Source organism: Pleurodeles waltl, chromosome 9, assembly GCF_031143425.1.
Source record: "Pleurodeles waltl isolate 20211129_DDA chromosome 9, aPleWal1.hap1.20221129, whole genome shotgun sequence".
NCBI lineage: Eukaryota > Metazoa > Chordata > Amphibia > Caudata > Salamandridae > Pleurodeles > Pleurodeles waltl.
Window position 1 is genome coordinate 92,713,939 of NC_090448.1, and position 144,179 is coordinate 92,858,117.

At 44.0% G+C, this 144,179-nt stretch overlaps 1 protein-coding gene across 1 annotated transcript; it reads right to left on the bottom strand.

Annotated features, from left to right (window-relative positions):
• Positions 1-15,541: 15,541 nt before the first annotated feature.
• On the bottom strand, positions 15,542-103,116 carry ARL8B (ARF like GTPase 8B). The gene is made up of 7 exons (XM_069206346.1): positions 102,863-103,116; positions 71,206-71,286; positions 49,198-49,271; positions 47,647-47,740; positions 31,148-31,215; positions 24,519-24,589; positions 15,542-18,178 (listed from the first exon to the last, which is right to left on the bottom strand). The coding sequence occupies exons 1-7, from the start codon at positions 102,980-102,982 to the stop codon at positions 18,129-18,131; spliced, it is 558 nt and encodes a 185-aa protein (XP_069062447.1). The 5' UTR covers positions 102,983-103,116; the 3' UTR covers positions 15,542-18,128.
• Positions 103,117-144,179: the final 41,063 nt, after the last annotated feature.

Below are 144,179 nucleotides of genomic sequence, written 5' to 3' on the forward strand. Positions count from 1 at the left end.
AGGCGACTGCGACCTCATGAGTAACTCGAGACGACCCCCCTGAAACCCAACAGCAACGCATGCAGAGAGAATCCAGAGGCTCCCCTGACCGCGAATGCCTGTAACAAGGAACCAGATGCCTGGACCAAGCACTGCACCCGCAGCACCCAGGACCAGAAGGAACCGAACTCCAGTGCAGGAGTGACCATCAGGCGACCCTCTGCCTAGCTGTCAACACCAGGACAGTGCGCGCTCTACAGGCGACTGGAATGCAAAAACCCAACACTCTCAAGATAATGTAATTTATGCATTGTGCTGATATGTAATTGTTTAACCTTTTGCATTGCAGAATTCAATCCTGAAGACTCATTCTTAAGGTGCTTATAAATACTGTTCATTTGCAATGTATTGCTGCAGGCTTTCAGAGTGAGTCAGGGAGTGGTCCCTTTCCAGGACCCTCTAGAAGCTTTCCCTGCAGCATGCCTGGGTGTGGTTGTGGGCTGGGCCAAGACTCTATAAAAGGGAGCCAGCCCAGCTCCACGTGCTCACTATTCAGAGGTCCCGGTGCATAGCAGCAGCAACTTCCTGAGTTCCTGTTCCGGTGGCCTACCTTGATTTTCCAGGCCTCTGCCCTTCACATTACAGTGGTGATCCTTAGTCAGGGCGGTAAGACGGAGGTTGGGCTGGGCCCCCGACCCCATAATCGAGGACGCTCGAATGCTTGGGCCTAATTCTTCATGCTAAACATTTTGCTCTTGCGCGTGTGAATGTGCGTTTGGACTTTTCATGGCATTTGCATGCTGGCATTCGAATCGGCGAGAGGCGCAATTCTTTCCTTGTGCAAAATTCATGATATTCATTGTGCACTACCATTCCTTGGCAGTTACATGGTGGCCTTCGAATCGGCAAAACGCGCGATTCATTTCCTAGTGATTTAACCCTTGATGTTAATTGTACGCTACCATTCCTTAGCAGTTACCTGGTGACCTTCGAATCGGCAAAATGAGCGATTCGTTTCCTAGTGACTTAACCCTTGATGTTCATTGTGCGCTACCATTCCTTGGCAGTTACATGGTGGCATTCGAATCGGCAAGACGTGCGATTCCTTCCTCGTGTTTAATTCATGTTATTCATTGCGCGCTACCATTTTTTGGCATTTACATGGTGGCATTCGAATCGGCAAGACGCGCAATTCTTTCCTCGTACTTAATTAATGTTATTAACTGTGCGCTACCATTTCTAAGGCATTTACTTGGTAGTATTCGGATTGACAAGTTGCGTGATTTATTCCTTGAATCTACGTTGCGTTATTCATGGCGCACAATCCTTCTATGGTGTTTAATACTTATAGGAAAAACCTGCAATGTGCGCAATTCACTTTTCAATGTTTGGAGAGAACCAAAAAGACCAGAGTGTTAAATGTAACACGGTGTGTTCCTGATATGTATTCTTAAAATAAGATTCATATGATGGTTTGGAAATTACTCAGATTGTTTCCTGATTTCTCATGATTAAGAAAGTACTTGAATCTGAAGCCTTTATCTAACCCCTCTTGCTTCCCCCACAGGTTTTCAGTCATCTAAAAGCCTAGTCATTTTAAGACTATTCTTAGGTTGTTCATGTTTTAAGAATGATGATGCTTAGAGTCATAGCATAGTACAGATTTCATGAGACGTAATTTTGATGTTGTGTGTTTTAACCTTTTGCTTCCTACAGGTCTCCTTCCCAGCTGTTCCCTTCCTAACCACCTTGTCCCCTCTTAGACTCTGTGACAAATCTAATCAGAGTATTGGAGCGGTCTTGTGGTGGAAGTGTTGGGAACGTGCACAGACCCCGAGGATCTGGTGACTCTGACACTAGCCCAGTCTGTGGCTGGTCAGAGAAGCCACACTGTGCCCTGCCTGCACCGTTAGAGTGACCCCCGGGTCCCTCCATTGATTCCTATTCAAAACCCGACACCTGCTTTGCACACTGCACCCGGCCGCCCCTGTGCCGCTGAGGGTGTGTTTTGTGTGCCTACTTCTGTCCCCCCCAGTACTCTACAAAACCCCCCCTGCTCTGCCCTCCGAAGACGCAGGTACTTACCTGTTGGCAGACTGGAACCAGAGCACCCCTGTTCTCCATAGGCACCTATGTGTTTTGGGCCCCCCTTTGACCTCTGCACCTGACTGGCCCTGTGTTGCTGGTGCGGTGACTTTGGGGTTGCCTTGAACCCCCAACGGTGGGCTGCCTATGCCCAGTAACTTAACTTGTAAGTGCCTTACTTGCCTGATAAACTAAACATTACTTACCTCCCCCAAGAACTGTTGATTTTTGCACAGTGTCCACTTTTAAAATAGCTTATTGCCATTTTAACTAAAACTGTGTATGCTACTGCTCTAATTCAAAGTTCCTAACTTAACTGTGTGGAGTACCTTGCATTTTATGTATTTACTTCAAAACTTGAATCTTGTGGTTCTAAAATAAATTAAGAAAGGATATTTTTCTAAATAATAACTATTGGCCTGGACTGAGTGTGTTCCTAATTTATTGCCTGTGTGTACAACAAATGCTTAACACTACCCTCTGATAAGCCTACTGCTCGACCACACTACCACAAAATAGAGCATTAGAATTATCACATTTTGCCACTATCTTACCTCTAAGGGGAACCCTTGGACTCTGTGCACACCATCTCTCACTTTGAGATAGTATATACAGAGCCAACTTCCTACAGTCCACGACCCCACTTTGCCCTGTTTGTTGCAATACCACATGGCATACCACAATACCATTAACACCTGCACTAGGCTTTGCTTGGTGGAGGACATGATCACCCCCCCCCCCCCCCAAACACACACACACACACACTTTTGCCTGGTTTCTAGTGTAATTTCGACTGAAAGTGCACTGGGATCCTGCTAACCAGGTCCCCAGTGCCAGATCTTTCCCCTCAAAACTGCAAAATCATTTTTCCCAATCAGAAAAACCTTTAGCACCCACTGAAAGTCTCTAGTAAATGGTACCCCTGGTACCTAGGGCCTGGGGTACTAAAGAGGGTTTTACTAAAGAGAGTCCCTAGGAGCTGCAACATAAATTGTGCCATCTTAAGGGACCCCTCACCAACCAAATGACAAGCTGTCATTGCAGGCTGCATGTCTTGGTACAGACAAAAGTGAAACAACAAATTCCCCTAAACACTGCATGCAATATAAGTGAGTCACCCCTCTAGCAGGCCTTACAGCCTTAAAGCAGGGTGCATTATGTTACATGTGAGGGCATATCTGCATGACAGATATGCCCTTGCTATGTCTTTGTTGATTCTCAGACATAGTAAGTGATCTGAGAAGCCATTTTAAATGCATGTGCTGGACACTACGAGTTTCCCAGTAACATGATGGCTTCTCAGAATATATGGATGTTTGGTATTAACCCGTTCTGTGCCTTGGACGAGGTGACCTCGTCCAAGGCTACACTTCCCGTGTGCCTTGGACGAGGTCATCTCGTCCAAGGCACGGGAACTCGGGGGAGCGCTAGCGCGCCCCCCCTGTGCACCCCCCTCCCCCCCCAAGGCGGGGATGTAAGGGGAAGACCTCAGCGCACGCACAGCGCCCCAACGTCATCAAGTGTTGCCGGACGCGCTGGAAGCCATTTGCTTCCAGCGCGTCGAGGGGAAAGGACCCATCGAGGTGAGTCCCTTCCTTTTTGGGGGTTTGGGGGGGGGGGGGGGGGGGGAAACAGACACAGGGGGAAAGGAAAGGGTTTTTCCTTTCCCCCTGTGCCTGTTTTCACAAGATTCCTGCTCCACGATTGCGGGCAGGGCCCGCAATCGTGGAGCAGGAATCTCCACTAGCCACCAGGGATTTTTAGAGGTCTGTTTCTTTTGGGGGCGACCCCTTGGGCAAGGGTCGCCCCCCTGGGGGGCAATTCTTTTTAGTATTTCGCCCCCCCCGGGGGCAGATCCGCCGATTTTTCTGCGGATCTGCCCCCGGGGGGGGGGGGGGGCGAAATCCACTAGACACCAGGGATTTTGTTTTGTTTTTGTATTTTGGGGGCTACCCCTTGGGCAAGGGTCGCCCCCCCCCCGGGGTCAATTTTTTTTAGTGTTTCGCCCATCCCTGGGGGCAGATCGCCTTTTTTTCGGCAGATCTGCCCCGGGGGGAGGGGGGGGGGCGAAATCCACTAGACACCAGGGCTTTATTTTTAGTGAAAAGTTTCTTTTGGGGGCGACCCCTTGGGGGCTATTTTTTTTTAGTATTTCGCCCCCCCCTTGGGGGCAGATCGCCGATTTTTCGGCGGATCTGCCCCCGGGGGGGGGGGGCGAAATCCACTAGACACCAGGGATTTTGTTTTTATTGTGTTTTTTGGGGGTGACCCCTTGGGCAAGGGCCGCTCCCCTGGGGGGCTATTTTTTTTTTCCTGTTTCGGTCCCCCCGATGGCAGACCAGCCATTTTTCTGGACGATCTGGCCCCGGGGGTGGGGGGGTGGAAGCACACTAGGCGCCAGGGATTGTGTGGTGTGTGTGTGGTGTGTGTTTGGGGGCACCCCTTGGGCAACGGTTGCCCCCCTAAAGTGGGGAAAGTTCGTATTGGCCATCTCTGCCCCCTTTGGGGGCAGGTGGGCCTATTTTTGTAGGCCCATCTGCCCCCAAGGAGGGCAGAAACCACCAATACCCCATGGATTTTTTTGTTTTGTTTTGTGCTGGGGGTGCCCCCTTTGGGAAGGGTCGCCCCCTAAAGGGGGCACAGAGGTGTTGCCCATTTCTGCCCCCCTTGGGGCAATTTTTTTACGCCCATCTACCCCCGAGGGGGGCAGGATCCACTTAGGTACCTGGGACAACTTCTAAGTTCTTGGTGGTGGGGTGTTTGTCAACTGGCGAAGTATTTGTATTTGTGATTATAACAATTTATTTCTTCTTTTTCTTCTAGTTCAACGCTTTTGCTTCCTTTGCTGTGGATACTTGCGGTTTTGGCAGTAGTTGTCCTGCGGTTTGCATAGTTGCATGTTTTAGGTAAGTGAAAGCAATTTACTCCAAAGGAGTATTGTTGACATGCATGAATGACATGTTTGTAGGTGGTGTACTAAATGCAGTATTGAGTGTTTGACATTGTCCTTAGATTTGAGCACAGTGATGTTTGTGTTGTCATATGTCTAATTTGCTTTTTTCTTTTTAGTGGGATATCATTGGTGATTGCTGTGTCTGTGCAGAGTATTTGCTGGTGAGTAGCTTTTTCAGGCGAGTGGTATAGTTTTTTGTAGTACATAACTCTTTGTGATAAAGCTACACTTTGTTTATTACTTATTTTAGTGCTAGTTGTTGTTGGCAATCCATTTGTTGTTAGTGAGGATCATGGCTAGCCGCAGAGTGACCGCTCAGCAGGTTGTTTGCATGCTCTTTGAGTCGTCTTCAGACCATGATTACGACACTGACTCTGCATCTGAGGCAGAGGAGGAAGCAGGAGATTCTGGAAGTGAGTTTTCTGTCCGAGAGTATTCTTCTGATGAGGAAGCTACTCTCAGTGCAGATGAAGGGCCTGTGTTAGAGGAGGACATTGATGTGCCAAGAGTGCAGCAGCCTGGGGCTGAAGGGTTTCCCATTAGAAGACCTGACACCTGGATTGCCCCAAACATGGAGCAGCCACAGTTACCTGCATTTACTGGTCTCCCAGGGTGTAGAGTTAATACGGAAAACTTTTTTGCCTGTCCATTTCTTTCACTTGTTTATGGACGATGTATTTTTGGAAGATTGTGGAACAGACAAATGTGTATGCAGAGCAATATTTGCGGGACAACGCTGCCAGACTTAAGCCTCAGTCTAGAGCTACTCAGTGGGTTCCCACATATCTGGAAGAGATGAAAAGGTTTTTAGGTTTGACTTTTTTGATGGGGTTGATCAGGAAGCCGTCACTGGCTTCTTATTGGTCTACTAGTCCCTTGATGGCAACCGCTATATTTCCTGCAACTATGACACGTAATCGGTATTTGCTTCTTCTTCGTATGCTGCATTTTGTAGACAATGCTTTAGCCTTGCCACGAGATCACCCTGATTGTGAGCGTCTTTTTAAGATTAGGCCTGTCCTTGATCATTTTGTGGATTGGTTTTCAGAGGTCTATGTTCCAGGCAAAGAGATAAGTGTGGACGAGTCTTTGGTCCTTTTCAAGGTGCGTTTAGTTTTTAAGCAGTACATTCCTAGTAAGAGGGCATGGTATGGGATTAAATTGTATCTGCTGTCAGAAAGCAGTACAGGATATGTGTATAATTTCCGGGTCTACACTGGTAGGGATTCCAGTATTGACCCTCCTGGTTGTCCGGCCACTTTTGGAGTTAGCGAAAAATTTGTGTGGGAACTTGCTAGACGGCTGTTTAACAAAGGTCACCATTTGTACGTAGATAATTTCTACACTGGAGTGCAGTTGTTCAAGGAGTTGTTTAGAGTGGACACTGTTGCTTGTGGCACAATCCGTTCTAACCGGAAAGGCTATCCAAGGGAGCTTGTCTGTAAGAAACTTGTGAGGGGACAGTGCAGTGCCTTGCGGAATAATGAGCTGCTAGCTATGAAATTTTCAGACAGGAGGGATGTGTACATGCTATCGACCATCCATGATGAGAGTACTTCCCCTGTGGCTGTTTGGGGTCAGGTTGCGGAAGTGCGCAAACCTGCGTGCATTTTGGACTACAATAGGCACATGGGTGGTGTTGATAGAGTAGATCAGAGGTTGGAACCTTACACTGCTCTTCGTAAGTCTTATGTGTGGTATAAAAAGTTGGCCCTACATTTATTTCATTTGGCAACTTTTAATGCCTTTATTGTATACAAGGATTGTTCACCTGAGTCAAGGATGACATTTGTTCAATTTCAGGAGTCAGTGATAGAAAGCCTTATTGTGGTGGAACCGGCAAGAGTTTCTAGAGTAGCAGTGGTGGAGGATGTGGCTAGATTGAAAGATCGGCCCTTTCCAGATCACATTCCTCCCACTCCCAAAAAAGACTTGCCCACAAAGAAATGTTGAGTATGTGCCTGGAGATTAATCCAGAGGGAGAGCCGGATGTACTGCCCCGAATGCCCTTCAAAGCCTGGGCTGTGTGTGCCCAGCTGTTATAGAAGTTACCATACAAAAAAAAACTTCTGGGAAATACCGTGAGCGTAAGCTGTCTGTTTTATATTTTCATATGTTTCACGGTTGGCATCTCTGTCGTGTATTTAGTTGGAGCTTTTGTGTTTGTAGTTTTGTGCTTATTTTATAATTAGTGGTTTCTTTGTTGTTTATAAACAAACAAAAAAGTGATGGCGGTGTGCGTGGGGTGGCGCTTGGCTGGTGGTATGCGTGGGGTGGCGCTTGGCTGGTGGTGTGCGTGGGGTGGCGCTTGGCTGGCGGTGTGCGTGGGATGGCGCTTGGCTGGCGGTGTGCGTGGGATGGCGCTTGGCTGGCGGTGTGCGTGGGGTGGGGCTTGGCTGGCGGTGTGCGTGGGGTGGGGCTTGGCTGGCGGTGTGCGTGGGGTGGGGCTTCACTGGCGGTGTGCGTGGGGTGGGGCTTGGCTGGCGGTGTGCGTGGGGTGGGGCTTGGCTGGCGGTGTGGGTGGGGCTTGGCTGGCGGTGTGCTTGGGGTGGGGCTTGGCTGGCGGTATGCTTGGGGTGGCGCTTGGCTGGTGGTGTGCTTCGGGTGGCGCTTGGCTGGCGGTGTGCTTCGGGTGGCGCTTGGCTGGCGGTGTGCTTCGGGTGGCGCTTGGCTGGCGGTGTGCTTCGGGTGGGGCTTGGAAGGCGGTGTGCTTGGGGTGGGGCTTGGCTGGCGGTGTGCTTGGGGTGGCGCTTGGCTGGCGGTTCCAGGCAAACGCCAGTCCACACTCCCATCAGCTGGTGTGATTCTTGTATCAGGCATGTGGGCGTATGTAAGTGATGGGCCCTTGAGTGGCGCGGTCTGTCGATGTGAGTGTTGTAATGTGCTGGGCCCGTGGCTGGCGGTGTGAATGGTCTTGTGCGTGTCATGTATGAAAGGTGTGTGAATGGACTGTAAAGCGGTTGGTGCCTTGTCGCGGCTTTACAGCTCACGAGCTGTGAGTCATTGGTTCAGTTTTTTGCCTTTCAGTTATTAACAGTGCATTTCATTTTTGTGAAATCTCTCGTTAATAAAATTTGATCCACTGAACCATCACTCACCTTTGTGCCAAATCCAACCAGTATGTGTGGTAAAAATGACAAAACCTGCTCCGCTGTAATCAGGCGTCGCAGCACACCTGTGACACGCTAGGTGCCTCGGGTGGGACCCCAATGATGAAGCATGCCACCAACTTGGTTGGTGGGTGAGGGGTCTTTTTTTACATAACCTAAGTGTGTTTCTTTTCACAATTTTAGTGTTTGCCACATCACGGACGTATGTGCACACATCAAAATGATATATTACAAAAATACCTGTGTTTGGGGGGGAGGGCCCACCTATGTTTTTGGTCCTGGGTGCGGCCTTCATCTAGGGAAACCTACAAAACCCAGAATTTTTTTTAAACTAGACACCCCAAGGAGTCCAGGGAGGTGTGGCTTGCGTGGCTCCCCCAACATTTTCTTACCCAGACTCCTCTGTAAACCTCAAAATTTGCATTAAAAAAAGCATATTTTCCTGACTTTTCTTAGTAGGATCACCGCTCCAGCACAAAATTCCTACTCCCCAGTTTTCCCCTCAGTCTCCCAAGTAAAATGACACCTCACTTATGTGGGTCCCCAAAGCAGAGTCCGTCTAAAGATGTATAAAAGAATATGTCCTTATAAACTCGCTGTGCTATCCCCTCTATCTCTACAAGTTTTGGGCCTTATTCTGTTGCAGGCACCTGGCCCACCCACACAAGTGAGGTATCATTTTTATCGGGAGACTTGGGGGAACGCTGGGTGTAAGGAAATTTGTGGCTCCTCTGAGATTCCAGAACTGTCACCGAAATGAGAGGAAAAGGTGTTTTTTTAGCCACATTTTGAGGTTTGCAAAGGATTCTGGGTAACAGAACCTGGTCAGAGCCCGACAAGTCACCCCATCTTGGATTCCCCTAGGTCTCTAGTTTTCACAAATGCACAGGTTTGGTAGGTTTCCCTAGGTGCCGGCTGAGCTACAGGCCAAAATCCACAGGTAGGCACTGTTTTCTTTCAAAAAATGGGATGTGTCCACGTTGCGCTTTGGGGCATTTCCTGTTGCGGGTGCTAGACTTACCCACACAAGTGAGTTATAATTTTTATCGGGAGACTTGGGGGAACGCTGGATGGAAGGAAATTTGTGGCTCCTCTCAGATTCCAGAACTTTCTGCCACAGAAATGTGAGGAACATGTGTTTTTTTAGCCAAATTTTGAGGTTTGCAAAGGATTCTGGGTAACAGAACCTGGTCAGAGCCCCACAAGTCACCCCATCTTGGATTCCCCTAGGTCTCTAGTTTTCAAAAATGCACAGGTTTGGTAGGTTTCCCTAGGTGCCGGCTGAGCTAGAGGCCAAAATCTACAGGTAGGCACTTTGCAAAAAATACCTCTGTTTTCTTTCAAAAAAATGGGATGTGTCCATGTTGCGTTTTGTGGCGTTTCCTGTCGCGGGCACCAGGCCTACCCACACAAGTGAGGTATCATTTTTATCGGGAGACTTGGGGGAACATAGATTAGCAAAACAAGTGTTATTGCCCCTTGTCTTTCTCTACATTTTTGCCTTCCAAATATAGGAGTGTGTGTAAAAAAGACATCTATTTGAGAAATGCCCTGTAATTCACATGCTAGTATGGTCACCCCGGAATTCAGAGCTATGCAAATAACCACTGCTCCTCAACACCTTATCTTGTGCCCTTTTTGGAAATACAAAGGTTTTCTTGATAGCTATTTTTTACTCTATATTTCAGCAAATGAATTGCTGTATACCCGGTATAGAATGAAAACGCACTGCAGGGTGCAGCTCATTTATTGGCTCTGGGTACCTAGGGTTCTTGATGAACCTACAAGCCCTATATATCCCCGCAACCAGAGGAGTCCAGCAGACGTAACGGTATATTGCTTTCGATAATCTGACATTGCAGGAAAAAGTTACAGAGTAAAACGTAGAGAAAAATTGATGTTTTTTTCACCTCAATTTCAATATTTTTCTTTTTCAGTTGTTATTTTCTGTAGGAAACCCTTGTAGGATCTACACAAATGACCCCTTGCTGAATTCAGAATTTTGTCTACTTTTCAGAAATGTTTAGGTTTCTGGGATCCAGCATTGGTTTCATGCCCATTTCTGTCACGGACGGGAAGGAGGCTGAAAGCACAACATTTTTTAAAAATGGGGTATGTCCCAGTAAAATCCCACATTTTTGTTGAAAAATTGGGTTTTCTGATTCAAGTCTGCCTGTTCCTGAAGGCTGGGAAGCTGGTGAGTTTAGCACCGCAAACCCTTTGTTGATGCCATTTTCAGGGGAAAACCCACAAGCCTTCTTCTGCAGCCACTTTTTCCCATTTCTTTGAAAAAAAACTTAATTTTCACTGTATTTTGGTTAATTTCTTGGCCTCCTTCAGAGGAACCCACAAAGTCTGGGTACCTCTAGAATCCCTAGGATGTTGGAAAAAAAGGACGCAAATTTGGCTTGGTTAGCTTATGTGGACAAAACGTTATGAGGGCCTAAGCGCAAACTGCCCCAAATAGGCAAAAAAAGGCCTGGCACAGGAGGGGGAAAAGGCCTGGCAGCGAAGGGGTTAAACATCTCAAATTAATAAACCCTCACTGATTCCAGTGAGAGATTTATTGATAACTTTACCCAGAGGGCACCTTACAGGTGCACCCTGAAAATCTACCAGCTACTTGAGTGTTGACTGACTGTTCCTGACCAGTTCAGCAACCTTAGACAAGTTTCTGGCCCTCAAGATGAGAGCCAGCGCTCTCAGGGGCCAGAGACAAAAACCTGCACTGGGCACCTCATCAAGACAGGATGTACATTCCAGGGTCGGGGGCTTCAAAGGCCTTGCCGCCTTTATACTGTGATCCAGTTCTCTCCCGATGGCGGAGATGACTGACCCCCCTGTCCTGACCCCACTTTTCGCAGCAGACCAGGCGGGAAAATGAGTCCGATTAGGAGGTGTGCCCAACTTCATGCCAGTCCCACCCCTCAGGTGGATGAGTTGAAGTGTACACTACTTTTTTAATTCCTCCATCTTGTTTGGAAGAAATTAGGCCACTAGGGTCAGGGTTATGCCCACTTTCCAGCAGAAGTGGCCATAAGAAGGGTGTAGTCACCCTAAAGGTCGTCAGCCCATTGGCTACCACTAAATAGAGTACTTAGGTAGCACCACTGAACCCTACAACTCAGATCTTTATGACCTACGAAGAAAAGGACACAGAGGACTCTCACCTGCAGAAGAGGAAAAGCAACAGCTGACTAGGTACGAGCCCCATCGGCTGACCTTGACGGACTCTGCCCAAAAAGATGACTCGTCCTGCAGCTGAGCCTCCAAGAAACCTAGGAGGACTGCCTGCCTTTCACAAAGACTCAGGCTCCCGTGAGCAGAAGATCTGCTCTTCAACAAAGTCTCAAGAAAGGATTGCAGCCTCCGGAACAGCAAAGATCTGACACCTGAAGTTACCACTGCACCCAGTGTCCACAACCCGAGGTGGAGCAACTCAATGGTGCCAGCAAGGTTCCCCAGCTGTCCAGAGTCCAAGTTCATCATGGGTTCACCCCTCTTGCACTCCCCAAGTTGCCTACAGCTCTGCACGCAAGCCCCCCCCCTCCCTCACCTTTGTGGTGAGAGAAAACCCGACACCTCCAGCAACCACTGCACCAATCACCCATGACCCAGTCTGAGGTGGGTCACTGGTGCCAACGGCGCCCCTCCCCCAGCTTCCCTGAGCTCGAGTCCACCCTGGGTTCCCCCCATGCTGAACTCCCCAACGGTGCCTGCAGCCTTAACACACGGGACCCCCTGACCATGAGGGCTCCTGGATGGAGAAACAAGACACCTAAGAACACCCCTACATCCGTCACCCTTTGGCCCTGGAGAAAAGGGCCAAAGGTGCACCTACGTCCCTGAGCACCCCATCGACAATGTACCAACAATGTACCTGTTTGATGTCCCCAACTGGCTTCCTGGCCAGAGCCTGCAGCTGGTAGGCCCAGGACAGGCCCAAGAGCAGGGCGTAGTGTAAGTAAAATATTGGACATGCACTTTTAAGTTTTACATGTTCTGGTAGTGAAAAACTCTTACCTTCCTTTTTCACTACTGCAAGGCCTATCTCTCCTATAGGATAACATCATAAGTTACTTATTACATTGCTTAAGTGTAATTTCCAAATGGAAAGAGATAACTGGTTCATGCTTGAGGTCTCTGGATCCCTAATTTAAAATCCTAATTTATGGTGAAGTTGAATTTTAAATTACAATTCTGAAATTGCCACTTTTAGAAAGTTGGCATTTTCTTGCCTTAGCCATTTGGTATTTGCAGCCTGTCTCTGGTCACATGACTAGGTGTAGTTGGCAGTTGTGCTTTGTGTACTCCTCCTAGATAGCCACACAATGGGAGCTTAGATGTGACTGGATGGGCCTTATGCTGGCAGGGAAGGTGGAGGAGCTGAGCACAGTCCCACTTACACCTGAATAGCCTGTGCTCTGGCTTCACACAAATTGCCTGGCAACCCTGCATTGTCACTTCACCCAGCTTGGAACCAGGGCATGGGAGGCAGAAAATCCTATGGACTTCGAAGCTACTGCCTAGACGTTTCTTTCACTTTGCAGAACAAGGCCACCAGGGTGTAAAAGAAGGACCTCAGACACCAACTCCTCAGTACATTTCTGGACCTGTGGGTACTCTGCCAGTAAGGATTGCTGTGCTACTGACGTACTGCCACCCTGCTTTGCTGTACTGACCTGCTGCCCTCTTGCCTGGGTGAGAAGAACTGGACCACCATCTCCTGAACCCGGAGTGATTCCAAGGGCATGTTAGCTGGCCTCCTGATCTGCAGTTAGAGGGTTGGTAACAGGCTTCCAAAAACCTTGCATCTGGACATCTGTGAGTCTATCCTTCCAAGTGGTGCCAGACCAGCGCTGGAACCTTGGAAGTGGGGTTAAGGTGCCTATTCAGTCTCTGTGGATCCAGCCCAACTGACATCTACTCTTCTGTGCGGTGCAACCCCGAGCAGAACCAACGCATCTCCACTGCTGCGTGGATTGGACCCATCACAAACACTTGCATCACAGCTGCAGCCTGCATTGCCTTTGGAACCACCGCTGCAAGACATCCTCAGCACAAGCACTCATATTTCTTGTCAATAGCAGCCTCGACGTCAGACTCCACAGGGCTGCCTTGCAGCTCCCCGGAACCGATGCGTTGCCCCAACTGTGCAGCGCATCCCCAACTCCGAACTTCACACCGCAAGCTCTTACTGTTCGGATCCTCAACTACGATGCAACAGGACCTCGCACCGCAGCATTGTTGCATCTTGGAACAGACACATCATTGTTTGCACAACACACCTTTGATGTGGATCTCTGCAACGCTTCACAAACCTGGATTTAAGGTACTCGGTTCAGCCAGCCTAACTGAGTCTGTGAAACCGGCCTGTGTTCCATCGCAGTCAGCCTAAACTTGTGACTTTGTCCTGGTCCGTTGCGACCAGATATCCACAGCTGGCGCGTTACACATTTTGGCACCATTTTCTCTAAAATCTTTAAACACAATATTTCCAATTCTACTAATTGGATGTTAGTCGTTGTGGTCCAGTTTTTTTTTTTTTTTAAATCACTATATTTTCTTAATCCTGCTGTGGACTTGTTTTCTGGTTTGTTTTCACTGTTCTAATATTTTAAGTGTAGCACAAATACTTTACACATTGCCTCTGACTGCTCTGTGCCAAGCTGCCCCATGGTTCAACACAGGTTAATTTAGGGTTTGCTTGTGCCTTAGCCGGACAAGGATTGTGACTGCTGCTTGACCAGGGCTCACACCCCAGTCAACCAACAATCTAATTTCTTACACTTATCCACCCCCCATGTGGGACAGAAAGCCAATTTGGCCACAAGATGAGGGAAGCACGGGCCCATGCCCAGGGGTGGGGACCCTAGTGTCTAGTAGGCCTTCTACACCCCCCTGCAGGCAGATTGGGGATAACTACCCCACATCTAACCCCCCCAATGGAAGCAAAAAGACTGTTGCCCCATTTAGCTAGTGTGGGTGGCATAGCCATGCACATGCTGGGTAACCCTCACCTCTATTTAAAACAAACAATCCCTGGCATCTGGTGGGATAATTACCCAATCTGCCCCTTCTGTTGGGGGTGGCGGGGGGAGCGGTGCAGAAAGGCTGTTGTCCAATTTACTTGTTGGGCAGCCCGTACTCCTAAAATTAAAAACAATCCCTGGTGCCTAGCGGGATTTCTGCTCTCAGGACGGGCAGATCCGGGATAATTAGGACCAACTGCCCCTCAGGAAGGGCACAATGATCGTTGCCTCATTTAGATGGAAAGAGGGCATAGCTATGGCAGGCAGCCGCCACCCCTATACCTTTATAAAGAAAATAGTCCCTAGTATCTAGTGGGCTTTCTGCGCCCATGGGGGATGAGATCGAGGATAATTGTCCCTGTCTGCCCACCTGGGGGGGGGGGGGGGGGGGGTATTGTATTGCTCTCCTATGGCAATCCTCAAGCAGGGGTCCACTGGGCAGTAGTACCATTAGAAAGGGGAAGAGTCTCCAATTTCCAACAATACCTCCCCCATGAAATGCAGTGTTCAGAGGGCTGAGACATGTCCCCGAGCACTGATTCACTGAAAGTGAAACCAGGCCATCGCCTCGTTTTATTTTCACCTTTACTGCTATGAAGTCAGTGATGATAAAAAAATAAAAAAAACAGGATACTCAAGAAGCTCTACCTGACCAGCCTAATGAAAAAAACAAATAATGGACACCCTCAGGTGCAGAGGCCCAGAGGTGCCTTTGAAACCCTCCTCAGTGTCAGCCAACACCCGCACTGGGGAGGAAGTGCGGCCGACGGTCACACTAAAAGGGTTAGAGGTCACTTATATCTGTGATGTCATCTTCCAAGGCCTAATACTATTTTAAAATACTAATACAAGTATTAGAACAAATAAAGGAAAAAAGGAAAAAGACAGAAAGTAATGAACACCTTTGATCAAAACAAATTCAATTCTTATTTACATGTATATGACAATATTGATTTAATAGTTTCTTGATGGAAAAAGGAGGGTGCAAATGTTATTCTTTAGGATAGCAACATTCACTTTTAGTGCAGCACCTATTACTGTACCAAGGGCGTGACCCAGGTTCAGTTTTTACCACCAAAATCTATATCTGATCATCTATAACCTTGCACAGCCTCATAGCAACAAATTTAAGCTTATGGTCTTTTTTTTTTTTTTTACTCTTTCAACCTTCTTTGCCTAAAATTGTATGTGCTCAAATCTTCAACAGCTTTCTGGCGACCTCAGTCTTTCGACGCAGACAGTCAAGTAACATGGCTTCCACATGTGCAAAGATCTCTAGGCTTCCATTAGCTGTAGGTTCTTCAGAATTACATTTGCAAGCTAATGCATAAATGTTATGTCATGCTTAGCTGTGTTACCATGAAATGCTAAAAACCACAGAAGCCTTCCAAACACAAAGTTTATTGTTAAAAGCTGAGAAGTGCAGAAACACACAAATGCAAGTACCAAAATAAAAAAAATTACATCTTATTTACAACATTCTGTGAATATTATATTTTATACATGCAGAGGTTAATTCATAGAAAGAGATGGGCAATAAATGCACTTGGTTACTAGATAATGGGGAAAAGCAGAACACAGACCCCACCTAACACCCACTCTGTTATCAGAAACATTGCTAGAATACGAGGCAACCGCCTCCTCTTTCGCCACGAGGTGCATCCAACACACATTCTAGGTTTTGTTTCCATTTTAGGCACAAGCAAGTCGTTGTATACCAAAGAAAATAGTTGCAGATACCCCTAGAGAATAGTATTACTGTTTCACAGCAGCAACTTTGGACAGAATACAAAACCCATCATTTGGCTTTTCCGGGAGAAAAGAAAAAGAGACCTGGATCTTAAAAGAACTTTGAAAGCCAGCATCAAAGGGGAAGAAAATGGCATTCTGGAGCACCAGGTGCAGCTGCTTCTGCATCTACATTCTCTTCCAACATTATGTCCAGCTCAGAAAGAATCAAAAGTGCATTATTGGAGCATCTGAGCCCAAGCCCAGAGCACGCCACATAGAGGACGTTCTATCCAGCATAGGGGCATATCATCAAGTGTCTGCTCCTGCAAACAATCTCTGATACGAGACAAAAATGTACTGTTCTGGGGTATGCTCCCGAATCTCTACATAACCCAGAGAAGTATCAAAGAAGACATGCTATATAGTACCATACATACCTCAGAGAGAACCGCAGTTCAGACAAAAGAGGCATCTAATCAAACACCTGACCATGGGGACATTTTCTGACACATCCATGCTGCATCCACAGTATAGGACCAGAATGGGACACATTTCTGGAACCCTGCTACCAATGCCTTTCTTCCATTCAGGAAGGACTAAGGCATCTATGCAGGACCATTGCATATTTGAGTGAGAATCAGAGTCTAGACAAACTAATTGTTCTAAAAGCATCTTGTTCAATTTTGATGGTATTTCAGAAGTCATTAATGCACTGGTTGATCATCTTCCCAAGCTCATATACATTTACACTTACTTGCTGCAAGAAAAAGGGAAGAAAGAACGGCTGTAGCAAAATAGGCAACTAGCAGTCCCATCTACTCTAAACTGGCTTCTTTGGAGAAGATGATCCTCAGGGACAAAGTGCATCATGTTGGAAGCTCCTTAGCTGGACACCTTAACGGAAGTGCCCAGTGGATTGCAGCATTTCCTTTATAATCCTAAAGGAACTACCAGCAAAGTGAACATCCCATCAAATACAGCAACATTTTCAATGCAAAATAACCCCCATCGTGAGAGGCAAAACTCGCTGCCACTACAACCGCTTACTGTACTATACACCATCCTTCATCAGTTAAATTATACGGCAAACAGGGACACTGAACGCGTTCTGCTGGGGATGGGTGCAAAATCAGTGTGTTATTTCAAGTAAGAGCCTACCTGGGCTAAAACATATCTACAACTATTAGAACTGTGATGGCCATGAAAGTGCAAGAGACCTTTCTCTGGTCTGATTAAGACAAGTGGACAACCGTTAACAGCATAAGACCAGAGCGAGAAGTGCACTTGATGGACATGTAAGTCAAGCATTAATTAGGATGAAAAACAGCTGAGCTGTGGGCCCTATAATGTTCTGACCATGGTTTTAAAAAATATACATTACATGCCTTTAGTATTAATGCCAGTTCTTTTACCAAAGAAAACCACCATCAAATATTTGGCTTTGTCCTTCCCTGTGAACTAAAACTGTGCCAATTATCGTGGTCTTTACCCATCTCCAGACCCATAGGGCAACACAAAGACAACAACCCTACTCCAGAAGCCACACATGGCTCTCTTCAGAATCAAGAAACACAGCAAGTGAAAGCTGGCACAGATTAAATCATTGCTGATTGGTTGACAACATTCTAAATCTATTGGCTGTGACTGAGCGTGATGAGTGACTGTACATTCAAATGCGGGCATAGCAGAGATCACACAAAAGCTATTGCCTCATACATTCCGGTGACCCCTGGGTATTCACAACTAATTGTATTACTTTTATCATTTAACAGAGAAACTCAGGAACAAGTTTCTTGCACACTGGCTGTCTAGGTTTCATACCATCTAAAATAATTCTAAACGTCCCAATATGTGTTACTTGATGCCAGCCATGCTAAGCACTACCAAGGGGCAATGCACTATGAGCAAAGCTGCAAACTTCAGATGGCTCGACTTATGCGAGACATTTTTTACAAAAGGTCTACCAAATTTAACTGACACAAAGAACAAAATAACTCACTAACTAGATAGCTACTGAACGTTCCTCGTGCTGGCTTCTCTGAAGGTCACTCCAGCCTATTCTTTTGGGACATGTCAACAGAGAAGGGAAGGTTCATGTTGTTGCCCAGCAGGAGGCGGCAGTTTCTGAGCAGGGAGAAAGAAAGTGAGGATGAGTGAATGTGATTTTTTGGGATGGAATATACGCTGTGCGGGACACAAAGTCGGCTGCAGTCTGGGTCTGCTACAGTAGGGAAAACTTCAAGATCTTCGGGATTTTGAATGCTGGATCAGCCACTGCAGTGTGATATCTACGAAGGAAAAAAAGGAGACGCAATGAGGGTATAACTTGTAGATTTAACATCGATCAAAAACTGTACTTTCCTGCATAAAATGTTTTGCAGCTTCATGCTCTTCTAGATTCATAGGCTGTTCGTTTTCTCACCACTTAGCGGTGAGAAAAACTTGGGGTGTGGACCCGAAACCTACAATTGTACACACTAGTGAAACCATCACTTGATGGCAAGTTTTCCAAAATAATGGTGTAGTAGTTAAGATAAGTACTGTGAGAACCCCCAGAATATCCTTCGATTCGAATTTGCTAGTCCACCGGCTTATAGGAGAAGGGGATCCCACATGAAAATATTGGACAGTTTCAATCTGCAAATATATTGTAAGAGGTAAGAGATTTATCCCTTTGAAGTATGATATTCTTCTAAATTAACATGCAGTGCACTGACTGGAAAGAACTACCTCACCAGAGGCGAACAGAAAGTAGTGACAAATTGGTTCCTCAAAATTATCACCACCTGCTTTATAACATGAATGTCAATGTCTTTTTAAAGTATGGCTCAAACACCATGGAGCAACCATGTGTCTGAATACCAACAAAAGCAAAGGGTTGCTTCTTCCTCAGACTATGCACAATTAATTTGGTTCATGATGTGTTGTTATAAGGTTCCCACAAATAAAGTAGGACTCTGCATTTGGCCAATATAAATGTCAGGGTAATGGCACTGAGTCCACGTATACCATTGGGAAATATTGACACGACTTCAAGCTATCTCATAGTGGCCCATCTTAACCCATAAACACCAGGACAACAGAGGGATCCCGCACCATCAAGCATGGCTACTCGGGTTCCCAAGGAAATCATGTGAACAGATCTACCCTTTTTATCATGTATAGTACCCAAGATTAGACACAAGAAAGAATGCCAAAATGTTGCTCAGAACATTTATTGAAATAGTCTTATTCCTGCATGGAAAACATTAGCTACAATTAGAAGGCAAACAAGACAACGCAGGGTAACCAGCATTACAAAGATGGTGAAAAACAAACAATTCAAATATGGTTTTATGATTGTGTAAGTATACTCCTAGCTGTAACTTCCTACACTTCAGAGCATGGTGGGAGCATCCTCTGCAAGATCTATTGGGAAGCCCGGGCCCCCATATCCGAGTAGGATGTACCAGGATGCCAAGAAGCAGGTCTGATGGGGTGCAGGCTGTGGATCCTGTAAAGGCTAGAGGTTGGATTCAGGGTTGGCATCAGAGTCAGCAGGGCTGCATCTTGGGCACTGCGTGCATGCCAAGGTCCAGGACAAGCCCAGCGAGCGTGCTCCTCTGCCGCATATGGTGCAGTCAGATTTTATAACACAAGCACCATTGATGTCACACTGTGTCAGAGGTGCAGGCTTGACGCTGTGATACTCCTACAAACACAGAGCTGTCTACAGTGACAATCGATGTTCAAGCGTCCTGTTCTGTGTGCACAGCCTTGGACATAGTACACAGAATAAATTACTTAATAGGAACAAGCAACATGTACAATGCTTTCGAAGTGCATTATCACACAAACAAAATGTAATGTAAAAGGTTACCCACAGAAAAGAAATGCAAAGTTAAAAATGTGCATTTAAAATGGAGTCTCTAAGCAGGCCGAAACGTGCCCTCACCACAATGTAACTTAGAGAAAAAAAAAAAAAGAAAAAAAAAAGCTGTATGCATTGTACAGTTCAGTATGTGCCATGCTTCTAGGAATGCCTACACTCTTTGGTGCAAAAAATTAAAATAAAATGTTCATGCATTCCTTAGTCCTTGCCATGCAAGACTTAGACTTCTTCTGACATCAGCTGTGTGCAATGTGATTTTGCAGATTATTTTTGTTCAAGAAAAAAGGAGGCAAATCAATGGTCTGATTGACTAGTAAAAGACAAAAGCCTCCTACAAACTAATCTGATACACACTCAGAAGACCAACCCTGTCCTAATATATCTGTAGATGGGCATTTGAAATGTAATAGCCTGAACTTCACTAACATGCAATGAAGGGATAGTAATTAAAACATAACTTTGAAATGCAGGAGGGCTTTTGCATTTGCTCAAAGCCATTGCCAATACTTGAAAGATTCTTTAGGGCAGCTGCAGGAAAATGAACTGATTAAAACTTGCTATAAAAAACATATGCAACAGCTACCTGGAAAACAGAAGCAATAACCACACAATGTCTAGAGTTCTTCAGAGACTTCACATTGCTAATACACATATATACATAACTGAGGGCACCGTGGCATTTGTGATACACCATACTAAGGCAGTGTGACCCTTAAGTTTCTTTCCCACATTGCCACCCTTTAAACAAAGTCTGTCTAGAAGTGGATTTTGTTTGTTTCGCAGAAGCCACAGCACAAATGCCAGAATCTGGCACCCCATAAGACCTGGTGTAACTAGAATCTTGTGAAATTGGCAAAGGTTTTGCTGAATAATGGGCATCTGCGACATTGCAGGAAAGAGCTTTCAAAATGCCTATACCCGTTTGCTAGATGAGTGGTAACATTGGTGAGAACCAATTCCTTACTTAGAGGTACCCTATGCCAACTGAAACATTCTTCTTCTTCGAGCTGTAACCCAGTCAGGTAGTCTACCTTGTGAACAGCAGTGTAGAAGGACCAAATCCTATCAAGTAGAAATGACCTTACCAGGCAGAAGTCAATTTCGTTAGATGGCATGTCTACCGGAAACTCAATACAAACATCTTTATTCTTTTCAGCATTGTATACACCATCGGCATGTCCTACTGGTATATGTAATGGAGGTAGTTCTGTGCCCACATCACTGTGCATCTCATCGTCATGATTCAGCTGCAACACCTGAGCCTCACCCTCAGTAGAGGGTGTACAGACGTTTTGCTAATATGGTTTTCTGAAAATATGGTAGGAGCCAAGACCTTCTTGAAGCCGTTAGTTTGACCATCCACAATATCTGGCATCAAAGAAGGCATCCTTTTAATTCTAGACATCTTTTAATAGGGTATGATGAGCTTTTCATTCCTGGGACAAGAAGTAATTTTACCATAACATTTGTATTTTGTTTGTTATGTGCAACAATGCAAAGACTTCTTGAGCTTCAAGGTCCAACAGCTGGGACACCAAGGGAAGCTCCCTCTCTAAGATGCTGTGGTGTAGAAGGATTAGAATCTGCAATCTTTCTTGACCCTTTGGGATGGAGTTAACTTGGTTTCCCAAGCCTTTTATTTATTCTTTTTTTTTTTTTACATGTATGTTTGGATAGCCTGGAGTGCAGACTTCTCAAACTTGGATAAACTCATACTTTTCTAAGGCTCAAATGACGTGGACCCCCACCTCTTTGCCTCCTAAATGTAAAGTTTTCAGAGTCAAAGCAGCCGCCACTTCTTTGATTTCTACTTCACAGTTGATGCCGGACCTAGTTGCCTACAGTCGAAGAATTGATTAGGACCCAACTAAAATGCTCTTTTGTAATATGCCCAGCATTTGTTCACCTGCATTTATGTGGTCTTCAGGACACATTGTGCAACAACCCAACAAAGAAAGCCATCACAGTCCTGGGCCAAACAGAAATTAATTCCTTTTGTAGATCTGTCCCAAAGTTTCAAGTGGAAAAATATTGAGACAATTTTAAAGGCCTCGAAAAGAAGGGTGAATATCCACAAATCCACCAAATCCTGGATTATTTCTAATGTGATTTGTGCACAGTCTAAGGTCCGAAACACAATTGTTGGCGGCTGTCAACATGTGTAAGTCTGAACACCCCCCAGCAGGCCCAGCCATTAGATGGTACAATAAAACAGCGCAAGAGTCTAGAACACTTCAACAATAAAAAACACAAATTCTCGGAATTTAATCTAGAAAAAGACAAGACATGGAGACCAAAAGGGGAACTAGAAGAACTGACCACACCAGAAAGAGCGTAACCATAAGATCCATTCAGAGAACAAGAAACCAATGAAAAGAAAGATAAGACTGTGATGAAGGTAAAGCAGAGGTCTGATCGCAGTTAGTATGCAAACGATGTCAGTAAACAAAACTCAGACATTAACCGCTAATCTTTCCTGAACTCAAAATATAAATGAAGAGGCTGAAAGTCTGTGTGCTTGTGATACGGAAAAATTATTCTAGCGAAAACCAGGAGTAGTTTGGTGAAAGCCCTACTTCTGCATGTCAATCCATTCAAAAGTGCATTTAATCCAGTAACATAACATTCTGGTCATTATACGTAAAAATAGACATGCATAGCATAGACTGGCGATTTGTAACCTAAGAATGCAGAGGCAAACAACTTTTGGAAATATAAAGGCATCTAGGAGAAAATCGGATGTTGCAAACATCAGTGTTTTAATAGTTGTTTTATTATATTTATCCAAGACAAATATCACGACACACTGAACTGCTTCTTTGTGGTCGGCAGATGACCCCCCTTCCCCACAAACCATGTAAAAACTAATCACCAAGACCCATAACCGACCCAGTGATGAACGTAAAGTGATAATTTTTAATGGATCTTGACCTGGGTACTGTGAGGGTCATTCTGACCTTGGCGGTCCATGACCGCCATGGCGGAGTGCGGCGGAAGCACCGCCAACAGGCTGGCGGTGCTTCCTGGGCGATTCTGACCGCGGCGGTAAAGCCACGGTCGGAAAAGGGGAGCCGGCGGTTTCCCGCTGGCCCAGGGAACCCGCCATGGCGGCGCTGCTTGCAGCACCGCCATGGGGATTCCGACCCCCTTCCCGCCAGCCTGTTTCTGGCGGTGTCCACCGCCAGAACCAGGATGGCGGGAACGGGTGCTGTGGGGCCCCTGGGGGCCCCTGCACTGCCCATGCCACTGGCATGGGCAGTGCAGGGGCCCCCTAACAGGGCCCCACAAAGATTTTCACTGTCTGCCGTGCAGACAGTGAAAATCGCGACGGGTGCCACTGCACCCGTCGCACCCCTTCAACTCCGCCGGCTCCATTCCGAGCCGGCTTCATTCTTGAAGGGGCTTTCCCGCTGGGCCGGCCGGCGGTCTTCTGGCGGTCGCCCGCCGGCCCAGCGGGAAAGCCGGAATGGCTGCCGCGGTCTTTTGACCGTGGAGCGGTCTTTCGGCGGGAACCGATTGGCGGGCGGCGACCGCCGACCGCCGCGGTCAGAATGACCGCCTGTGTCTCTTCTACAGAAACAAGCTAGTAAAAATAATTGTCCTTCAGACAACCTCTAATACAACATCCATTCTACTGAACTGCCTGGGCTCTACCAGAAGTTAAAAGCAACTAATAACAATCCCTTGATGCTTAGAGCCAGTCCATCAGTTATTGCTTGACTCCTTATAGGGGAGTTTGGAGATTTCGCACAACTAAATCATTTTTTCGGAATTAGGTAAAATGATTCATTTTACAGCACTTCGGCAAAGGTGGGATACCCTCCTCTTCTGCTCAGCCTATGACAAATCCGAGTCCAAGACTCAGTCCACTCAGACGCCTGCAGCATGGCCCATTGCTCAAGCAGAATGGCAGATGCAGGACCACTTTTGCTGTAACTAAGGCTTTCTGATCATATCGACCACAGACAGTCACTGAGGAGCACAGGAGCTTCCCTGCTGCTGCTCAGCTTTGGCACTTCTAACCCTTCGGGGTAACAGCGAAGCTCTCCGAGATAGCTGCCAGCATCACGACCCATATCATAAACAGAATAAATCGGCTGTGTTGGCTAAAATGTTGGGTTTTAGAGGATGTTCTGAAGAGAGACTATTGCAATTTTTCACTGAAGGGTCTGGCACAATACCCAGAAGCATCATGTACCGAGATATTAAAAACAAAAATACGGCGATGCTCCTTCAGGCAGCTTTCATGACAGCATGGGCACAAGGTATCTCAGCCCAGCCAACCCTGAAAGGAGTCCACAGTCCACAAACACCATGCGCTTTTCTACATCTGCCATCGGTTGTCCGGCCCTATCAGCACTGCCACCAAACACTTGTCCAATGGGACGTGTCACACAGCTCTCTAAGACCACTGGATGCTGGCTTATGGCATCAGTACAAGAATTCAATACTGGGCTCTGTATAACTTCCCGGTCTACATCAGTGATGAGATGCAAAGCAGTACAGAAGATGTCTATGCACATTAGAATCCGCCTCTTCCATTAAAAACAAAGAAACCTTCCATCAAGAAACTCCCACATGAGCTGATGCTCTTGATCATTCAACTCAGGAGGCCACTTCTTTTTCCACAAACCTTCTAACTCCTGAAACAAATCAATGGCTGCACTCGACTGCACCCAAGATCACCCACTCTCAGAAGCCTCGCCCATTGAACAGGCTACAAACAAAAGGGCAGATCATTTTCATTCCGTTCTCACCTATATTATCTTTTTCTTTGCAAGAAATGGAGTAGCAACAGATTTCTCGGTCTTGAATAGCAGCCAGGTTCCTGCAAAGGAGAAAAGACATCGTTAGAAATAATTTTCTCACCATAGCAACAGACTAAGCCCAAGAAAGTTTCCATGTGTACGATGCTGTAACACATGTCTGGGTTCATCCCAGAAACAAACTGCTGTGTTTCTCTTTTTAAAATCAGTGGGGTGCTTGAGATTACATTTAAAATGTTCAGGAAGAGATAATTTGCATACTCACTTTACTCTTGCATTTAGTCCATTGAGTCTCTTTCCTTATCAACTAATGCATAAAAACCTACTTGGGAGGACCAGAAATTGCTCTGTATCTCCAAGAAGGTAGGAGGGGGAACATGGAATACTGTCCAAAATGGTCACCCTGGGTACCTCACACCAACCTACCTCTTTGTACCTCATCCCCGTGCCGGTAATGTTGGTTTCTGAAAAATAATGCACTAGCAGGGAAAGCTAAACTGGTGATTGAGACAATGCTGTAGTTAAAATATTTCCACAGGCTTTAGCGCACTAAGATATAAAACAGAGGCCAGAAAGGCAAAGATCACCATAGACTGGTGTCACAGTCCTTTTCCCCTATTTTCACTATTTCAGGCCTTAAAAGCAGGCAAAAAAGATTTAGGCGAAGCACTGGATGAAGAAAGAGTACTGGAAAAGAGGGACCAATGGATTACAAATCCAAGAGATACTAAAACAGTATTTTTAACACTGTTATTTGGCTCTTTTCTATTCCAGCTGGTGATCACGAGCTGTTTTGGCAGTGGACCGAGACAAGAATGGCATAACCTGAACAGGTTTCATATGCTTGTCAGGTAAAATAAATAAATCAACATGGGCACTGAGGAAAGCCTCTCCAGAAAAAAGAATGTGTAAGCACCGCTGCCCTTACAAAAGCATTGATCCAGCAACTGATGTCCAAACAATAAATAGTACTTGCATACATTGGTCAGCCTTCACTTGTGGAGCGGACAGATCAGAAATAGGGGGAAGAGCAGAAACCACAATGAAACAGAAACCGCAGACATCTGGATGGATGGCCATATTGTCTCTCTGAAAGACAAGCCTATTTCACCATTAGACAAAAGTACGGGATTTAACACATCAGGAGCTCTTCAGGGTAACAAATTTGCCTCACAACAATGTAACTAAGTTAAAATATGAAACATGATGCTAGATAAGGGAGGACCAACCCCACTTAAAAAAAAATCATGTCTACCTGCAGAAATATCTAATCAAGGAAAAGCAGTCCAGCCTATGGAACAGAATGGAATGAATTCATATCTTGGCTACAGGTTGCATCGATCCAACATTTGGGTTCTTGTTGCTCAATAATCAACGTATCCACATTAGCAGTACAGACAGAAGATCTAAGTTTCCATGAGTTTATGGAAGAGGCTGTAGTGCGAGGCTGAAGGGACGATAAAAACAAGGGTTTCCACAGCTGTGCAGCTTGACAAAAGAAGGACGCCCACTGGAAGGGACCTTTCTTAGATGAACAGTCAATGCACTGGAAGAACAGAGACCCCAAACTCGCATGATAAAGAAAGACTCACTCAGATGACATGGGACCCTACAGCAAGACTGCTTTGTTAACAAATATTTTAGGTAAGGGAAGCCAGAGAAAAGTCTCTAGGACTGACAGGACGCTGTTCCCAGGCAAGGAGGCAAAGAACTCAGTTGATAAGTGTTTACAATCAGGTGCTAAAGTTGCAAAAAAGTGATAGATGTTACATTGGGAAAAATATGATGACTGGATGAGTCGAGGATTTTGTATTGTGGTCGACTCAATGCTCAAAACATGCGGTGGGTTGAACTTGCCCTGTAAGCGTGCCAGTGCACCATTAGCTTTGTCTGGGAAGACAGAACGTACATGACAAGGAGAGAGCCATATTGGCTGACATGTTATATATATATAGAGTCACATTTAGACAAGCAGAATCCAAGATTTGCCTCTGCAGGGGTTTATTCTGGGAACCAGTGTACATTTGTATGCATCACAATACTAATATAAAATTTTAGGGGTCTGAGCAATTGAGGAAATACTGACACTGATCAAACAAATATTTCCTGTTTCAGCATTCTTAAACATTCCTGAAAGATGAGCTGTGCCAAAGTAGATGTATTCTACAGCGGACTGATACATTATCGTCAGCTGGCTGAGGGGGAAACAAGTGCCTGCTCTTTGGTGAGAACCAAGCAGCCGAAGCTCTTCAATCACGAGGAACGGTGACATTTCAGCAGCCATGTTGAAAAGCTCAGCGAATTCTGAACATGGTAAGATGTGGGATCTACAGAAAACTGAAAATGACAACTGGCACATGTGCAACTGAAGCAACTCTAGGGCCCAAACTTTGGAAAATGGACAAGATTCACATTTAGCATCGAATTGTGAACCAAAAATATTGTAGTTGTAAGGATCAGGATGAAAAAAAGTGAGGGAACAATACATACATCTTAGGTCGGAAATGCCTATATATCCATAAGTAAGATCTATAAGTTTTAATACATGCGGAAAGATCTATGCGCTTGAGTAGCTGGGTACAAAAGGGAAACACCACACCCTCAAATCTACCTATGGCCAAGATTGCGTAGGTGAGTGCTGAAGGAGGGTTTAGCACCAAGATCGATTCCAAGGCTACCCAGAGCTCAAAACACGCCACAAACGCCCGTTTACCATGTACCTTATTTAATGTAGTCTTTGAGGTAGAAGTGCTACTGAAGACTGAGATCAGCTCCTCGATTGCAAGGCAGAGTTGCTTTGGTGTGGGGTTGACCAGATGGAGCTGGCCCAGTTGGAGGTGTCCACTGGCGGGGTCACTGGTCCACTGGACAACTGTTTACAATGGCAGGAACCACCGTGACTAAATGCAGTCTATGCCCCGGTACACTATAGTTTTCAGGGGAGGTATCACAAGCCAAGTTGAAACCAAGACCTCTGCTTTGAAGAAAAGAAAAAAAAAAAATTGCAAATTATGTGCCCAACACTAGATGGCAGAAGTGTGCAAAACATGCGATCTGCGGCAGCACATACCGCAAATATATATTGTTCTAGCCATTAAAAAAAAATCTTGATCCAAGTCCGATCCGCCTCCATGAACGTTTTACTGAGTTCTGATCCAATCTTGTGCCGCCATCTATTTTACAAAAGACGTTGACAGAACTCACTATTCAGCACTTGGAGAAACAGTGATGTCACTTTTTGATTTTACTCCCAAGGTATTATTTGCACATACGCAGGTGAGGAAATGTTTCCTGGATAGTTTTGAAGAGAGCCTGCAACCAACCGAGTCATGATTGTAACTATTAGTGGTCTTAAAATATATACAAGATTCCTGTTTCCTATTGGATGAATTTTGGTCTTTGAGGAGGATGGCTTGGGAACTTCACTTGAATTAGTATCTTCTTAAATGGGACTCCTGAAATCGCCGTCAGCTACATCACACAATCACTGATATGAGCGGACTAGAAGAACGCTTTCAATGAGGAAGACATCAGATAAGGGAATGTCACTACAGAAACTTGATACAAAATCTGCTCTTAAGGTGAAATACTCGAGTAGCATCAGAAGAGAAAGGTAAACACTGGTTGGGGTAGTTTTGCTGTATTCGCCTTCATTATAAACAAGATAATCACTGGCTGCTTGGCAGTATTCTTTGTGGGTATCACCCTTTGCTGCTTGTCCTAGGCCACAAAGGCGGTCCAGTGGGAACAGCAACTTAGTTCCTTTGAACGCTGGATTCTCAGAGGGCGATGGGGGCAGCAGTGAAGGCTTAATGCATGAAGCGGAAGAGGATTTGCAGCTGTACTTAACGTCTAGTGAGAGCTTTAGCTGGGATCTTTTGTTAAGGTTAAGCAGTGAACAACGCACCAAACCAGAAATTCTCAGCACCATCTGAGGCGTAAGGAAAACAAACACAAATGATTAGAGTACGTGCATTAATGTTATCTTATATGGAAGGGGTTGGGGTTTCCTACCCACTTTTCAAGGGTACTTTGCCATGTTTTCTGCAACCAGCTAACGGACAGTGGTGCCAGAGAGGATGCTAATGTTTAACAAGCTTGCTTTGATAAGTCCTGCCTGTATCTTGACTTCTTACTGGCCCTGGGTGCAATCCTTGGCAGATTTGTACCCTCAGGGAGCATTAAATCAGGTGGTTACAAATATTTTACTATTTTAGAGTGGCAAAAGTAAAGTGACACAAGGTCTTGATGTCTTGTTACCTGGTGGTTATTAAGATGCGAGTAGACTCATGCTTTGGGTTCTAACTGCTGAGTGTCTAATGAGCATCTTACCATCTAACTGAAAATGTGGCTTTATCGCGACAGGGTAATTTCAAGAGACCGGCATCTACAGCCCAGTCCCTGTTGAGATGTCCTTGCAGATGCTAGCCCCTGTCTAGAACCAATCTGCCTGCAGCGAACTATGAGAACTGGAACCCTCTCACCGGTACTGCCAAGAATTGTACCCTGCGCCCCCAGAAATAGTTCTACTGGATCCCCAGTGGCCTGCTATTGATGGAGAGACTTGGAACTGGTCCTGTGGGGACCTAAATTTCATCTTGATCTTGGAAGCGCCCCCTGCTCCAGTCTGGGGAGTAGGCTGGATGTTATAAGAGGATTCATAGTCGCTGAAGCGGACACTTATTGACTTATCAGATGTTGCAACTAGACATGAGAAGTCAAGCCACGGGATAGCGTATGTTGTAGCATCCTAGCAGACACCATCACCTACCAGCTGGCTGAATGAACGCTGACTGAGTGCAAATAACTCAGTGTTACTGTAGCTACGCCCCTTTTCATGTAAGCACTAGAAATGTATTTGGACCATATAATAGCCCTGGGAAGGTAAAATGACATTCAGTATTCGTTTGCGACACAGTAACTCTTTCAACTTTCCTGCATGTAAATAAAAGCTAAATGTTGACTTTATTGAGTGCAATACTTCATGCTTTTTAGATTTGAATAACACACTTTTAGAGTCAAGTGAGCCATGCTGCACAAAGGCAAAACATGCAGTCCCCACTGCATATACTCCCCCGTAGCCACCAACTGCTTCAGGACCCCCTTGAAAACCCCACCACTGGGGCCTCACTCTCTGTACCAACATGTTTTAAAATTGGCATCACAGCCAAAATTACTTCTCTCATTAAAGTTCAGGCATGGATGAACTTCAGATGGTGGATGCTCAACCCAAGGAAGTCAGGTGGAGATTGTGGAAGAGTGTCATCGACATGAGACTGCTGTGAATCGACAGGCTCACGCTCCCTAGTATCATCTGATCTACGGATGGTAAAGTACCTGTGGTCTACAGATGGTAAAGTACCTGTGATCTACAGATGCTAGTGGAGGCCGTACCATGTTCTTCTTACTGAACGTTTCAAAAGCCCAACAATTGTTTTACCACTCCTGTTCCACCAGCAGAATATATCTTGCTTGGGCAGGTGTACAGAATAGATGCAGCCAGATTACTTAGCGTGGTTCACAAGACTGCGACAGGTCATACGACGCGACCTACTTGCTACAAACCTTCAGAATCTCAAGGGTCTCACTGAGGTTCACAGCGTGTTTCACTGTACTGGACCTGTAAATGGGCATGGTTTATAGTCTGTATATCTACAAGGGCAACTATGCTAAAAGCTAGCCGAGCTGTGATAGGCCATGGTGCTGGACTGCAGTGTGTGGAGCTAGATGAGCAGTAAAGATCTGGCAAGTCTAGTACAGCATCTGATGCAGTGCCAGAACTGCTGTACAATAATAATGCTGTTCATGTACAGCAGTGTGAGTCGCGGGGAGATGAACTGAAGACATATGGACATCTAAAAATATGTGAACAGATGTTACCTTTCATAAAGAAAATTACACTCCACAATCACAGAACTTAGGATGAAGGGAAACAAGACAATTTACATTTTCACTCAAAAATAAACCCACTCACTCAGATCACTTTTATACTCATAGGCTCTGATTACGAGTTGGCTGGATAACGCGCTTACCACTCACAAGAGCCTCTGTGTTTTATGCTCTTGACTGGAGTGTGGCTACACCAGGCTTGATTTTTGCAGCCCAAAAATTAATCCACCAAAATCCTACGTAGAGCCGACAACTCTGTCCATGACAACCTCCCCATCACGCCACCCAACCAATAACTATTTAGGGTCTGTAAAGACCAGGAGGTAAATAGGATTGTTCATCCCCATGCAACTGGGAATTCTTTTACAAGCTGAGCCAAAAAAATAGGTCCTTGTAATTGCCTGGTACTGATGGGGTGTTTCACATGGAAGCAGAGTTTATTGGTGCAGAGTTTGCTTTCCACCAGTACAGGGCAACTAGTAATCATCAACAGTCTTTTAAAGATGGCATATTAGGCCATTCCTTTCCCAATCCCTTAAAAAATTACCATAACTTGGATATTGCCTAACTGCAGCTCTTAATAATGGGCTTCTGTTAAAGATGAGTGTGATACGGAGAAGCAAGCCACATTAAGGGTACCATGAGAAATCTTTCCTCTTCCCATATATCAGTTTTGTTTGGTAAAGGATCACCAACCACATTATACAATCCGTGACATAATGTATACGTACATTTTCTCTATGAGCTGCTTCTCATCCAAAGTGTTCGGAAGGTCCCTCTTGTTTCCAAGTACCAGCACCTAAGAAGACGTGAACAGTTGATGAGTAACAATCCCACAAATTAAGCAGCTTCACATCAGGAAATCTTAAGACTTTTTTCTGATCCTTACAAACTATTTTAATTTTTATATGGAATAAGAGAAAAGTTACTTACCCTGCAACCATCTGTTTAAAGACATTACAAGTTGTTTTTCTTCCAAGAGGTTTCAAGTCACAATGCACATGCTCCACCAAAACCTTAAATTGTCTTCCGCTCACCGGTTGACAGGTGAAAGAGGAGGGTAGAGTGAAATTACTTTGTGCCATGTTTACCGTAAATTGTTCAAAATTGACAAGAGTGAAGAAAATGAACATGTGCCTTTTTTTGCCGGCTTTGAGGGAGAAGGACGAGTGCAGGTGAATATACACCACTGCACACTATGAACAGGTGATTACAGGGCAAGTAAAATTTTCTGACCATAGCATGTGTTATTGTAGATATACATGCTCTGCATGGACTGAAAAACAGTTTCCTTAAGTGCTGGCTTGTAGGCAGACAATGCAGACACCTGGAACAATGTTCTTAACACAGTATGGCTAATCATAGACTGCTGATGGGTCTAATATGTTCACATAGTAGTGTTTTGTAAAAGTGTGTGAATTTGAGGGGCTAGCTTCCTTGCAGAGGTTTCCTAATGGGATGTTACCTAGGTAAGTGTAGGATCATGCCTCATAGTGAGGGAATGTTGAGATGGTGGAATCTTGGGATCTGGGGATTCCAGGAGTAGGGAGTGGGAGAAGGAGTAGGTGCTGAGCAGAGATGGAGGCTTGATCTGTTGCTGGGGGTTATATATGCTGTTGTACTATCAACATCGAAATAAAGACGAAGAAAACGAACCTGGATTACCGTGTGGTTCCTACATAATTTGGCGACAAGGATGTTCTGCGCAGGGGGCAGAGATTACTGTAACCCCCAACCCCTGGATTCTGTGAAGATTTGATTATTTACTGGAAACAAGTATCTGCTGCATAAGTAAGTTTTCCTTCTCATTTCTCTGCAGCACAATATTCCTAAGCAGAGACTTTTTAAAGACTGTAAATGACGATAAATATTATTTGATGGGACTTGTATGTTTAAATGAACTTTAACCTGAACTAACAACATTGGAGTTGAAAAAAGATCGGTATAACTGCAAGAAAAAACGAACGATCATTAATTCTGTACGGCGTGACCAAGTAAATTGTTTTTTTTAAAACCAAAATCGTTTTCCTGCTGGGATGCGGCACGCGCGTGTATTCACAAGCGTCTAAAACGGATCTATTCAAAGATAAACGGTGCGCGTGTTAAGCAAACACGCACTGCAACGAGCACAACGCTAAGAACGTGTAGCACGAGTGCTACACGAAGATTGATAGCAATTAACGTGTATTATTTAAAAGAAAAGACGTAAATTGTTATTTTCGGAGCATTTCGCGCACACGCACTGCAACAAGCACAAAGCTGGAAGCGTGTAGCACGAGTGTTACACGAACATTGATAGTGACTAACGTGTATTATTTAAAAGAAAGGAAAAGACTTACATTATTATTTGCGGATAGTTATCCGGGAAACTTCTTCCTTTGAGGAATTCAATTTATCTGTGAGAGTCGCGTCTACACAGATTGGATGCAATGGAATAGTAAACACTGCGAAAGGACTATTGGGCAGAAGAGAAAATAATAGAAACAAAGAGAGGACTATCATCTGCACATAGTGCTGGAGAAGGATTCTTTTATGAACCAATATGAACATTTGAACTAATATGTTATATATTCAATTATTATTTTAGATTATTATTTTAACTTTTTACTTTAATTTATTATTTTAGTATATTATTGTAGTTTATTGTTTTTCTCCTTCAGAATGACAGAACAAAATATGTCCTCACCACCATGTTTCCTACCTGTATCTGGTGAACCTTCAATTTTGTGGAAACGGTGGCGAAATATGTTTTCCACCTATCTATTGGCTATTGCGGGGGGATAGATATACCCCTGTTAGGAAACAAGCAATACTGCTTCATCATCTTGGAGCGGAGGGGAGAAGAATTTATGATGACCTGCCTGAAATACCTTTGGGTTCTGGAGATGGTCATCCTACTAATGTTTATGAAATGTCTTTGTTGATGCTAGAGAAACATTTCACTCCCAAATTGAGCACAGTGTTTGAGCGTCATAAATTCTTCTCCCGTGTTCAAGGCCGGGATGAAGACATTATGTCATTTGTGGCAACTCTTAGAGGGTTAGCGGTCACGTGTGACTTTCACGATTTATTTGACTCCTTGATTCGGGACCAAATAGTGCGTTGCACAAATAATAAGAAGGTAAAGGAAAAGTTATCATCAATGGACCCTACGTTGGAGGAAAGTATTCAAGTAGCCAGAAGTATGGAACACACGGCTACTTGGATAAAGGAGATAGAAAAGTCCAGCACTCAGTTAAGGGATACTGAGGATAAATCCATGAGAGGTGAAGGAAGTAAAATGGAAAAAACAGGGATTTTCGGTTGATAATACAGAAAAGAAAATGGGTGAAAGAAAAACTTTTAACATAATATGTTTTAGATGTGGCTGTTCTGGTCACATTGCATCTAGTTCTAAGTGTACTGCTCGTAACTTAGTGTGTAGGTCCTGTGGGAGAAAAGGACACTTAGCTAAAGTTTGCAGATCCAAAGGGAAGGCGCTGAATAGTGTGAAATCTATTGATAATTTAGATGCGAATAACCAAGAAATCATTTTACCCATATATCAAATTGGTGAAACAAAGCAATCTATAGCAGAACCTAAAGGTGTGGGAAGGTGGAAAAGTGAAGGTTCCTACAAATTAGAGAAACCACATTGCCATGTGCTTATGGATTCTGTGATGGTGAAAGTATTAGTGGATTCGGGTAGTCTGTTCACATTGATTTCTAGGGGGACTTTTGAAGGCACACTAAAAAAAAGGGTTGATGATTTGTTTAAGACTGATGTAAAGGCTGTTGGCTATGGGGGCAGGAGAATAGAAATCATAGGAATGGAATGGATGGATATTGTGTTTGAGGGGAATGGAGTTTATGGTAAGGTTTATATCACGAACGAGGGATCAGATCTTTTGGGATGGAGACATCAGAAAGATTTGAATATAGTGCTTGACCCGAATGCTCCTAATCCAGTTATGGAGCAAGCGGCCAATGTGGATAAATTGGTTTCCAATGAACAATGGTCTAAAGATTTAATGTCTAAGTTTTCAAAAGTTTTCACTGACAAGCTTGGAAAATTGAAGGGATTTACACATCGTATAATTTTGAAAAGCAATGCGAGCCCAATGGTGCACAAAGTAAGACCAGTCCCCTTTTTGATGAGAGAACCATTACAACATGAATTAGATAAACTTCTTCAACAGAAGATAATGGAGCCAATTGAGTCGTCTGAGTGGTTGGCACCAATAGTTTTGGCACCCAAGGATGGGAACAAGGTGCGTTTGTGCATCGATTTGAGAGACCTCAACAAGAATATATGGGTAGATAGACAGCCCCTTCCGAATATTAACGAAATGTTGAGTGTAATGAGTAGTGGAAGGGTATTTAGTGTATTAGACATGTCAGCTGCATATCACCAGGTCAATTTACATCCAGAATCTAGACCTCTGACTTCTTTTGTAACCCCTCTTGGAGCATATAGGTATTGTAGGATGCCTTTCGGTTTGGCATCAGCTTCTGCTGTCTTCCGAGTAATGCAGAATATTTTTAGAAACCTCGATAATGTTTTATGTTATCAAGATGATGTAATTGTGATTGGAAGGTCACTAGAGCATCATGATGAGTTACTGTTGGTAGTGTTAAAGAGAATTGAAGATTATGGTTTGACGGTAAAAAAAAGAGAAATGTCAGCTAAGGAAGAGTTGTGTGAATTACTTGGGACATGAGATTTCAGCTGATGGCATTGAACCAAAGAAAAGCATAGTGGAGGCAATCAAAAATGCCCCATGTCCTACCAGTAAAGACCAGTTGAAGTCATTTTTAGGGCTAGCAGAATATTGCTCAAAATTTGTATACAATTTTGCGGAGTGTGTAGAACCCATGAGGACCTTATTGAAAAGTTAAAATGTCCATTGCGGGATCTCCAACTTTAGGTCATTTCAATGTGATGAGGAAGACAGTTATATTTACGGATGCAAGTAATGTAGGATTGGGGGCAGTTTTAATTCAGATTGATGATAAGGATGAAAAAATCATTGGCTTCGCTTCACGGAGATTGCAAGGGGCTGAACGGACGTATTCTGCCATAGAGAAAGAAACTTTGGGTTGTTGCTGGGGAATTAACATTTTAAGTATTATTTATGGGGCCTACCTTTCACCTTAAGAACGGATCATAAACCCTTATTGCAAATTTTCAAGTGTGGACGAGGATTAGAAGGTAGTTTAACTCCAAGAATTTCTAGATGGTTATTGTTGGTTATGGAGTTCAATTTTAAGGTGAAATATGTAAAGGGAAAGAAGAATGTGGTTGCAGATTGCCTGTCTAGACTACCTATTGAGGGGTGTGAAAATGGAGGTGATGAAATGTGCAGTGTGCAATTGGAGACCTTCTTGATTGATGGAGAATTGGCTCTAAGTAAGGAGGAATGGGATGAAGCTGTGAAAGATGACCCAGAATATAATAAGTTAAAAGAGCTTGTAATGGATCAAAATTTTCGGGTGGAAGAAGATTTGAAGAATTTTTTTGTGGTAAGAGATGAATTAAGTCTACAAGGAGAAAAGATTTTGAGAAGGAATAGGATAGTACCACCATTGAAGTTGAGAAAGAGATTAGTAACAATTGTGCATGAGGGACATTTGGGTAAGGGTGCAACAAAAAGGAGGTTGCGGCAATTCTACTGGTGGCCTGGGATGGACACCAGTAGGAGGAAGGGGTTCTGAAAATTTTGGTAACAGACAATGGTGTACAATTGGTTTCTGTTGCCATGACCACGTTTCTGGATGGGTTGAGAATTAAACATGAGAAAGTTGCGTTAGGTCGGCCCCAGGCTAATGGTCTTGTAGAAAGGGTGAACAGAATTATAATGGAGAATATTCAATTGTCCTTAGCTAATGGATTGAATTGGAGACATGAGCTGAATAATATGTTATGGGCGCACAGGATTACGCCTCATTCTGTGACAGGTGTGTCACCTTTCATTGCTCTTAAAGGGAGAGAGCCGGGTACTAAGGAATCTCCCTGGTGGATCAGTGAAAAACAGCAAGTGTGTGTTGATCAGAAGAAATTGCAGACAAGAGTTATGGATTCTCAGAGAAGAAATAAAATGAGTTACGACAGAAGAAAAGGAGTTAAATTTACTGAAGTGAAGTGTGGGGATCTTGTAGCGGTTAAGAAGGTAGGAATGGTAAGAAAGGGTGACAGCAAATTTCACATGCCACAGAAAGTAATTTCTGTGAAGAATTCTGTAGTCAAATTGGAAGATGGAAGAGAGTGGAGTATGGGGAATCTGTGCATAGTCAAACAGAAGTAATGGTCATTTGCTTTATTCCATCCAATTGCATTGACTATAATGATATCATCTTATGATGTGCCAGTAGTGGGAATTATATGTGATGGAAATTATACACTGTATAAAAAATAAATAAAAATAAAAGAAGAAGTATTGTATTGGAGTATATGTTTATTCTTATCTGTATTCCTTTCCATTCTAATTCTTATTATTTTTTCCTTCTTTCCTTTTCCAATTATTGTAATATTTACTGTTGTTATCATTGTTGTAATTCGTAAGGGGGAAGATGTGTAGGATCATGCCTCATAGTGAGGGAATGTTGAGATGGTGGAATCTTGGGATCTGGGGATTCCAGGAGTAGGGAGTGGGAGAAGGAGTAGGTGCTGGGGAGCAGAGATGGAGGCTTGATCTGTTGCTGGGGGTTATATACGCTGTTGTACTATCAACATCGAAATAAAGACGAAGAAAACTAACCTGGATTACCGTGTGGTTCCTACAGTAAGTTATGGCTGCTCACTCTTTGCAAGTAGTGTACCCTTGGAGATTCAGTTAGTACACATTTAGCTCTGATGTACGACATCTAGAAACACTTGAAACCTCACCTTGCAACGCCTGCCTTGGTAATGGGGTGGTCCTTATGAGGCTTAGTAAAAGCTACAAAAAGATGCTTAGTATTGCAGAAGGGTTTGGTTTTGTAGATATAGTCCATGAGTTCTTGCTTAACGTATAGGGTGCGCATTGCCCTTTGGGTACAGAATCTTGCTGTTGAAAGAACAAGGGCAACTCAATAGTCTGGTTGATGTGAAAAGGTGAAACTGCTATGAGCAAGAGCTTTGGACTAGTTTGAAAAACCACCATGTCTGTGCATCTAAATGAATGCTTCTTCAATAATTAGTGCTTGTAACTTGATGATGAGTTTGAGTGAGGTTATGTCTACCAAGGAAGACTCACTTCTGGATAGAAACTATAGGTTGCAAGTTTTGAGAGGTTCACACGGAGGACCACAGATCTTCTGAGACCTATGTTAAAGTTCCACACAGTGGCAGAGGTGTTCTTGGGGGTATTATCCTTTGAGTCCCTCCATGAATAACTTAACTACAGGGATTTTGAGGAGTGATATGTGTTTCATGTTTTGTATGTATTCTGCAACAGCAGCTAGGTGAAGATGTATGGAAGTATATGAAAGACCTGCCTTTTGTAAGTGTAAAAGGTAGCAGACTACGGGTCTGACTTAGATATTGGCGGATGAGTTACTTAGTCACTACGGTGACTGATATCCCATCATCTGAAATATAAATCGCATTATGTCCTATGTGATTAAGATTTCTGCAGGCGGGATATTGGAGTAATCCATCTGCCAGTATCTAAATCAGACCCTATCTCTTGAACCCAGACCTTGAAGGAGCCTAGCTGGTTTGAGATATAGTAAAGGACAAAATGCTTCCACTTGTTTGCTTAACATGTGATTGTGGAAGGCCTACAAGCTTCATGTAATATGACCATACACGTATCACAGGGGTTTAGTTAGCCATACTCTGGACCTCAGGTATCAGATCCTTGTATTGAGGTGCTTGGGTTCTGGCTGCCTCGTTTGGCTGTGTTGCTGCATGAGAAGGCCGAGCCCAATCTGTTGCTTCTTGTGGGGTTCTGAAGGATATCAACAGGAACACTGAATACCAGGGATGCCTGTCCTCAAGGAGAGGGTGGAAGAGGAAGAAAAACAGACAAAAATCCTTTATCAGTTCATCCACAGAGCATTGCCCACAGACTTTGGATGTGGGTACCTGGAGGCAAAGCGTGGGCATTTTGATTTTACTGGGGTGGCAAAAAGATCAAAGGGTGAGGTCCCCGACAGTTAGAAGTACCTATGTAGGACTTGTGGGTGGAGTTCCCATGTAAGGAGTTGCTGATGTGTCCAGCTTAGCAGGTCAGCAAAGTAATTGTCCTCTTCCCCATAGGCGCTCTGCTAAAAAGTGAATCTTCTTGCCAAGTGTCCAGTGGTGAATGTGCATTGCTGGTGCAGACAAATGGGGGATGTATACAGTACATGGCTGTCATGTTGTCCATATTTATAAGGACGACATTCCCCTTGATAAGCCTGAAAAAGACTTTCAGGTCTAAGGAGATAGCTAGCAGTTCTAGGTAGTTGATGTAATTGTAGAATTTATAGAGCTCATCAAACCAAGATGCATCTAAGCACTGAACTGGAGAAGAACTGTGGGGCGGGTGAGGACCCAAGGCAGGATAAGCCTCAAACCCCAGGCAACTCAGGAAGAACTAATTAGAATATCCCCACGTTTTCAGCTGCCTGCGGTAATTCAGGTACAGGGTGAAACTCCCAATATGTTCTAGGAAGCAGTACCACAGCCTGGCAGCCAGCACTGTGAACACCCGATTCTCACCTCCCCCACAAACTGGCTTTCCTACACCTAGGTTCCACCACCTTACTACATCCAGCTGATTGTACCCCTGTAGATGGAGAGTCCTAGGAGTCGAACAAAGGGCTTTAAACGACACCTGCTTCTGCACTGGCAACTGATGTAGGAATCTCCGTCCCTCCCCGACTGAGATGAAATTTGGCAGTCCAAGGACCAAATGTGCAGCCGCACTTTGGATAGTTTGGAGATTAGTCAATGAGTATTGGCTGACATTAAGATAAAGGGCATTACAGTGGTCCAGGCAAGATGTAATTAATGCAATCACCACTAACACCCTAAGCTCTTTAGGGAGAAAAGGCAAGATTTTCTTCAGGATCCTAAAGATCCAGAAACAGGAGCACACTGTCCTATTGACAGGTGTCAAAAGTCAAGGTGTCATCGAACAGTACCCTCAAATTTATGGCTGCGGCCACCAAAACGGGTAAAATGCCACAAGTTTACCGCCACCATCGGTTGGTCCAGATCTTGCTATGCCTCCGAAAACCAAGATCTCTGTTTTCTCTCTTTTCATTCTGTGCCAGTTCTCCTTCATCCACCTTCTGATTCCCATCATGCAAGTCCTAACCCTGTCAGCCACCTCTTCCCAGTCATCAGAAATGGAAACAATGAACTGGGTGTCATCCACATTGGGTGACACCTAGAAGCCGAAAGAACTCACCAGCGTTGCAAGAGGGACAACATACAAATGAAATAGGGTAGGACTGAGGGAAGACCCCTGTGGTACACGTCATGGGAGTTGGACATGATCCGGCTCTGAAATCCCCACAACTAACTATAGGAGTCCTCTCCATCAGGAAGGACTCCAGTAAATTCAGCGCCATATCCTTTTGCCCAGCTTACATCAGCCTTTGCACCAATGAAGATGGAGATATGGTGACAAAAAGTGCGGATAGGTCTAACAATACCAAAATAACTGCACCTCCCTAGTCAACTTGCATGCAAATGGTACTTGATGTGTTGACCCTGATGTTGTGAGGTCCACCTTTTTGACAGTTATATTGTCAAGATGTGCCCAACCCATACCTAAGTGAGTGACGCGTTAGTGGTGATGGTCCCTTGCAGAAGGGAGCCCAGAAATGCCTGCCGAGCAACAGGCTTTGGCTGTTCCACCACTGCACAGAGCTCTGAGTAATGGCCTTAATCAACACTAGATCCTCTCAATTACTATTGCCCCATGAGGCACTGTTGGGAGTGGGTATATATGTAGTCTGGTGCGTGGGACAATCCCTATAAAGTAAGCCATCACACCTAAGAGCTTCATTACAGTTCATACTGTGAGTGGAAGAATGGACTGAAAAAGAGGTAGCAGTAGTTGAAATGCCATCACCATTGCTGGTTGGGAGATGCTTTCCCTGTGACAGCATTTAACACTGAGCCCAGAAAGGGCTGGATCTGTTGAGGTGTAATTTCTTTGTACTTAGGATTAACCCTAAGCTGTGGAATAAGGTCACTGTTTCTAGAGTATGTGCTAGGTATTGTTGTCTGCTGCTGCTCTTGATTAGCCAGAGGTGGAGGTATGGAAAGACATGAAACGCACCTCAGCCGAGGTGCATGGCCATCACTGCCCGGCACACTGGGAGCTCTAGAGACTCCGACGGGTAGGACTTTGAATTAGACATATTACCAACTACCACAAACCAAAGATACTGGTGCTGGGCAGTGTAGATGGGGGAAGGAGGAGTGTTTGAAGTCTAGCTCCATCCGCTTGGTGGAGCAGTGGTTGTCAAACAAAAGAGCTCTAACAAGACGTGCTGGTTTAGCAGCCTCAGTTCTAGGATGGGCTGGAGGGTACCGTCCTTCTTTACAATGAAGTAGTACAGCGAGTATGTGCTTTTCCCTCATTGATGTGGTGATATGAGCCGAACAGCACCCGTTTATTGGAGTGCTTGAACATAGTATTCGAGGACAGTGAGGTGGCCTTGACTGAGGCTGTGGAGGGAAGATGGAATGTTGGGGGATGGGAGAGGAAAGCGGGTGGAAGGGAATTCTAAACTGCAACTGTGCAAAAAAAAAAAAAAAAAAAGTTGGTTCGAGTTGAAGGGATGGAAATCCTTTAGTCTCTGCCTGAAAGCAGTTGCGTGATTTGGAGGAGAGGGGATGGAGTGTGGGCAAATCAGTTTTTGGAGGCAGAAGCGCTCCTTTGCAGAGCCTCCGCTTCCTGTGTCTTATTGTTGTTGCCTGAGTAGCTACCTACTGTATACCCCCTTCATAAAATGCCTCCTATTGCTGCTGGTAGGTTTGCTCCTGGCTGGATGGGAAGAGGGTACTCCCCCACGCCTGGGTTGCTGTGTGTGAAAAAGTTCCCCTCGGAATGGCAGACTACAGGGTACCTAAGGAGTTTACTATTTTGGTGACCTTCTTTATCTTTTCCAACTTCTTATCCACTCGGGGCTGAAAGAGATGTTGGCCATCAAATAGAATGACTTGTACCCCGAGATTCATATTGGACCTTCAAGATGCTGGTGGTATGGGCAGCACCCAGTGAACAATGGACATTTGCTTTGGAGATGCTCTTCCCTGATCTTCCAGCAGGTCTCAGGGAGGTGCTGCATCAGCTCCTCCGTTTCCTCACAGTAAAACGTGTTGTACCTTGACAGCAAACCAACTGAACTGGTAATACACCAATGGGTGGTTGCTTCGACCACAAAGCTGTTGCCTGTGTCATCAAGGCGCTTACTCTCCTTGGATGCCAAAGGGCGTCGGCTGTGGCTTGAGCAGAGGCACCCTTTCGTGTAGTATGAATCACCAAGGAGTCTGGGGGAACCTCGCCACAGTTGTAGAGTGGATTGTTGTGAGAATCTTTGAATTTCTTCCTGATCCATGCCATGAAACCCTTGGCCTTGACAAGGTGTCTGAAATTATCCGGGACCATCTTTAACATAGCCTTAGCATATGGAACGACTGACAGATGTGTTCAGTACTGGAGACAGTGAGGATCACATACGTCTCGGGAAGATGCTCGACCTGTCTGAACCTGATGGTGGTTGAGTAGGTGCCCATGCAGACTGAAAAATAATATATAAAAACATAAAAAGCATGGGTGGGGCAAGGAAGCAGCACAGAGGATGTGAGGTGAGGAGGAAGCAGGTCACTAAGCCAAGAGTAAGTTGAGGAAGCAACAGACAAGGTGGCAGTAGAGTGAGAAGCACACAATGGGGCAGTTAATTGGGGCAAAGCAGCTCACGAGGGAGAGGGGGAAAGAGAACACATGCACTCTTGTGGAATGCTGAATGAAATAAAAGTAGCTCCCTGAATGTGAGCAGTGGACTGTTAGAAGTCATTCCATCAAAAGAATAGTAAAGAAGCTTTGCTTCAGGAGAGGGGTAACCAAAGAAGTGGATGGAAAGACACTTATTAAAAAAAAATAAAAAAAACAAGCATATGAGTAACATTAAAGTCAAGCAACAGTAAACGGTGAGTTGCCTCTAAGCAACAGTAACTTTTTGGTACGATCCAAAAGAGGTCTTTTGACAACACACAGCTGTCTACAGGCAACACCTAAGAATTGTAATGGCTTGTAGGGGCACAATGAGGCTGAGCAGCACCATGCTGTATTGCTAGTGTTGGCTGCACACAGGTAGCCTATGCTCCTGTCATTTAAGCTCACCTGAGTTTTACAGTAATAACCAAGGTAGCAAGAGGGACTGTTGGGGCTCTATCAAGCCACTAAACTCCCAGCATCAGTTCTTCACTGTCACCTGGGTATTCATGCACACAGAGAGGTTAGCTACATAGAGAACAGAGTGCCCTGCTTCACAACGCATGTCTGAAATTGAGAAGATGAAGATCTGGGGATAACGGAGGACAGAGTTTCACCTTCCATGACTAAACATCAGAAGGAGGACAAGAGGCGAGACCAGCAGTGGTTCTCCAACTCGATACCAAAGATGGAAGAGTTGCATGTAGCTCCAGCTGTCAGAAGCAGTGGTGGGTGGGTGTTAAGAGCACGTTGAAAACGCAGTATAACCTGAGCTGGGGTGAAGATTTATAGACTCAAGCGATTAGATGGTGGTGAGAGAAAGTGTCAGTGTCCCATTGATTGCATTTGGAGAACCTCCTCCCAGTTGTGATTAGGGTCACACCACACTCCACTACCAGAGGGGCCTATGACTCGTCCTTTAGTGGCTCCCAGCAGCTTTCTATGACCTTTTTGACCATGAGTGGATTTGAAAATCTGCGACCATTAGGTCTTTGCCTCCCTCCATTCAAGCTACTGACCCACACTTCCAAAGTCCCTCATAACCCGGGACCTGCCTACATCAACCACAGCCTGAACTTCCACCAACCAGCCCCATCCTCCTCCCTATCAGTCGCCCACACTCCCCGCATCCACAGAATCACCAGCGATGACGCTTCTCCTCCTACCGCACAGCAAAAGCTTGCAACGCCATCCCCCTGCAGGTTCGAACCTCCCCACCTCTACCAGGATTTCGTAAAGCACTTAAGACCTGCCTATCCGACTGAGCCAACTGCCCTCTGCAAGCACCTGGATACCCTCGGGGGTGATAAGCAGCGCTGTACACATAGACTGATTGAGATCCCCTCCACCATACCACCCAAGTCTCTAAATCAATAAGCTGAATTAACATATCACAGTATTCTAACATGCGTGATCTAATAATTAATTCCATATACAAACCCATTAGATAAACGTGGGTCAACGGTTTCTATATGTAATAATTAATACCCCATTCCGGAGCAAAGACCGGAAGGGTGCCCAGAGGGGATGCACTACCAGCCACGGGTTTGGAGCCTGTTCCAAAATGGCAATTGAAAAAAAACATAGTTTTCCTTCCCTTTTAATTGTCGCGCTTGACACCAAGCAGCCCAACACATTCTGTTAAAAGCAAAACACATATTCTTACATACTTTAAGGCTACACTGCCACCTGCTGGACTCCGCGTGTAAACCCTTTTCAATCCTCGGAAGAGGAGTAAAGGCATCTCGGAACACTTAAAGCGATATTTCGAGACAAGACTCAAGTATTGTGGGGAGGTGCCTCAGGGAGGGTTGTAGCGCCAATCCACTCAGAGAGCGCGCTACGCAGTGGATGCGAGGTTGAAGGGTGTTGTCTGTTTGAGTCTATGTGGGAAAGGCTTCAGGGTCGTGACTGAGGACCACCGAAGTGCGTTTATCGTGACGATGTACCCGACAGTGTGATGTCTGAGTGAGAGATGAAGGAGCATTTTTATAGCTTGAAGTATGGTGGAAACTCTGATTTAGCGACCCGGGCAAGATGTGGGCCGTCTGGGTGTGGCTCGGCCCTTGACTCATGGAGCCATCAGAGCTGAACCAAGTCTCGTGCGGTTTTAATAAGCAAAAACTGCTAAATGTAGAACAAAAAGCGCTGGAAACCCAAGACGGTCTCCAGCAGCCATGCATTTGCCAGCTCGGGCAGAGCAAAATATGCGGGATGTCCAAGACCTCTTATCAAAGTAATTGTTGTTATTGATGGGGGTGGCCCTCGCTTGAAATCCTACAGTTTATTAAATCAGGGCAGGGGAAGGATATTCAATTAAAAAAAAAATTCCTGCCTTTACTTAAATTACTCCTTTCTAGAAATTCAGTTTATATATCTATCGTGTCAGACTACATTAACACATGATGTACGTATTAATTGAACACACTCCACTAATGTAATTCAGGACACAAATAATGAATTACAAAGCATTGCCCTGTGGTGGTAAGTTGGAGGAGCGACAATGTATATTCAACTCAGCAAGTGGATGAATATCTGAAACAGGTAACCCCGGCTCAAATCCCGGCTGTCCACTGGGCCAAACTGCCTGACCCTGGGCTTATTACTTTACGTTTCTATGCCACATTTTGACTGCCAAATCCGAGTGCACCTTAAAGTACTTCAAATCGAGTTGTGTGCTACATAAAAATCTTACTTGTACATGATTTAGTAGCCAATGTTGCTTCACACGTACATGCATGCCAACATTCTGAAATAAGAGAAAGATTTAAAAAAGTAGGACCATACTTTCACCGTAAGCTTTCATTGAAGCAGAGGCAATTTCATGAGGGAGACTGCTAAAATGAGGCCGTTTTTTGGCTTAAAAAACTGTGAGCTTCCTGTCTGAATCGGGCCAGTTGGAATTTATGCACATCATAAACATTTTGGCCATATTATAATAGTTAGTGTTTGGCTCTCACAGTCAAGGCAGATCCCTGTCTCGATTCCGCAACTGCACCAAGGGTCAGTGCTTAATAGGCAGCTTAGCATCACATTTATTTTGGGCATTTGGAGGAGAGAGGTTGTATGAGCAAGCAATACTTAACAGAAACGATTTTCAGACTACCTACAGAGCTATTTTTCTGTCAAAGAGCATGACCAATGTAACTGAATAGTTTAAAAAAAAAAAAAGAAGGACAAATACTCCAAACCAGTGGCTCCCAAACTGGGGTCCAGTGACCCCTGGGGGTCCGCGAAATCTGCTCAGTTGATCCTTGACTGCTTCATTACTGGAACCTGGGGACCCCCACTGAATTATTATTGGAATCCGTAGACTGCTTAGTCTACGGATTCCAATAATAATTCAGTGGGGGTCCCCAGGTTCCAGTAATGATGAAATAGGGGTACACAGATGTCAAAAGGTTAGGAACCACTGCTCTAAACTTTTTTGGAACCTTTAATTGAGTCTATCAATTTAGAGCATAATATTAATAATGTTTACTAAAGTTTAAAATAAACCGCACAAAATCTATCGATTAAAATTAATGCAAATTATTGAAATAGTTTAAAACAAGTAATGGAAAACCCAGTAAGTCTACGATCAGCTGCTGCGCCTTTGGCTTCGTCAATGCTTCCTTTGTTATGATTTCTGTAAAACATTTTGTAAAATGTTATTGCTGGGGAGCTACCGGCCAATGTATTTTTTGGTCTCATAATGCATATGTTACCATAGTATCCCCTGGCACCGGAGGGACTACTTATTGTGCGGATGTGCTCCTCGTGAAAGAGCAGAATGTCGTCACTTACAGTGAAGTTAGCCAATGGCTGGAGTGGCAGACACATTGCCCCATGCCGTATTCTGTAGTGGGCGGAAGAATACTGTGAATGATAGAACAGTCCAATGGATCTACAAGGCTGGCTGAAATCCTGTAGAAGTTAGTACATTAGATATGTACTTTTAGTAAACTAACAAAGATGGGTCTAAAAACAGATCGAAATGTTATAGTTGCAATAAAAATACGTTTTTGGGGCCATAAAAAATGACAACTTATCGTTTTCACTTAGGCTCACCGAATCAAGGAGACAAGGTTTGAGATATTTACTGCTTAACCCATCTAACCCTTCACGTTAATTATAGCACGACAGCGCCATGTGTTAAAAACGCTACCTGCATTTACTTAGTTTCTAACAACTAGTTCCTCCACATGGCTAATCCTATATCTGCCAGGCTTATATACACTGTAGTTATACTACAGTTAAGTTTACAAAAAGTCGTTTCTAACTCCAATGTACACGATTACAGTGAAGCAACAACTCTAGTCTCAACATGGAGGGGAATATCTCCACAAACACCTAAAGAAAGCACTTAGAAACAAGATCAAAATTACCTTCATTATAGCCCAATCAGTAAAAAAATTATGTGATAACTAAGAGGGGCATCCAAATACTTGGACGTACCAGTGGAAGAAAGGTAACTACTTTGAATGATTTTGAAGTAACATGCAGCTTGAAGACATTTTTGTAAAGAAACAAAATAATATGCAACTACTGATTTCCAACCTCAAGAAATAGACCTTACTTCAAATTAACTAATTAACCTCAAAGTAGATGACCACAGTTTGGCTGCATTTCTAAAATTCACCTCAATAAGGATCGGCATGACCCAGCCTTACTCCCCCACATGGGTGGGCACATGTGAGGAAGAGTGGCTGTAAGAAGATGTACTTCATACTCCTGAGAAGAAACTATGCTGTAAAGTTTGCTGTATCCTACAGGACAGACCCTTTTCAGCTAAAGGATTTAGGAGCTTAGGGCCAGATGTAGCAAAGGTTTTTTTCCATTCTGTGTCTATTGGAAAAAGTGCTCGTACATATGGCCCTTAATTCCCAAGTTCTCAGCGATAAGACCAAAGCATCCCTCAGGTCTTCACACACAACAACCAGAGCTTTCCACAGAGATCTCAGAACCAGCATTTACTCTACCAAGTATCCACATTAGCTCCTGCTAAAAAAACAAAAACAGAAAAAGGACCAGAGCACGTCAGAGCAGCAGAAGTGGTAAAAATGTAGTCAAAAATGAAAAATGTAATACAATATAATACAGCAGACACCCATTCACTAGGGGTACAAGGACTATGTGCTGCAGTGAGCAGAAAGCCAGTGGAGGTGTCGGTCAGCGTGAGGTGAGAATGCTTTCCCACCCCAAGATGGAGTTCAGAGAGTGCCATTTTCTTTGTGGTGGTGTGAAAGTGGTGCAGCGTCACAAGAATATCCTTGAAGCCTTTATACACCAGAGAGGGGAGGATGCTTAGAACTGGAAGCACGCGCCGCAATGAGGTAGTTCATACTCACGGGAATGCCTTGGAGCTGCGGCTTGTCCAGGAGATTGTGCAGCTCGTTTCGAGAAGCTTCTATCTTTTCACGGTCAGCAGCGTCAACCATATACCTGTTCACAAGAGATAGCATAATATTTTTCTAATGCAAAGTCCATAGTACACTTACAACACCACTTCAGGCTAGTGAAATGAAAAGCAGAGAAGGAGCACTTTACTCTCCTGACAGCAATATTGTATTCACAGGTACAAAGCTCTTAACACCAACACACCACCAGACCCGGGGGCGCTCCTCTCGTGCTTAGTACACAAAACCCGTGCAGGTGAAAACTGCTGGGGCATTTTTTTCCTTTGGTGGGATTTTATGCAGATAAGTGGAGTAAAAACGTAGTGAACTGTGGCTGGGAGGTTCCTACTTTCTGGCAAAAATAAGACAAGCTAATCACCACCAAATAAGAAATTTGTACACATCCATAATAAGTGCCTAGATAAATAGCTTCAAAAAGAGCATTAAGTTTAAAACTTGAAAAGGTGAAATAGTTTAAAAGCTACAGCAATAGGTCACGGTTTAATCTGCTAACCTGTGAAGACAGACATGCACAAAATGTGCATTTGTTGGCAATGTGAGGCCAAAAAAAGGGAGAGGAAGGGTGATGTAAAATATTCCCTCGACATTGTAAACGCATGCAGTCCATTGGAGACTGAAAAGTGCTCCCAAATATGCAGTAGGTGAGATAAATACTTCTATTGGAAGAGGCAAGATGTGACAGGCAAAGTCTCCAGCCAATGGCTGAAAGGTTGGTCCAAAAACTACTTATCTGGTATAGAGGGGAGGGGCCAAAGTCCTGTCTGTAAACTAGAATTAGGCCTCCTTAGACAGCTGTGTTGACCCAGGCCTTAAAAAAGGGACCACTATTTAACAGCAATAACAAAATATGTGGAACCGAGTTTCAATCAGTTCCTGTTTGTCCTAAAATTTGAAGCCGTTGTCAAACCTTACCAAAACTGCAAGAGGTGGAACATTATTTGAGTCCTGTGAACATGTTGATGGCACTCTGTGGGCAGCTCTAAATGGTCCTTGTTAAAAGCTATTCTGGTAACTGAGACAGTCTAGGTAGGGGCTGATGCCTCAGCTAGACCTCTCAAACATGTTAATTTCCAGTTATTTACACCAAGAAAATAAGGGCAGAAGTAAGACTCAAGGGGGCTAGTCACGTTTTGCATTTTATATTTTTATAAATATTTTTGTCCTTCCTCCTCCCCGTGCTGCCAGCAATAAGTACCAAAGCCCCGTTTAAAAAACAGCAATAGAGCCCCCCACAACCAGCGCATAGAGCCTAAATAGCCAGTGGCGTAACGAAATTGAAAGGGGTCCCCACCCTGCACAGTAAATGGAGGGGTTCCCCCTCTCCCTTTCGGACTATCGCCGGAGCTCTCCGGCCAGGGCGCTGTGCTGAGGCCCCTCCCCTCCCCCCCCGGAGCTTGAAGCTCGGGGCTCCGCCCCCTGCCGCACCGCTAAGGTTGCGGGGGCCTTTGTTACGCCAGTGGAAATAGTACATTAGCGACTTACACTATAGCGTTAACTCCTCGGCAGTATCTCTCCCACATGCTCCGGAATCGAGGCTGTCCACCGATGTCCCAGATCTGAGAAAGGAGAACAGAAAACGCATCACTGGAAATGTGTCCAGTAAAGAGGACAATGCTGAGCTACAGGTACCAGCGTGAACTCCCTGAATGTTGCAAGTGTTGTCAATCAGGATCTGCAGACAGAGGTAGGCACCAGCAAAACAAACATCCAGCACACCTACCTGTCAGTGAGAGCTGGCTGAGATCAGACAGCTTAGAGAGTTAAGGGTTTGCTATTCCTATCACTGTGAAATACAGCCCCTATAAAATGTGCTTATCAAGTTCTCCCTTTATAGTCAGTAGCAATGTACATGCTGCCTCCTGCCCTATGGCCATACCGCAAAAAGGAAAAGTTAAACTACAAAGAATCGACTTTTTCCTGCTCTGGATGCGGCAACTGCTTTAAGTATCACGTGATTTCCAGCCACTGGTCAGCTGTATAGCTGACCAAGTTCAGATGGCTCTGTGGCTTTAACAATGGTGCAGCAGGTGCAGTTCACAGGGGCCCAGATCCCTGAGGGGCCCAATAAATCCTTATAATTGTATTTTCATACCCCAACAGCAGTGAAAGGGGCCATTTTCTAGCTTGCACCAATGTCTGTAGAATCCTTGCTATGGTACTGCTTGAACATACACTGCTGATATTAGGTACTGCAAGCCTAAACAAGCATTGGCAAAGCGAATAAGTGTCGCCAATCTGAGAACTATAGGGTTAGTCCATGTCTTTTAGCTACGTGTTCAGAAATGGAGTGGATGTATGTGGCGTGGAATTGAAATATGTGTAGTGTAACCATGTTATGATGCAGAGTGGATTTATGCGGAGTGTAATTATGTAGAGTGGAGTGGCATGTAGTTAAGTTTAACTATGTGACACAATGTTAACTTATACTGTTTGGAGTTCAATTATGTTGTGCGCAATTATGTGGGTTATGGTGAAATTGTGTGGCCTGGAATTGTGTGGTGTTGACTGGAGCAATGTATAGTGGAATTATATGGCACGGTGTGCAGTGGTATTAAGTGGCCAGTAATTATGTGGTACCGAGTGTAGTGGAATTACGTGGAGTGGGATTGTATGTCATGGAGTGTAATTATGCAGAGTGGTATTCAGTGGTATAACAAAACATAACGGGGGGGGGTCCAGCAAAGGACATGGAGCCCCCCCACCCCTGCCCCCACAACCTACCACTTTTGCTAAGGGGACCCCCCTAGCGCTCAGGGACACCTGCACAGCAGGGATGCGGGGACTTATGTTACACAACTGGTGGGATTGTGGAGTGGCATGTAGTTGATTGGAATTATGTGGTGAGGTGCTGAATTATGCGGCATGATGTAGAATTCTGTGGTGTGGTGTGGATTGGATGTATGTGGTGTGTAGTGGAATTATGTGTTGTAGAGTGGAAGTATGTGGTTTGTTGTCGAATTATAAGGTGTAGAATGGAATTGTGTGGAGTTGAATTCTGTGTTGTAGAATAATGTGGCATTGATTTATGCATTAAACAAGGTTTTAAAACAGAGGTGTGCATCACATCCTAGAGTTTTGAGTCAAGCACTTCTGACCCTCCCTCTCTGCCCCACGCCATCAGTATTCACTGCTTGCAGATGCTCTTCCCCTAAGTGACCACTCAAGTTCTCCTCCCAGCCCACAGCACCTAGCCAAAAAAAGATTTGAAGCAAACCACCAAATGAAAGTGGACAAAAACTACCTACGCCTGCTGCAGTTGTTCATAACAAATGGGACAATTTAAACTATAATATAGCTCCAGCTACACAGAAAATAGCAAGTGAGTTGAGCACAGAATTCTATCCAAAGTACACAGCCTGAGAGGGAGAGAAAAGTGAATAAGGCTCTACACCTTTGCACCGGAAACTTATCTAGTGTAAAGAAAACATCACTGTATTTCAAGCATTTTCAATGCAGTAGCTCTCGCATTTACTTGGTTGGGGCTACTGGCATTGTAAATGCCTAACTTGACTTTTTTGCCATATTAATTGGTCAACCCTTCCACATATTTTAGTTCTTTCTGCTATATAATTCCAGTGGCCCTGCATATAGCTAAAGGGCTAGCAGTCCTACTGGAATATTTTTTAAACAAGGCCCTTAAAATACAAACTACTCCCAGGTGCAAAACATAGTTACTTGGCAGCTGGTACAGGCGACACTGCCCGCGGGGCAATGAATAAATAATTGTACTCCAAGAATAGTGCTTACTGGATCACAGTCCCTTTACTGCAGCCTGGGGAGTCAAACAAAACGCCCATGATTTTTCACACACTGGAGGAGGGCCACCTCAAATGATATCAATGATCCTCAGTCAGTCTTGAGCTGAAATATTAGTTATAGAATATTGACCATTGAACAGCATAGTCAACTGTAAGCTCTCTTCTAGGTTATGTTTATAAATACATGCACACACCAAGTTTCACAGACTCAAACGTATGTAGTTAGGTTTCTGCTATGTATTTTCAGCTTGTATCACATTATAAAATTAAAACTACAAGTCCCAGAATGCAAAGCTGAAACAAACTAAATGAGCAAATCGTGCATCATACTAAGGAGCTGGACAATTTTACAAATACTACTGCAAGGGCTGGTTTTCAGCTTGTATCATGTACAAAAATAAAACTACAATTCCCAGAATGAATGTGTGCTGAAAATAAGGTGTACTAAGCAGATCAGAGTGCATGTAAGGTAAAAATGTAAAAATAACTCTGGCGATCTATGTTCTTTCTGGAGAGAGAGCATACTTTTGTCTAGTGGAAGCTTGGAGTCATCATAAAGTAGCACGCAGGGTTAATGTGCCTGCTGCAAATAATGTGTACTAGGCAAATCACAAAGTGCATTTAATGTAAAAATGTCAAAATAACTCTGGTGATTTATGTTCTTTCTGGAGAGAGAACACACTTTTGTCTAGTGGAAACTTGGAATCATCATAAGGTGGTGCACATGGTTAATATGCCTGCTGCAAAGAACGTGTACTAAGCAGATCAGAGTGCATAAAATGTAAAAATGATACCACCAATCGAGTTTGCGCTGTGAGCGCCATGGCAGCCACGAAGCGTAGGCAAGAGAAAAAAGTAGTTTGTCCACGCTGAAGTATATCGGCAATCGTGCAAATATCCCTGTAACAGGGTCAGTGTCCAAGGCGGAAACCAATCCGCCCCAAGGCGGGAGAAACAAAGCATTTACCAAAGCCATCAAGTGATTTTTGAAATGTAAGCCCACGAATAAATGAAAGTGATGGGCGTTAGGTGGACATGGTTAAAAGCCCACAATACTTACAACAGGTCAAAGGGCCAGCGTGCTCGACCTAAAAATTGAGAAATTGCACAAAAGTAGAAGCAACTGAACTGATAGCAAGGGTACGAACAGTCAACAGCAATTATACAGAGGAGGCAGCTGGTGATGGACAAGAGTGGGGAGTGTGAAGTCTTCACTCCATTTTTGGAGAGGTAACACCCAACTCCATTAGCCCCAGGCTGCAAGATGTTGGTGGTATTATAATTTACTGAATGAAATAAATTGTTTTCATACAACTGGCATTCTGAACTCACATATTTGAAAAGTCTTTCTTACGTCATAATGGAAAAAAGGGAGTTTTGGTGAAATAACATTTTTGCCTCAGGTCAAACAATTTAAGAGAGTAAGCCGTGATTAATCCTTGTTTTCTGGTTTCACTTTATATAAATCAGCCACTAATTGGATAGCTATTTGTCATTCCTTACTTATTTTTTACCTCTTTGTGCTTTTTTTGTGCGTTTTTATGTAGTTTGAGCTCGAGCCGAAGATATTGAAGGCGCTTTACATGAGCATAAGTTAACTGACACATGGACACACTCATTTTTGTGGTCTTCTAGGGCACAGGGAGATTATGTGATTTGTCCAGAATCACAGGATGTTGAACTTACGCCAAGACTGAAACCTGGTTCCCCAGTTCCAATGTTGGAAGCGCTGGCCATAACGCCACATCTTGTTTAGTGAAATGGCCACATTAAATCTAATTCTGCCCAGCACTAGTCCAAGCTGAGCTATGTCATTTGTTCAAACACTAAACAGACTATGTTGTTAATTGAAGGGTTTCTACAATGTTTCAACTTCAGTGCGCTAGACTTGGAGATACAGGCATCGTTTGAAAAAGTGCCTCTGCAACTGTCATTTCGAATTTTCTGTTTTGAATACTACTCAATGTTTTTGTCAAATGTGTATGTGTTAAAACACTTTTTGTGGAGGTGAAGGGAGGAACATATCTTGGTCAATTGGAAGCCCTCGTGTTGGACGTTTCCAGGGTTTTTTCTGTGTAAAGCCACTTCATACAGGAAGAACTCGAAATGCACTATTAACCTCCAGTAAAATAGTGTTGTGATTGGCTCCTCTCGTTTTCTCACCAATCAGAAATCCAGTGTTGCAGTCTCAGATTTAAGCACTAGCAAAACGGGATGGCGGAGCAGGCAAAAATGGGATGCAAACAAAAAGACGCAGGTGGGCAACAAACAACAAACATGTTTACTTACGATGACGCATGTCTGTCCTAGCGCATGTTGTCACCTCCTGCAAAAAGCGATTCATTAAAAGGTATTAGCCCTGGCCTGTCCTCTGATATTAAAGTGAAATCTCCCTGCCCCTAGCAGCCTATTGGGTGCACCCCCTTCACAAGCGCCTCCCTTGGAAACAACTCCGCATGACTGGCCAAATAAATGTGACCTCAGCGTGAATCCTTGCTCCAGCAAAAACCTGCAAAGGTCTACGAATGGTTCTTTGAAGGGGACTTCAAGTTGCGATCTAGAAACCTCAATATTAAATGACCACACAATCTGGGTGCTTTTTCAAGAAAGAGTCACAATTTCTGGATGTTTTGTCGAATCGACTTACAGTTTTCTAATGAAGTGTTATGTCCAACTACGTGGGATTCAAAGTGAAGTAATCGGTGTTCAGCATGCCTTTCTACGTCTCACTTTGAAGTCAGAGAATTAAAGTAAACAGGCCCCTCGGGGAAACAGCGCTTGACATTTGACCTCGTTTTTGAATACACAGCAAATGTGACGAGATAAGAACAGGATCTACAAGCCTGTTTACAGAGGAGCATGGAGCAGGAATGATAGTGCACTTTTTGCACTTCTTGGTGTGAAAAAGGAGCTGATGTTGCTTCCTGAATAGACTGCTAAATGTGATTTACTATAAACAAAAACTGCATTTAGATATATATGGAACACTGGACTTTTGCTCGCTTCATCAACAAACTGTTGCAAATGAATACATACGATTTTGTTTAAAGTCCGATTTAGTATGAAGTCCGGGCATTGGCATACTCTTCAAAACAACAACAAATGGCAGATATTTTTCTTTTGAAAAGGTGTCAACCCTCCTTGGGATGGGTGGCCTGACACCAGGTTATTTTTTTGACATTGGAAGGAAAGCACAAAAAAATAATAATTTATGAGTAATTTCAAGAAATGGAGAGAAGAAACATCTGAGGAAGGTGTTGTACAAAAGAATAGATCTAAAAAGTTACTTTTAATCAGGAACCCACGTTTTGTAAACGCCCCAACCACACCCCATGACCTTCATCATCAGAAAACTCGAACTTTCGTCTTCAGCTCTTTGAGAAAATGAAAAGGATTCCAATATTAGCGTCCGACTTGAAGTACACACATATTGTAGGTGCGTCATATCTGACAAACACAACATGGAAACACATCTCACACAGGATTAAAATCAAATACTTTGGTTGTGTTCTATGTGAGCGATAAGGATTGTGCCAATGAAAGGAACTTACCACAACGTGTAGTTCTTACAACTTCCAAACCAGTGCTTTAAACAGAGACACTGTCAGGCGAGTACCTCTGCTTCTTTAATTTGAATGGAAGAGAACCCAGACTTCTGAGCTATGCAGCAATACATTTTAAGGTACCAGCACTTTCTAAGCAGACAAGCACACTGTATAGAGAGTAGCAGCATTTCTGTATTTGCACTTAAATCACTGCTCCAAACACACACCCTTCACGGTACAGCAGGCAATGTTCTACGCACCTCGTGTAGGTAGCTAGTGAAATATAAATAGTGGAATACAATTTGGCAGCCATGGTGCTAGTAATTCGAAGGCCACCCTTCTTAGGATTTTAGACAGTGGGCTCACATCAGAACCAGTTCACCAAGAATGTACTGTAACACCCCTACCCCCCATTCCACTTACAAAGCTCACTGCTGCTGAGCCCTCAGGCCTCACACCAGCACAAACCTCCACTGAGCAGCAAGGTACAGTGGACTGCACCAGCTGCAGCCATACCCGTCGCCTCAGCCACCGGGAAACATTGTTCGACCTATTAGATAACTGTGTAAACTAATGACTGAATAAAGTGGGCCCATGAGTGTAAATATCACAGTCATCCTGGAGGACGTATATTTCTAAGTACTTAAAGGGGAAATTCAATAATTTATGTAATGTAGTTTATCATTAAATTAATATACACACATTTGATAAGACTAATATTCCCGGTTGACGATTAAAATAAGAAATAAATATGCTTCTGCAAAACTACTGCCAAATATTGATTACAAGACACACACACTTTTTTTTTCATTTTTTTTTTTTAAATGCTTCTTCGCTCAATACTTGGACACTCACACTTACCTCATCTGAATCTTGCCCGTTCATTTCTCTTGTGCTAGCTAGATTTTTTAACACAAATTTTCAGAGCATCAGCTGCAACAGCTGAGACCCTCACAGAGTAAAGCACCAGGTTAAATCCCGGTCTTCCGATGTGTCTGTTGTTCAGACAGCCTTGCAGTCATGGGGCGCAGAGGAGCAAGCGGGAAGATAAGGATTGGGGGGATGGGACAGGAAAAAAAAAACAACAAAAAAAACACCAGCCAATTGTTTACATTTTGCTGTTTGGGGACATCCAACAGCTGGTAGCTGAACAAGATAAGAACCTTATTTATGGGCCTGTTTCCAGAAATGGGGCTGCGCTGGGAGTGAGTGAAAACACCGGTACTCCTGAGATGGGCTTGTAAACTAAGAAAAAAGAAGTTCCTAAAAAGGTAATAAAATGTGGGACAAAGGAGGGAATAGTGTACTTGATCCCTGCTCTCAGAGCAAGGGGCATGCTAAATGCATGCCATGGGCAAATGGGGACAAAGAATGGGAGGGCGACGATGGAGACAGCAAGTGGGCAGCGTACTGGCAGGCTGAAGCCCACAAAGTAGAATAGAGCTTGTCTCTCCAAGACAACGCATGCGCAGTCTACAGCCGAGACATAAAAAGTAAGCCAAGTTTTAATGGGCCTGTACAATACAAGTAGTTTAGAACCTGCTAATTTAAGAGAGGGTAAATGTATTACACAAGAAGTGCAACTGTGCAACTTATAAAGCTGGTGCGATCTTGTTGGATGTTGTTAAATAATCCCTTAATCTGTTTCACACCAGTGTTGCCTCAAAGGAGTATTTCTTCAGGATCTATTTGTCAATGGGAAACATTAGGGAAAAATACTCTTCGTATTCCATTGACAGAACTTCTCCTCAGAGGAAGTCTACAAAAAACCTATACGTTAATTCGTGATCTACCCCAAATACAAAAGAAAAGCAAAACATCTTCCGAAAATCCTGTGGTGGGATGGAGGCACTGTTGCAGTGGTTCTCCTGCCAATGTCACTCATTTTAGATTTTCAGTCTTGTAGAGCTGGTGTGTGTGGTGTGGAGAGATGGGAAAAACACTTATCAATGCATTCTGCAAATGGACATAAGGGAGATTTTCCAGCCACCCTTAAAAAAAATTCTTCCTGCTTGAAAAATCAACACTGTAAAACGAACAGGATCATATCAGCCTCAATATTTGGCTTGTCACCATAACCAAACTCCACCAAGCACAAGCTTTCCCCACAATGCATCCATCAATTGCACAGTCCTAAAGGCACAACTTTACATAGAATTATATACATTTACAACAATAACAATGCAAATCCTCCAACTTCAAGTTTTGTTTTAGAGGGCAACCAATAGCAAAATTACTTACTAAAAAGATAGGCTTTGAGATTCCATATAAAGACTACTGTCTACAGGATTTAGCAGAGTGGAATAATCCACCATATAGGCTTATTTTAAGAACATATGATTTTTACAGTAAATCAGGCCTGCTACCTCTGTCGTAAGGCTTCAAAATAAACAGATCAGCCTTGATCGTCAGCTTGTCACCATAACCAACTGTGTTGAGCATAAACGTTTCCACAAAGCAAAAACTACAATAAAATATAATGTATTTAAGTAGGAACACATGCATGTGGCCCAATAAAAGCTTGTCAAGAGGAAGATCAAGGTGTGACTAAAAGGCAAATGCCCTCTATTATAACTGCTTCTTAAAGCTATTTTTTTGGTGAGCATGAGCAGACCTAAAAAATCTTCAAACACCAACAGTTTAATATAAAATATCACTGCTTACTGGACTATAGTATGTATGCTAAATTTTTCACCCATTAACAATACTAGGAATTTGTGCTGATGTTGTCAATCGACCTTTCAGACAATAGCGAAGATAGAACACACTATCCTTTCCTTTAGCTGTGCTAGGGCCATAGATGCGGCTATCACCAGGCACAATAATAACAAAAAATAACAAGTTAGTCACAAACAGCAGCATAACTGCGGCTCTCGAAGACCCTCTAAGCTCAGCTTGAAGACTAGATCTGGTCAGTTAGACAGAAGAAGAGTGTGCAGTGTTGAGTTTTGACACCGATGAAAGAGGGAGTGGGAAAAGCAGCATTATGGGAAATTTTACCACAACATCTGAAAAGGTGATTCTAAAGGGATGTCCATATGAACTATTCCTTGAACAGTATATGTATAACATTACATGATCTGTAAGCTGTTATAATGTATACTTCCTTATAGGCTTGAAATTCTAGGATATTCAAAGCATCACACCGGTCACGTGGTCAGACCATCATTTGGTAACTTTCCAACATAAAACACCACAAATCAACACACCAAAAACTACCTTATGTACATCCACCTATTCAACCATGGAAAAAACTCAATTTTGAATACTCAAACGGAACTAACAGCCAACACATATCTAGACACAATAAATTCTGTTCAAAAACGTTATGAGTGGCTACAGGAATCGTTCAATACCCTAATACCACTCACTCAGAAAAACTAAACACAAGACACAATTAAACAAGCACCTTGGAGAAATAAAGAACTCAAAAAGATAAAACAACAAATCAGAATGCTGCAATGAGCCTGGCTCAGAACAAAACAATATTCAAGACAAACTTCATCTACACAAGCTCAACAGAATATACAATCATCAAAAAAGGTAAAAAAGGTGCTGAGAAAGAATTCAAAATGCTATATCTGTAAATAAAGAATCTGATAACATTCTCAACAACTTTTGAAAACCTAAATGCATTGAAGGAACTTCCCCAATTACTCAAGAATTCACAGACAAACTGGAAAATCATTACACAACCAAGACTGACACATTGGGCTCATATTTAAAACAAAGGAAAACCACCAGCACCAACCAGTTTCCAAATATCCCCTCCAAGAGTAAGCCAACCCAGTCCCTTCAAACAAGTATCACAAAGTGAATTTATGGATCTGGTCAAAGCAGTCATTCCTTCCGGCTCCCCTTCCGATCCTTGTCCACCACACATCTCCAGGAGCATTCTTTTATCTACCTTTGCTGTCACACCAGTAAATGAAATCATCAATAATTCTTTAAACAACAGGAATCTTTCCTGAAGACCCTAAATAGTAGTTCATATGCCCATGATTAAAGAAAACAAACCTGGACCCACATGATCCCAAAAACGACAGACCGACTTCAAATGGGCCTTTACTAGTCAAAATGATTGAAAGAGTAGTTTTCGCCCAGAGTTAACAATTCATTGAAGATAACTCCATACTTTCATACTACCAAACGGGATTCCGCCCAGGAAGAGGCACTGAATCTGCCCTCATCGTCATCTGGGATGATCTTAAAAACAGAATAGACCGCAATTGCTGCACTACTTCTCCTTGACCTCTCAGATTCCTTCATAACAGTAGACCAGGAAACCCTTATACAACAAATCAACAAAGCGGGCGAAGTGGGAACTGCTCTCGACTGGATCACATCCTTCCTTCAAAACAGAACAAACGCCATCCACACTCCCCCTTTCTCGTCCAAACCCTACTTCACAAATGCAGGGGTATCGCAAGGCTCAATCATCTCACCCATGCTTTTCAACATCTACATGAAGTCATTACCGGCACTGATAAATGAATTTCAACTCACATGCTACAACTATGCAGTTGACACACAAATACTCCTTAAAGTGGAATGGCCCAAAGACACTGGAAATTCACAAATCTTCAGTTGCCTCAGAGGCGTTGATCAGTGGATGACATGAACCATCTCAAACCGAATTCTTCCAAAACAGAAATACTCAAGTGGAGATTGTAAAAATGATGAAGCCACTCTGCGCCTGGTCTGACTATCTGGGACCACCTCCTAAAGTATCTAAGGAAGTTAGAAACCTAGGAATTACCATGGTCTCCTAGTTAAAAATGAATTTTCAAGTGGACAAATTAGCAAGCCCAAGCTTCATCACCAGGAAAACTCTGCAACGCATCTTCCCCCACCTCAGATTTCCACACAAGGTGCAGACTACGGTCTCTCTTGTACTGTCTAAACTGGATCATGCCAATGGCCTCTACCATGGATCATCTCTATCTACTGTGAAAAAACTACAACACATTCAGAACTCGGCTGCCAAGTGTACATCTCCACTGCCTTGAGGGCCCTACATTGGTTACCGGTTGCCAGAAGAAAAACATCTTCAAGCTGCTTTCTAAATCACCCACAAAGCAATACATGGAATAGGACCGCTTTTCATCAGGAATAAAATCACAAAATACAGTCAACAAAGAAACCTCCTCTCAAGTTTGGCACCCTGCCTTAAAACACCACCATACAAAAAAAAGTCAATAGGTGGTATATCTTTCTCTGTTCAAACAGCCAAACTATGGAATTCATTACCCTGAAGTAGAAGATCCACAGATAAAATCTTATCTTCAGAAGACTACTCAAGAGTTGGCTGTTTCCTACATAACCACCATACTCAAACAGCAATGGACTGCATATCCCTGTGTATGTAAATATTTGTAATTTGATTATATGTATATATCTAGATATGAGTATTTCTTTGTATAAATAGGTATAATACCTATTTTATCTTAAAATATAAGCATACTCCTTAAGCCTGTTTTAACAAATGTATGTATTATTCTTGGTTAAATGTATGTGTGTGTGTGTATATATATATATATATTTTATTGTATGCTCAACATGTTCTTAGGTCATTGCATAATTGCTATGAAAGTGGCTTAACCGCTTCAGAGTGGGCGTCGGCCACTACCTCCCTGGTGCGAGTCACGACCAGTGGGCGACACCAGGGAGGGGATTTAAAAAAAAAATTAAAATAACCCCGGGAGACACAGAAGATCTTCTGTGTCTCCCCCGCACCCCCTTTTGTGACTGTTTTCCCCACCAGTCTCCGCAATGTTCGGGAAGTCCTCGTTTGAAAGGGGAGATTCTCCCCTTTCAAACGAGGCCTTCCTGAACCAGTTTCCTGGCCCTCGATCGCAGCACACCGATCACGTCCCCCCAGGGGTTTAACATTTTAAAAACAAAATATAAAAAATACAATTAAAATAAACATTTTAAATGAAATAGACAGGGCGACCCCCTGTGGGGCCAATCATTTTTTTTTTACTAGTTGTATGGTTTCCCTGGGGCCACTATGGCCCCCAAGGAAACCACACAGCTATTTAATTTTTATATATATATATATATATATATATATATATAATAGCAATCACTTTTGTCAACATGTGTGTGGCTTCCCTGGGGGCTGCGATCGGCCCCCAGGAAAACCACACCCACATATAAAAGTGATGTGATATATATATATATATATATATTAGCAACCAGTTCTCTTGCAGTTGCACCTTGCATCTTCAAAGCAATGGACGTACTTCAACTGACGCGTTTCAACCATAGCTTTTAGACAGCAATAAAAAAAGTCAAGTAAGTCTTGTGATTATGTTTCTGCTACAAAAGGATCTGACTTTTGTTGACTTGTCTAGTGGCAGTTTTGATGCCATAAAGTAGCACAGAAGTTTACATGCCTACTGCAAGGATCAAATCTGTATTTTATGTAAATAGCTGAGTAGATTAGTAAAGTGAGCCATTACCTGCGCTATAGTAAAAATGAAATGTATGTGCGGGGGTGGCTATGGAGAGATGAAGAGCACGTTTGCTGGGTGGTAGTGAGGGAATGCGAGGAGGAGGTCATGGGAGTGGGAGCGCCAATAATGATTGTTGGACTGGGCGCTAAAGATTGTGAAGACTGGTATGTGACGAGGTGAAGTAATAGTGTGTCTTTATTTTGAGTGTCTTGAAAGAACATGCTGATTGAGGGAAGAAGCGAAGGTAAGGTGACCTCTACTGTTGCACGTATCACACACACACACAGACACACAGACCCCCCACCCCCCCACCACCACTTTTGTGACTGTCGATGTAAGCTAGTATTTTAGAGCGACAGTTCAGCCAGTAGCAGAGATGGCATCTCGTTGGATGACTGCTGCTCAAGGGGGGGTTACAGTCTCTTGGTAACCGGAAGCAACAGTGCTGCCAGTTGAGAAATGTATTGAATGGGCATACCTTCAGAAAAAGAGCAAATCATGGGTCCGAGGGCACCAAGCAGCAATAGCCCATTTTTCGAAATAAGCAACTGGGAGGGACCCTACGGCCTCTCACTACATCAAGACTGCCATGAAAGGCTTGAAGGAAAGAAACAAGGTTTTGAAAAACGAAGGGGAATAATGGACGCAATAGAAGGGGTGGCAGACAATCACTATGAAGGGGCAGGCTTTCAGGATCAGCGAAACAGCAGCGCCGGCAAAGAGGGTCGCAGGGGTATCTTGCCTTCAGGCGCCGAATATTAGGCTGGAGAAGGGGAAAGTCCATCTGCAACTTAGGAGATCCAAGATAGATCAGACAGGAAAAGGAGTGTGGGTGCACCTCAACTGCATAGAGAATACCAAATACTGCTTAGTCTGCTGCCTACAGGACTACTTGGAGGGTCCGCCGGGGGAGGGAGGGCTCCCTTTTCATATACAATAATGGTGAATCGATGAGCAAATACCAATTCACAGCGGTCATGCGAAAAGCGCTAAGTCATGAAGGCTTTTGGGCCCCATTCGTTCAGGATCGGGGCAGCCACAACAGCAGCCCATCATGGTCTGCCAGAAGAAGACATCATGGCGGTGGGCAGATGGCGCTCCTCCTCCTACAAAAGATATATATGCACTCAATGGTTAGGAACACAGCACGGGGCCCGCCTTGACAAATGACAGCAATTTTGTTATTGTTGACAGGAACCCTGGCCCAGAATGGTGTGGGTGGTCGGGCATTCATTCATCCATAGAATGGGGGCATGGCGGAACCAAGGTGGCGGCGAAAGGAAGGGGCCGAAGGCAACAGACATCAAATGGTGGGGGTATCCGGGTATGAAATGGGCCCAGCTGTCGGCAACAGCTAGGGGCAGCAGCAACCACGCACCCGGAGGTGTTGATCATTCACTTATGTGGCAATGACCTGGCCCAATTGGGCAGAAAAGACCTCCTCTACGACATACGAATGGGTCTAACAAAGGCAGCGAGGGTTTTTTGCCAAGTCACTATATTTTGGACTGAGATCATACCCAGGACCAGGTGGTGAGGGCCCGGATCCAACAGTGCAGTTGATAACTCCAGGCGGAAGCTGAATATTGCAGTCAGCAAGTACTGTAAAGCCCGTGGGTTGGAAAGCATCAGAGACAGCCTCATTCACCTAAGGTGCCCGGAGCTGTACAGGGGTCAGTCACCTGGGGATGCCTTACAGCAGGGTGAATGTGGCCGGCAAGGGGAGTAAGCGGAGCACGGCACTTGCAGCCCAGACCCGCTGGATAGACAGCAGGGCACAGACACGAAACATGGTAGCTAGTTGGGCCTGAACAAAACAGGAGGCTACCCCACCTCCCCCACAAACAAGGACAAAACCAACAATATGCCAAGCACATCCCCTCAAGCGGCATGTATGACTGCCGAACAAGGAAAGAGACGGAAAAATAGGCCAAGCAGAGGTTAGGACTGGACTGAGATATGTTTTACCTTTGGAGTATGACCTAACAGCAAATGTATATTTTTGATGGCCTGTCACTTGTGATTGATTTATGACCTCGTTTGCAATGATTTATCACTTTCATAATTAATGTTACTCAATTTGTCTTTAAAACTCACTGAAATGATATCTAACGTTTGCAGTGGTGATCATGCATGCTTAATTAAAATTGCAGCCTTTGTACAGCCTATAAATGTATAAGAGTTTTTAATATCAAGATAATACTGTTGCACCTTAAGGGGACTGCAGTGTTCCAAGTGCGGGAGTTATAGCAAGGGGAGCTTTCAGTGGGGAGCTTGCCTGCCTCTGGAAGAGACATGGGGCAGGGACCGGGCTGATCACCAAATGAAGCAGATTGATATAGCGATTAAAGAAGGAGACATCCCCTGGACGGCAGCCCGTTTTCTTTTGAAGCAGAGTCCTTGGAAATAACATTTGCACAGTTGCAAGCATTTAAAGAGTGTTTATGTTTAAGCACAGAATTTATCAAAAAATATTTTAGTTTCAGCACACATTGTGAATGTTTTGTACAGCTGTATAATTTCGATATTTTTGGCGCACACTGACTTGCTGGGAGCACCGATGACTAATTTTTAGCTCCGAATTTATTACTTTTAATTCAACTTTTTCTTACCTTATCACATTCTGCTCAGCGGATTTAACACAAACTCTTCCTCAAATACAGACTTCCATACCTTCAAAGTTTACCATATGCTCATTTACAGTACTTCACACTCTTTACAAGCTAGCTACTGTGGAGACGTGGCTCGTGTTCACAAAACACGATAACATATCTTCGTAGGGAGGAGACAGCCACATTGTAACACAAAGGCAGCTTTTTTATTTCCAGAGCGATCGCGGACATTGGCTGTCTTTACTACCTACAGAACAACCAATAGAATTACAGAGCTACAAAACAAGTTCTTTCTCATTGGTTGGACATCTCTTAGCATTGATGTGCTAATTACACCTTCACCTTAATTAAATACACCTTGTCCGCCAAACAAACAACATTGCTGCCATTGATTCCTAGACATTACTATGGTGTACTTTTCCTCCTGAAAAACGATTTATTAGCAAATAAAATTGTAAGTACCTGCTCTCTTCGTTATATTTTACTAGCATAGCTAACCCCCCCACAAAAAAAAAAAAAAAAACTTACGCTAACTTCATGCCAATAGATTTCGCCTGTGTGAAATCTATTGGCTTTCTCAATGTTTTCACATGATGTACAGCAGCTCAGAAGTTAATTAAAACCACTGCATATGTATCACAACTTTTTTTTTTTAAAGTCAAAGCACATTTTTAAGAAAGTTAATACATTTAAAACATTGAAATGATTGATTATTTAGGAATGTTATATTTCTCTCAGCCTTAGACGAAAAATTAACAACGTATTTGCTTTGCCACTAGTCTGACTTGCCATGCCTGTAATGTACACTGATTAGCTCCGTGACTGGTGTGATGGAGGGGCGGAAACTGTAGGCAATTCTAGGGGCAGCTCTTGAGTTCACTGCAAGGGCAGGGGCATCTCGGAATACTTTGCCACCAACACAGTTAGGTTTGGCCTTTCAGAAGGCGTACCATTTAGAATCCAGGACACACCACAGTCCCAATCAGACTTTTATAAAGCTTGTGCGAAACAGCTTGGTACAGGAGGACTATGACTGGAGTAGCATAGTTTCAGAAGAACGCATGGTTAGCTCCAGTACGTACCTGACTTTAGGCTCAAATGAGAAACATATGCAATCTCGATTTTGCTTTCCTTCTTAAACACTCCCCTATTATTGCTTAAAGTGTGTTTAAGGCAGGGGTACATGTTCCCTCCTTCTCCTGTCTTTGTACTTCATATTCTCAGCTCTGTAAGGTTTGGGGGCTTCCAATAAAGCTGTAGCACACACTTCCTGAACTTCAGTGGAAAAGAAAAGTCCCTCCACACACACAAGCATTCAAATAGGTGTGCCCCCTGATTTTACCACTCACAGAGTCAGCACTCATGTGTGATCAAACTTGCCTCGCCATGCTCTGCCTGCAGAACCTAAAACAATAGGTCCCCAGTACAGAGAAACAGCTTCAGTGCCCCTCCTGCCTTTCACTGCAGTGCCAGATGGAATATATAGGGTTAGAACACCCCACTAGCTGGCTGTCCACCAGGCATGGCCATCTCCAATGCACCTCATAACACGAACCCCAAGTTCATCTCATGGAGGAAGGATACATTTTTTTGGGGGGGACAAAGCCAGGGGCGTAATGGGTAGTCATCTTTGACTGAACGTCAACTTAAATTATATTTCACATCCAAAATCATATGTTCAGGCACTTATCAACCTTCATTCATACACCACTCGCAATGCACAGAGAGTACTTAAACCATTATCTCTGCACTCATACACAGTTCCCACTCCTCTTATTATTAATCTCATAGGTAAAACCGAATGCATTTACCAATGCTTGTTTTTTCAAAAATTATTATTTCCGCCCCACCCTATTTTATTTGCAGTAGCCGCCACTGCATGCAAGTCTGTTCTTGGGTTTTCCTTCTAAATTGAATTTTCAATACTTAGTTGGACAACGCATCTCCTTTATCAAAAATTGTAATATCAAACTGCTTCTGAAGTACTACTATGGAGTTAAATACTCCACCCTTATAAGGATTATAATAAATCAATTTTAAATATGAACTTAATTTCCGTACATACAAAACCCGGCTATAGATTTAGAGCTGGCTCATTTTATTTTTATTCTGTACAAGAATGAAGCTTTGACTGTGCAAACCATGGCCTCCACAATACACAGCCCAATCTAAATAGTGGTTTTGGAGTGGTTTTCCACAGATAAGAGACGTCTGAGATGGGTGCTTTTAATTGAGTCCATTTTACTGTCTGCTGTTCTCCAGTCTGCTGCTGCCACATACATCATGGCCGCAGTAACAAAGCCATGAAAGGTGCATAAAATCAGAGTAGCATTTCATGCCACACGCTGCAGTCTGAACATTTACTGTATTTGTTTCAAGTCACGGACCCAAATACAAAGATAATGTCAACTACATACCTACATAATTGCATGCTTTTACTTGTTCAAGTCTAGCAACAATAATAGGCCATTCAAGTATGGTTTTCCTTCAACCCATCTGTAAGACGCCATTCACAGTAATGGTCAGATATTTATTCCTATAATAATTTGGCTGCTTGTGCATAAATCATACAGGCCAGTAGATGAGTCCGATAAACGTAAACTAAGTTGTCCACATACATTAACAGACCAAGGCCATAACCTCTCAGCTTGGAGCAAATGATCTTCATTGTTCCTAAGCACAACAGACTTCCTACTAAATAAAGATTCAAGAGGGTTGATGCAGGTAGGAAGCCTTGTTTCAGCCTATGGCTCTTCATTATCTTGTCTTTTGTGAACATTTTACACACATTTGGCCTGTTTTAGGTAATTATAACCAGCTGTTACTATGGTTTCTTGCTCGTGCTAACACTCTTCACAGGCTATGTCTGTCTTAGAGGTTGAAATACGCTATGTGTTTTGGCACATGGGATGTGAAGTTTTGAGTTAGCTTGCTCAGCCCACTACGGTTCACATTTTTAGGTCAAGCATAGACAGAGCGCATGCCCTGTCTGGAAGACCTGTTGTATTGCTCCTGTCTGCTGCTTACCATTGGCCCAATCCAGTGTCACTCTTCTTTGCTGCCTTATAGGTGGTTCACGCAGTGATAAGTCACTTCTGTTTTTCGCAGCAGAGCACCACTCAACTACAGTTTCCACTTGCATTCTTCATCTGTTGTTGGGGGGGGGGGGACTTTTTTAATTGTTGCAGTACGTCTTGCTTCATGTCTACATATGGAGGCCGCCCCTTTCTTTAGTTAAGGCTCATCCACCTCCATTTATTTTAGTTAATTACTTGTAGTATATGTACAGCCACTTTTAACCCCTTAAGTTCACTCTTGCAGTGCTAAATTTGTAAATAATCATGTGCTGGTCCCTAAAGCTCTCCTGTGCAGCACACAGCTGTAGCTGTTCAATGTGAATACTGAGACACCATTATTCTAAGGTCATCTCAGGCATTTTTAATATATGAGCAGCCACTTTTGACCCCTTTAGCTCACTCTTGCAGTGCTTAATTTGTAAATCATCACGTGCCTAAAGCTTTCCTTTGCAACGCGCGGCTGTTGTAGTTCAATGTGAATATAAGGCACCTTTATTCTAAAGCCATCTCAGGCATTTTTAATAATTGTACAGCCACTTTTGACCCCTTTAGCTCACTCTTGCAGTGCTTAATTTGTAAATAATCAAGTGCTGGTGACTAAACTTTCCTTTGCAACAAGCGGCTGCTGCAGTTCAATGTGAATACTAAGGCACCATTATTCTACAGCCATCTCAGGCATTTTTATTATATGTACAGCAACTTTTTACCCCTTTAGCTCCCAGTGCTTAATTTTTAATTACAGTCTAATGCCAAAAGGTTATTTCTGAAAAAAAGGTTTTTATTGGGTTTACATGGTAACTATATATGTTTTATTAATCTCTCATTGCAATTATGACCATGATTCAGGCCAACTTATCTTCACTACACTATGACTGAATACTCTTGATATGTTTGAGTGACCCTTTTAGTTTATTTCTCTTGTTACTCCTCTGTGGCTGTCTTGTGTCTTTTTTTGGGAACTGTGTTAGCCAGCCAGCAAATTTCATGATGGGGTGGTGAAAGTAGTATTCTACTGGAATAAGCATGGCAGATTTAAATTAGGATGCTAAATTACATTTTCATTTTTTGCCGCAGAGAGAGGAAGAAGGTACATGGAAGTGCTTTAGTTATAAGCTGGGCCACTGGAGTTATGTGGCAGGAAAAGAACAAATTATGAGACTGGGTTGACCAATTTATGTGGCAAGAAAAGTCCAGTTATGAATTTACACGCCAATAGCTCTAACTCGAGCAAATGCGAGGCCTATTGCATTGCAAATGCTTTTTGTTTCTTGTGAAGACCATTTCCTGGTTCCTACGAGCTCAACTAAGGCAACTGGGAATTTATCATAAGGGCTCCCAGTTTTATGGTATATACTTTTTTACCTTTTCCATCTGTATTTATCCATATGTATATTTTGGTCAATTCATCTGTATTCATACATATTTATTTGGTCTTATAGTAAAAAAAGAAAATTAAAGCGCAATGGTTATATTTCCACATTTATTTAACCAACAAATGTTTACTCATCTTTGAATGTCAAATTAGTTTTAGCCATTTCCAGTACAATGCAGTCATCTGAAATATTTGCTTTGTGGAACAGCTTAGACAGCTTTAGGTTTGGGCTTCATTAGAAAATGTTTTTCTTTTCTTTTTTAACTCACAAACTGTTAATCTGCACAGCCATTAACTTAGCGCATATGGTTAGCCGTAGTGAAAATCATCCAAAAGAAACCCATGTTCTGTATTTTTCCTTACTTAAAAATAAATACAAGCAGGAAAATAGATTGTTTTCTATCTGTATTTATCTATAACTGTTAATAAAACTTAAGACTGGACGCCTTCGACCATGATGCTCGTTTCTGCTCTGCACCAGGGCGGAAGGGTTCTGTGCACTTTTTTGGCATCTTGAGTGCGTACATTTACTCATAACATCTCCGAGTTAGTACTTTTCACTGACAGCAGGAAATGAAGGGCAGTAACTGCCAAGCTGGGCTTCCAAGCTATTTCGCGTTAACGTATGTGCTCAAAAACAGAAGTACACCAATCCCTTCTGCGCTGGAGCAGCACAGAAAGCGGCATCATGATACAAGCCCTAATTGTGTTCTTAGTTAGAATCCAGTGGTCAATACTAGAATTTAACTGATACGCGTTGTCTATTAACAAACACCAAAGAATGAATCCACCAATCAGCAACAGAATGTCTTGTCCATATGAATAGCTTTCAAAGCTGAAGAGCTAACCACTGCTACATTGTTTGTAGCGCATGCTCAAAGTCTAGACCTCCTTTCTCAATTGGAAGAGTTCTATCAGAATCTATTCAGTCTGTAAAACATCTGAGTATGAGTTAGCAAACAACGTCTACTAATAACCGCAGGGCCAGGTTCTATATTCATCCTAGTAGATGAGCATGAGAAGACTTTTGGACCAAGATGTTTAGTTTGGCTCAGAGTACTGCCTGGGCTACCATTTGGCCACAATGGCACCCTAGTGTATTTTATCATGCCCCCAAACTCTACCAAGGTGGCTGCAACTGGGAACTGTCATCAAGAGGGATTTGAAGGCTGAATTTCTTGTGTAATTCTTGGCAATACAGCAAATCAATATTATTAGTCACTTGTTGATTATTTATTGTGACGTCTGGTCCTGAGGAATTTTAGACATTGCTCTTTCTAAATAATGCCAAAAACCTCCAATTGTTCTTTGCAACGAAGACCTTTATCATTTTCCCCACTTCCTCAGATGGCAATTGGATTTAATCTTGCAAAACCGTTTCTCGTATTCCCTTAAATTGGTGAACACTGCCTCTACAAATTCACTATTGTTTCCCCAGACTGCACGATGCCCGCCCTACCATGCTGTGCTCCTTAGCTTTGCACGCTCACCGGTAGAAAACTAAGTTACATCAATGAGGGAACCAAAACATTTGGTTGATACTTTGTCTCTAAAACAACCACATTGTGTAAAAGACTAAAAAAACACAGTCTGTATTAATTTTCATGCCTCAAATTAAAGGAAAATGTGAGAATAACACTCACTGGCTACGTTTTTAAGTGAGGAATCAGATTAGACATTTCCCAGTAGTTTTAAATACCAGTCCTCTGGATAGATATTGCAAGCTAATCGATTCTACTACTTTTCTAACTACTACAAGGTCCCCTGGATGGTGAGCCTCAGATCTCACCTTAACCAAAACAACACCTGACGTTATTTAAGAATTATAGCTTATTGGTAAACCCACATCTAGGTAAAAAAAAAACAATTACATTATCATAGTGTATAATATAAAACATTATTTTGGCCTTGGCTAGAACAGTGATTGTAATGAGCTGGTGTGTGTCAGAACTTAGCCTTTCATACCACTAAATAAAAAATAAAATAATGCAAGGCCTGCAAAATAGAGTTCTGTTATTTACAGTTTTTTCTAATTAGTAGCTATAATCTTATTGATATCTCAGTGTAAATTAGCTTCGGTTGAACTGTTGTCCTCCAATTGTTTGTACAGTAGTTAATCAATCATACCACCCCTGTTAGTAAGTACCTCGCAACACAATACATATTGAAGGGTTTGCGTTTCTCTAAAGTAATCTGCCAAACCCCGCCTACATCAAATGGCAGAGGGCAAGTACATATTAGGAATGACTACTGCCCAATGTCCGGTCTTATTTATGTAAATAATACTGTCTTTAGCACTTCAACATCAGCACCAGCTACGAAGAGTAACACACTTTCTAAACTAAAAGTCAACAAATCCACTTTAGGTCAGCAGTGGGCAGTGAGAGTAGCTAAAGCTCCAAAACACTGAATCCATCTAACTTTATCATATTTCATAATTGATCCACTGTTCAGGTTAATCTTGGATTTCAGTAAATCATCCACCACAGGTTAAATATGCCCAATCTGTAAAATGAACTTGTCAGTCGACATTACACATCATCTATGACCAGGTCCACAAGCAAGGCTCGCACATGGTCAAAGGAGGTTAGTTGTCATTCTACAGGACACACGCATGCATAAGAACCCTACAAATTATGCTGCGCCTAATATGCTCTTTACCTACCTTTATTGTTACATTGCCTTTGGTGACTTTTCTCATGTTGAAGCCGACGGTCGGTATCATGTCCTCACTGAATTGACCTGACTAAAGAGAGAGAGAGAGAGAGAGAGAGAGAGAGAGATGAGTCCTATCCAGACAAAGAAACAAAGACAACACAGTTGCTAAAAATCTAAGGCCATGAATCCCCTTCCATTCCCATTTTAGACGATTCACCAACCCAACATTCCGGGGCACCACAAAGTGGACCAATGCATCATGTGAGCATCATCCCAAGGTGGCATCATCCCACTTTTAGGAAGGTAAGCTCCTTTTCTGGCCTCCAAAGGTAGCACCATATCCACAGCTTCCATGCAGTACAATCATGTCCACTTTAAGACAGGCCTGATTTTTGTCGCAAAAGTAAGAAATACCCTGGGAGCTTTAGTTTCACCTTTAGTTTTTACAAACATGACTTCAAAAACCCCACCAAGCACATTATTGTAGGCTGACAGGACTGAATGAAGGTGTTGCACATAAAATCGGCCTATTGGATGCTTTGTCTATTCAATGCTAGGGAATTCTGCCATCTATGTGAACCCAAGCCAAAAGATTCTCACACTGTGTGCCCTCTTTTCTTTATGTCCAGATGAAAGGATAATCTTGCACCCAGAGTGAGGACAATACAGCAAACATACAACTGAAAGTAGATAACAAATAATCTGGCAAATCATACTGCTTATTAAACTCTAGACACATTTCCCTACAGTGAACTCTTTTAGGCTGTCTAGAAAACTACCTCCAAGTCCATGCACAAGCTGTTACGTTACTAATGAAGTGGTCAAGATGGTAGTGTGTGTGCAGACTGGCAGCACATCTACAAAGAACATGATTGATAGGACGTTTATAATAACATGAGTAACTATACCATTTAACACATCATGAACTAGGTAGGGCGCATCAACATCTGCTATGTTAACTTTACGAAAAATTAGGATTTACACCATGGAAAATGTTTTAATGTCTCTTCAACCAAGTGACACAAAAGGATGATGGACGGAGTGCTGAACAATGCAAACACTCACCCCCAGTTACAGATCTGGGTTTAATCCATCATTCTTTTGCTCACCATGCCACCCCAGTTTGGACCCAGCCATATGCAAATCAGTCTTGACCCTGTTCCTCATAGGAACAGTCCAGCCAGAACTGCCAAGCCAGGTCCTCACTGGACCAAAAACAAGCATCTTGGGTCCGGTTTCAGGGTTTCGCCTGTCATCAGCCAGGCTAGCTTGAATCAAGTGGCACAGTGAGCAAGGGACCCACGTCAGGCAACACACCATCTGAGGAATACTTTCAATCTCTTTACAGAGAGGAAATGTCAAAGAATGAAATGCCAAGTTCTTCACAAATTAAAGGCAGAGATATATCACAGTCAATCAAAAAAACTAAAATCTTTAAATTATGGACGTGTCTTCAGAAAGGGAGAGGGTATTAAAGGACTCAATAGCATCTTCCACTCGCAAAAAATTTGAAAAGCACAAGTCTGACAAAACTGAGGGCAGCCACCAGCTGACTTGGTGTCCCTGAACATGAAGAATTGACAAAGCACACAAGATGTTATCGAAGGCATCAGGCTGAACTCAAAGAGCTGAGTGTTATCAGTTTCAAACACTGTGGGCTCAACACGCTCTAGTTGCTACAGTTACGAGACGGTGCTGAAAAGCTCAGAACACGTTTAATTGGTCTCTGGATAATAGCCACTCCAGATTTTCCCGTCTTGCTTCATCTCTGCTGCAGCAGCCATCCTCCCCGTTGTGAAGCCGGACATCTAACGAGCAGTGTGATGGTGCTAATGGTCACGGATCTGAGAAAACAAGAAGTTGGAATAGAACACTAGCCAGCTCTAGGAGATTGTAGAGTTATATATATACTGTACACTAAAATAGTCTGGCGACGCTCCCAAAAATGGCTGCACATATAATACAATAATAGGCACCAATGATGGTGAGGCTGGCACCCAGGTAACTCAATGGGCCAATCAGGTGAGTTATTTGGCTTCGACGGTGAGCACGGTGAAGGGTTTTTATCGGAGGTTAGGCTGACTGATGTGGGAGGTTAGACTGCGGTTCTACACATGGTATGCAGATGTGGAGACTAGGAGGTTGACCAATAGTAGTAAGACGGAGGAACCATCTTCTAATAGTGCTTATTAGAGTGACGGGCCTGTTATAGTTGGGTCAGGGATGGATACATTTATCAGGGCTGGAGAAGTAACACCTGCTCACGGCGGTAAGTTAGATGACCCATTTACTGGCGCAGACTCCCCGTTTGTAGGCGCAGCGAGTGGAGAGACTCATTTAAGGAAGAGGCCATGAGACAAGTGACCCCTGCACCTTTCGGTCCTAGGCAAGGGACCATTTGTGGCTACTAAGCTACGAAAATACCCTGAGGCAGTCAGACAAGAGACTAGTTCCCTTATATGGGACTAAAAAGTAACTGTTTTACCTTTCCAATCTTTATAGAATACGTAAGTAACTCTTCAACATTGATGACCTTAAATTCCTCCTACCTGACTGATCGAACCTTCTTTCTGCTACTGCCCCTTGATCTTCGTGCACAGATCCCCCCACCTTCCCCTATGCAAAACATCTCGTACATTGTTGCTCTTTGGTGTTGTACCCAAATAATCCTCTGTTTTATCACTCACAGGGCAAACCACAGGCAGTCTTAACCTGCAACAAGACATCATAGGACAACATGCTGACCAATGATGAACACTGGCAAGATGGCAATGGTTGAGTTCTGGTTTACCATTGCACCTCAATCTATTCCATCTTTCCTGGTCAGCACAATTATCGCACACACACACTATTCTTTGCAACGGCTGGAAACCTTCTTTACGTTGTACCATACATCATGCTGGCCCTTCACAGAATACCCACAGACACCTAGTAGTCCAACTCCATTTTCCACTTGTCTTTATAAAAAAATCCCCCTCCCAAAATTCATACCCTACTCACCTCCTTAACTTGCGCTTTCACTTCACCTTCAATCATAAACATAATTGGGAAAATAAGGGATAATGACCGGGTCAAAGAGGAGGAAATCGTACAGTTGTGGCAGGAATACAGCCCCACCCAAAAAAACGAAAAAAATAAACCCTACATATATAAGAAAAACAAAATCTATGCCTCTACCAAATTTCTCTTTGCCAACTACCCAAATTAACGTTCAGCTACATTAATTTATTCTCATTAAACCCATCACATGGACCAAAACCTACAAGTCTCCAGGGTGCCCTTATTGCTTTCAAAATTAGTAGTGTTCATAACCTCCAGTATGCATCACAAAATTCAAGACTCAATAGCAGTGGTTCGCTTGTATGTACCCTTGTGTATTGTAGCTCAGTTAACGCAACTGCCAGTGGCGGGTGGTGACAACTGGAAATGGTGGGGTGAGCAAACTTACTGGCAAACTGGCGCTGAGAGAAACCAGCAATGCCTTTCAGCTCAGTGCCAAAGCTCTCATTCGTGGTTCAGAGTAAAAGTGCATGTTTATAATGAGCCATGACTGAGATCTCCAGAGCTGAGGCAAAAAAGCAGTGCGAGTTTCTCACTGTGGATCAAAAATGTGCTGCTTGCTGACTCGAGCAAAATTAAATAAAAACACTTGCATGCAGTAAACAGTAACTAAATCATGGACAAGCGTTAAAGGAACGTTTTAAAGTTAAAATGATTAACTTAAAAACATTAATGTAATGCATGGCAGTGATTTAATTACTGTTTATATTAAATATTTAAATCGTACATTCAAATATTCAGTTACCCACTGAATGCACGTCCTCTGTCTGGTCCGGGTGTTTTTACACCAGTCGTCTGAGAGCGGGGCACCAGAGCTAACTCCCCTAACCAATCCAGATGCTGCTCTCATGCTGTTAACCAGCTTCAGAGAAGCCCCAGGATTGGCTGAAGCGGACTGAATCAGCACCCTTTCAGACACTGGGGCTGTGTCTTCTCTCCACCTACCTGTCTAAGACAACTCGATTTGGAGAGGTTTAAAGTGTACATGTCAGGCAGACCATGCCAGGACAGCCGGCTAAAGAGACATGCACTCTTTAAACTGGTAGCCAACCACCATGCCTCCCTGCTGCCAAACTGAAGCTATGGCCCCTCCCTGCCCTCACATTTAGCTTAATTTAATTTTATGTTTTCACCTTTGCTGCTCCTGCAGTGCTGCAGTGGGGGCTTTGGGGGGGGGGGGGGGGGGCGGGGGTGCTCCTCTGCCCAAATAGCAAAGCCACCACTGGTAACCACTGGTGACTGCACTGAAACTTAACATGTAGAATATTTGTGTCTCCTTACTGTTTCCTAAGATGTATAGCCCCTTGATCTCCATCCTAAAGCCCGTGACTCACAAGCCCGTTAGCTGCCTCCCAAGGCATCTGGCCCCTTGATATTCTGAATGAGTCTTAAGCACAGTATCCTGCCTGTGTTGAAAGAAACATGTTACTTGGTATTCTTCCCAAGTCCTATCTCCCTTTACTCCACGATGCTCTGCCTGCAACCCCAGCTGCATGCGCGCACAAGCTTCTCCCTGCTTTATAAACTGCATCACCTTACTATCATGTATCTGTGTCATCAGCTTCTGGGTCTTAATCATCTGCGAGCATGGCACACCAAATAGGATAATCTCTCTGTCACTGAAGAGAGACCACAATCTTTTTCTTGGCCATCAATATCATCAGTCTTCTAACCTTAGCCGCATGGTTACATGGCAACCTAGTATCCGGCTCGAGTTCCATGTTGCAAAGCCCTATGATTTCCCCCTGCACGCCAACAGGAATGGTCCCATTAAGTGTGAAATCAGGCATTAAATATGAAGTTGGTGCTTTGAATTTCATATCTCTTTTCTCCACCCAAGTCCTTCCATCTTATACAATCCCTCCAAACCTCTGATGTGCCATTCACCCAGCAGCAAATGAATGCATCGTGTAAGCAGAATCAAGGACCAGCAGTTAGCAAACAACTAACATCCAGAACCGGTCACTGTGCCCAAGGAAAGAATGGCAAGGTACGTTAAGTAAGGCAACCCTCAACCTATCATGAGGAGTAGAAGAGATGTCATCAACAAAAAAAAGATGCAGATTTAAGCCACCTTCTTTAAAATGCTGAAATGGCGTGAGGGTGGCTACGTAACTGTTTCAGTTACAAAATATGTGACTTACTTCAGCCTAGAATTAGGCCAAAATAAAAACTAAACACACACCATCCTGAGAATAAATACTAGACCCGAATTACAGCATCTGCGGTCAATACCCCAAAGTGGCCCTTCTTTTAATGAATCAAATATGCGAACAGATTTTTAAAGAACTTCATCATTCTTGTTAGTTGACAACTAGTTCATTTTGTTGGATTATATACAGCAATCGTGAGGATCCCATTAACAGTCAATAGATCATCAACTCAATATAGGCCCGGGTCCAGCCTGAGTGTGTTTTCATGGTGTCGTTACTGACCTGGTTTAAGTAGGCTGATTATTAAAAATCACCTCCCAGTTCACACAGCTACCCTGAAACCTCCATCAGAATGTCGATATCCTTTCACGTCCACATGCCACAACCACCATTCAAGTCACAGCTTCCTGGTGTCACTTACCAGTTACACTGTCAACACCAATGAGTATAACGGGCTGCACGTAATAACATAACCAGTGATACCTCCATGAGAACAAGACAAGGTAAAACTTTAGTGAAAGCTGGGAATGTGTTGCTTGAGTGGGAGAAAAGCCTGTAGAGCTTTGACTGTCCATGGCGCCCAGAACTGCTAGAGACAAATTATGGTGGGTATTCAGAAGACTTGGTAAATGTTCACAGGTTAAATTTGGTTTTCAAAAAGGATTCTTTACACAAGTTGGAACTTCCAGAGTAACCAGGATTGCACCCATGTGGTGTTAGTTTGAAGGAGTGGTGACTAGCTGTCAGCAGAGAAGTTTCATTTTTAGATCTGGTTCAACGGCATAGCTGTTTGCAAGACCTTTTGTTACAAATTCTTTAAAATATTCAAAGGGGGGGAGGGGCTCCGATTCTGCCCAGAGAAGTATTCTGCTCTCAATTCATGCTATGAACCGTTTGATGTAGAATTCCAGATCTTATACGGCGCTTGCATTGTAGTGCATGAGGAACTATTTTGCACTTCAAAAGTGGTGCATTGATTCATTATACATTTCTTTACTTTACACATGGATTCTATACAAGTTTCAATCCTGCGCCAAGTTTTTTTTCTAAAGGTTTCAGTCTGGATTTGGGTGTGAATATCTCACATACACCCAAGCATAAGAACCCAATGTATGAGTTACATGAAACAAAACAAGAAACTGCCAACGCCAATAGGTCTGGCTTTAATATGGCAATGCCTAGACCTACAATCTCGACAGACTTCACAAGGATACTGCATTTCTGTGGCGATGTCATCACTATCCTAGTTGGACCCATTTGTAACGGTATTGTATTATATGTATACACTTCCTACAGCTCAAGAAGGACTCAATCTCTTCCTTGCATAGATTAATTCCTTACTGCTTTATTTACCTGTAGAGCTCAGAGATGAATGCCACAATTCACAGCAGAATTCCTAAAAGCCATTACTGATTTGGAGTCATGCCTCGCTCTACATTATACCTCTTGATAGTATGCTCAGATGATTAATTGTACTAAGTACCAATCAGGCACTGAAAGAGTACTTTCCACGTTTTGCAAATTTATTGCAGAATAATTAAACATCTAGGTCTGCTTTGCTGACAGCAATGCATGCAAATCCTGGCCACAGTGCTGGCTTTCCTATTGTTCTTACCCGCACACGAAGCCCACTCTTCCGTCAACTTGGATTGTCCCAGCAGTTTAAGTCAAACGTGCTTAAAAGAGGAGCAAGTGGCAATTAATAATGAAGCCTCAAGAAAAATATTTATTCTGATGCACACGTCTACCTGCAGATTCATCACATTTAGAACATTCCCAGGCACCAGGCTGGATCTGGAAACCTTAAACCAGTAGCCTTAAACCAATGCCTCACCATACCTGTCGCCATAGAAGAACTATTGCGTTAAGATTTCCAGATTGTGTCAGGGACCTAGGAAAATTCTAAAGGTGAGGGATCTACGGTTAGAGTATACACACAAAAGTGCAATCCCAACCGCAACTAACATTCATCTGTTACAAATATTACAAACCAGGAGACTAAGTATATTTTATGTTACCCTCAGGGTGATTCATTATATGTTTTGACAAACATACAACACTATCTGCTCATGCTGCCAATTTACATCAATGCAAAAGGGCACATTGAGCACTGAAATTATGCCATTGTATGGCTGCAGCATTTTAGGCATAATTACAGACATGCCACATAATCATTACCTCCTGAATAATCTGCAAACGTAAGCAAAAAATAAATTGTTTGTACTTGAAGGACCAAAAGTTTATAAAAATGTGGCGACGTGTTTCGGCACAGTGGAAGATTCGTCACAAGGGCTGACTGGTTATCTTTCAGTTGCTTAGTCCTGGATTTAGTTGTTAAACTCGTAGTAATGAAGGAAATCCTTGCACACACAGTCTTATGCGTAAAAATCACAAAATAATGAAGAACTACTACTGCAAAATGTTCTGCATTACATTGCATAATTTGCCTTTCTTGACTCAATTTAGTCAACTGGCTGTATAATTTAGCCAATCCTGCTGCATAATTTGGCTCTCCCTTACAGCATAATTCTAGTCACCCTGTCTATGACTAACAGACTATTAACTTTTGGTTTACTTTTCAGACTTGGGAGTTCTCAACAGTGGTAATGAAATACTACTTAAACAACCACTAACAATATTTTAAAACTTTAACAGCTTATTGAATGTTGTTGATGCCTCAGTCAAGATGTCATTTCTTCCTGTGGCAAACTCGGAAGTGGGAGACTGTTGTGAACTGCTTTGACGTGGGTGAATCCTTCAGAAGCCAACTTTTCAGCTCACGCGTTTCAATCCAATGACCTTTACCTGCCCGTTCTACTCTTTTCTCCCATCTCACATCCCCACTGAAATATTTCCCAATCCCTGGTCCAACTTTCTCAGCCATCTAATTATATTTCCTTCCAGACAGGTCTCAAAACCCCTCGTAGTATTCAACCTCCGTTGCCTTGCACGTGTATCCCCGCCCTCATCACTCCCCTGGCCCTCATCACTCCTCCACCCAGTTTTTGTTGCCATTTCCATCCAAAAACTTTTTCCCTTCACCCAATCACAAACTCTGGGCATATGCTTCTGGTGCACCCCCAGCCCCCACCCCGCCTGCACTTTAAATGAAATAGGTGCCTTCCTATCCATTTATGGGGTCATGAGGCAGCACGCTAATTTGTATTAGTCAAATAAGGGAGTCCCCATAAGGCAAGAGCAAAGAACGCAATTTAGATCCCACTCTTAGTCCTATTATTATCAGCTGCAAATGTTGTGCATGAGTTTACAGTAATATAACTTTATTCTCAGTAAAAATGCTCCATCATTGAGGCTGGTTGGGATCAAAGAGCACGAGGGAGAAGTAACAGACAGAGCAAGAGGACATTTCCTGAAAAGATGTTCTTACCGGATGAGTTTTACAGAATCTTAACTATATATGAGGTTGGCCAACAGAGCTGGCACCAAGCCTTGCACAATGAAAACTGCCAGAACCGAGAATTAAAGACACCTTCCATGCACACAGGAAGTGGTTCATATTGCACAAAAGCACACACATACAATATTCAGTTGAGTATAATCTTAGCATCTCGTGACACATTAGTCAGTGCAACAACTCTCAACTACAAGGTCAACGGGTGACATACACGCTCATTTATGCAACTAGGAGGTTCCAAATATAACAGGATAGAACACTGCGCATAACAAGCACTGGCAAAGCCAATAGGAAATAAGCACAATGGTTTATGGCCATGCTGTACAGGTTTGGCAAAAAGTTTAAAGAAGTTTTGTGGCGTGTATTCGCCATGACACTACTGATGCCTGCATCATTAGGTAGTGTGCATGCATGACGACGTGTGAGCATGATTCACCACATTTCAGAACACGGTTATAATTATTTTTAGTTATGAATCAAAGAAGAGTGACGCCTCTGAGTGAAGTAAATTAAGAAAATACATTTTCAATTGCACTAAAATGCACTTCTGTGAGCACAGTAAAACAGGAGCCACTGAACTTTACAAGAAATGTTAATAAATATCAAAAGGTCTGCCCTTTTCCCCCCCCCAAGGAGAGCACACAGATCTGCTGCCTTTTTCTGTGGCTGACCGATTCAGTTATCAATGAAAATATACTTTCAGATATAAAAAGCCAACAATATTATGAAGCCTGAACCAGTTGACGGATGCAACGCATACTGGAGTACGAAGTTCTTTTCAAGTCTACAAAGAAGGAACACAAACCAACCAAAAGTTTTAATTATAAAACCCAGCCAAGCAGAATTTCTGGGAGGATGGCATTATGTGAAAAGTAACACATGTGGCAGAACTCCAAGGGCCACAACAAGAAGACTGAGACACTGCCTCTCTCAGTATAGGAAACCAGGAGACATCATGACATCTGTAGGTCAGAAATCCTGCATGTTGGCAAAATACCGTGCCGTTGGCACGCAAACACACAAAAAAACAAGCCAGGTAATGACATTGTCTCATCACTGTGAGACAAGGAAGGTAATTAGTAGGAAAGGGACGCCCTTTAAAAACGAAAAGATACTGGATTCAAATGTGATCAAAGGTGGAACAGCGAGTGGGAAACCTCTGAAATGCCCTGAAGAACACTTAACTTCCATATGCAGAATGTAACAGCCTAGGCCCTGTAGAAGCCTCACAATCCGGAGTATAGAGTGGGCCAGCTGGCTTAAGCGATGGAAAAGCATCAGAACAGTCCAATTAGTTCATGGAAAAGTTCACTGATTAAGAGATTGATCTCGAATACACCACTATAGTAACAAATGGTATATTGTTTGTTTTAATTTTTTTTACAAAAAAGGGTAGAATGGCTATCTGAACTGGGTCACTTCCAAGAGCTTAGGTGCATGAAACAGTATGAAGTGGGCTTGTGTTGCACTTGTCTTTGCTGCCTTCTATGATGCTGCCACTGCAACACCGCCTGCCATTCAAAGCATCCCAAAGGACATCGTTCCTAAATCTTAAGCGAGCAATCCAAAATGTCAGAATCTGATTATTTTAATACTGTCAGTATTTGGTCTTGTGAGCCGTGGATTGCACAATGATCTCTGCAACATGTACAATAACTGACTCCACTATCTCTGACTAACATAACTAAAAAGCAAGAGACATACGTTAGGCAACCCATGCAAATTAATTTGGTCACTTCTCAATGCAAAGTTCCATGTAGAAGGAGAATTACTGATTTTACAGCACTTATCAGCTGGTCAGAAATGCACATTCCCCATCACCAAAATCATTTTCGCAATGACCTGCCAGCGTCACGGAGAAACGCAGTAATTAAGCGCCAGATGTACGAAAGGATTTTACCCATTCAGCGTCTATGGGAAAAAGCTTTCGTACATATGACCCTAAATGTCCTGTTTAACCTGTTCTGTGCCTTGGACGAGGTGACCTCGTCCAAGGCTACAGTTCCCGTGTGCCTTGGACGAGGTCACCTCGTCCAAGGCACAGGAACTGGGGGGAGCGTTAGTGCACCCTCCCTGTGCACCCCCCCCAAGGCAGGGATGGAAGGGGAAGCCCTTCCCCTTCCACCTCCTTCCACCCCCCCCCCGGCAATCTGATGCCGTCAGCGACGCCAGCACATCAAGGGGAAAGGAGCTCAAAAGGTGAGTCCTTTCCTTTTTTGGGGTTTTGGGGGGCAGGGGGGGAACAGACATGGGGGGAAATGAAAGGGTTTTATCTTTACCCCTGTGCCTGTTTTCACTAGATTCCTGCTCCACGCCAGGGATTTTTTTTGTGTGTTTCTTTTGGGGGCGATTAGTATTTCACCCCCACTAGACACCAGGGATTTTGTTTTATTTGTCTATTTCGGGGTCGACCCCTTGGGCAAGGGTCGCCCCCCCCCCTGGTTTTTTTTGTGTTTCACCCCCCCCCCCCCCCCCCCCCCCTTCGAGGCAGATCGGCGATTTTTCGGCGGATCTGCCCCCGGGGGGGGGGGGGGGGGGGGGGCGAAATCCACTAGACACCAGGGATTTATTTCTAAAGAAAAATTTCTTTTGGGGGTGACCACTTGGGCAAGGGTCGCCCCCTGGGGGGCTATTTTTTTTTAGTATTTGCCCCACCCCCCCACGGGGCAGATCACCGATTTCGACTAGACACCAGGGATTTTGTTTTTATTGTGTTTTTTGGGGGCAACCCCTTGGGCAAGGGTCGCTCCCCTGTAGGGCTATTTTTTTTCTGTTTTGGCCCCCCTGAAGACCAGCCATGTTTTTGGACGATCTGGCCCCCGGGGGGGTCGAAGCACACTAGGCGCCAGGGATTGTGTGGTGTGTGTGTGTGTGGTGTGTGTTTGGGGGCACCCCTTGGGCAACAGTCGCCCCCCCCCAAAGTGGGGAAAGTTCGTATTGGCCATCTCTGCCTCCTTTGGGGGCAGATGGGCCTATTTTTGTAGGCCAATCTGCCCGCAAGGAGGCCAGAAACCACCAATACGCCAGGGATTATTATTTTTTTGTTCCCTTTTTTTTGTTTTGTGCTGGGGGTGCCCCCTTTGGGAAGGGTCACCCCCTAAAGGGGGCACAGAGGTGTTGCCCATTTCTGCCCCCCTTGGGGGAAGATTGGCCAATTTATTTACGTCCATCTGCCCCGAGGGGGGCAGGATCCACTTAGGTACCAGGGACAACTTCTAAGTTCTTGGTGGTGGGGTGTTTGTCAACTGGCGAAGTATTTGTATTTGTGATTATAACAATTTATTTCTTCTTTTTCTTCTAGTTCAACGCGTTTGCTTCCTTTGCTGTGGATCCTTGCGGTTTTGGCAGTAGTTGTCCTGCGGGTTGCATGTTTTAGGTAAGTGAAAGCAATTTACTCCAAACGAGTATTGTTGACATGCATGAATGACATGTTTGTAGGTGGTGTACTAAATGCAGTATTGTGTGTTTGAAATTGTCCTTAGATTTGAGCACAATGATATTTGTGTTGTCATATGTCTAATTTTCTTTTTTCTTTTTAGTGGGATATCATTGGTGATTGCTGTGTCTGTGCAGAGTAGTTGCTTGGTGAGTAGCTTTTTCAGGCAAGTGAGTGGTATAGTTTTTTTAGTACATAACTCTTTGTGATAAAGCTACACTTTGTTTATTACTTATTTTAGTGCTAGTTGTTGTTGGCAATCCATTTGTTGTTAGTGAGGATCATGGCTAGCCGCAGAGTGACCGCTCAGCAGGTTGTTCGCATGCTTTTTGAGTCGTCTTCAGACCATGATTACGAGACTGACTCTGCATCCGAGGCAGAGGAGGAAGCGGGAGATTCTGGAAGTGAGTTTTCTGTCCGAGAGTATTCTTCTGATGAGGAAGCTACTCTCAGTGCAGATGAAGGGCCTGTTGTAGAGGAGGACATTGATGTGCCAAGAGTGCAGCAGCCTGTGGCTGAAGGGTTTCCCATTAGAAGACCTGACACCTGGATTGCCCCAAACATGGAGCAGCCACAGTTACCTGCATTTACTGGTCTCCCAGGGTGTAGAGTTAATACGGAAAACTTTTTGCCTGTCCATTTCTTTCACTTGTTTATGGACGATGTATTTTTGGAAGAGATTGTGGAGCAGACTAATTTGTATGCAGAGCAATATTTGCAGGACAACGCTGCCAGACTTAAGCCTCAGTCTAGAGCTACTCAGTGGGTTCCCACATATCTGGAAGAGATGAAAAAGTTTTTAGGTTTGTCATTTTTGATGGGGTTGATCAGGAAGCAGTCACTGGTTTCTTATTGGTCTACTAGTCCCTTGATGGCAACGGCTATCTTTCCTGCAACTATGACATGTAATCGGTATTTGCTTCTTCTTCGTATGCTGCATTTTGTAGACAATGCTTAAGCCTTGCCACGAGATCACCCTGATTGTGACCGTCTTTTTAAGATTAGGCCTGTCCTTGATCATTTTGTAGATCGGTTTTCAGAGGTCTATGTTCCAGGCAAAGAGATAAGTGTGGACGAGTCTTTGGTCCTTTTCAAAGGGTGTTTAGTTTTTAAGCAGTACATTCCTAGTAAGAGGGCACGGTATGGGATTAAATTGTATCTGCTGTCAGAAAGCAGTACAGGATATGTGTATAATTTCCGGGTCTACACTGGTAGGGATTCCAGTATTGACCCTCCTGGCTGTCCGGCCACTTTTGGAGTTAGCGAAAAAATTGTTTGGGAACTTGCTAGACGGCTGTTTAACGAAGATCACCATTTGTACGTAGATAAATTCTACACTGGAGTGCAGTTGTTCAAGGAGTTGTTTAGAGTGGACACTGTTGCTTGTGGCACAATCCGTTCTAACCGGAAAGGCTATCCAAGGGAGCTTGTCTGTAAAAAACTTGAGAGGGGACAGTGCAGTGCCTTGCGGAATAATGAGGTGCTAGCTCTGAAATTTTCAGACAGGAGGGATGTGTACATGCTATCTACCATCCATGATGAGAGAACTTCCCCTGTGACTGTTTGGGGTCAGGTTGCGTGCATTTTGGACTACAATAGGCACATGGGTGGTGTTGACAGAGTAGATCAGAGGTTGGAACCTTACACTGCTCTTCGTAAGTCTTACGTGTGGTATAAAACGTTGGCCCTACATTTATTTCATTTGGCAACTTTTAATGCCTTTATTGTATACAAGGATTGTTCACCTGAGTCAAGGATGACATTTGTTAAATTTCAGGAGTCGGTGATAGAAAGCCTTATTGTGGTGGAACCGGCAAGAGTTCCTAGAGTAGAAGTGGTGGAGGATGTGGCTAGATTGAAAGATTGGCACTTTCCAGATCACATTCCTCCCACTCCCAAAAAAGACTTGCCCACAAAGAAATGTAGAGTATGTGCCCGGAGATTAATCCGGAGGGAGAGGCGGATGTACTACCCCGAATGCCCTCCAAAGCCTGGGCTGTGTGTGCCCAGCTGTTTTAGAAGTTACCACACAAGGAAAAACTTCTGGGAAATACCATGAGCGTAAGCTGTCTGTTTTATATTTTCATATGTTTCACAGTTGGCATCTCTGTCATGTATTTAGTTAGCGCTTTTGTATTTGTAGTTTTGTGCTTATTTTATAATTAGTTAGTGGTTTATTTGTTGTTTATAAACAAAAAAAAGTGATGGCGGTGTGCGTGGGGAGGCGCTTGGCTGGCGGTGTGCTTGGGGTGGCGCTTGGCTGGCGGTGTGCTTGGGGTGGCGCTTGGCTGGCGGTGTGCTTGGGGTGGGGCTTGGCTGGCGGTGTGGGTGGGGTGGCGCTTGGCTGGCCGTGCCAGCCAAATGCCAGTCCACACTCCCATCAGCTGGTGTGATACTTGTATCAGGCATGTGGGCGTATGTAAGTGATGGGCCCTTGAGTGGCGCGGTCTGTCGATGTGAGTGTTGTAATGTGCTGTGCCCTTGGCTGGCGGTGTGAATGGTCTTGTGCATGTCATGTATGAAAGGTGTGTGAATGGACTGTAAAGCGGTTGGTGTCTTGTCGCGGCTTTACAGCTCACGAGCTGTGAGTCATTGGTTCAGTTTTTTGCCTTTCAGTTATTAACAGTGCATTTCATTTTTGTGAAAGCTCTTGTTAGTAAAATTTGATCCACTGAACCATCACTCACCCTCGTGCCAAATCCAACCAGTATGTGTGGTAAAAATGACAAAACCTGCTCCGCTGTAATCAGGCGTCGCAGCACACCTGTGACACGCTAGGTGCCTCGGGTGGGACCCCGATGATGAAGCATGCCACCAACTTGGTTGGTGGGTGAGGGGTCTTTTTCACATAACCTAAGTGCGTTTCTTTTCACAATTTTAGTGTTTGGCACATCACGGACGTATGTGGACACATCAAAATGATATATTACAAAACTACATGTGTTTGGGGGGGAGGGGCACCTATGTTTTTGGTCCTGGGTGCGGTCTTCATCTAGGGAAACCTACCAAACCCAGACATTTTTTAAAACTAGACACCCCAAGGAGTCCAGGGAGGTGTGGCTTGCATGGCTCCCCCAACATTTTCTTACCCAGACTCCTCTGTAAACCTCAAAATTTGCTTAGAAAAAGCATATTTTCCTGACTTTTCTTAGTAGGATCACCGCTCCAGCACAAAATTCCTACTCCCCAGTTTTCCCCTCAGTCTCCCAAGTAAAATGACACCTCACTTATGTGGGTCCCCAAAGCAGAGTCAGTCTAAAGATGTATAAAAGAATATGGCCCTCATTCTGACCTTGGCGGGCGGCGGAGGCCGCCCGCCAAAGTCCCGCCGTCAGGTTACCGTTCCGCGGTCGAAAGACCGCGGCGGTAATTCTGACATTCCCGCTGGGCTGGCGGGCGGCCGCCTTCAGGCCGCCCGCCAGCCCAGCGGGAAAGAGGCTTCCACGATGAAGCCGGCTCGGAATCGAGCCGGCGGAGTGGAAGCTGTGCGACGGGTGCAGTTGCACCCGTCGCGTATTTCACTGTCTGCCAAGCAGACAGTGAAATACTTGTAGGGGCTCTATTACGGGGGCCCCTGCAATGCCCATGCCAGTGGCATGGGCACTGCAGGGGCCCCCAGGGGCCCCGCGACCCCCCCTACCACCATCCGGTTCCCGGCGGTCGGACCGCCGGGATCTGGATGGCAGTAGGGGGGGTCGGAATCCCCTCGGCGGCGCAGCAAGCTGCGCCGCCTTGGAGGATTCAATGGGGCGGCGGTACACTGGCGGGAGACCGCCAGTGTTGCCGGTCCGACCGCGGCTTTACCGCCGCGGTCGGAATCCCCATTGGAGCACCGCCGGCCTGTCGGCGGTGCTCCCGCGGTCCTCCGTCCTGGCGGTCTTTGACCGCCAGGGTCAGAATGACCGCCTATGTCCTTATAAACTCGCTGTGCTATCCCCTCTATCTCTACAAGTTTTGGGCCTTATTCTGTTGCAGGCACCTGTTTTCTATGAAAAAATGTGATGTGTCCACGTTGTGTTCTGGGGCATATCCTGTCGCGGGCGCTAGGCCTACCCACACAAGTGAGGTATCATTTTTAATCGGGAGACTTGGGGGAACGCTGGGTGGAAGGAAATTTGTGGCTCCTCTCAGATTCCAAAACTTTCTGTCACCATAATGTGAGGAAAATGTGTTTTTTTAGCCAAATTTTGAGGTTTGCAAAGGATTCTGGGTAACAGAACCTGGTCAGAGCCCCACAAGTCACCCCATCTTGGATTCCCCTAGGTCTCTAGTTTTAAAAAATGCACAGGTTTGGTAGGTTTCCCTAGGTGACGGCTCAGCTAGAGGCCAAAATCTACAGGTAGGCACTTTGCAAAAAACACCTCTGTTTTCTTTAAAAAAATTTGATGTGTCCACGTTGCGTTTTGGGGCGTTTCCGGTCGCGGGCGCTAGACCTACCCACACTAGTGAGGTATCATTTGTATCGGGAGACTTGGGGGAACATAGATTAGCAAAACAAGTGTTATTGCCCCTTGTCTTTCTCTACATTTTTTCCTTCCAAATATAGGAGAGTGTGTAAAAAAGACATCTATTTGAGCAATGCCCTGTAATTCACATGCTAGTATGGTCACCCCGGAATTCAGAGATGTGCAAATAACCACTGCTCCTCAACACCTTATCTTGTGCCCTTTTTGGTTTTCTTGATAGCTATTTTTCACTCTTTATATTTCAGCAAATGAATTGCTGTATAGCCAGTATAGAATGAAAACGCACTGCAGAGTGCAGCTCATTTATTGGCTCTGGGTACCTAGGGTTCTTGATGAACCTACAAGCCCTATATATCCCCGCAACCAGAGGAGTCAAGCAGACGTAATGGTATATTGCTTTCGAAAATCTGACATTGCAGGAAAAAAGGTTGCAGAGTAAAACGTAGAGAAAAATTGATGTTTTTTTCACCTCAATTTCAATATTTTTCTTTTTCAGTTGTTATTTTCTGTAGGAAACCCTTGTAGGATCTACACAAATGACCCCTTGCTGAATTCAGACTTTTGTCTACTTTTCAGAAATGTTTAGGTTTCTGGGATCCAGCATTGGTTTCATGCCCATTTCTGTCACTGACTGGAAGGCGGCTGAAAGCACAAATTTTTTTAAAAATGGGGTATGTCCCACTAAAATGCCAAATTTGTGTTGAACAATTGGGTTTTCTGATTCAAGTCTGCCCGTTCCTGAAAGCTGGGAAGCTGGTGAGTTTAGCACCGCAAACCCTTTGTTGATGCCATTTTCAGGGGAAAAACCACAAGCCTTTTTCTGCAGCCACTTTTTCCAATTTTTTTTTTAAAAGAAACGAAATTTTCACTGTATTTTGGCTAATTCTTTGGCCTCCTTCAGGGGAACCCACAAAGTCTGGGTACCTCTAGAATCCCTAGGATGTTGGAAAAAAAGGACGCAAATTTGGCTTGGCTAGCTTATGTGGACAAAAAGTTATGAGGGCCTAAGCGCGAACTGAATAACCCATCCACCAAGTTCTAAATCAGGTCCTCAGTTCCCATTAAAGCTAGCTATGTGCTCTTTCTTTTGGCGATGATGCCTCATGCTCTGTTATAGCATCAGGCACCAAAGGAGAGAGCATTAAGTTGAAACAGAAGAGAGACTAAAGTACAACACATCAACAGTCAAAAAGCTGCTGAAGTAGTGGCTATATTAGAATGAAGGAGCACATTTAAAAATAATCATAAAATGTTAACAATAATACACGAGTAAATCACCCATGGTTACTTGAGGGTTTTTAAAAGTAACTGAGGGCAATTGAGATCAGTAATGATATAAATCAAGCATTTCTAATGCAGTTGGTCTCACGTTTGCTCGAGTTAGATGCTATTAGTGCTGTAAATTTCTAAATAGAACTTTCTTGCCACACAAACTGAAAAAGTAAAACAGCTGACATAGGCCAGCCGATTCAAATTGCCGCCGTGAGTGCAAAGGATAGAGACAAAAGGAAAAGGAACTTCACTCGCAGTCAAAGGTATCGGCATTAGCGTAATTATCCATGTAACAGGGTGGATGGCCAAAGCGGTAACAAAACCGCCCTAAGGAGGGACAAACGTAAAGCAGTTACCAACGAAAACAAAGAATTTTTGAAAGGCAAGCTCATGAACGAGTGATAGTGAAGGGTGTGGTTAAAAGCCCAGATACATACCGACACGTCTGAAAAGCAGTGCTCGCGTGCTGCTATGCTCAACCTAAAAATAGCACTCAATCCAAGGAGCTATGACTCACAAAGCCTTTGAAATTTAGCAGTGATTTTCAAATTTTTACATGTATCCATTTTTTTTCTTTAAAAACATTTTATGAAACAACAAGTAACACACAAAGCAAGTAAAAAAGAAAGACCACATATTGTGGTCTTGTCGCAGAATCGCAGCCATTTTGGATTGAGTACTATTACATGCTTAAAACAGCTGATATGGACCAATTTTCTTCTCCATGTACAGAAGGAACCATGTTGCTGACTCCCCAGCGCAGAGGTAAACATGACACATTGGTGCATAAACTCTGCCTATGCATTTCAGTACTTCAAAATGCTGTCACTCATAGTGAGGACGGCCAGTGGCTGATGTCAGCTGACACACTGTCCAATGCTATATGCTGTGGTGGGCAGAGTCAAAATATGAATGCCAACTTCACAGATCAATAGATGCAGACTGATTGCCTGAAGCTCTTCTACACATGTATAAATATATTTATGATTTTTTTTTAAAACATGATTTTGGAGAGGCAGCTAAAAATGTCTCTAGGCCAGAACTAAAAATGAAGCCAAGTGGGGGAAGAAGGGATAAAGGAGGAGGAAAAAGAAGCACAAGAGGGAGATAGCAACAAGGAGCGTGGTGGAGGGTATTTGGTAGGGGAAAAGCATACAAGGGAGAGAGAGAAGGAAAACACATGCACCCTCATGGAGTGCTTAGTGAAAAAGAAAAAAAAAATGTTCCCTAAGAGTGAGCAGTGGAAGAATACAAGTCAGTCAATCAAAAGGATGGTAAAGAGACCAACTAAAGTAGGAAGGCAAGCCATCAAATATGAAGGAAGCAAATGGGTGACTTAAATCCAGCCATTGGTAAGTAACAGGTAGGCTCTAAGCCCACTGAGTTTTTGGTCTGGTCCACAAGAGGCTTTCAAATTTGCGAGACCGAAAAAACATCAGCCCGTCTCACAGGAACTGAACTCCTATATCAAATCTTCCCTCTCAGTTCCCAAGGACACAGACTTTCTAAGCATTAAACATTCTTCTGCTCTCAAACAGAAACCAAGCTTCTATGCTAAACAGATGTTTCTCCACTCCGAGGAACACCAAGCCACTATGTATCAAATATTCCCTTCATTCATAGGGACACCAAGCTACTATGTATCATACAACCCACCCCCGCACAGAGCTCTGCTCTGTTATGTATCAATGGACCTGCTACTCACTAGCACTATTTGAGCTACTGTGTGTCAAACACCTCTATTCACTTATGGGGGTGTTAAGTTACATTTCAGCACATATCTCCCTTCTCTCCCCCAGGACACAGAGCTACCATGTATCAAACACGATGCTACTAAATACAAGCTACTTTGAGGTACTGTGTGTCAAATACCGCTAATTAATGAGTGGACGCAGCTACTATATGTCTAACGTCACTCCACTTACAAAGGAAATCAAGCTACTGTATATCAAATACCGGGATCCCTGAAGAGCTATCTGAGCTGATGAGACCTCCATTCACTGAAGAGGACAATAAGAGAACATTTATGAGCCTAGGACAGAGCCACTTAGTATGAAACAGCCTTCCTACTCCCAGGGAGCCAGGCTCCTAAGTATCAAGCCCCCTCTTCACCTCAAAGATACACTGATCTTCTCCAGGCCCATAGACATTGAGTGACTATGTATCAAATGTCACGCTCTTCACTCGCTCGTGCTGTTTTTGAGCAACTATGTATCACACATGACTATCCACTCAAGGTGACATGAGATACAATTTATCAAGTGCCTTTCTCCTCTCGCAGGGAAACTGGTACTTACAAATAATGCAATCCATATCTGATGCTAAAAAGACCTTTCACGGATCGGGTAGCTGACTTCCATCATGTAACCCATCCACTTTCAGGTATCAAACACCCTGGGCTCCTCCCTCACTTGCTTGGTTGGCTTGAATTACTATCTAACAAACCATCTTTGCATTTCGAGAGACAAAGAACGACCATTTATAAACCACCTCTCCCCGTCTAGACATAGCAATTATGTAACAAACATGCCTCTCCAAGGACATAGTTAGTAATTCCATACCAAACACAGGTTGGGCCAGGCCACTTATACAATGATTTGAAAGGCACTTCTCCCTTCTGCAAATAAATCACAGATGAGAGATTGCAATATATGATCGTGGCTTGACAACTGAAACATGGTCCACTCCTAGCTCAGAAATAGGGCTTAACCAAGGTCCATCAGCGGACCAATACTGTGATGCCCAGCACATCCCACCAGCGAAATACACTGGATTTTCAACTACAGACCCTAACTAGCCTCCTTGCATTTAAGAATGCTTAGAAAAAAGTTATTCCTAAAGAAGCCTTGATCTCCATTTGGGAGCCACTAGGACCGCCTCCTAACTCCAGCCCTCTCAACACAGACCAGGCCCCAATACCTATAGACTGAACCTATGGAGTTCTTAAAAGTGTCAATGGTTGTGGCCTAGCCGAGGCTCTACCTTTATGGGTTCCCGTTGTCCTACTGGCAGAAGGAGCAAGCTTACAAAGCTGAACCCACTCTATTGCTCTGCGTTCTAAGTGGCCCCCAAGCCATCAAAGTTGACCCGAGATCCTATAGCTGTAGACACCACTTAGCACCGTCACTTATACAGCACTTGTTCTCTGCTGACTAAAATGTAGAGCACTGTGCCTGAAACAGATAACTATGTCACCAAAGGTTCCTTGACTCTCGTGAGTGGCTCTGAAATGCCCTGCTCAAGAATGACAGTGTGAAGTTTGAGCCAGACAAACCAAACCATAATTGAGTGTATCTCTAATACAAAAAAGTTCAGTGACAGATATTACTAACATAACAGTATAAAAAATAGTAATGAAAGTTCAAGAGAGAATTCAAAATGGGTGAAAATATTAATTCACTCCATCCAACCTCTTCAGAGACAATCAAAAAATTAAACAATAGGTTCAGAACATTCCTTCACAATGTGTCGACCTGTGGTTCAGCTCACCAAAATAATTAAGAAATAATGATGTGTAATGTTATTACATGAGTGTCAAGAACAATGGATAGCTCCAGAGCTGCTTGAGCACTATACGTTTTAGCATGGGTGTCTATGGTGCCGCTCCAGGGTTCCTGAATGACACCGTCATGGAGAGGTAGATTCTGGTAGCAGCACCACACAGTCGGTCCATTAGCTAAGGATTGGGTCACACAAAGTTTTGAACTGGGTATGTGTTTTGATGAAAAATAAAGTCCAGTGAAACCGGTCTGCTGGAAGCCCGGCTGCACCTTATTTACTGCTCAGCCTACAGGCATCTTCGGAAGAGAAGTAATTGAGGTGATACAGCTCCCAGCCTCACTGTTCCGTTGGTGCTGGGCTCTCTCTGTAGTAGCTCACCTTGCTGTTGATTGTGCTTAAGGGTCTTGCCAACCAATGGAACAATTTATAATTACAGCCAAAGTCGTCAGGAACTGTATCACACTCTTGACACAGATGAATGACGTTCGACCAGCTGTGGGACCTCTGCACTATCAGAAGGGCCAGTAAAGAGACCTCCAAGTGTGGTTGTGGGAGCTTTCCCAGTACCCGGGCCCAGCATAGTGATGTGGCTCATGTTTAACACCAAGGCAAGCAGAGGCCAAGGAGGGCTGTGGGTCTTCAGAAGGGAATATCTCATTGGTGCAGCAGAGTGCAGTCACAAGGGTCCTCCTTACAAAACGCTGCATATGTTTTGTCTTGGGCTTAGGAGCGAGTATCAGGAGAACTTGGACATGGGGTAGAGAAAAAATAGATTTAACTCCAAGCATCCAAATCACGGTCATTCGGTTCTTAGTTGTTCCCAGATTAAGGAACCAATAAGCAGGTGATGGGCAACGGCACTCATATTTGGCGATGAGCTGCAGATTGACTCAGAGAAAAGCAAAAAGAAGCAAGATGAGAAACACAGAAAAACAATTAAACAGGGAGAAATGAGGGAAGGGAAAGGAACCTGCCAGAGAAATATTAAGGAACGGGAATGATAGAGTGGTAGAAAAAAAAAAAAGAATGAGATGGAAAGAAACTAGGAAGCCTTGGTCTTCAGCATCTCCAGCATTTGACAGTGCAGGCAATCCCAGTCTACGAGGGAGAGGGAAAATATAAGTTGTTGAGAGCAGCCGGGGGGCACTTTGCATTTGTAGAAAGAGTCAATCTAAATAGATTATTAAGCAAGACGAAAATAATTTCGTCCAGATTATTAAACTAAAGCTATGTTTGTGTACAGTCAGTGTGCAGCTTAGCTCTTACTTTGTTTTTTTTCTTTTAAATGCTTATGCTGAATGTTTCAGCTGACGCCTGAGCTCCTCTGGCCAAGTGAAGCACCTGGCTTGGCTCAAACTATGAATATTCTAGCTTGTGCATCCTTAGACCAAACATTTCCTTGCCTTCAAAACTGCTGGAGCTACTTTGTATCAGTCATCACTAGTCCTGTGGCTCACGCACAAACTACAATACTGCTCTGTTATTAAGTTATTGTCTACGCTCGGCTGTTCACTACGCATCCTCTGTGTATATTTAAGATAGCATGCATACACTTAAAGAAGGAAGGGACAATGAGCATCTAACAGGACTCATCACTGAGGAACATTGGGCTACTAAATATCAAATAAACCTCGCCTGTGACTCGCAATATTAAACTAGTCCCGCGTGAAGGGGGCGTTACTTTACTAGGTTGGATGAACAAAATAACTTTACAAGGTAGCACATGTTATTTGATTAGAAGACTGGTTTCTCCTAATTTTACGCTATTAAACAGTGCCTCCAGCATTTTACAATTCACTAAATAACAGCAAAATCAGCCAAGGAGCATAAAGGCAGTGATATTTAACATATTGGCTGAAAAAAAAAAAAATATATATAAAAAAAAAAAAAAAAGATTATGGTATGGAAACCAAAAAAGTGTTCCTGCACTCACTTGGATTTGCTTACTGACTTGCACACAGACTGTCATTCCCTGCCGTGGTATAGCCGTGAACTGTAGCCGCTTCCTGTTGCAGCGCATTTGGTCCGACCACAGAGCCAGACGCGTGACAAAGAGGCCTTTGAACAGTCTCAGGCTTTCAGAGGTCAACTTCAGGACATCAAACAAGCATTAGCAAAGCCAGTCGGTATCGCCAAAGCGAGCTATTGGCCTTACCGATGTCCTTAAGCCATGTTGTATAGCATGCACGACTGCAATGTATTTCAAAAATAAAGAAAAGTTATATGGTGCATCCGCGTCACACTGCTTCTTTTTGCCGACAGGTGGGTGGGGTTAAGTAATGATGTGGACAGTTGGTGTGTCTAGGGGTCAACAACACGGATCAGCTCACAGACACCAATTAGCTGTACTGCACTGAGCTCACAGCAGAGCGCTAGTATTTTTTTAAAACAATACACCCCCTGCCACCACACTAAATGGAAACCAACCCCACAACTACTCTGGTTTGAAAAGGAACCTTAGAACGACGCCATACCTAATGGCCTCGTTCACATACTTCAAGACAGGCGTTACACATTCCAGTCCTCCAGATGGCGCGTGCCTGAAACATCAATATTACAACACTTGCAAACCACATTAACTGCACCCACACTAATGAAGATTCAACTACAACAACCTGGAGAGACTCTAGTCTGTCAGAAGGTACCTGAACACCAACAGTGCTTCCAGACCACAGTATTGGCAATTCATCGCTAGACAACTCTCTGTCAGATGGAACATACAAATTCCATCTTCCGTACCAACTACGCGCATGCCCTTACCACACAGAAGAAAACTGCCTTTGTTGGAAATCACATGCATGAGTTCTGCAGAAGTCTCTGGTCTGGGCATGTGGCACGTATGCCACATGCAATTGTGAGGTTAGACATGAAATCTCACTCGAGCTCCAGCCATTGTATGCCCGTACATAACTTTGAATCAATGAGAAGAAAATATACCATATTTTGTTTTTATCTACTCGTTAAATCCCATTGGGTAACTTTGCCAAAACAGTCAGTTTGAACGTGCTACCTGCTGAGGGAACACAGGGTGTGGAAAGGATGGAGAGGGGCGTGGTGACCTAATCACCCAGGGTACAACCATAGGACAGAGTGGAATATGAAGAACGTGAAGAAGGAGGGAAAGGACAGGGGAAAGGAGGTTAGAAAAAAATGAGAAAGCAACACTGGTGGGCATTAATGCTTCTCATATCTTTACACGCTGTGCAGTGATGTGGCGAAATAACGCTGTGGTTCAAAGCTGCTGCCACTGCACTCCTAGCTGACACATTCACCTTCCCGTGTAGGGGGTTCCTGGGGCCTCGCACCTTCCATCCTGGGAAATAGGAGTTTGGTGGAAGAGGCACAGCCATGGAGCACTTCACGGGCGCTTCTGTGGCATGAATCCCTATATAAAACTGTACAATACACTGCAATGCAAGGACTTAAAAGTGATGCTCTGTGTACATGGACGACATGTTTATTCATCTACAGTATGAATGGGCTCAGCAGGCAGGACGGGGTTAATGCGAGTAGAAACAGCCAGCTGGTCGCACTTTAAGTTAAAGACAGGAAGACCCGACCAGGCTGTAAAGCAGCTTCTATGTATCTACTATTTTATTGGGATAAATTAAGTACAAAAATAAAAGAATCATCAACTAATTCAATGACATGCAAGCCCAGCATAAATACATATTAAGATACAAATGCTGTTAGCAATGCATGCACCAGTCCCAAATGTTACTAAAATATAAGTAAGGAAATAAAAAGATGTATAGGAGTAAGGAATGGTGGCACATGTGGTGAGCCGCGACAGCGGCAAGGCCTCGCTCTTTCCCCAGTTCACCGGGTAACCCAATATTGCTGCAAAAGCATCAATTATTTCTAGCACTGCGTGTATGGAGGATGATGAGGCCGATAGGGTGAGTAAAATGTCATCTGCGTATAAATACAGTATTGAGGAGCCTCTGGGCGTGGAGATATCTATGATCTGGTCAGACTGGCGTTGGGACGCCACTAAAGGCTCCATCGCGAGAAGAAATAGCAGGGGGGACAGTGGGCATCCCTGACGGTACCCCTGCAGACCGGGAAGGGATCAGAAAGAAAGCAGCTTCAACAAGATCTCTGGTGAAGGACAAAGACTGGGGTAGCGCAGACTCCAGAAGACTACTGCCAACAGTCTCAAATGTGGCAGGGAAGGGGTGACCAAGGCAAGTGGAACCGGATACAATAACAATCTTTGATTGGTTTCTAACCATTTATTGGTGTTATTTTCTTGCTCGAAATCTGTTTTATTCAAGATTAGTTGTTGCCATCTAGTGTTACAGCATGTGATTGTATGTTCCTGTTTGGAGCTTGCAAGTGGGCCTTCAGCCTTTGTTCCTGCAGGGAGTAGGTAAATACATCCTCACTCTCTTGAGCTACAAAGAGGGCTCTGAGAGGTCTTGAGAGGAGAGTGAGGGATGCAGAAAGTGTGTGAGTGCGCCTTTACCATCATGGAGGAGTGTGGGGAGTGCAGTGAGCTCCTGCAAGAGAGGGATGTGTGAGGTGCTGAGAGCACCTGCTTGGAAGTGAGTGAGAGTTGTATGGTGATCCTGCAGTGTTGTGAGTTTGCACTGAATTACTGCAGGGAGAAGACTAAGGGGGCAAGGAACTCCAGTGGTGAGCGCTGTGAGGGGTGCAGGGAGCTACTGCATGGCAGAGAGGGGCAGAGTGTACCTTCCGGAAAGTCTGTGAGGGGTGCAGGGAGCTCCTATATTGAGGGTTCTAAAGGGTGCAGGGAGGTGAGTGAGGTTGCACAGAGAAGAGGACAGGGTGCAAAGTACTTCTGGGAGGCGACTGAGAGGTCCAAGGAGCTCCTGTAGTGAGCACTGTGAGGGGTGCAAGGAGGAGAGTGAAGGGTGAAAGTAGCTCCTGCAGCGAGGGCTTTTAAGGGTGCAGGGAGCACCTGCAGGGTGGAAGCGCAGTGTTCCTTCTGGGAGGCAAGTGAGAGGGGCAAGCAGCTCCTGCAGTAAGGGCCAAGAAGGGTGCAGGGAGCTCACACAGGGAGGGTTGTGGGGGTGCATTGGATTTGTGCAGGGCGGAGAGTGAGGAGTTTAGTGAATCGGAGAGTGAGGGGGTGCTGTAAGCTATTGCAGACAGCATATTGAGAATGCAGTAAAGTACCTAGAAGGAGTATTGCAAGGGTGGAGTGATTCCTGAATGGAGGAAAATGAGAAGTGCAGCAGGGGGTCCTGCAGACAGGAGAGAAAGAGGGGTCAACCTCAAGACACAGCAAAATAAACAAACAAACAAAAAAAAAACACACACACACACACCACAAGAACAAAGCACAACTCTGGTCATTACCAACATTAACAAAAAAAAAATACCCATTCACACTCTCGTCCATCCATTGCACTACTACCAGGTAGCCCGTTACCTGCCTGCAAATGCTCTTTGGCAGCTCAGCAGTGGTATGAAGCGCTAAATAAAAGTAACTGTAATACAAAGGAACAACAACTAAGTTTTGGTTCAGTTACTTTATTATTTCTCTACTTATGAGTCACTTTCCACACAGCTTCCAGCTTTAGGCTTGCTTACTCTGTGCCAGTGCTCCTCGAAGTAAGCCGGCGGTAAGAGCTAGTAGTCATGTACTGAGAGAGTGGGGGGGGGGGGGGGAACATTTCAGAAAGGTGTTTTTATGCTGAATTTCCATCTTTGCTGCAACGCTTCATCTGCCCTTATGGTGGTTCATATCTATCTCAGAGAAGCGAGATGGAAGAGCATTTAAAGAACTTTGGAGGATTTGATTAAAGTTGGCAAATGCTTATTTTGCCATCTTAGTGCTCTCAGCTAAAGGTCAGAAGATGGAGACTAGAGACATAATCTAGTGTTTTAGCACGAAGTGACTCGAGGAGTTAAGCCCTTGTTGCTTACTTTGTTATGTAAATAGCAGGTTAAGAGTTTGAATCCTGGCAGAATTCAATTTAGGTTCTCACCCTTTTGGTGTCAATAAATTAAATGACACTATTAATCACGGACTTGCAGATACCCCAACGTGCCTATATCAAGGAGGAATAATACCCCGATGGAATAGTTTCACTTGCTTTAAGGCTGAAAAGGAATGATGGCAGAGGAAAAAGTGCTGCAGTGATGCCACAAAAAGTGCAATTGTGTACTCATCTGGAAGAAGTGCGACTGGGTGCGTCAAAATTTACATTACTCTGCCGCAAAATGTGCTAATCCATCCCGCAAAATCCTGGGGCGTGGCGGGGATAGTTAAAGCGATCCAATAGTGGTTCTTGGGGATCTGGAAATAATCCACTCTCGTAAGGCAAACCTGCCAGTCAACCGTTCCCGACCACATCTACAGAGGGAGGCCTCCGTTCAAAACACGTCTTTCCTTTGCCGCCAGTTTCTGACTGATTCTTCAGCAGCATGTCTCAGATCTCAACAATAATAAAAGCCGCTAGAGCTGAGGCATTCACCACTACTGGGACGCCATTACCTGGTCCAGGAAACAACCAATAAGAAAGCAACACATTTGGAGAAACTCACGGCAGAAAGCAATCAATCAATGATACCGGAAGGCCATGGGACAAAGAACAGGCAAACACCTCCTGGTAGGAGCATTATTTTAAGGTAAAGTGATTAAACAGATCAGGCACTTGGACCAGCCTCCTTCTACTACCTCACGATAATACCTGCACATCCCACTTAAAGGGAGAGTAGCTGCACTTCTATGTAAGACACAGTAGAGAACTCTGTAGAAAAAGGGAGGTACATGAATATGCACTTATGTAAAGAACTACTGAACGAATATGATGTGTGGGTTAGTTGGGGATTAGCAAATCGTGGATGCTTCTTCCAGTTTAACAGGAAATGACAGCATAATAAATTAAGTGGATGCATAGCCTAGACACACAGCTAGCAGAGCTAAATGCCCGGGGTCGCCCATTCCAGATTAGCCACCAATGACCCTAAGGAATAGCTCACTCTCTCCACTAAAAACGCCAAAAAAGAATAATGGATGTTAGTCAGTACCTGCCCACTGAAAATGAAAACCCAATAACCCATAAGAACGGTGCACCCTCAATGACAGGGCACAAAGTCAGAAGGCCCATTATGAGGGCAAAATAGCAATGACAAGGGACAGCATCTTTCCAAAAGACTGAATATAATACAGCATTGTTCCAGGGAGGCCAGAGTAATTAAACAAAACGCAAGCATTATAAATGATAATTGAGCCTCTAAATAAATCCCAGCGCAATGTTGCATCATGGCTTTAGAAGACATACATTCCAGGGATGGGCTGGGTGTAAACTGCTTAGAAACTGATGTTAAACACAGCACAGTGGAATGTCCTTCTGCAGGTAAGCCAGTCCCTTTTAATTAGCATCTGCAATTTATGGTATCTATGGTACATGTACTAAAAAAAAAAAATCAGTCTAGAGTCCTAAAGCTCTGAGAAACCCATCTGAACTACAGGGTTGATCAATGAAGAAATTAGCCCCATCTTGGTATTGAAGGAACCCTTTGCAGATGATAATACATTATTTTGGAATGTATTATGAATGCCCTATTATGTGTCAGTGTTTTGGAGACAGGGTTCCGCTTCACTTTACTAAACCAATGCCTCTTTCTGAAAGCATTCTTCACCCAAATATTCTTGCAATAATTCTCAGATTTGTTGTGGGAATATAGGGCTCTTCTAAGGCACTAGCACATTCACGGGGAGGCATGCTATACCTGGAAGTGGAATGCAACTGACGTCATAAGAACATAGGCTCATATTACTAATATTTCCCATAGACACAGAATGGGTAAAACCCTTTGATATACCAGGCCCTGCGTTCTTAGAAAGTGTTACATGCACCCCCTCCACTAGATGCTCTCTCTTTTTACTGAGTCTTTAGACATAGAATCATGTAAGGAGTATGATGCATTATTCTTAACTACATGCCGTTTTAGTGTTTGAGAAGAACTGCAAAAATATATTTGGGGTGGTTCTTTATTTCGTTTTGAGGTAATAACTACAAAATATTAGTTTCACTAACTTTTTCCATCTTAGATTAGCAGTGACTTAGCTATCTAGTAGTAATTGCTTTGACTATTTGCAGTGCAGATTTCTTTGTCTGTCATCAGTAGACGCCCGCTTGGTCTTTTACTCTTCAAACAGCACTGGGTAGTAAATAGGCGGCAGTAAATAATAATGTATATCAATCCCATTCCCCTGCATCTTCACCTCTTAATCTCTTCCTCGACACTCGACTGTCAGCAATGCCTTACCTCTCACTGTGTAACAAATATCCACTGAATTAAAAGAAGCTAAAAGTTCTTGAATCAAAGACTCTGCAGGCTAAGCTGTAATTCACAGACCCATTCGCTTTTCTATAATGGACCTTTCATAATTATTTTTAATAAACTTAAGTGTTGCAATTTTTTCAGATGCAAGGCGTTTCAGATAGTCTTGAATTCAAAACTGTGTGGTGGAACAATGCTAAATAGTCAATTTGCCGTTCTTCTGCATTTAATACTCTTAATATAGCATCGTTAGAAGCACTGCCATTCAGATGACAAAAGTGGAGTGTCTCTCTGATAGACACTTGTTCCTGAAAGATATTAGAGGCGTCCATTCCATTCTGCTCAATAAGTCAAACAGTATTAGAAGAACTGTTCTAAAGATCTTGTTAGAATCACTCTTCGCATACCGCTCTACAGTTCTCATCAGCTGCGCTCTCAGGCCCCAGTTCTTGTCAGCTGCCTTATTCTCCACTATCGTCAGTTCTTGTCCACCTCTCTCTTGACCACCACCCTTTAGTACTTATAAGCTGCACTTTTCAGCATCAGCGACAGTTATTGTCAACTACTCTCGTCCACATAGCTCTTATCAGATGTACTCTTTTGCTCCAGCCCCAACTTCCTGCCCGATTCGTGCTTCCCTTTCTTAGCTGCTATGTTCGGCCTCTGCATCAGTTCTTGGTAGCCGCACTTTATCCCCCGCCCCTTCATCAACCCGCACTTTTTGTCAGATGCACTGTGATGCACCAGCCTCGGTTATTTTTCAAGGTACTATTCTCCACCAGACACTATTTTTTGTCAGATGCAACTCTGCTCCTAAAGACCCCAGTTCTTCACTGGTGCAATCTTCTCCTGAAAACCACAGTTATTGGCCTTCGGCAGCCCTCACTTCTTTTTGGACTCTAAACATGCAACTTTTTGTTATACATTCTCGACTTCTGCGGATATCAGCTCTTAATGAGTTCTTCTTCACTACAAAACAATAGCACCGTGATATAATAACACTTTTCTAGTTGGCAGGTCCCAGCCTGTTCTACTGTCTTCTGCCCTGTGTGCAATCGCAATCAATGACAATGAGAATTCTGGCCATGAATGCCTCTACCATATCTGCTTCTGCTGACCTAACAAACCTCCCTACTGGCAATGGTGAAGAAGATCCCAGATGTAGTGATCTACACACAGCCTACTTTAGGTTTCTAGCATTTGCCTATGAGAGAACAACATTAAATTTGCCGTGGTTCTGGTTTCCTATACCCCGTTTCACTTTTCTTCCTCCACGAGTCAGTGTGTTTACAAAAGCTATACCAGTCTCGGATCTTAGACTCCCAATCATGCTGTGGCGCTGTCCAATCTCTATAGGGAGGCACCAACTGGCCTCAAAAGTTTTGGCACAGCACTGGACAGACTGGTCTTCCTTCTTCTGCTGTGGGGAGGGGGACCTTGTGATCCACTGACAGTCCCACCCCCACCCCCCAATCCTCGGGCCAAATAACCATTGCCTTGATGTTGGCTGTCCTTCCCCCGGATCCCTATACGTTTATTTATACTCTGGAGCCGAATACAGTCTGCCCCAACCACTATGAACACTGTGTTCCTGGTTGGCACCTTCCACATCTTTAACATCCGGGTCACGTTCCATATGCACAGTTACATCAAGCTGTCTAGTGTCAGGTTCGAATGGTTCATCATGTGTCTTACTGCAAATACTCAAAAGCAAAGAAAGAATATAGAGAGAACAGGAACTTATGCCCTTTTTGTTCCCTAAATTTATCAGATGACACTTGTCACCAGGACACAGGTTTCCAATAGTGTTTTTCTTCAGCATATAATTGTTTCCATGAGAGCTGCACCAAGTAAACTAAACCATGACTGCAACCCCAGAATGCACTCGCTGGTCTAATAAAAGCCAAGCAGGAGCGCAGCAGCATCTGGAAACTGCTCTTACCCATCATAAAATAAGTGGGGTTGTTTAATGCAGCACACCTGCTCAGAGCATTGCACCCCCCTCCAGGTGCTCCCTTCTACCTCCACCCACCCCGCGCACCAGCGTCATCCCAAACCCCCACAGCTCCCCTCCCCATCCTCCCAACTCCAGCACTCACCGCTAAGATGTTCACCAGGCTGGTCTTGCCGCTGTACTGCAGCCCCACCAGGGTCAGCTCCATCTCCTCCCGCCAGAAGAGCGAGCGCAGCCAGCCCAAGAGCCGGGAGAGCAGCCCCATCCTAAAGCAGCGAGGCACGGGTGTGGGCAGGCGGAGAACGGGCGCCTCAAACAGGCCCGGACACTAAAGGGCAAAGAGCCGGAGACCAACTCCCCTGCAACCGGCTCTGGCTGCAGCGTCTGTCCGAGCGGCCCCAGGGCGACACCTAGCGGCAGCGCGGCATAGACACCGACGAAGGACTACCGCTGCTCAACATAGACAGCGCCATATGTAAAAAAGCTGATCCGCCCAAGGAACGAACAGTTAGCCCTCACTGCCTTCATTTAGTTCGTTACTGGCTTAGCCACCCTTACTGCGTCAAACGCCAGCAGCCACCACAATGCTAGGGAAAGGTCCGATCGTGAATAAAAAAAAATAAGGTGTGGGTGGGGAAGTCCATCATTAGCTTAGCCTACTCACTCAAATATTACCGGCTTGTTATTGTGGTGCTGACATTATAAATACGGGTCAGTTTGTTGAGAACTGTTCTCTGTTTATTATAACCACTAACTTAGGTTCCCTGGGTGTACTGGAAATGCCAGAAGAGTTCCCGTTGTTTGTCCTACTACTCTGTCCATAATTAGGGAGCCCAGCCCAGGAGTACAGGTAGCTGGAAGAAGAAGAATCCCTTTCGAAGAACAATAAACACTAGTCCGCTATAACATAAAACTCGTAGAAAGACGACCATCTTATGTGTGCTGTAGAAGTGGCAAGGGGTGGAAAAGCCCTGCAGGTGTCTGAACTTGAAGCTACTGCCTTTCGAACGGTAACATTCAGGAGCATACGGCACCAAATACCTGCTTCAATTCTATGTCAGGACCGGAGGCACAGATTATGCTTCTCTTTCCATGCTTTGTTTTTAACACAGCAGCCAATGAAAACTATGGAAAGTAAAAAACTACATGACCCTACACTAGTCCTACCATGTGATAAACCATAGAGGAGGAAGCCTATAAAGTGTTGAATCACACCTAGTCACACTCCTCTTTCTTTGCTGCTTCGCAGCCAAATAAGTGATATTTTATTTCCTCTCTCTTGTTAAAGTAACGTGTTTGGAGCGGGATTTTCCCCTCTTTCTAAAGCGTCCCTTTGGATCGCTTTCTATAGTGTGGAGTGGGAGCAGGGGAGCGAGGACTCGCGCTTCCAGCGCAGTCCTATCTTTATGCCGGTCTGAAATGTCTAAATTACTTGATTTATAGTTATATTACTCGGGCTCTGCGTGAGCGCGTTTTTTCCTAGGCAGCGCTGTCTCCGCGCGCCTCCTTAGATCCTGTCTGCCCCAGTTCAACTCTGCCGCGTGTGTTAGCCGTCTTCACCGGGGGCCCTGCAATTATCTCGAGCCCAGTCTTTGTTTCCCGGGCCGAGTGTTTCCTTTTGTTCTTCCCCCTGGGGTGCCTGCTGCGAGCGCTCGGACCAAAGCGCTGCTACATATTTGTTTGTTTAACGCTCGTCGAGAGCGATTAAATTGGATTATTTTCAACGCTCGTCGAGGGCGTTTAAATTGGAGTCTTGCTTACGCTCATAAGAGAGCATTTATTTGAGGCTCTGCCTCCTACAGATACAAGCGCAGCTGCGCTATTAAACTGATTTATTGACTTTCACCGGCTCAGCTCCCGTTTACGCCCCAGTGCTTGGACACTGGGGTTGAAATAATTTTCTACGCAGGCTGGGCCTGGTTTCAAGGGTGTTTTAACCCCTTCAGGGCAGCTCTCTCCACATCCTAATTTTGTTTTTTTGTTCTGCCCTGCTTTGTTCTTTTGTTTATTATTCTGCTCCTTTGGAGCCACCTTTTCTGCTGATTCCTCTGTATGGCTCTTTGCAGCGAGTACTCAGGCTCCTAAGCAAACTTCTAACCCGCATGCTGCCGACTTTGAATCCCTTATAAGAAACATGGCAAGGGAGCATGACTACAATGCGGGATCGCATAAGAAGGCTGTTAGTGACCCAGCTTCTTCTTCTTCCTCTGAGCTTTCCTCCAAGCAGGGTGATGTCCCCCCTCGTAAATGCAAGAAGAAAGCTCATCACCAGGAAATCCCTACCCCTAAGTTACTGACTTTCGAGCCAGAGGACATCGTGCATCCCAGATCCTCACTGTGGTTACCACCCCCTGAGGTGGCAGATTATGTAGAAGCTCATATTAGACATGGATTCGATAAGGATATTCGTTCTAGACTGCGATCTGAGTGTCCCAGACCTGATTTCCCCTCCAAGGTTACCGAGACCCCAGAGTTGGATCCTACCCTAGTAACTTTCCTCAAGAAATACGCGAAGGATCCTAAGAAGGGTATTGATCGTGCCTGGCGCGGGTGCCAGGATAAGCTATTAGACATTTCTGGGCCTCTAACTAAGATTCTAGAATTGGCTTTTCAAGCCAAGGAGTCGGGTGAGCCTATTGACCCGGACATTCTCGTAGGCTGGGCTCAGAGAGCGCTTTGTTTCTTGGGCAATGCCAATTGTGCCATTTCCTCCGAACGACGCAGATCTGTTTTGATGAAGCTAGACCCCAAACTGGCGGACCTCGCTGCATCTGAATCGGGCCCCGTAGCCCAGGGCTTACTTTTTGGGTCTCCATTTATGAAGGAACTTTCCAAGTTCGTTTCCGCTTACGCCAGTCTGGACAAGGCACAAGGATCCATCCGGAGAGTGCTACGTCCACTTTTTCGAGGGGCCGGACGCTACAGAGGGCGTGCCTTCGGCCGCTTCAATCATCAAGGCCCCCATCGTGGATCCTATCAGCAAGGAAGAGGGGGTTTCCAGGATTACGACTCCTCCTCCTCCTTTACCTTCTACCCATCGAGACCAAGGTATGGTCGGGGCAGATTCCGCAGGGGGAGATCGAAAGGACAACAATCTTTCTCCCAGGAGTCGGGAGCCACAGGTGAGCTTGATTGTAAGTTCAGATGTAATGCTGGGGGGCAGGACTCAGAACTTTTTGGAGGCTTGGCGCCTGATTTCCTCAGATGCTTGGGTCTTAGAGACCGTACAAGGGTTCAAGCTAGAATTTTACGAGTCCCCGTATCAGCAACACCTTCCCAGGCAGGTATATTTTTCCCTTCAAGAGCACAGTCTCATTTCCGCAGAAATTTCAGCTCTAGTCAAGAAGGGCGCCGTTGTCCCGGCTCCCCATCACCCTTCAGGTTTTGTCAGCCCAGTGTTTCTAGTAGCCAAGAAGGGTGGCGGCTCCCGCCTAGTTCTAAACCTAAAAGACTTCAACGGTTTTTTGATATATCGCCATTTCAAAATGGAGGGTATCCATTTGCTGAGAGACGTCCTCCAGGAGGGGGACTGGTTAGTCCATTTAGATCTAAAGGTCGCCTACCTGACCATTCCTATTTTTCCTCCGCATCGGAGGTTCCTTCAGTTCTGTTGGGAGACCGAATATTACGAGTACAAAGTTCTCCCCTTTGGTCTGACCTCTGCCCCTTGGTGTTTCACGAAGGTTATGCGACCAGTCGTGGAGTTCCTTCGCTCCCAAGGGGTCAGATTAATAATTTATCTAGACAACATCCTGATCATGGCCCAGGATCGAGGCCTACTGTTGTCTCATCTGGAATGCTCAGTGTCTCTACTTCAGAGTCTGGGATTTATAATCAATGCCCAGAAGTCCATTCTGGTTCCCTCTCGTCGGATAGACTTCCTAGGGTTCCAGATAGACTCGATGCAGTCTCTTCTTATTCTTCCCCCCGGGAAGATTCATTCGATCAAGAGAGAATTGAGATCTCTATTATCCAGACAGACTGTGTCATTGAGAGCGATCGCTCGCATGGTGGGCCTGCTTTCTTCTTTGATTCAGGCGATTTTCCCGGGTCCTTTGCATTACCGAGCCCTTCAGCGCTTGAAGATATCTCATCTTCAGAAAGGCCTACGTTATGTAGATCAGGTCCCCCTGTCAGAGGAGTCTCGTGCAGAGATGCATTTGTGTCTGGACCATATGGAAGCCTGGAACGGCATGGCCATATTCAGCTCTTACCCGGACGTAGTGATAGAGTCCGACGCCAGTCGTTGGGGCTGGGGAGCCCGATGCGGCTCAGTGTCCACAGGGGGCAGATGGTCCAACACGGAGTTGAGTCTCCACATCAATTGCTTGGAACTCCTAGCCGGCTCATTTGCAATCAAGAGTCTCTCCCCCATCAGAGCGAATTGTTGTATTCTCCTTCGCATGGACAACATCTCGGCAGTGAGATATGTCAACAAGCTGGGGGGTACTCGCTCCCGCATCCTGGCAGAGATAGCCAAGGAGTTCTGGCACTTCTGCCTTCAACACAGGATCTCAGTGGTGGCGGAATATCTTCCTGGAGCCAACAACTTTGTAGCCGACTGGAACTCTCGTCATCTGAGAGACTTCAGCGATTGGAGGTTACATCCCAGAGTTTTCAGAACTCTTTCTGCGAAGTGGGGTCCCTTTTCTATCGACCTGTTTGCGTCTCGCCTCAACCGGCAGATGAAACGTTTTTTCAGTTGGAGACCGGATCCGGAAGCGTCGAAGACAGATGCGTTTTTTCAGGATTGGTCTCAAGAACAGAGTTACGTGTTCCCCCCCTTCTTGATGATACCCAGGGTCTTGGCCCAGATCAGGCGTCAGCAAGCGGAGTTAGTTCTGGTGACTCCCCTTTGGAGAGCTCAGGCATGGTTCCCAGTGGCAATGGAGCTGAGTTGCGATCATCCGGTTCTTCTTCCCTTCCGGGAGAATCTTCTCCAGGACCCTCAGGGCTTGTTACATCCATTAATCCTGTCGGGTCAACTATCATTGATGGCTTGGCGTCTTTCAGGGAAAGATGGAACATCCCAGGCCTTTCGCAAGAATCTTCCGAGGTCATTGCGGGTTCCTGGTCCTCCAGTACTCACAAAAGATACGCTTCGGCTTGGAGGCGATGGAGTACTTGGTGTAGTTCTAGGAGTGCAGATCCTTCTTCAGCAGGTTGCTGTCTGGTCCTAAATTTCCTTTCATCCCTGGCGGCGTCAGATCTAGTATATCGTTCCATCAACAACTATAGGTCGGCTATTTCAGCAGGTCATTTACCAGTGGAAGATAAACCTATCGGTGAGTCTCCTATTGTGTGTAAGTTAATGAGGGGTATTAGATTGGCTAACCTCCCTCGTCCCCGTTATTCGTCCCTTTGGGATGTGAATATTGTCCTTTGTTTTTTAGAATCCTGGCCTTCTAATACATTTTTGTCTAGGAAACAGTTGTCAGCTAAACTCACCATGCTGTTATGCCTTATTTCGTGTAAGAGGGTGTCAGATGTTAGAGCCCTGGATTTGGCTGGGAGAGTTTTTTCTCCTGAGGGAGTATCTTTTTCCATTTCGCGTAGAACTAAATGCAATCTGAAGTCAGTTTCTTACCCCTGTTTTGTTGACAACCCCAAACTTTGTGTGGTGCAGTGTCTTAAAGCTTACGAGGTGAGTACAGAAGAATTTCGTTCTGATATGGGGGGTCAATTACTCATTTCTTTAGTAAAGCCATATCATCCTGTTTCCTCAGCCACTCTCGCTAGATGGATGCGTTGGTTACTGAGTGAAGCAGGCATTGATATTTCCGAGTTTGGTGCGCATTCTGCCAGAGGAGCTATGGCTTCAAAGTCTTTGGCTTTGGGTTCTCGTTTAGAAGACATTTTAAAGGCAGCAGATTGGTCTTCTCCTTCGACATTCAAAACTTTTTATTATAAACCTATTGTTGATATAGCATCTGTGGTTGTGAATCAGCTTTGAACAAGCATAATCTGAGCCTCCGGTCCGGACATAGGTTCTAGCATTCGCACTAAGAATTTTTCAATTCTATTAAGGACACGGAGGCGAGGATTATCCCACCGCACTGTATATATATGGTTTTGTGATTCATATGATTTTATTGAATTCATGTGCAAGTTACTGTACTTCAGTGCTATCCCACCCTATTGAATAGTTGATTTAAGTATCTCTTATGATATTCAGTTTTTATGGCCTGAATTTTTTCCTTTTTCCTAGGAAATGATGAGAAGTAGGTCGGACTGCCACGGCATCGCTCTTCTTCCAGTCAAGTGGGATGCCAGTCTTCTGTTCTCAGGATTTTCGTTTACAAGTTCATGTTAAGACTTTGACTTTTCTGTTGCGAATTTTTGGACAAAGAAAGAGGAGTGACTAGGTGTGATAAAACACTTTATAGGCTTCATCCCCTATGGTTTATCACGTGGTATGACTAGTGTTGGGTCATGTAGTTTTTTACTTTCCATAGTTTTCATTGGCTGCTGTGTAAAAAATAAAGCATGGAAAGAGAAGCATAATCCTCGCCTCCGTGTCCTTAATAGAATTGAAAAATTCTTAGCGCGAATGCTAGAATTTTTTTTATTGTTTCTTAGCTGAACAGAATTGAGGCGTGCACAGCACAAGGTTGCCAAGTTTTCAGCTCGCTTATTGCGTGACATATTTTGTGTTTTAGCGTCCATATGTGTGACAGTCAACTCTTTGTGTCAGCCGCATGACACAGATTAACAATAGCGATTAGATCAAAGTATTGACGGTGCACTGATCTTTGTATAACCCCACCACTAGTCGCATGGACCTTTGTTCGTTGACAAGGAGAAATTAAAAGGAGCAATTTTAAACATCAAACGTCATGAATAGAGAAGTTCGTTTGGGACTCCATAATAATCACATAAGAGAGTTGGTCGGAGTTAAAGAGTTTTATTAACAATTCTAATACATTTAATTTGTTTTATTCAGTAAATATTAGCCTTTAGTCACCTTTTCTACATGTTCAAATAATCCATTGGTTTATATTTCAAAGCAAGGTAAAAAACCAAATTAGTAAACATTTCAAATAATATAGAGATATTACAAAAAGCGTGTTCGATAAAGTATTTCCCTAATCTAAATTACGGATTAGAATTGTAATTTAAACCAGAGTACAGGTGTCAGTTCAGAAACTGAATTAAGTGTTCTAATGAGAGACTAAAATGCATGAGCATGTAGCTTTCCCATTTAAGCAAAGGACATTCCAAGCTAGAAAATATCTTCCGCCATAAATCAGCAAACATCTTTTTTTTAAAAGAAAAGGATTAAAAATAGGATTCTATGTCAGGACCGGAGGCTCCGATTATGCTTCTCTTTCTATGCTTTATTTTCTGCAGCAGCCAATCAAAAACTTTTATTCCAAAAAACTACATTTCCCAGAAACATATTGATCACATGACCAACCATAGAATATCTTCATATAAAACCCGATGACATGAACACCTGTCCTCTTTCTTTGCTGCTCGGCAGCCAGTTAAGTCGTCTTTTTAATACTTTTCATGATTCTGTGTTATGTGACTTGCTTGCTGTGATTGTTAAAGCGCTTTAGCACGCGCTAATTTATTTATTTGCCTTTCTGGGTATTGTTTTGAGAGCGCTACGGCCTCCCCAGGTCGCGAGGCTCTCGCGGACCTGTTTCTATGTGGAGCGGGAGTAGAGCCGATCGCAGCCACCATCTTGGATGGCCGCGATCTTTTCTTTTCATTCTAGTCTCTCGTGACTAATAACTGCCGTACGCGTGCACGCTACGGCCGAGTGTGCAGATACAGCGGTCTGGAGGCTGGGGAGAGCATTGGGCGGTGTGCTCCATCGCTTATTAGCATTCTGAATATCCCCAAGTTGTTAAATTACCTCCTAAGGCAGTTTTGGTGGCTCCTGATGCCCTGGTGCATCTTAGTGTGCCCAGGGTATTAAAGTCAGCATACGCTCTGCATAGAGTATTTGGCAGGCGTCCCCCTCCACTCTTTATTGCATACCTCGCCTGCAGGGGTCACACTCCCCCTTTGTTTATACCTTTTTGCTATATATATATGAATATATATATATATATATATATATATATATATATGTATATATATATATATATATATATATATATATATATATTTGGCTTAAATTGCTGGGTGAATTCCTCCTTGAACAGCACTATGGCCCAATATGATCATTATAAGGGACATGGAGGCGAGACTCGAGAACTGGGTCTTTCATTTGAAGACAGCCTTGTTGAAGCTCTCAATTCTAATGTACAATATTCAGTCAATAAGGCCTTGGCTAAGGCTTGAGGCCCTCTGACTTCCCACCTTAAGGGATTTGCGCGCCAGCAAGGATGGCTTTCCTCTCTCCCGGCCTCAGAATCAGCTATGCAAAATTCCAGCCCATCTGGTGGTAAGGCTAAAGGTAAGTCCCAGGGAAAACGTTGGCACTCTGATGCCTTTGAACAATTTTCAGCTTCCGTCTTGGCAGACCATGGTTATAGTGGTTATAGTCATTCACAGCCACAAGCTTCTACTTCAGATGATGCTTTCAAGTATCCAGACGCTTTGGGTTTCGATTCCTCTTCTCAGGATTCATCAGACAGCGATCAGGATGACGCTCCGGGCCCTAGTAAAAAAAAAAAAAAGCACCAGGATCGCAGATTGGATTCAGGTCCAAGTCCTCCTAAGGTGCTCACTTTTGATCCCACAGAGATTGTGCACCCTAGGTCTACCAACTGGGTTCCTTTACCAGAGGTCACCACTTATGTCCAATCCCACCTTCCGCAGGGCTTTGACAAGGAGGTCAGATCGAGGCTACATTCTGAATGCCTGCGTCCAGATCTAGCGGGGAAAGTTTCAGACACTCCAGAAGTGGACCCTACTATGGTTACCTTCATGAAGAAGTGGGCCAAAGACCCGAAGAAGGGTCTTGACAGAGCTTGGCGGTCATGCCAGGACAAGTTACTCAATATGTCAGGACCACTTATCAAGATCCTTGAACTTGGCTTTCAGGCTAAAGAGTCTGGTATAGCTGTCGACCCGGACATCTTAATAGGGTGGGCGCAGCGTGAAGCCTGCCAGTTGGGTAACACCAATGTGGCAATGTCGACGGAGAGACGAAGAACTATTCTAATGCGCATTGACCCGAAATGTAATGAACTAGCGTCCTCCGAAGCTGGTCCTGTGGATCAAGATCTCCTCTTTGGTGTCCATTTGTGAAAGATTTGGCAAAGTTTGCAGCCACCTATAATACCTTGGGTAAAGCTCATTTGTCATTGAAGAAGGTTTTTCGCAATACCCTTTTTGGAAGGGCCGGATGGTTCAGGGCCCGTTCGTCAGGCCAAGGATTTTACCAGGGCTCCTGAGAGAAAATTTCAATCGCCCACACGGCAATTGGCAAGACCAGTCAACTGATCAAACCTTCTATGCCTCACGTCCCCGTGGAGGAAGCCAGAAATTCCACAGAGGCAATGGCAGAGGACAACAACGAAACTCCCAGGAGTCAGGTTACTCAGGTGAGCATTTTGCCTTATTCAGAGGTGATATTGTGGAGAAGGATTCAGCATTTTGTGAGCAATTGTATGCAACTGACCCAGCGTTCCTGGGTTCTAGAATCTGACCGAGGGTACAAACTGGAATTTTACAGTTCTGCAGTTCAAGATTCTCTTCCTCAGGATCTATATTTTTCCCTACACAATCAGAATCTCATAACAGAGGAGATTGCCGGACTGCTCGAAAAGGATGCTATCTGCCACTCCAGACCTCATACCAAGGGTTTCTTGAGTCCCATATTCTTGGTCAGCAAGCGGGGAGGGGTCTCCCGCTTAGTGCTCAATCTCAAAGATTTAAACTCTTGGATAGTTTACAGACACTTCAAGATGGAGGGTATCCATCTTCTCAGAGACTTGCTACTAGAAGGCGACTGGATGGTCCATTTGGATCTAAAAGACGCTTATCTGTCAGTTCCTATTTTCACCCCACCTCCACAGGCACTTCCTGCAGTTCTTTTTGCAGGGGCAATGTTACGAGTACAAGGTCCTTCTTTTCGGCCTCTTGTCAGCCCCATGGTGTCTCACCAAACTGATGAAGCCGGTCGTGGAGGAACTTTGTGCCAGAGGCGTTTGTTTGATTTTTTACCTCGACGATCTCATTCTGATGGCCCAGGATCCTCTTACGCTTACGCAGCACCTGTCTTGAACAGTTCAACTGTTGCAATCTCTTGGATTTGTAATCAATCAACCAAAGTCATGTCTATTCCCTGCTCAACGGATGGAATTCTTAGGGTTCCAGATAGACTCTGTCTTTTCCCAATTGACTCTCCCTCACCAGAAGATACAGAACATCAAGAGGGAGTTGAGGTCTGCTTTACAAGCCCAGACAATATCATTGAGATCAGTGGCTCGGATTGTAGGTCTTCTGGCCTCCTCTATTCAGGCAATTTTCCCGGTCTCCTACATTACAGGGCTCTTCAGTGTCTGAAGATCCAGTACCTGCAGAAGGGATTAGCATATGCAGACCAGATTTGGCTTTTTCAGGAGACCAGGCTGGAGATGAACTGGTGGTTGAATCACATGGAAGCCTGGAATGGCAGGCCGATTTTTGGCAGCACCCCGGATGTTATTCTAGAATGGGATGCCAGCAAGTGGGGCTGGGGGAGGGTCAGGTACGGTCCCCACTCCACGAGGGGTCGTTGGTCAGAGTTGGAACTTCAACTCCATATCAACTGCCTGGAGCTGCTGGCCAGCTCCTTTGCGATCAAGAGCCTGTCCCCTCTCAAGAGCGATTGCTGCATTCTGTTGAGAATGGACAATGTCTCAGTGGTACGTTATGTCAACAGGCTCGGGGTGTACGACGTCTCAGATGCTAGCAGAGATATCCGAGGATCTTTGGCATTACTGTTTACAGCATCGGATCTCATTCATCGCGGAATATCTGCCAGGGTCCACGAATTAGGTGGCGGACTGGTACTCCCGTCATCTTTGGGATTTTAGCAATTGGAGGTTGCATCCTCGGCCTTTGCTCTAATCAATCGTCTGTGGGGTCCATGTTCAGTGGATCTGTTTGCCTCTTGTCTCAGTTGTCAGATTCCTGTATTTTTCAGTTGGCGTACAGATCCGGAAGCGTTAGCGACTGATGCGTTTTTGCAGGACTGGTCTTTCCTCAGGGGGTATGCTTTTCCACCTTTCAGCATGATCCCCAGGGTCCTCGCTCAAATTCGGCGTCAGGGGGTGGACCTGGTGTTGGTGACACCTCTGTGGAGGGCTCAACCTTGGTTCCCTTTGATTTTGGAGAGGTCCTTCGATTCTCCTCTCCTTATTCCTCATCGTCAGAACCTGTTGCTGGACCCAGTAGGCCTTCCACATCCTCTGATTCTCTCGGAACAATTGCGGTTAGTGGCATGGAGGGTTTCAGGGGTAGATGGAAAATGCTAGGCATTTTGCCAGCAGCTTCCGCGTTAATCGACCAGTCTTGGTCCAATAGTACACACAAGTGATATGCTTCGGCATGGCAGAGATGGGTTAATTGGTGTAGCAAAAGGGATTTGGATCCCTCTCAGGCGGATGTGTGTTTCATAATAAATTTTTTATCTTCATTAGCTGAGTCTGGGTTAGCCTATAGATCAGTTAATAATTACAGATCCTCTATTTCAGCAGGTCATATCCCGTTCAATGGTAAGCCGGTGGGCGAGGATCTGATGCAAATTGCTCAGAGGCATTCGTTTTGCCACGCCTCCTCAACCAAAATATACTTCCCTATGGGATGTTGATGTGGTACTTCGATTCTTGAGATCTTGGCCTGATAATAAATATTTGTCACGCAAACAGTTGTCGGCTAAGTTGATCATGCTATTATGTCTGATTTCATGTAAACGGGTATCAGATGTGAGAGCCTTGGATCAAAACAAATATGAAGGTAAATTCTTATCCGTGTTTTCCACAGGATTATAAGCTCTGTGTGGTACAATGTCTTAAAGCTTATGAGTCAGCCACATGCGACTTTCGGTTAGAACCTCAGGTGCAACTTCTTATCGCTTTGCAAAAACCTTTTAAACCAGTTTCCTCTGTCACTCTGGTGAGGTGGATGCGTTGGTTACTTTCTGAAGCAGGTATTGATGTTTCGGTGTTTGGAGCTCATTCAGCAAGAGGCACTATGGCTTCAAAATCTATTTCATTGGGTTCTAGTTTGAATGAAATCATGAAAGCAGCAGATTGGTCTTTTGAATTTACATTTAAAGCTTTTTATTACAAACCAATTGTGGATATAGCGTCAGTGGTGATTGCACAGCTTTGAACAAGCATAATCGGAGCCTCTGGTCCTGACATAGAATCTAAAATTTTCTAGCTTTCGCATCAAATATTTTCAATTCTATTAAGGACACGGAGACGAGGATTATCCCTCCCAAAGGAGATGTGTGCCTACATCGTAAGGCCTAAGTTTTACAATTCAGGTTCTTTGAAAGTTTCAAGTGTTAAATATATCCCCTCCTGTTATGCATTTACATATGTAATTCCTTTTGGGGAATAGTTTTTATGGTTTTCCTTAAATTTTAGGAAATGAACAGAAGCAAACTTGAAGTTCGCTGGTTGATCGTCTGGGAGTTGTTTTCCTTCGATATCCTCGGATTGGAGTCATGGTTCCATGATCTTCGGGAGAATCTGGATGAGTCTGGTTCTGGACTTTGTGTTAAGGATGTTCAGATGTTGGGAATGTTCCTGCAGGTTCCAGGTTGAGACTTTGTCCATATTGTTGCAAAGAAAGAGGACGGGTGTTCATGTCATCGGGTTTTATATAAGAGATACTCTATAGTTGGTCATGTGATCAATATGTTTCTGGGAAATGTGTTTTTTTGGAATAAAAGTTTTTGCTGCTTTAGAAAATAAAGCATGGAAAGAGAAGCATAATCCTCGCCTCCGTGTCCTTAATAGAATTGAAAATTCTTGACGAGAAAGCTAGAAAAGTTTAGAATCTTTCCCGAAGAAAGGCAACCCTATGGATGTCAATAAAATGAGCCCTAAATGATCTTTTATGCTAAATGCAAGAGTGCAGAGAGTGCGAATGCCAGCCTACTCTAGGAACACATGCTAATCTAAATTTGTAAGAACACACATTGAAACATCTGATACATTCCGCATTCTCACTGTCCACTCCCTAGTTTCTCACATCTTCATAACAGACCACAGATTTAAGTTCTTGGAAAACAATACTTCATCCACATCTTGCGGTTCAGAAGTTCTTCCAATGAGTCATATTTTCTGCCATCTCCTCTCCTCTAGGTGAAACCTCCCAGTTGTCTAATTCATAACAAATGCCTATTCACTAACTAACAGAAGGCTTCGGGAAAGGTACAGCATCTGCAGTGGGAGAGAAAAAACATCTTATGCAAAACAACTGTTCATCATGAATAACAGGCCATGTATAAATCACTATTAATATGAGACCAGTAGTTAGGCTAACTTAAAACAGCACATTATGTTATTTCATTGTATGCTTATAAGTATGAGAACTTATTACAAAATGTACATTTATTAAATGTGCATTATTTTGCATAAGCATTTGCACTTTTCAGTTAAATGTGTTTTTATTTACAAAATGAGGAAATACACTTCATCAGTAGTTATGTTAAGAGAATGAGAGAAGTATCAGAAATGGCCCCTTATAAGAAAAGTAATAGCCTAGAAAGTGTTATGAAAAAGCTCAAGTGCTTCTGAGGTGCTCATGCATGGTCACTAACCTATTACTTATATAAAATGATACAGGGCAAATAGCAGTTAAGGCACATACATTTTCTCCCTTATGTGTACTTCTGGGCCCTGTGCTAGGGAAAGATGGAGGGTGAGTGACATTCATGTTGATCTGACCTGCATAAACTCCACTTTAGCGATCCGTGACTATCCACTGTAGCAGACACTGATATTTCAGATTTCGACTATTTCCCTAGACTTTCAGAGGCTTGAAATACTTGTATTGCACATGCCTTGAGGTCCACAAATTTCCAAAGGCGAGCTAGAGAAAAGAAGGGACCTGTCTTTGCCTCTAGAGGTGGGCAGGTTTAAGACCTAGATTAGAGTTTGGTGATAGCACAAAATCTTCTAATTTCTTAAGGATGTGCTAAAGCCAGAAAATAATCTACCCTGTAGTATTTCCATCACCATACTATACCTATGGTGAATAAATTCCATCAGTGGATTCTCCTTGAGGTTTAGCACTTCCTTTAGGAATCATAATTTTCCTTTGCTACACACCTTTAAAGCAGACTCCTAAACTGCTGAACTAAGATAATGTGTGTGAGACACTCTCTCCCTTCTTGCTGTTTCAAAACTGGAATCTACTAAAACACTCAGTCCTTCCCGTTTCCATCCTTCACTTAGCTATTCACTCCTCTCTTCTTTAGCCTTCCTTTCTTTACTTCACTTCCCACCTCCCTCATTTACTGTTGTCCAGTGTTTCGTTCTTATCTACCTAACTCTTTTGACTTTCTCCATTGTTTCCCCCTCTCTTCATCCTGTAGTGAGGGCACGTGAGGGCCTTCTTAGAGACTCCATTGCAAATGCACATTTTTAACTTAGCATTTCTTTTCTGTCAGTAACCTTTTGCATGGCTTTTTGTTTTTGTGATAATGTGCTAAGAGATTATTGTACATGTTGCTTGTTCCTAGTAAGTCATTTAATCTGTACACTCTGTCCAAGGCTGAGCACACAGAACACAATTTCTGAAAATTGTGATTGTCCATGGACAGAGCTCCGAATCTGTATACATTTCACAGTGTAGAGCCTGCACCTTTGACACAGTGTGACATATATGGTGCTTATATTTTAAAAACTGACTCTGCGCCATATGCGGCAGAGGAGCACTCCTGCTGGGCTTGCCCTGGAACTTGGCACACAGTGCATAAGATGAAGCTTGGCTGACCCCGATGCTGACCCGGAATCCTGCCTCTACCCTTTGCAGGACCCATAGCCTGAAGCACACCAAACTGACTTCTTGAAGTCCTGGTACATCTTACCCATGTATGGGGGCTTGGACTTTCCAACAGATCTGGCAGCGGGTGATCCCACTAGGCTCTCAGCAGTGTAGGTAGTTACAGATAGGAGTATACCAACACAGTCACAAAACCATGGCTGAACTGCTTATCGTTTTCAAAATCTTTGTATTAATTTCAATTCATCTTTATTTGGATTAGAACATCCATAAAAGTAACAATCAAACATATACTATGCACAAATAAAACAACATAAAAATTCATACAGTACTAAACAGCATATAAAAAAACATCAGCACCTTCCAAACAGAAGAGGGCATTTAACATAACATGGATCTCTGGTTTTTCATGGCCACCCTCAAGAAGGAGCCCACAAATAAGATAGTCTCATCATTTGATAATTGTAATAAAAAATTAAAAGCAGATTTTAATCTTGGTAATGCTGGTTACCATGCTTTGGTTTGTTTGCCGAATAATCACAGCTGGTGTTTTTTATAAAAGAATAAGAGTATTGCAATAAATGTTCTAAACAACAGTTTCCCATTCTTTCATGTATCTAATCATGAGTACTATAGATGACAACAAAAGGTTAGATCTTTTTCTACACTTTTCCTGGAAATCTGGGTTGTCATGTTCAAGGCTGCGGAACCATCTTTTACTCTTGTGTTTACGGGTTCAGACGGGGCACAGTACGCTAGCTAAGAGTTGTGTCAACATTTCCCAATGATATATACGGACGGGGTCCCTAAAACCTGACATTTATGTTGATGAAATACACCGTCCTACTCTATTCATGGAAACCGTATACAATCCATACATCAATCTACTTCTCTAGCTCTCTTTACTTGCTTCTCTGCTATCTTTCTTCACTTTTCCGTCCCCACAAATTGTCTTTGTCTTTCTCTTTCCTTTCCAGGTCATAATACTGTGTGAGGCAGTTTGACACTGTGAAGGCTGTATGAAGCTGACTTGTTAGGATCATTACAAAGCACTCTGTGCTTACACTGCCCAAGCAAATCTTGTGTCTCTCTAAACTGCTAATCAAATTTAGCAATTTTGAAATTAAACATTTTGAAAGTCATTTGTGGGCCAGGAGCTGTAGTGATATTTATGCTGCAGTCTAAGTCCTGTAAAGAAACCATGCACACATTTTCTCTAACACAACCTGCACTCTTCAAGTCTAGGTTTCCAATGTCATTCTCCGTGCTGAGAGCTGACTTATTACAAAAAGTTGCAAAACTTGCTTGCAGTTGAGCAGCCAACACTTGCTTTTATTTATATGCTGTTTGAAAACTGGAAGTTATATGTGCATGCTTCTGCGGACAGCCTTGATGTGTACATAATGTTAAAGGGAATGTGATTAAGGACATGTGTCTCTTTAGAAGGGGGAAGGTGTGGCCTGTTGGCTTGAGATGCTGCCTTCAAATTGGAAACTGAGAACCCAGGTGTGAACCCTAGCCTTGGCGCAAGTCCCAAAACGTGTGATTCTTGGCATATCACCTTATCTCCCTGTGCCATTTAAAATGTATTTTTCTAATCTCCACTTGATGTACATGATCTACAAACGTTTCTCATCCCCTTGTGTAATGTACAGCACCCCACTGCTTCACAACTAGTTTCTTGCTATATTAATACCAATACATTTATGCCTACATAGAAATAAGTATGCACATCAGCCTCCAAAACATGCACAAAATACGCATGTTCACTGCTCAACGGAAAACATGAGTAACACCCGTCTGCCAACCACACAATGAACTCACACAGCACACAAAACCATCAGGTCCTGATCACTTCTAACAGCCATGTCAGGGCCCCAGGACTGCAAGGATTGCTATATGTCAGTCTCAAGCAGAACAGGCAGCCTCCTGGTCATATCAGCACTGCTGCACAGACAGGGAAGCTAAAGCTGGCAGCGGAGGATGTGCAGCGGGTGGCTCCCTGGGGGAAGATCATGTGAAAATGCTCAGAGTTTTCAAGTTTCATGGGTCCCCATGTTAGTAACTCAGCCAGGCCATATTGTATTTCTTTGCATTCTGGGAGTTGTCGTATTAATCTCACTATAAAACCAGTGCTACAAGCCCAGAACGCAAACCAAAAATCAATACTGTATATGTCACTTTCCTGTGGACCTGGGCAACTCGAGAGCTCCGAGTTCTTAGTTTGGATTAAGGAACACACTTCACATAATACTGGTGAGTCAGCGGTGTCTAGAAGCACAATGCACTCTGTTAGATGGATGGAGATGCACATCCGCCTGCACGGCTTAGCAGTGTAAAAAATATACTTTCCCTGAAAGACCTTAACAGGCCAGAGCTACTCACTCTCTCGACACGCTCATAGCTGCCAGGGGGACCCACATGATATCATGTGTGAAATATATCAGGTCTGGGTTTTAAGACAATAGCACTTTGCATTCTGGAGCTTGTAGTGTCATAGTTTGCATTGTTGTTATAGACCTATAAACTCCACTCAGATGTGGCACTTCTTGCCTTCAATGAAGAGTAAACCGCCCAGCTAATTCCCTAGGTCCACCCATGACTAGCTTCTCCAGTCCAGAACATTTTTTAATTCTGAGTTTTGTTGTCTTGTTTATACCATTATAAAACTAGGAGTACAAGCCCCAAAATTCAAAGTAAAAAATCTGGACTAAAGCAACTTATCACGCATGGGCCTGAGAAACATGGTAGCTATGAGTATACTCAGTTTGGGAAGCTATAATGCTAGATGCTGGCATAACCCCAAGGGATTGTAAATGTCCTATACCCGAATCACAAAGCATATTCACAAACGAAAAGACGCTGTAGAGAGGAGGAGAAGAAAGTATAGTCATTGGAGTGCTAGAAGTTCGGGGATGCATTGGAAATGAGGGTCACAGGGTTTATGCATTCTGGTGGGGATAGACAGAGGTGAGAATACTTGCTAACCAATATTTGTTTTGGAAAGGTAAAGCACTAAAGCACCAGTAATATTGGTGCACAAGACTGTGACATCAAGAGACTTTCTTCAAATATGTGACAAAGCCTAACAAGCCTTAAATGACATAAAAATAGAGCATTATTGATTGGAAGATTATTTGTGTTCACCATGAGAAGGTATCTGATTCTACCTTTAATTTAATTTCTATTAAATCTCTGCTGACGAGTTGCTATTAAGAGAGCTATCCATGATAGTCACATACATGTCGTTACTAAACCATAGATTTGCTAGTCAGAGTTCAAGTAAAATTCACCATAGCCGTGTGACTCCATGTCAAGAGGACCCGCATTTCCAGTGGTAGGATTAATTTACCACACCATTACCTTCTGGGAGTTGAAGTCTTGTTTTTTGTTAAGTTGGACTCATTGTACTACCACACTTGAAATCGAAGATTTGCGAAAGGAAAAGTTGTACTCTAGAGACACGCAGCAATGTGGTATCTTCGTGGGTCATTGGAACCACCTCACATGTCCCGCATCTCCCAATTCTAGGTGTGAATAGAAGTGGCCTTCTTACACACTAGGGGCCTGGTTCTTCACTGGCTTTATGACATACCACACGTGACACCGAGGTTCTATGGGGAAAACCTCACATGCAATATAATGTTACAGAAACAAAAGATAGAACTGCTCGGTACACCCTCTGACGTAACAGAAGCTTATCTACCAGAGGAACCTGACTCGAACTGTGACATCACACAGTTGAGCATTCTCACTGCAGGGGAAAGATGGCAGAAGTGAAAAACTAATTTTCAATATATTACCTATGCACAATACCCCTGTTACTTCTGGTAATCTTCATTAGCCATAGAGTGTAATGTCTAGGAGGATCACACCTCATTATTGGACAAATAAAAATGTTACAACCCCCCCCCCCTCCAAAGAGTGGCACAAAGCATCGACAATCGTTCATGAACAACTGAGGCCAGCCGTTCTCGCGAGAAGGGTGAGCTGTAATGACTGTGACGAGAAAGTTAAGGAGTAAGGATAATGAAACTGACAGTAAGTAACTGTGGCACTCTCCCTACACCCAATGCCCTCATTCCAGTCATTGCATTGAAGAATACGAAAGCTCTGCAGGATAAACAATTCATCATCCTTTCAAGAGATATCAGTGTATGCTGACACCAAAACCCTTGAGAATCATAAATAGGCAAGAAAAAGAAAAAGTTTAGATTATTAATTAGTTCTCTAAGATATCACTGATTTCAATACGCTCCAGGGGCGGCTCCTCCATAAAGGGTGTAGGGACTCTGCCCTATCCGTCGATATAATCAACAGCCCTTTAGCAGCTACCATAAAAACATCTTACTGTTTAAACAAAGGGTGTAATGCAATGCACTTTGCATAAAGAATAAGATGATTTTGGACGGCAACAAGTCTGTTGTGATGGGACGTGTCAGGGCACCTCTGACTCTTACAGACTATAAGGGTTCTGTGGAAAGGAGAAGAGGAAAAGAACTTGCCTGCAAAAACTTGAGTGGGCGCTTAATGGAACAGTCCAGTGTGACAGCGTCAGGTCAACGTGAGACGTGACCTCTCACTCAGCAATGAACATGTGTTAGGGTGCCTCCAGGCTGGTCGGTTTCAAGCATTTCGAGGGATAACATTTATATATGGCTGTGTTTGGCACCAAGGTGGGTGCAACAACTCTTGAAGGGGCACAGCGGAGAACAAAGCCGGGGCAGGCATGGAGGAGAGGAGTGCAGGCATCGCTTTCAGAAGCAGTATCCTCAAGACCATTGTTTAATTTAGATTATTCTTGATGGTTCATCAGTAGAGTATGGAGCTAGTGGGATGCCTTTGATGCCAATTTGTGGGGTCTCTCGTGTAGCAATCAAAATGGGAAAATATCTTGACATTCTTCAACAGTTTTTTTGCTTTAACTATCCAATTGCAACCCATTCCCTATTTTTAAGACTTTGCTAAGACTGATTCCTATTAATTTAATGTTTGTAACTGAGTCCTCTCCACCCTCGGCTTACTTTTGCATTTCTACTTGCTACCAGGGATTTCTATATCAAGTTTACAAGAGAGGCTTGCATTTTGGTTTAAGAAAGCCATCAGTACCCTACATATGTCTATTTCAGGAATTGACTAAATGAATTGGAGTGGCGTTCCATGGGAGAAGGCATTCCGCCTTCTGGGCTGCTGTCCTCTTTAAACTGGCTGTAGCCTGAGGGCGTTTACAGCATGGACTACTAATGCCTGTTCATCTCCTGAGGCCCTGAAGCCCACAGTTTCCTGCCCAGATCAAGCGTTCACACACTGTTGAATTAGGCTGCAACAATAGGCAAAGGGAGGAGAGTTAATGTCATGAAGGCCTTGCTAATAGCCCAGCGTTCCGATACAAAGAGCAACGAACCCTTTCACATATAAAAGTTTTCAGAAGGCATGTAGAGAGACACATAGGGTCTAATTGTAAAGGTGCATGCATTCCAAAGCTGTCGCCAAACGTAGAGCACAGTATTTATATCAAATTTGTTTTTGAATATCACTGAGTGCAGAGAGAGTCTAGCTTTGGGCTACTTACTTTACAGTATAAACGAGTGAGAATTTAAATACATACAAACCCATTGTTTTCTTTAGTAAAGTTATGGCTGCCTGTTGCCGCTTTTGCAATACCTGTATCCATTTTCTTCAAGATGATGACAAATGGAATTGCTCAACGGGACTCAAACCTCTTATCTCTGCACATGTGTTTTACCTACTAAGTTTGTTTACAGCAATCCAATCTATACTGTTTGTACACACAAAACTGCAACAGCCATGTTTTCCCATTGGACAGCTTTACTGAGTTATGTGAACATCAAGTTGCACAGGAATCTCAGCTGCAATAGCATCAACCCGCTGAGCTGTCTTACTGGGAGCTGAACCTGTTGCCTGATGTTTGTGCATTTTGATGTTTAGTTAAGTAAACCTATCCCAATTGAAAAAAATGAACTCTCCCAGGATTATTTACTAAGGTTTTGCATGTTCGCTGAAATGGTGCACTATAATAGAAAGTAATGCAAAGCATTGTCTCCGTTTACTGACCATTTTAATAGCCTGGGGACGTGAGTGCTGACATATTCATTAGTGAATAACCCCCTTTGTCATTTGCGCTCATTTGGATAAATAGGAAGGTTGTGGTTTGGTTTGCCACATTTTGTTGTTCTGGATTGACAGGCATAATTCTTGTGGTCAACATACGGCTCCCTGAAATTGCAAAAAACTGCATTAAAAAGCGCATTATCAAAAACACAGCAATGTGTTTCACTGTCATTTGCTTTAATATGATACACTCTGTCCAAAAGTTTCACCAGAAAGTTCTAAGACTTGAATTTTAAATGGTTTCAGAAACGTTTGATGCACTGTCCAAGTGCCCACTCAGTAAATTTGTTTCAAAGAAGTTGCTTTGAAATGAGCCCAAGAGCCTGCAACATCCCTCGTTGATCTCCCTAAATTCTTATCAGGTATGGCTACATTAGCAGTCTCATAAGCAGTTGTAATTGTCTCTATAATCCATCTGCTTGTAGAAATATTGGAAGCTTTATTACCCTGAGTCGAACCACCAAAAATAATAAACGTATATTTGGATTTACTAAAACCATTTGTACAGTCTGGATAAATCGAAACTGCTCTCGTTATATTCAATGAATGCACCAAGACTTCATCTAGAGAAGAAGGATTAGGGAAAAATGAGATAATTTTCAAAAGGCAGAAAAACAATTTTGGGTAGAAATTGAGGATTGCTCCCTAGCACATTACCATTCTCCTTTATTCTCAGTCCTGGTAATTTTCATCGTAGGACGCCTACTTCACTATTTGTTCTTCCTGATGGTATTGCCTAAAGAAAAGCAACTTTTAAAGTCATTAATTTCAATTCAACTGATTTAAGAGGTTCAAAACGAAATCCCTGTAAAGGATGTAGAACTAGAGGTAAGTCCCAATGTGAGAAGAAAGTGTGAAAAACACGTCTGGATAGCTAAAAACTTATAAAAAGATTTTCATTTTTAGAAAAAACTCCCAAAGGTTCACCAAGGGCTATAATAGCTGCCAACTATGCCCCTAAGGTGGAGACTGTCAACCCCTTGTCAAAACCATCAAACAAGAATTGAAGCTCTGAGTTGATGTCATAACATACCAAAACAAATTATAATCAGAACACCAGCTACAATGGCACAGGAAACAACTTGTGTGGTGGAATTTAAATGAGCTCTGGTAAGTGATCTCTCTCTCCCTGCCTCTGTACATCTATTCTCTCCCTTCATCTGCACCCTACTGTTTCATTCTCTGCCCATTCTGTCCCTTCATCTGCACTTTACTGTCTCATTTTCAGGCCGTTTTCGTGCTGCCCTCTATTGCCTCTGTGCACCTGTCTGTCTGTTGTAGTTGCGCTGTTCTTTGTTCACTGATATCCTATCTGTCTGTTGTCCTATCTGTCTGTTACTATCTGAAACCTAGCTCACCCCAGCATCTATTCCAGACAGCGCCACAGCAACGCCCATCGGGTACAAGATGATCCATCACCCCAACAGACACGGCGGAGGCATTGCCATCATACACAAAGATTCACTATACTGCTCTTCATTTGACGACATCACCACACCGGTCATGGAACACCTCAACTTCCAGATCAAACCAGACGCCAACACCACCATAAAAGGAACTCTCGTCTACAGACCTCTTGGCCCCGCCCCAAATTCTGCAATGCCAAACCTGACTTCATTACCCCCTTGGCAATCAACTCGACCTCTACATCTTCCTAGGGGACCTATATTTCCACATAGAAGACTCTAACGATGCCAGCTCCACCTCCCCTTCCTTGAAAACATGAACATCAATGGCCTCACTCAGTTGGTCACCGCCTCCACCCACACCACAGGACACACTCTGAACCCTATCTTCTCCACCAGCAACAGAGCCATATTCTCCCACACCAACAACTTAACATGGACCGATCACTAAATCGTACACTTCACCATCGACCTACCATGAAATACCTCCATGGGACCTCCCACCCTCCCTCACCACAGTTAGGGAAAAGTCACACAAAAAAACCTGGATCTCCACCCTCAAGAACACCAGACCCAGCTCCGCAAACACCCTCAAACTCAGCGTGCAGAATCTCTTTAACAGGCTTACATCCGCCACCGACACTGTTGCCCCTCTGAAAAGCACCTCATACAACAAACCCACCAAGCAAGCCTGATGGTTCACCCCGGAACTCCAGACCCTCAAACAACACTGCAGAAGAATAGAGAGACACTGGTGCACTCACAAGACCCCCACCAACCTCAACTACTTCAAAGCTGCCTTCAAGACATACCACAGCTGACTCAGGTAAACTGAGAAGGAAGCACTCTCCGCCTGCATTAATGCAAGTCAAAACCACACCAAAGAACTCTTTAAGATCGTAAGAGAATTCTCCCACCCCTCCGCCACGATGAATGCAATTCACCCCTCCCAAGCCCTCTGCGACAAGCCATCAGACTACAGCAACTTTGAGAACCAGCCTGCCAACTTCGTCCCAACCAGCTTCCCAAGCAACACCACTGCCCCCATATCCTCGAATGGAAACAGCTCTCCACAGAAGATACCCTTGCCATCATGAACTTCATCCAATCCGGATTCCCAGTGAAACCCTGCCCGCACCACATTTACAACCTAGGAAAACAAGTAGTCGGACCAGCCCTCATGGAAATCCTCAACACCTCCATCACCTCAGCTACCGTTCCAAATGCCTGGAAGCATGAAGAAGTAAAGCCACTACTGAAGAAACCATTAGCAGACCCCAATGAGCTAAAAAATTACCGACCAAATTTCACTCCTCCCGTTCCCCGCCAGAGTCCTTGAAAAGGCCATCAACTGCCAGCTCATGGTCTAACTCGAGCACAACAATCTACTTGACCCATCACAATCTGGTTTCCGGCCAAACCACAGCACTGAGACCGCCCTGATTGCAGCCATCAACAACCTCGGGGGAACTGCGGCCCTCATCCTCCTCGACCTCTCTGCAGCCTTCGACACCATATCCCACCACACCCTCATTACCAGGTTACACACTATTGCATCTAAAACAAAGCACTCAACTGGATCTCCTCACTCCTCACCAGCAGAACTTAGAGAATCCTCCTCCCACCATTCATCTTCGCCCCAAAAGACATCATCTGTGGCGCTTCCCAGGGCTCCTCCCTCGGCTTCATCTTCTTCAACACTTACATGACCCCGCTTGCCGATATCGCCCATACCCATGGACTCAACATCATCTCCTATGCCGATGACACCCTGCTCGTCGTCTCTCAGATGACGCAACCTCCACACAAACCAACTTCCAAAACACCATGAAAGACATCACCGCCTGGATGATGTCCAACTGCTTCAAGCTGAACTCAGACAAGATGGTTATCCTCCAATTCGGAAAACAGACTTCCCCTTGGACTGACTCGTGGTGGCCCGTCACCCTCGGCTCCCCTCCCGCACCCAGCAGCCAAACACGCAACCTCAGGATCATCCTGGACACCCACCTGACAATCAATCAACAAATCAATGCTGTTTCTTCTGCCTACTTCAACATCCTCAAGATATTTTGCTGGTTACCCATCTCCACAAGGAAGACATTCACCATGGCCCTCATCTTCAGCTGCATCGACAACAGCAACGCATTCTACATCTGAACCACCAAACAGCTCCTAAACCACCCCCAGATCATCCAAATCACCACTATGAGACTCATCCTCAACCTCCCCAGGAAAACCAGCGTCACTCCCCACCTCAAGACCCTCCACTGGCTCCCCGTTCAGCAAAGGTGCCTGTTCAAACTCCTCATGCACGCATACAAGGCCCTCCACAACACCGGATCTACAACATCAATCACAGCCTCTCATTCCGCCAACCCACCATTGAACTCCATTCAGCCACCCTCACCCTGGACCACGCATTCGCCCCAAATGCCTTGGAGCACATTCCTTCTCTTACCTTACTGGCAAATCCTGGAACGACCTCCCCATCTACCTTCGAATGTCCACCTCCCTGAAGGACTTCAGAAAGCAACTGAACACCTGGCTTCTCAATCACCTCCTCTGCCAGCCGGGCTAGGCCCCCAGCACCAAACCAGCACCTGGGAACCCCCCCGGCCCCGGGTGAAAAGCCTGCGCTCTATAAGAACCCCCTGATTGATGCTTTTTTATTTCCATATTTATGTGTATTATGAATATTTTTTATATATTTACGGTCTGTGTACAAACACTGCACTTTACAGCCCTGAAGAAGTCCATTGACAAAATGCATTAGCAATATGCAGTTTTAAAGGGAACTATTAAATGTACCTAATGAAGAAGAGACATGGAAATTAGTGGACTTTTGTGAATATATTGGATGGCACTGAGTCAATTCCATTTTAGTGCCCCAATTTGGATTTTTTTTGTACTCTGAATTTGTACAGCAGTATCCCTGGTGGCAATTTGCTGTGTAGGAGAGCACCAACATTCTACTTGGGACTGACATTGGAGTGAAGTAATGTGTTCCATAGATTATTTGTAAATTGTAAGAAGTGTTTACTGTTGCGCATGTGACACATAATTAATTGATCAGGCAAACTACTGCAGTTCTACGGTCCTGGCCATTCACAGCATTTCAGAAGTGAAGATTTGTGCTTCGCATCAAACACAAACATAAAGCACTGAGCACAGAAACGTGTAGTTTGTGCAAGAGTTTGAGAGTTTCTCGGTGCAGGGAGATCTAGGGAGGGATAGGGAAATACAGAGAGAGTCAGAAAGAGAGGAAAAGAGTTATAGAATGAAATATAAAAATATGGAGAAATGGTCAGGGAGAGGCAGAGGGAGAGGCTGGGGAGAGAAAAAGCAAGTATATAAAGATATAGATCGGAAAAGACAGAGACGAGAGAGATGTTGAAAGAGAGAGAAAAACTGGGATAGGAATATAAAGAAGGAGAAAGCCAAGAGGAAAGAGAGAGGCAGAGGAAGATAAACACAAGTAGCTAGAGATAAAGGCAACAGAAATGGAGAGATAAGGAGAGGTAGGAGAGAGAAAAAGAGAGAAAGAAGGAGACAAAGGGGTCAAAGACAATTTGAAAGATAGAAAGACAGACATAAGTATAGACCGAAAGTGATAGGGAAAAAGAAAGACAGGGAAAGATAGGTAAAGAAACAGAGAGAAGAAGAGGCAGATAGACCAGGGGACACAGAGAAAGACAAGGAGAGATTAGAAATGAGAGTCTGTGAGAGACAGAATGTGAGGGTCAGAGAGGAAGAGAGAGAGACAGGGAGAGAGAGAGAGATAAGCAGTGGTGGAAGGAAAGAGGCCCTGAGAGAGAGGAAGAGAAAGAGAAGGTCAGGGAGGTTGGATTTAGGGACCGGAGGGGCAGTATGAGCTCGTCAGGATGAGAAAAAGAAAGAACGAGAGAGAGAGAAAAATAAGGAGAGACAGAATGATAGGAAGGCAGAGACATACAAAAATTCAGTGAGAGAAAGAATAAAAGGGAGAAACAGGGACACACGTAACTGGATCTAACATTTTGCTACCTTCCTATTAATTTCTCCATCTATGTCTATCTACCCCTATCTGCATAGCTCTCACTATGATCTATCACTATCTTCCTTTAAATCTCGCACTGTCTATGCCTCTGTCCATCGATCTTGCTCTAGCTCCGTCTTCATCATCCACCCACCTATCTTTTTTATCCCTTCCCTCTGTCCATCTCTACGTCTGTACCACTGTCTGTCTTTCTAGGCTCCTGCAACCTTATCACCATCTTTCAGTAGTACTAAGCCTGAACATCCGTGCTACTCAATTAGTTTCATACTATGCGGTGATCCCACTAGTTTGAAATACATCTGTATAATAATTTGAAACACCCATGTATAACGAATAAAACACAGTTAAGGACTTGAAAATGTCTGCAATGCCTCACTAACTAGTGTGATGTTCCTTGTTAGCCACTAGGTGTCGTTTGGACATTAGATTTGAGCTTTGATTTGTCAATTTCCTTAGCACGACTCCACCATCAGAGTCCTGCACCTCTCACAGCATCCTCTTGGTCATATTGTATTGGACTGCATTGCGAAATGTATGTAGTAGTAGTGCTTACTATCCCTATGTGGAGCACTAAAGTGCTTGCCTACATGGGCACCACACTTCAATATGTAGGGTGTGTGGTTGGAAGTGTGCTGTTTTTGTTTCCATCCTCTGAAAAAAGGCTTTTGATGTTGTGCCTGATGACTAACAAGGTGCAGTTGTTATATTATGAGATGCAGCACTTAGCAGTGTGACGGATGAATACGTGTAAGACAAAGGCATGCAGTTTATAGTTTTCAATAAGCTGGCAGCTTGGAGCACCTGTGAAGGTCTCTTAAGGTATTTCTTATGATCTTATTTCACTTAGCTAGTTACTTAACTGGGTGGTCCAATCTGATATTTTCTTTGAAAGTTTGTGGTCCAGATCAGGCAGATGTAAGACAGAGATATGTTAGCGAGATCGTATGATATGGACTTTGTTAATATCAACCCATATATGATTGTCATTGTGAGATACTAAGAAGAAGTCGTAGTATGTAGCCGCATGGGACCTGCAGTGGTGAACTAAATTAAAGTCCTTGGTTGGCCAGCAGTATGTCGCAGATCACTTCAGTTATTCCACCCATGTACAGATGGTAATGGGTGGTTTATTGCTGTGGACTGGTACAGTACTGTGTGATGGACATGACCCATAGCAGTTTTGCTAACTTCAGGAGCTGGTAGTAAGTTGAGAAAGTCAATATTCAAGAAATGAAGGGCCTCATTTACAAGCCTCTTGCGCCGCCATAACGTAATTTTTTTTTTCCTCTACGGTGGCGCAAACAGTCCCCCTCACAGCGCCGCATTTACAAACTGACGCAATGGTACTACTGCACAAGTTTGTAAAGCCTTGCGCCAAGTATAATGTATGCAAGGTAGGCATCCCCCACAAAAAGCCCTGCAGAAATGGCACAATTAAATCTATAAGCATCTATAAGATTTCACTGTGCCAGTCTGCACCACAAAAGTGTCATTTTTTTAATGCCTGCTCAGGGGAGGCATTAAAGTGACACTGTGTTGTTTTCAATGGGCCCCCTTAGCATTGCTGGACTAGCATCAACATTTTTTACACTAGTCCAGCAATGTCAGAATTTCTGAGGCAGCTGTGGACACTGTGCGCCATGGAAAACTGTATTGGAAATACAGCGCTCCCACAGCGTCAACAGGGGGGGCAGCGCAGCGCAAGAAAACTGGTGCATCAATCACGATGCACCAGTTTCTTGTAAATGAGGACTTAAATGTTCAGTCAGAGATATTACTTTTAAAATGAATAGTTTGGTAGATAACGTTAATAGAGCCACAATATCTCTTAAAACCCGAGCTGATAGCATAAACAAAGGAACACTGTAAAATGCTTATTGTTGACTATTGCTTGTGATGTAGGACTTGGTCAAAAGAGTTGTTCTTTTCACTGTATGACCTCTTTAAATGGTAATGAGTATAACAAAACAGATGGTTCTAGCATCATGTGCTGTTATGATGCATCTGCCCTTAGCTCTAGGCTCTCAATGGTCACATGTTCAAGGGGGACAAGCAGTGTATTTGAGCCTTGGTGGTGAAAAATCTGCATACATTTTGTAAAACAGAATAAGCTGCCCACCCTAACTTTGTGCTGACGTTCCAGAGACCTGTTGATGGAGTTATCACAAATCCAGTTGTCAGTAAATGTGGCACTAGACACAGTTCAAGATGGAATAGTTAACAGCGCCAGCTAGTCCCAAAGTCATTTTACAAACAGTGGGTCTCTGCCAAAGTTGCTGGGCTTCTACCTCCAGAACCACTGGTAGCAGATGAAGTATTCCCATCTTGTGAGAGCCATAGAGCCCGAGCAGTATTGATGTCCACTAGTAACTGATAAACTGAGGTTTAGGGTCGGGTTCCTACTGCACCTTTAAATCTAGACAACTGGTGGCCTATGAGGAAAGGCTACATTTTTTAGATAGTTCTGAACTGATCCCAAGGTCTAAAGTTGAATGACAAGTGATTATGTCCCTCTCTGGTAGGGAACAGGGTATCAAAGTCTCGCAGAACATCGAATTGGCGAAGGAGCAAAGGCAGGCACATCACCAGGTGGTGAGTCCGGGTAATTTCACGATCCCGAAATGTAATGATACCTTACATGGCTCAGATGTTTTTGACCATTTTTAACCAGATGGCTCCAGACTTTAGTTGCATGAGGATGAATTCCTTAGTCAGTCTTGCACACAGGTAAGGACAGTTCACTTTGCTCCTGCCGATAATTATTGGATGAACTGAATAACTTTACCCGTCATCAAATTTTGGCAGTCAAGCTTGCCAAAATGTATTTGGGAAAAACATATGGTATTCACCGTATCAATTGGATTTTGGTACTGTAAACACCAAAATCTGCATGTTATCCCCCACGAACTCATTGTAGGTGTCATTTATCACACCTGATAAATAACGTACCACCTGGTATTATTATTTTTTAAGGGTGTTAAATAATGCCTTTGCTCATAATCAGGCCAAAAGTCTGTTGGCTCCGATATGTTTTATGGTAACACTGCTTGGGAAAAGTTGTATAACATTACCATGAAGTGCACCAAGGTGTGTGGATGTTAGTGGCACATACAGCTCAGATGTGCCACTCCGCCTCCGCCTGTCTGCATGTGCCTCATGCTGGTAAGTCTGGGTCTTGTCTGGTGTTTTTCCGTGTCCTGGATGTGGGGCATGTGGAATTGAGGGGTTTTCACACCTGTGATATTTTGGTTTACTTGTTGATTATCTAACAACATACATGTTGGGTGAAAGTGTCATCATGATGTTGCCTTCTCAGCAAAGTGTGAGATAAGACATAGCTAGCATCATCTTTGATGGCATTTGGGCAAGTCAGCATGTTCATGCTTCGAGATGGGGTGATGTGGGTGTGAAATCTCTTTTTGCCATTGTAGCAACGCTAGAGTGGCATCATTTTGTTACTATTAGATGTGGTGCACATTCTTCGTGTGTGTGCACATGCACATTATGTTTTGTTCTTGTCGTTTGATAATAGTTATAGTGCTGCTCTGACCTGATGTGGTCATGTTGTTGCCCCGGTGGATTTGTGTTTTGCATCAAACACAAACATAAAGCACTGAGCACTCAAACATGTGTAGTTTGTGCAAGACATTAATAATGTCTCAGTGCAGGGAGATCAAGGGAGAGAGACGGGGATATACAGGGAGAAAGTCAGGAAGAGAGGGAACGAGTGAGAGGAAGAAATAGAAAGAGGCCGGGGAGAGAGGAGGCAGGTATATTAAGACAGAGACCGCGAAAGACAGGTACGAGAGATATGTTGAGAGAGAGAAACAGGGATAGGACAGTTATGCCATACAGCCGGTTACCTGGTAGCCTCGCGCCAGCTTTCGGAACTGAGCTTCGTTTTCGTGAAAAAGAGCCTCACGATTGCCAAAAGATCACTCCGGGGAAAATTTTCGGACTAGCTAAACTGTGCCCACTGCTTTGTAAATATATATTTCTTATTTCCTCTGTGAGACTTCCATATGCACAAGATCTGTTCCTCTAAAAAGAAAGAGATTCTTGCTTTGCAGTTTCAGTATGAGTGTTTTGTTAGGTCACACGTTCTTCTGGCGGTGTGCAGAGATATGGCCTGCATATATATTCGTAGAGGAGAAAAAAAACACCAATCTCTTGACTTGTGAGCTCTGGATTGTCCCTTTTCCTGAGCAGTTAAAAAGTGCACGATGAACTCGCATGTTTGTAGTGTCTTTTCAGAGATGCCCAGCAGATGGCGCTGTCGTCTCAGTTTACACAGTGTCCGCTGTAAGCAATCCTCATTAGCTCGCGTAAGCATTCCCGCAATCAGTCCTGTTCTATCCCGACATCCCCTCTACGCTGCACCCTGCCTTAACTTCCTGCACGAATAATCCTCTCGTGCCCAGAGCCCTCCTTACCTGCCACTCCGGCTGCGCTCTTGTTCTACGGTTCTGTCCTAGACCCACTCTCCCTGGCCGGCTACTACCCTAAACGTTCCTATCTGATGCCCGGTAGCCTATTCTGCATGGAGCCCTCTTCTTCAGGTCGCCTTCAGAAGGCCATCTTGCACCCAGTCCCAGGCACAGCTTTCCCAGCGATGCTGCTCTGCACCAGTCCCCTCTCTAGCACCACAGCACTGATCTCTGCACCAGGCCCTCCCTCCTTCCCGCAGCTGGCCCTCATCCCATGAATCGTATGTCCTCTCTTAAACAGGACCACCTAAACATACAGACTCTCCTTCACCTCCTTCCATACTCCTCACCAAGGCAGCATCTCTCGCATCATTTGTCCTCTCCCTCACTCAGCTCACCTCCTGCATCCAGACCTCTCTTTCCCACATTACACTTCCTGCACTCTGTCCATTCTCCAGGCCTTCTGCCCAGGCCCTGTGCGCTGCACATACCCACAAGCCTCCTGCCCTGTTCTCAAGCCTAGGTCTTGTACCAAGCTCCCTTACCTATCCCTGGTCTCTGCCACCTGCCGCCCACCTCTCCTGCACCCCGATCCCTTCACTAACCCCATCCCTTTACCACAGACCACCTGTAGCCCCTCCCCCAACTCGGCTCCCTCGTGATTGCTTCCAAGTAGCCCTGTAGCTATTCTACTTTCAGAATGTCCTTCCTGTATGTGGACCAGACCCCCTCTTTTCTCTTAGAGTGACGTCAAATGGCTAGAAAGACAATCATGTAGAACTATGTTTCCTCGAATCTACAGTAAATTACCCGTCCCAATGGTGACCGTTTATTATAGTACACAATATAGGGATCTTTTCATGGCTTGGTTATTGTATATGCCTGTTTCATTAAGATTAATCCACATGATAAGTCTATGTGAATCTGTGTTGTTTGTTTACTCTGTCACCATTGGGGCAGGTAATTAACTTTAGATTCAAGGGTGCCCTTGTTGGCCATTTACACTTACTCTGCTTGATACCCAAGCTCGCCTGGGGTTACAGGGTTGCCTTTTATGTTTCCTCTTAAGCACTGTTTGCTTTCCCTGCTGGAATGATGAAACACTCCCCAACCCCTTCCTAGCCCCCTCTCTGGGAATGATCCTGCCTGGAAGAGAGAACGCCTGAGTTTTAGCCTTGTTCTTGTAAGCCTATTGCCCCAAAAGGAAATTGCTGATTTTTTTAAAAAACGTGAGGGATATAACCTTATTTCTCAGGTGTCTCTCTCTCTCTTTCACTGTCAAGTGACATCATCCTCCCCTTTTGAATATTTCAGCCATTTTGGCTTTTGATGACATGGGGTAGTGGTCTTCAGAATATGAATATCGTGGGCAGGTGTTTCTTCCTCCTCTACAGTAGGATCCAACTGGAAGTAGCGCCTTCTCTTTGCAAAAGCACGGAGCCCACAGTAGACATACCGTTTGCCTGAACCATATAGATAAGTGGTCTTTTGCTTGTCTAGTCTCGAACAGGAAACTAACCAATGCTCCCTTCCAGCCAATAAATGAGGCCCAGCTTCCACGTCGCCCCTCCGATCTTAAAAATGCCCTATTGTCTGGAACTTAAATTATTTGCAGGTGTTCTGTCCCACTTAGGTGAGCTGTTAAACGGGAAGGACATGGGTCAAGGTCAGGCCCTGCAGCTCTGCTTCAAGTCCTTCTGCATGCACTAACAGCTCGAGATACCGCTAGAATCCCTCTGGTGAACAACTGCACCCTCTCTGAAGCACACAGTGAGGAATTCCATCTGATTAAAATCCCTCTCGTTTGTGTTTTTTCCCCTCTGCTGGGGTCTGATGTCCACTCAACAGTCCTTATCCCCTCAGCTCTGACTCAAACGACCTCCTTCTCTTTGATAGTTTTAGTGACTCTGACAGGCGGTCACAGCACTAACATGACACTGTTCTCTCATATAGATTGATGAAGACGTCCATATAGTTAACCCACTGGATATAAAGTGGAAGGTGGAAGATAACTTTGAAACATATGAACATCTCTTTGATTTAGTGAATGTGAAATAATCTGTCAAGCTGCTGTCGCCTGGTCATAGTCTTTTGTCACGGGGCCCACATGACAAAAATCCTACACTGCAGATGCTGTGGTTTTGATTTTCCCAACCTAAGCACATTTTGCCGGAAAAGAACAATTCTTCAAACAGGTTTACATTTTTTCTTAGTTCCTGAATAATGGAAATGTGAACGTGTGTATACTTTTCAGCAACACTAGACTAACATTCAACTGGTACTTTCAATTCATGGGCTGGAAGTCAAGTCAATCAGCTTATGTGGATTGGTCCTGATGTGACTGCCATGATTTGGCAGTTCAAGGGCTTTATTGGGCTCAGGGTAGGAATTGGTGGAGTAAAAGCGGGATCATTTTACCCTGGCTGGAATCGTGTGAACAACCAGTGATGACAACTTCTATTTACTGAACTGGGTGGGGAGGGTCTTTAAAGGCCCCATTGCTGCAGAGGGCTGCATTGGAAAAGTGTAGTTCCTGTCAAAACACGCGTGGGATGTATGTTTTTGTAATAGAACTGAAATGTTTGTGATATTTCTCTTTTTTGGGGGAAGATTTATGGTTCGGAAGCCTTATAACTTATGCAGTTTTACCGAGAAATATCTCTGGCATTTGAATAGCTGTAAAGTTCTACAGGACTTTAAGCACACTATTTTTTCATCAAAACTTAAAATATTGAGTGGCAATTTTTTGGGCATGGGCTGGATGTCCTTACCTAGTGGTGTATTTCTTCATAAATCCTGCACGACCACTTTCTTTGCACAAGTTTCAAATCACATAAAAATAAGTGAGTGTTGTTGTCCACTTGCAGTGGAAATGTCTCAGGAGTTGCAGGAACCTTCCAACCTGCTGGAAAGAACTGCTATAATGGCTTTAAATGTTTGACACCTGTGCCAAGATCCAGACAAACTGAGTCTGGAGCTAATGTGGAAGGTTTGTTTGTCGACTGGGAACGTGTCGCTGTCAACTTTATCTTTGGGATAGTTCTGTGATTCGAGAAGTGACTTTTTACCTATGTGGGGGTCCCCAGAATACTGAAATAACCGTTCTACTGTATCCTAAAATCTGTGCTGAAATGGTTCTCTGGGAACAGGGTTTGTATGCTGGAGCGCCGTTACAGCTATTTCACCTGAGTTAACAGGATCACTAGAGAGCCATACCTAAAGTCACTGGGGACGTCTCCTGAATAATTTGTAAAGGAAACAACATAAAAAGCATGGAATATCACCATGGAGAAAGGTAAATGATCTTGAATACACTGGGGTCGAGATTACCTAGTGGATATTTTTGTGAGGTGGCTGCCCTCTAGCGTTCATTGCGATGACATTTTAGCTCTGAAGTTTTGCACCCATTCCAATCAACGTCTTCTTCAAGGGTGATTTGTTTTGGCACAACGATGGCAATTAGTGGATTATGAGCATCGGTGTTGCTCCTGACAGAATGTTGGTAATCGGGTACCTATTGTCACAATGGTGGCCCTGGGACGTAGAATGCTATTTGTTTTTGGCATGTTTACACAAAGAAGATATATTTTGGGCAGGCATGGCATGGTGGAGGTCAGATAAGGTTTAATGGCAGGCCCCGCAGAATACTGTTAATTCTTGGCTGTTGGACTTGGCCCTCTCTGTAGGGTCACCTCCAAACTTTTTGCCTTAATTCCTCGTAATTTAAAGCCATCCTTAATGGTAAAGTCAGATTTTAAGTTACAATTCAGAAAATTCCACTTTTAGAAAGGTGGCATTTTCTTACCCCATTTGGTGCCTGCAGCCTGTTCCTGAGTCAAATGACTGGGGGTAGATGGCAGTTGGACTATGTTTATTTCTCCCATGCAGCCACACAATAGAGGTATTAGGTGTGCCTGGATGAGTCATTACTGGTAGGATTGGGGGTGAATGGGCAAAGCTGAACATAGACCCCCTTGCAGCAGAATATGCTGTGGTCAGGCTTCACATAAAAGATTTGTCACCCCTACAGTGTACATGCAGACAGCTAGGGCAGGGGAAGCAGAAAACTTCAAGCACTTCAAAGGGAATTTTCTATAACAGTGGTTCCCAACCTGTGGTCCGGGGACCCCCGGGGGTCCGCAAAGCCTCCTCAGGGGGTCCGCAACTGCTTAGAAAATTAAATAATATTATCAGATTAGGTGCCCAGCTTTCAGTAATGACTTAGTGAGTGGTCCCTGGATTCCAATAATGATTTACTGGGGGTCCCCGTTTTCCAGTAATGATAAAGTGGGGGTCCATAGAAGTCAAAAGGTTGGGAACCACTGTTCTAGAAACTTCTACTTCAAAGAAGGCACCAGGTATAAAAATAGGACACCCAGACTCCCTCTTCAGATCACTTTCTGTAGCTGTGGAAGGACTCTCAGAGGACTGATTACTGCTGTGACCTGCTGGGTACTTCAGAGAACTGCAGTGCTGCGCCTCAAAGGACCATTTTGCTGACTGAAGCCTGCTTTGAACCCTCAGGGGCCCTGCTGTTGAACCTTGTTACACTTCTTGAACTCAGTCCTACCAAAGTGACTCCAAGGGCTAATTTGCTGGCCTCCTGATCAACATCTCAGGAAGAGAAAGGGCACCAACCACCTTGAACCCGCACCTGGACCCAGCCTGAGTGAGTCCTAACCTCCAAAGGGATGCCACTCCAGTCTTGGACCCTTGGTGGTGGTGCTAAAGGGATCATTATAGCCAAAATCCAAAACTTAGGACTTACATTTTTTTCTAAAAACTGCTTTGAGAACACAGGGACCAACCTGCTTGTCAATCTACCCAAGGTACATAGCCGGTCAGCCTTACTTTGCGCCAGCGCCCACTAAGGTATTCTCCACAGCAGCAAATCCAATTCAGAGTCCTACTTCAAAGGAATATCCAGCCTTGTGGTACTCTTGTCAGCGAAAGCCACCTGCCTCATTCCACTGGGGATTTTCAACTTTCAAAAAAGAGTCTAAGTCCTATTAGAACATTAGAATGTTGAGAGCTCCATTGAAGACTATGGAGCAGTAGCGGCCTAAATGAACTGGTGTTCGTCTGCTGCTCTCAACATTTCAATTTCCTAATACACATCTGCCTTTCTCTTTCCCCTGCCCCTTGAAAATACATTATTTAGGCAGAGGACAGTGAAAGGCAGAGGCCATGAAGGAGGACAACCGCAGCCTTCACCTTTCCCTCCTCCTGTAGCTCTGTGTCATTAGGGCTTCAAAAGGAGGTAGGGGTGAATGCTGCTCAGCTCCTGGGTCCCACTGGCTTGGCAGAACTACAAAAAGCAGTTCAACCAACCGGGGAGAACCAGGGGATGACCTCAGCCCCCTTTCATAGCTCTTGCTGTGAATGTTCTACAGTTAACAGCTGTTGCCCTGTGCATGCTGTTAACTAAAGAACTTGCACAGCAAGAACTGTAAACAAATGCTTCGGATCCCAAGGGGGATTTAAACGTCCTTGGGCTCTCAGAAGTTTTGTGTTTTTTAATTAGAACATTCTGCCCTAGAGTGGAATGTTCTAATAGCCAGAGAGCCCACCATAGCTGGGCAATGCCGCCAATTAAAGGCCCACTCCACTTTTAAAGGCCCTTGCCTTCGGCTCGGGCCTTTAATGCTGAAGCAGGCCTTTAATGGCCTTTATAGCCCACAACGGCGGCTATAAGACTATAACAAAGTAATCCTCACTGTAACTTCAACCAGCGGCTCCCCAACGATGATGCCTCCTCATTGGACACTGCCTGCAGCCTTGTCTCACAGAACTTGACCTTCTCAGACAATTTTTTGCTGAAATTTCTTCTAAATCCAAAGGTAAGCGCTGACTGGGCCCAATCCACTTTTTGTATCCAACTTGCACTCTATCGCGGTCAACCACATTTTTCAACTTTGACCCAGTCTCACACTACTAGATGTCCGCAGCTGTTGCTTTAAGCTTTTAGGTGCTAGTTTTTACTTTAAACATTCATCATTTATTCTATTTTTCTAAATTGGTGTGGGATTATTCTTGTGTTTTCACTTTATTACTATTTGTGTGCTGCATAAATGCTTCACACATTGCCTCTAAGTTAAGCCTGACTGATTTTATGTCAAGTTATCAGAGGGTTAAGCACAGGTTAATTTAGTGACTTTTGTGGTTCACCCTGACAAGGATTGTTGCTGTTGTCTGAGCAGAGATAACACCTCACTCAACCAAAAATCCAATTTCGCACATTGGCATATTGTGTGCAAGTATTGTCTGTCGCTTTTAATACTGGCAGAGTCTTAATAGAAGCAATTATTGATATACACTGAGCGTCCTGGCAGTTGTTTCCCGGGAGGAGTGGAGACTAGTAGGGAAAAGGCTGCAGTAGGGCCTGTTAACTTCACTCTCTTCAATTAGAGGTAATCCAGAGGCCCCTGGGAGATTGGAGCCACAAGGCACACTCTCACACAAAAAAGTGCGTTACATTGCTGTAAAAATGAACATGTCTTTACTTGGGACATTTGTTGTGATCGAATCATAAGCTTTCATCTAAGGTACATGTTTCACCCTGCAAACATGCCCACCAATCCTGGTTCTTGGGATCCACAGTAGGAACCGAACGAAAAAGAAGACAGAAAGTAGGTGTTCAAAGACCCCTCTCATGGTTCCATCAGGTAAATCTACTGCGCAAGTCACATAGACAAAGGATTCTACAAACCTGCTCTCAGCTGTGACTTGCTAAGGACACTCCCACCTGCAATAAACTTGTATAAAATTGGCATGGACTGATCGGATGTCCTGCCTGTACTTTTGTGCCGATCTGAAGGGTGATGGAGAAAGCTTAGGGGAATGCGTGTAATGTGGAAACCCCTGCGCGTGTGCACTGAGAAGTCATCGGCTGGTCAGCAGTGTGAAAGTGTGTGGGAGAAAGACCAGCATCTGGAAAGATTGTCCGGAAGAGTGCTACTGTGTCTGGGCAGATCAGGATCTGCCAAGTCTGACCTCAAGCTTGAACCTGTGTAGGAAGCGGCTAGCATCTGTGAGATTGGCTGGAGTCTACTCCTATCTGCCAAGAGATGAATCTATCTTCAGTCAGGCTCAAGCCTGCAGCTGTGTATCACCAGACGAGCATCCACAAACACTGGCTGAGGCCTGCATGAGCAGTAAGACACTGCCCGTCTGTTCCCAGGCGAGCCTCTTCACCAAGTTTTGTCAGTATTTCACCAGGAACCTGCAACTCAGTTAACTTGCCGTCCACAACCTCTGACCCCAACCTAATGTTACCACCAACAGTGCCCAGAAAGACTGACTCACAGCTCTCAGGGAACTTTTTTTTGAAATGGGTTTAACAAAATATCATTGTGGCTCTGCTTGTTGATTTTCTTTATCCACTTTTACTCTGTTCTGGTCATTTGTGAGCTACTTTTGAACATTCTACGGTCTGCTTTTTCACAGTTATGAGTTTTGATTCTCTGATATGCTAAAATCATGATGTCTCCTAAACTTGGCTGTCACCGTGAAGCTCTTTATCTGTTTTAACTGCTATATTGTGTAAATTGTAATGGTTCTATCACACACAAACGTTTCCTTATACTAAAGCCTTGCTGCTGAGGCCACCTTACCAAAGGTTATCCAAAGGATGCTTTACTAGTAAAAACTTTTTACGTCTGCAGATTGACCTGTCAGACACAATCCAATAGCTTGGTTGCCGACAGAGTACATCTCCAAATTTCATGTGCTGTGGGACCAGCAAAGCCTTAGACAAAGGCCTGAGAGGGTACCAAACATGACAGAGTGCATCAGTGCCAGTTTGGGTATTTTCCTTTTCTTTTGTGATCGGATAAACAAGGACCAACATGGTTAGCTTACAAGTAAAGCTAGAAACCTCTTGTGGCTATTGAAGGCGGTGGTAAAGGAACCACTGCTGAATGTAGCCAAGCAACAATGACTCATCACATTCTTTTGGACATCCAATATGGGGCTCATCAGATGCAATCATGAATCCTATGGTTCATCCTGGCAGATGCATGGGTTTTAGCAACTTAGCCATCCTGATGAGTAGTAGGTCTTGAAATTTCAAGTCGCTCAATATAAATCTAGAGGTTTTGCACACGTACATGTAATGTCCAGCTGGGTCACAGTAAACCTGAGGTGGCTCTTTAGCTCTCGCTTGTTCTTCATCTTGGAATCTCTGGTCTCAATATTCAAGATATTAATTGTTGTCCAACTCAATACTATTCATTCTATCGACTTTAGAAGGATAAGAGGCTGGGTGTACACACTGGGATTCTATCCTCTGACCTAAACGATAGACTTAGATCTTTACAATGGATGCATTAGTCCACTAAGCTGTCTTACTGGTACTGCATATGTGCATGTCTGGCTTGGTCTAGTACCCCTCACCATGAGCCTCTAGGTGACCTATATGGAAGGTTGGATCTACAAGAGCCTATCTCTGAAGTTCTTCCACCCTTCACTGCTGAGATTACTCCCTTGGATCAGGTTGATCGGCATCCACGGAATGGGAGATCGTGTTTCTAAATAGATGGAGCACATCTTTGGGAAATTCCCCATTTTATATCTCCTAGAGCAGGTGAGTCAAGATGGCAGGGTTAATCTTCCTTTCCTTTAACTGCTGCCAAAGAAGTGTAACATTGTTTTCACTGTCCCCACTTTACCTGCTCAGCACCGACCAATTTTCAGATCAGACATGACAATGCCTTTCTAACTGTGAGCCTCTTATTTTTCTCCAGAGTCAGGCACCTTTACAAGCACGTCTACAAGCACGTCATCTCCCCCCACCTTCTCTCCCCCTTTCTTAACACGTAGTGAAGCAGAACCTTCTTGTTTGACTATGTGCTCTATCAGAAGCCTTCCAATGTGGTGGAATCTTCCAATGCAAATACTTCTTGCTTAGATGTCTGCAGAGATGCAATGAATTTTGCAGAGTAGCCTCTCAAGAGCCAATGGTTCTCATACCTTTCTCCTTCATCGTTCGCCTTGATCTGTCCAACCAGATCCCAATTTATTCTTTGTCTTTCTAGATAGGCTCCATGCCAAAAAAGGGTGACACTCTTGTGTACTTCAGCCATATGTCCTGGATTTATGCCAACTAGAAGCGCCACTAATATGACTTAAAACGCTTCAACATCTGCCTGAACCTATGCTTGACAAAAACAGAGTCTCGTGGCACATGCGTTTGGACTCATTGACATTTTAAGGATTTTTCCGGACTTGTACCCACTGTGGTCTAGCTAGCTTGGCACAATTCATAGTTTCCTCACTTGAGCTGTTGGCATTCAATAGGGACAGCGTGCTGTCCAAATACCTGAGTATTTCCTGAAGGGTTCCAGTGTTAGAGCTTTTAGTCATGCAGCACGTGGGCCATGAAAAATGTGTCAGTATTGCCTCAAACACTGATGTGCTTATGAAGTGTGTTCCTCTCGCAGTGCATCTTACCTCAATTTCAGGTTGAGTGGAGGTGTGAACAGGAGTTACCCGATCCGTTCTTGCCTCTTCTAGGATATGACTAGCCAAGTGAATGGAAGGCGGTCACAGCTAAATCTGGTGTTGTTATGTGTGGGGATTTGTGAATTTCCAGCCTTTGCATATTGCAAACTTTACCTAACTCTAGCAAAAATTGTGGCTAGTAGCTGTTGGTCACAATCATATTTTTACACCCGTTTTAAGTTGTTGCAAGAGATCAATGATTGCCAACATTGACCCAGTTTCAAAGTCGCAAGTAAACATTTTTTTGATGGTATCTTACACGAGAAGACACCCATTTTCAGCAGCAAGCAGCACCAGTGAGGAAATACTGGCAGTCTGAGAGGACAAACTACTCCAGGGCATAAATGTAGGAAGAACAGAGAACTCCACAAATAGGTCCTGAGCTATGTATGTACACATTTATATATTTTTTTTTCTTTTAAAAATTATTCTCACAATGTTAATAAAGTCTTCTATAGTTTTCGAGTGATGGGTAGGAACTAAATTCATACTGGTTGCATAAAGGTTTCTGCACCCAACACTAATTTGTGAGAAAAACTTTTATTACTTCCATATTCAAAAGTACTCGTTTGAACGTTGAAAGCTGCAGGCCTGGGTTCTAATGAGAGTTTAAATGTTTTGAGATAGTGGACACAGACACTGTATCCGACTGCACGCTATAAATTAGATATGTGTAAGATACAAATGTCTAATGTAAAAGGATACTTTAGAGAGTACTGGTAGTAATGTACCGATAACAAGTTTTTCCCTCCGCCTCCTCAGCGCATTCTACTTTCTGAAATCTAGTTTCCACAAGAACCCTTGCATACAGTAGTATTCTAGATACAGCCCCTCCTCGAATTTCAGATGCCTCTTCTGACATAAAAATATCCTCTGCTGGTTGGAGTTAAATTCAAGGTATATGAAATTCCCAACATCTGTGTTTCTGTCTCTATCCAGCTATCTCTCAATCTTCAACCCTGTGCAGCAGGTGGAGGGAGGTGGATTATGGCAGTGAACAAGGCATTCCGCACCGCCTGTTTGCCATAGAATAGATGGCAAAGTGGCCTA

Bases quoted from the DNA above. Each gene is read 5' to 3' on its own strand.
- ARL8B (XM_069206346.1), bottom strand. From the start codon at position 102,982: ATGGGGCTGCTCTCCCGGCTCTTGGGCTGGCTGCGCTCGCTCTTCTGG. The intron at 47,741-49,197 runs GTAAGTCGCTAA...TCTTGTGAACAG, and splicing joins CGAGGAGTTAACGCTATAGT to GTATATGGTTGACGCTGCTG. The intron at 31,216-47,646 runs GTGAGTATGAAC...ACGTCTTCTTAG, and splicing joins CGCAGCTCCAAGGCATTCCC to GTGCTGGTACTTGGAAACAA.